We start from the raw sequence: 142,885 nt of genomic DNA, 5'->3' as shown, positions 1-142,885 counted from the left end.
ACTCTGTACTCCCCCGCGTGCTTTCAGAAGGTCATTCTTGCTTCCCACAAACCTACACCCCTTCGCCCAGGGAGGATTTTTTTTGTTGTTGTTGTTGTTTTTGGTTTTGGTTTTTTGGGGTGTTTTGTTTTTTTGTTGTTGTTTGTTTGTTTGTTTGTTTGTTTGTTTGTTTTGAGGCAGGGTTTCTCTGTTGTAGCCCTGGCTGTCCTGGAACTCACTCTGTAGACCAGGTTCAAAACTGATTGGGCCACCGTGGGCAAACGACTCGACTTTTCCGAGATTCCGGTTTCCGGTGAAAATAATGCCCCCTGCTTCTCCGTCCTATGTGTATTATTTCTTTTTCCTGCTCTGTGATCAAATACTAGCCAAGGAGCAACTTTTGGGAGGATGTATGCTAGCTCATGGGGGCGTGGTCCGTGATGACAGGGAGGTCGCGGCAGCTCCTCCCTCACATTCCACCTGCAGTCCGGAAGCAGAGATCAGCGAATGTTGGTGCTCCAGTCCCAGGGGAAGATGCTTCCCACACTGAGGGTGGGTCTCCTACCTCAGTTTCCCCATTCTACAAACTCCCTTATAGACATGCCCAGAGGTTTGTCTCCAACTTGATTACAGATCCTGTCAAGCTGACAATCGGTGTTAACCGTCAAACCAAGCAAGCATTAAAAAGAACAATGTACATGCCATGCTTTAAAATATGCACCCACCAATGAACCTCTAACTGTTAACTAGCAAGCCCCAACTGCTGCACAGAAGGCTTCAGCCCCTCTCAATCTAGCCTAGCTCCAGTCCTCACATCTGCTTCTTGACCTTGGAACATTTCCCTTCCTGCCTGCCACTCTAATAGGCCACATTACGGCCTGGCTCCTCGGCAAAGCAGTAATACGCTAGCTTGTGTCTCCACTACACGTTTCCTGCATCTCTCACCGATTGTGTCTCCACTACGCATTCACAACTCACCCTATACTTCCTTACACAGAGAGGTAAAGACTGTTCTGCCCCTGGTCTCGTTTAGTGCAAGTGTGATGTGCTATCAGTATTCACCAGACTTGCACCCAGGATAACTAATGCGAATGTTGAATCTTTTTTTTTTTTTTTCCTGGTTTCACTGAGACGAGGTCTCACTCTTGTGCCTGACCTCAAGCAGTCAGGGGGCCGCCTGCTTCAACCTCCCAAGTATTAAAACTACAAGCATGAGCTACTATATCCAGAAAACACTGAGTCTCCTAAATGTAAGTACATTCAATGAATAGCAAGGAAGGGAGAAATGGTGTTTGGCTGGTTGTTTTTGAGACAGGGTCTCACTATGTAGACCAGGCTGGCCTCAAATCACAGCTTCACCTGCCTCTGCTTCCCCTGGTGGAATGTGTCATTTTAAAGGCCAAACAACTGGCCTGCATCGAACTTTGATTTCTAAGTGCAGTTCTTCCCCCCTGCCCCCCACCCCCGCCCAGGTGCAGTTCTAATACAGCTTTGTCAGTAAACTCATCAGGAGAAGAAATAAAGTAAGAGAGACAATCTTGAGAAGATAAACCATCAGATTTTAATTAAGGCGACCGCAACTGGCTGGAACCAGTAAATGTGTACCGGGGAATCTTGATCTTTAAAACAAGGTTGGAGTAAGGTTAGTTTGAGTGATTGGTGAGCAACTCAATTCCCAGAGTCACTTGTTAATAATATTTAGAGGTGGGAACTTTAAGGCGCGATGAGGTCATAAAGGCTAAATTGTGGATTAATGGCTTCTTTCTAATGATGGAATGTTTAAGGGAAAAAAAAAAAAAAAAAAAAAAAAAGCAAGCCCTGTCTCTCGGCTGTGCCTTGTATCCCGTGAAGCCTTGCGCCACCTTGTGGCTCTGCGGAGTTCCTTATAGTCACGAAGTCATCCAGCCCTTGAAGGCTGAACTTCCTAGCTTCCAGGACTGGCAAATGAATAAACCTTCATTCTTTACAAATTATCCAGGGTTTTGTATCTCCTGTCATAGCACAGAAAGCAAACTGAGTCAGTAAAGTTGAAAGAGAGGGTTGGCGGTGGACAATAGAAAAGGCTCTGGGAGGGAAATTCTGCCTTACACAGGAGTAGACCCTTCTAGGATCCAAGGATGAGTTACCCCACAAACAGCAAGGGTGGGGGGAGGCTCTAGAGGGGAAAGACATACCCTGTCTCTCTTTTAGACCCTATTCAAACATATAAGCCTTTGATTAATCTTTAAGCTTTACAGTCTCATTTTTCTACTGGGCCGTGTGTATGGTGGAATGGTCTGGGCAATGCCCAGCCTTGCAGAGACAGCGTGGAAGATTGGCATCACCCACGCTGGCGTCTCATAGGTGGCAGGGCTGGTGTTTCTGGTGGGCCATTTCTAGCTGTGGCAGGCACATGACCTCTGGCCACGTGATTGAGCTAGGCAGAGCCACTTCAGCCTAGACAGTCTGATTAACCCAGCGGCCTCTTTTTAAATAATTACTACAACACAGAGGAGGGGTGGATCTGGAGGAGAGGAGAGGAGGGAGTGGGGACTCTGAGGAGAGGAAGGAGGGGAAACTGTGGTCAAGATGTAATCTATGACAGAAGAATAAAAATAAATAAATAAATTAATTAATAAATAAATAAATAGATAAAAAGAGGTCTAAGATGATTGTCAATGTCCTTACCCAAGGATGTCACCCCTATACATTTGCTCACTACTTAAAAGACTTTTCTCTTGCAATTAGACACTAAAGTTTTAAGTGTGAGCATGGTTTACAGATCAAACAATTGCCAAATGCCGCTAGTGCTAAGCCGACCTGCCTTGGTGATATTTCACTAGTATTGCTAATCAAAAGACCAGTAGCCAGTGAGACTTTCAAAAGGGGGTCAACCTACTTCGAACTTCAAAGCTTCCTCCAGCAAAACTGGTGTGCATGTAGGCAGCTTCACCAGTTTCAGGGTGCCTCAATACTCCGGTGAGGCGTCAGAGTCAAAACACCATTTTAAAGAAACGTCCTCCACACATCTCAGCCAGCATAAACAAGGGTTGTCACAGACTGAACTGTGAACCACCACAAACACCTTCTCCCTACTCCACCCAAATCTACATGCTAAATCTCCAACTGCCAGGATGGCAATATTTGAACCTTCAATATGAAGAACTAAGGAAAGTTAAATATGATCTAAAGGGTAGGCTCCTGTTCCAACAGAACTAGTGTATTCTGGGGCTTGGGACTGTTTCTCTCTCTCTCTCTCTCTCTCTCTCTCTCTCTCTCTCTCTCTCTCTCTTTCTCTGTCTCTCCCTCCCTCCCTCCTCTCTTCTCTCCCTTCTCCCCCTCCCCTTCTCCTTCCTCCTCCTCTTCCTCTTCCTCCTTCTCTCCCTTTTCCTCCACCTCCTGATCCCCTCTTCCCCTTCTTCCTCTTCTTCTTCCTCTTCCTCCTGCTTCCCTTCTCCTCCTCCTCTTCTTCCTCCTCCTCCTTCCTCCCTTCCTTCCTCCTTCCCTGCCTTCTCTGTAAAGACTTATGAAAGTACCCTGGCATCTCCATGTGGAGATCCAAAGACAACCCATGGGAATCAGTTCTCTTTCACTTATGGAGGCCATCGATCAAACCTAAGAGATCAGGTCTGGTAGGAAGTGCCTCCACTCACTGAGCCTTCTCAGCACACCTCCTGCTGCTGCTGCTGCTGAGATAGTGTCCTCCTTTATAGTTCATGCTGACCTCCAACTCACAATCCTCCTGCCACTACCTCCCCAAATTCTGGGATTACAGGTGCGTACCACCATGCCCACTAAGCTAGTCTTGATAATAAAAGAAGCCAATAGTAAATGCCCACTCAGAGGAAAAGCCCATCAGATGGTACAAGTGCTAGAAACCAGCTGTCTGAAAGCCGGGGGAAGAGGCCTCACCAGAAACTAACCCTGTGGGCACATTGGTCTGGGACTTGTAGCCTCCAGAACCCATGAGAAAATAAATTTCTCTCTAAGCCATTTATCTGTGGTATTCCACTATGGCAGCCTATGGTATTCCACTATGGCAGCTGGGATAAGCTAATGCAGGGGCCTAATTAATAGCTGTGCAACACATTCAAACATACACATACAAAGAAGAATGTAGACAGAGACAGAGAAAGGCATCTCAGTAAGTTGGCTAGTCCTTAAAGAATTCCTTTTTAATGCCTTGTTTAAAAAGAACTGGTATGTGTGCACGTGTGCACGTGTGTGTGTGTGTGTGTGTGTGTGTGTGTGTGTGTGTGTGTGTGTGTGTGTGACACAGAGGTCAGAGAACACCTAGAGGGAGTTGGCTTTCTCCTTTTACCATGTGGGTTCCAGGGACTGAACCCAGGTTGTCAGGCTCGATAGCAAGCATCTCTAAGACATCTCACTGGCCCCCAGAATTCTTTCCATAGGCACCAGGCTGGGAGATAGGATGTGCTTGAATTCTTCTCACATTGATCATTTTTATCTGATCTGAACAGTTTTTATAATACAAAGGTGATTTCTCTAGGGCATTAACACATACAGATTGACAAGCAAGTATTGGGCACCTACTACACAGAACACTAGGACACGGGAAACAAAGAGAATCATGTCACCTCCCTGTGCCCCAGTAATGAAAACGCTTCGGAATTACGGCTCCCTTTCTCATCAGCATTCACAACCCCTCTGCACAACAGGCCATGACTTCCAGACGCCCCTAGTCCAACAGAGCCCTGATCTCTGAGTGTTTGGAGAATGAACAACTATTTCTATTTTTATCTAATTTTAAGATGTTTCACTTCTAAGGGTATGGTTTTTTTTTCATTATTCTATTGAAAGATCTATGATAATCAAGTTTAAAAGCTTTATTTTGGATTACACCCTGAAAGTGAACCCATTGCTCTGATGCCTATGGTGAGGTAGCATCACAACAAGGCAGAGGAAGATGCTTGTCCTGGCAGCCAGGAAGCACATCCTTTTTGAGGGCACATGCCCAGCAATTGCTTCTCTCTTAAAATGATGACTCCAAGACGCAAGCTGTAAATCAGCATTTCCAGGTCCCCTTTTCAGCTTCAATTCACTTGTAAGACTAGCTCACACAAATCACCAAAACACTTACATTCACCCACGTGTGCTTCTCTGTTTACCAACCTAAGTTAACACACAAAGTGACGGGTCCCATTACGGCATCTCTTGTATGTATGAGTTATTATGCTTTATTTTTATTCATTGGCCTTCACGATGATCCCTGTCTTCCCTCCCCACTCATTTGTTGTAAAGGATACAGACATGCAAGCAGATAGAAAAGATGCACAGGTCAAGGTGAAGTGAAGGGCAGGGAGATTTCATCCATAATCATCTATGAGCCAAGCGTAATGGTGCACAGCTTTAATCCCAGCACTCAGGAGGTGGGGGCGCGCAGATTTTACTGAGTTTGAAGCCAGCCTGATCTACCTAGAGAGACATAAGTTCTAGGACATCTTGGCTACACAGACAGAGAGACCCTGTCTCAAATAAAAATAAAATAAAATAAAATAAAATAAAATAAAATAAAATAAAATAAAATAAAATAAAATAAAAAAGGAGCCTCCTGGAGGTGTCTATCTGTCCAGGACTTCCTGAAACCACTAAGGTTTGTAAGTGAGGCCTCACAACACAGGTATGGTTGATTAACATCTGGTCATTGGTGGCTGGAAAGTTGGTTCTACATTCAAAAGCTCTTGATGCTCCTTCAGAGGATCCCAGCATTCATGTCAGGTAGCTCACAACCCCCTATGTCTCCACTTCTAGAGGACCCCACTTCTGATGGTCTGACAACCTTCACTGGTTCACATACAAATGTGACACAGAGACAGATACACAGACATGTGAGTCCACAGGTACCCACAGACACACATAGATACACATAAACATAAAATAATAAAAATAAATGTTTTTTTAATATTTCTCATTGATCACAACTGCCTTCAGCACTTCTCCCCTCCTGTATGTTGAAGGAGGCCAAATGTTCCAACCCTACAAGCATAGGAAATAGTACCTTGCCTCCCCCACCCCCAATCTGTCCAGTCACTCCCAGTCACCATCCATCTCATTAGGTTACAAAAACATCCATCACTTAAGGGTTAGAGAGATGGCTCAGCAGCTAAGAAAAGTGACTGCTTTTCTAGAGGACCCAAGTTCAATTCCTAGCACCCACATGGCAGCTCACAACTATCCATAATCCAGCTCAAAGTGATTTAGCACCCTCATACAGACAAGCAAAACACATTAAAGAAAATAAAATATACATAAAACAAAAAAAATCTTTTTTTTTTTTAAATCCATCTCTTGAGTGGTAGCAAGGGCTTTAGGAGCTATGTGCTGGGGCCTGAAGGCACAGACCAAATATGCATTTCTTAAAATATCGTAAGATCACAGCAGTCAGTTCTCACAGTGACATAGCAACTCTGCAGCACAATATTGTAAATGTCATGTCTTCTAATAAAGAAAAGCAAGGTCCACAGAAATTATACAGTATAGCCCAGGTCACCAGACCTTGGTAGCCTGAATGCAAAGCACTGAGCAACTGCTAAAGTCATGGATGGTTTTCCTGCTTTTAATCCAATATCTCTGTTGGTATCCTAATACTATGAAGGAGCTGATACACACTTCTCTGTTGAGCCTTGGTGGAGACCTCTACCTGTGCTACATGATTGAAGGTTGCAGGTTAAATGGAGTTACCTTGTCCAAGGCCCAACACTCCTCAACAACACCCATGAGGAAAACAAAGAAATACACTAGATAGAAATGTTAAGTCTTCATCAGGGCTTAGAAGAGACACATCAAGCCGGGCAGTGGTGGCGCACGCCTTTAATCCCAGCACTTGGGAGGCAGAGGCAGGCGGATTTCTGAGTTCGAAGCCAGCCTGGTCTACAGAGTGAGTTCCAGGACAGCCAGGGCTACACAGAGAAACCCTGTCTCAAAAAACAAAAAAAACAAAAACAAAAAAAAAAAAAAAAAAAAAAAAAAAAAAAAAAAAAAAAAAAAGAGACACGTCAATCACTGGACTACAAGATAAAGCAGGAGGATTAAAACTTCTAGGCCAATCTGGGCTACACTTTGCCCAGAGTGATGAAATAGGCCTATGATCCCAGCTGCTGAGGCTGAATCAGGGAATGTCAACGTTGAGGCTAGCCTGTGCTAAATAGGAAAACTGTCTAGATAGCAAGGAAAAAAGAGAAAACAGGAAAATAAAAGGAGACTTCCTATCCTTGCCTCTGCAAACTCCCCATCTCCAGTAAACTCATATTTTTAAGATTGTATTTATTTTATATATGTGAGGACACTGTAGCTGTCTTCAGACACACCAGAAAAGGGCATCTGATCCCATTACAGATGGTTGTGAGCCACCATGTGGTTGCTTGGAATTGAACTCAGCACCTCAGGAAGAATAGTCAGTGTTCTTAACCACTGAGCCATCTCTCCAGCCCTTGTCATTCTTCCTTTTAATTAATGTTTTACATTAGCTGATTCCTAACTCCTCAAGAACTCTCTCATGCATGAAGTAGGTTATAATTATCAAATCTGTGACATAAAAAATATCTTTCTGACTTTAACCTTTAAAAATATGTCTTTTTAACCATCTGATTAAAGTATCTTTTTTCTCTAATACTTATAAGCAAGAATGCTACTCTCTCTGTTTCTCTCTCTCTGTCTCTGTCTCTGTCTGTCTGTCTCTCTCTCTCTCTCTCTCTCTCTCTCTCTTTCTCTTTCTCTCTCTCTCTTCCCACCCCCCCCCACCTCTTATTCAAAGGCTTAGCTTCTCTCTGCAACTGCATACAAAGCTTTTAACTGTGTGATCACTCTGCCATCTAGCTTCCTGAGCCCATATAGTTTTTCCTGAGATTCTTCTGGGCCATGTTAGGACTAAGCATTACTTTGGTTTAAAGTATATTGTTTCAGAGCCCCTAACAAATGTCCAATCATGCTGGAGAGAAATCGCAATAACAGGATGCATCATGTCTCTTCTACAACAAGAAACAGACCTTATTTGAAAGGTCAATCTGTACTGTTGTTAGTTTCGATTTCTTCTTGTTAAATAAAGGTCAGCTGAACAGCACACCATTTCCCCCCAAGAATCTAGGATGCAGATTTGGGACTTAGACTTCACGGGTTAATGTAAAAGACTAACAGACCAAATGCAGTATCCACCCTTTTGCTGTTTGATGAATCTTGTACATTTACTTGAAAGAGCAAAGTTTTTCCTAGTAGTCTGTGTCTGATGGATCAACCCTGCTACTCTTAAGTCACCAAGCATAGTAATTACAGTAGAAATTGTATTGTTTCTAGACAGTGGTAGCATACCCCCATGGGAAGGAGGGGAACTCTCTATTTTGGCCTGAAGCTGTGTTTGAGATCATCCTACAGCACCATCCTTGGGTCACCAATATTAGGAAATAAATGTCTCCCTCAGATTTGAGGACCCTGTTGCCAGTGGAATGTGAACAAGTTGAGTACCCAGCAGCAGCATGGCTGTTCTCACCCAGAGTGGGAGCCAGATCTCATCCTGCAAAACGCTCCTTTGCTACAAAAGGATTTGTGCATGGTTGTTCCAGAGGTCAGTGTTCTGCTATGTTCCTCTGGAGCTCTCCAACACACACACACACACACACACACACACACACACACACACACACACGCACATATGCTCACACACACTACACATACAGCTCTTTCAGAAGAAGCATCTGATTTGAAAGTGCTCCTAATTGAACTTTTCTAATACTTTTCATCCCATCGTCAGCTCTTAGTGATTAATTTTAAGAGAAGAAATAATTATAAAATGATCATATATAAAACTTACGAAAGAGGAAGACACCCAGAGGCCCACCCAGCATGACCTGCCCACAGTGGGAGTCACTACAGTATGCAAGTATGGGGTGGAGAGATGGGAGAGAAAGAAAAGAGGACCAGTTTGAGTGCTATGAGAGGCAGAACTGGAGAGATGGAGGAGGGGGGGAGGAACAGCCTAATGTGAGTAGCCTGCCCTGCCACTTGAGGTCATGGTGAAGTCCCAGTCCATATGTTACCACTGAGGACCATGTCAGGGTCTGTGGCCACGCAGCCACGAGTGTCTGTGTCGATGTCCATTGCTCATATTACTACCAAAGGCCTTGTGGGCATCCCTGGTCTAGGCTGCTGCCTAGCTGGTCCCACCCCTTACCAGCTGCAGCACTCTGGAGAGTGAGCCCTGCACCTTGCCTGGGCAGCATCTGATGGCAAGGGCAAGGCTGACCCGATCCCAAGGGCTCGAGTGAGGGAGAGCTGACCCCACCCACCACTCATCTGCCACGCAGTCGCAGTGGCATGGGCTAGGAAGAAATGCCTTCCATCCCCCCTCGCTCCTCCCCACCTGAGGCTTTCGGGAGGGCTGGCAGAAAGTCGTGAGAGCAGGAGACCTGGTCCTACCCTTTGCCAGCTGCAACACTGGATGAGCTAGAGAGGGCAGTTCTGGAAAGCTTGCCCTGGTGGTGTGGGTGCAGGAAAGTGGATGCGCTGACCAACTCAGCTACCACCCAGGCCCAGATCTAGGGCTTTGAGTTGGTCCTCCTCAGCATCTACCCTGTCTAAAAACTGCTACAGCAGTCATGAAGATAAAAAGCTGCAGGATCTCTGTGACACGGGGCAACAACAGGGTATCTCAGAGTCGTCCCAGTGAGGATCCCATAGCAGATGATGATGTAGCAGAAGCCAGAAGCTTTGAACACAGTCTCATTGCAATGAAGACTTGCAAGTAAAGATGTGTGGACGAATGGGTGCTCTCTGGGACACACTGATACACTACGGCTTCCACATCGAGATTTTGTTTGTTTGTTTGTTTTATTTTCTTTTGGTAGAGGAGGTTGCAAGGCCAGAGGGTAGATATGAAGGGATGAGGAGAGGAGTGGGGTCAGAATTCACGAAGAACCAATAAAAGTTTAAAAAAAAAAAAAAAAACTTATGAAAGACTCAGATTAGGTCAAAGAAGATGACTGTTTCTGAAGAAAAAAATCCATATTGTTTATAGCACTGGGCGCTGGATGATCTGCTTCTGCTGTTTATTTTCCTTGAGCTTTTTATACTTCTGTAAATAACTGATGGCAAGAAAAATTTCTGTGTACAGGATACGCAAGTAGATTCCAATAACTGAAGAGATCATTCTATCTCCCCATATACAGCATTAAAGAAAAATATTCAGTGGTGTTTATTGAAAGCATAGAAAGGTAGATTTTATTCAGAATCTCTGAGATAAATACTACAGTTCTGGAATGGGGTTGTGCATGGAGAAGGGAGACTGGATTCAACCTCTCACTAAAGTACATGTAAGCATTTATAGCCAAGGAACATGTAGAGGTAAGTGATGGGAAAATTCCAAGGAGGACTTCGAGGGCAAAGTGGATTCTGGGTAGACCAGTAAGAGGATTCATGCTGAATACAGGCAGAGCAATCAGTTACTATCTGGGAAAAAGAAAGAGATCAGGTTTAGTTTGGTTTGGTTTTAATTATTACCAGAGCTATGAATGATGGTTCATTTGCCTTTCCCGGCTTTGGTCTTCCACAGATAGAACTCCAGCTCCTTGCCTTCTAGCAAGTAGCCATCTGCTTTGCCACACTGGCCTGGGCTTGAGGCGATACAGGCGAGAAGTTTGTCCTGCTGGAACTGCTCCTCCAGAAGACTGCTGATTTTGGCATTCTTTTTCCTGTGGTTGTATTTCTTTTGAATTTTCTTTGATCCTTTTTTGTTTAAAATCTCTTCCTCCCCAGGAGTCACCTTGGCCCCCTTCTTGTGGCCCAGGAGCAGCAAATAGTGGGACTCATACCACTTGCCTGTATGGTGTGCTGTCAATAAGGATAATGCAGTCTTCCCCAGGGTCTTGGTGCAGATAAACTCATTATTAAACGAACTGTAGACAGCATCAATAATCCCTGTTTTGCAAGTACAACACTCAGAGCCCCAGGAAGTTTCCAACATCCAATCTCAGGGCAAGGTACTTCTTATTGCCTCCTCGAACTCGGACTGTGTATGAGTATGTGCCGAAAGCCTATCTTAGTGTTGGCAGCAGACTGTCCCAGCTTATATTTCTGCTTCTTGTGGTCGGGCTTTCTCTTGCCGCCACTAGGTAGCAATTGTGCCAGTTGTCCCGAGAGATGCCCGTCGCTCAGCTCGGCACTGGATGGAAAGAGGAAGTGTGAAGCTTCACCGTCCAGTTTCTAAAACCGAGATCAAGGATTAAGTGACCAAATAGGGACTGGAGAGATGGCTCAATGGTTGAGAGAACTCAGAGATCCACCTGCCTTCCCTCCCGCATGCAGGGTTTAAAAGCATGGACCACCACCGCCTGGCAATACAATTTTCAAAATGATCAAAAATACATACTTTGCCGGGCGGTGGTGGCGCACGCCTTTAATCCCAACACTTGGGAGGCAGAGGCAGGCGGATTTCTGAGTTTGAGGCCAGCCTGGTCTACAGAGTGAGTTCCAGGACAGCCCGGGCTACACAGAGAAACCCTGTCTCAAACCAAAAAAAAAAAAAAAAAAAAAAAAAAACATACTTCACAAAAACATGAAGTAAATTCATGCCAAAGACTGAGAACAAATGTAGGTAAAATATATCCTCATAGCCTTGGAGTAAGCAAAGAGTTCATGAACAAAAAACAAAGCCAAAACATACCTACAAAAAAAAAAAAAAAAAAAAAAAAAAAAAAAAAAAAAACACTAATATATCGACTCCTTAGAAACCAATGCACATTTTAAATTATCATTAATAAAAGTAAATAAATACTAATATTATGAGCCAATGAGATGGTTCAGCAGATAAAGGCACCTGATGACCTGAATAGGATTCCCTGGAACCCACACGGCAGAAGGCAAGAACCAGTTTCCATAGGAGCACACTGTGACAATGTGCACCCATACACACACACACACACAGACAAAATAATAAGGCAATAGATATAAAATAAACCTTAAGATAGTGGCAAACCACAGTCTAAGAGAAAATATTCATATTCAATACATGTATATATGATAAGAACATACACACAGAGACACACACAAATAAGTAGATGTAACAAAATAAATAAAAATAACAATTTTTAAAGAATTTTATCTCAGGGTTAGAGGTATAGCTTAGTGGTAGTGTACTTGCCTAACACACGCAAGGTTTCAGTGTTTGATCCCGAACTCTACAAAAAAGAAAAGAAAAAAAGAGTTTTGACAGGTAATAATATCTTCCCCCCACTCCTGCCCTTTATATGAATTTATCTCCCTTGAAGGAATACCCTTGAATATCTATCTGCTGGTGTGTATATTGTAAAAGATTCTAGATGATGTCTGGATTACAATTAGTTTTACTTTAGAGAAATCCGTTGTCCCTTACTGCTCTGGGGAATTATAGCCTGTTCTGCTCAGCTATGGGCACCAAACGAAATTCGCCTTGTACTGTGAGATCAAGGACTCCCTGGCTTGGACCTGTAGCAGCTTATGACATTCCAGCCAATACCCAGTATCTGCCCGGTGGCAGGTCAGTGACTAACCGGCATTGACAAAGCTTTAACCCCTAATCTCTCATTTACATGCGTTTAAACGCTTTCAGCAACTCCCATAAATAATGTTTGCCCACTACAATTTATTGACTGCTGGCTTTGTTCACTTTAACCTTCCTCAGTGTGCTGCCCTGAGATTCAGTTCATCCCGTCCATGTTTAGAAGCAACCAAAGAAATGCTAAGGCCCTGTATTTACAGGCCTAATACTCCTGAATCCCGAGCTCAAAACGTGAAGGCCGACTAGAGCAAAGCAAACAGCAGCGGAAGTAGGGCAGATGTTGAGCGGAAACAGCAGGCTTGCGGGCTGCACAAGATACTCCACAATGTGTCGAGATGGTGCTCCTTGGAGTACATGCATCTTGAAGCCCTACACACCCTTCAGGATTCTGAAGCCATAGTGACTGCATTCAGGGTGACCTGCTTGGCAGAGTGGCCGAACCCGGATTCTTGGTCCCAGTATGCCTGGCCTCCCCTCAAGTGTTCAGATGCCTAGAAGGCAACTCTCATCTGGGGCCCGCAGATGTCAAGGTTCTGAACCACCAAAAACCACCCACACTAGACATTCACTTATGAATTCATTTGGTACTTCTGACACCTCATTAAAATGGCATCACTGTGACTGTTTTATAAGTGAGATTACTGTCTCCTAGAATCAGACTTCACTGACACACCCCAAACTTGTGTCCATTGTGCCATATATAATTAATAGGTGTGTTTATATATAATATATATATATATATATATATATATATATATATATATATTCACATTCTTTCTGTTACATAATAACGAATTTCACTGGCCTTTCTGGCTGGTTCCAGGGAGGGAAACCCAAAATCACTGGAATTTCTGCGTCATGGCAGCATCTTTGTCATTTGGGCATCCCTTGAATCACATGTGAGTTTATGCCAAGAGATGAGACAAAATACCAGCTATGTGATTACAGGACTGAGGCTTAGGTTAACTTGACTTTAAGGGATTGAGAAAAGGAGCCAGGCTCTTGGCAGTCAGAGAGAGACAAGTAGATCTTTGTGAGTTCAAGGCCAGCCTGGGCTATGTAATAATGTCAAAATCTCAAAAATAAATAAATAAATAAATAAATAAATAAATAAATAAATAAATAAATAAGACTGAGAAAGGAAGAAGGAAGGGGAAGTCAGATCAGTTACCTGGCTAATAATTCAACCATGCCCACATAATGGAACTTCAATAAAATGAAAGATGCCGAAGCATCCTGGAACACTCAGTGTGCAGAAGCAGTAACAGATCTGAGTGATGTCATGGGGAGAGACCATGGAAGCTGTCTCTTAGAACCCCTCACACCTCACTGTATGCCTTTCTTCATCTAGTTGGTTCTTGTTTGTATCCTTTAGAATACAGCAGTAATTGTATTCGAGGCTGGGGTCTATGGGAAACCTCCAGCTTTGTAGCTAGCTGTGGCCCAGAGACTCCCGAAGTGCAGCTGACATCTAAAATGATGGCAGACTCGCAGGGGACCAAGCCCTTTAATTTGTGTGGTTCGTGCTAACTCTAGAAGTTAGTGCCCAAATTGAGCTATAATGTATATGTTGATGTCAGAATACTTTCCAGATATAGCACATCACTCTTATAAGATGTTTTTTAATGCTTGATTGGTGTATTTTCTGACTTGTTAAAATGACTTATCTTGTGGTGTGATGGAATATAAAACGTTTTCTAATAAAACTAATAGGATTTTTTTTTACTCAACTCAGCTTTTATCCCAGTGGTAGGGTTTTCAGGAAGTCAGCGAAAAACATTAACAAGGAATCACTGCACTTAGAACACCTATAATAGTGGATCCAACTGAGAAGCAAATGGTGACATCATGCTCTACTCCCTGGACAACAGACACACAGCAGTACCTGGTTCCACAATAAGACAATGAGGGCTCCTGGTGTCATGGGGTATCCACTAGAAAAGACTGTTTGGACATAGATTTAAAACAATAGAAAGCCTTTATTAGCTTGTCAACAACTACACTGGGTGTTCAGGATTCCAGTGTAGCAACAAGCCTTTCTCAGGGTAAGCTTTTAAGCACAAAAAAAAAAAAAAAAAAAAAAAAAAAAAAAAAAAAAAAAAAAAAAAAAAAAAATTCTGGATTGACACACTTCAGTTAACAAAAACAGCCAAGAGCAAAACTACAGAAGAGAAAAAAAAAAAAAAAAAAAAGAAAAGTTAGCAAATTTAGAGACTTTCCCAGAACTAGGATGGATTGATGGATTCGGTCTTTGTTTTTGCTTTGGCAGGTAGTGTTATCTATGTGCTGAGATTTAAAACCCAAATAGTACTTTCATCATGGAATCAGTTGTGCTAAGGTCTGGGCTGAGAGGGAGCGTCCAGCCACATGAGTGAAGATACCCAAGGGTCCTGATTATTGTTTGAGGCCCTTTTTTAGAGGAGGCTGTTCTAGAGGAGTTTGGTATAGTGAGGGTAGTTTTCTCTGTTTTGGTTGGCAGATTGTAACACATAATCATTTTATTGCACATGTCCCATTCTATAATCTGACTTTAATAATATGCATAGCCAATTATGCATAGGCATAAGATGTTAATTAGAGGACTCTCCCTAAAAGCTTACTTGAAGGCGTAGTTTTTGCTAACTGCACATGTACCCAAAACCAGTTCAGGCCAGATCAGTCTATCTTATATGGTGCTCAGACATAACTGGGAGTGTGATTAAAAGGAAAGTGTCAAAGTTTCATGGTCATTAAGATGGTAAAAACTTACTCTATTTTGGAAGTCAGGTGTGTGTGCAGCTCAAGGCAGATGGGGGATCCGAGGTTGCTAATGGATTACTAGGAACATCGTTTAAGTGGGATGTAAAGGTCTGCGGCTGCCAAGTATGTTATTAGAGAAAGGAGGTTGTTTATAACCCTAATAAAGTGGAGTCCCAGGTTCTTTCTTTATTCTCTATGCTTTGTTGCTTTAAAAGAAGATATAGATAGATAGGCAGATAGATGGATAGATAGACAGACAGACAGACAGACAGACAGATAGATAGACAGAGATACATTGATAGATACAGAGATACGTAGATGACATGACAGCTGGTCAAACTCCAAATTCTGCTTCTCCATGTCTGATGACAAAGCACTCTTCAGATCTCTGACTCCTTTCAGCCTTGATGACTGTAACAAACTTTCTCTTGGTCTGGTTCCACTCCCTGTTAGCAGCTTTCCTCAGCAGACATCCTATGGCCCTGGCATCTCTAACATCTTGGGGTATCCAAAACAACTTCAACTTTACAGCTGTAAAGTTGTTCCAATGCCTGGGATCCACACATGCTCTTCTGGGCTCCTCCAAAGAGCTTAAGTCACTTCTCCAGCTCTACCCTCTGTAGCACTCCAGGGTCTGGTTGACTCTACTGCTGCTGCCATTCTTGGTGGTCATCCTATGGAACTGGTATTTCCAATGTGCTGGGGTCTTCCGCTGCAAATAGTCTTCATCAATAGCCTCTCATAGGCTCTTTTCACAGTGCCAAGCCTCAACTCCTTTGCATAACCCTTCAGTTCAGGCATCAACTGAAACTGAGGCTACACCTCACCAATGGCCTTCCCTGGCCTCTCACAGTGCCAAACCTCAGCTGCTCTCCATGACCTTTTTCATACCTTCAAAACCAGTACCACCTGGGTGACCCTTACGTATTATCAAGCACAGCTGCAGCACGAGGTACAACCTTGACTATTTCTAGAACACAACTTCTTTGTGCTCTCAGAAAAACACTTCCCAGAAGATCTCCACTCAATGGTTCTGGTATCTTCTTATCACCACTAATTTCTTAGCAACAGCCAACCAGCATCCCAATAACCCCATCTATTGACTCCAAAGCCAGAGCCACATGACCAAAGTTTCCAAGTTCTGCTGCTTGCTGGAGTTGGAACATGGTCCCTTGTTCTAGTATATCCTTCACTTCCTAAGCTTGGCTGTCCTGGAACTTGCTCTGTAAACTGACTTTGAACTCAAGAGATATGCATGCCTCTGTCTTCTGAGTTCTGGGATTAAAGGAGTGTGTGCGGCTATAGCTCTCCAGTGAGCGTGGGTCCTGTTGGGCTGAGTTGTGGGTCCTGAGTGTCTGTCGCCCCAGGCAGCTGGAGCCATGGATCAGGAAGCAGAAGTGCTGGAATTTGACTGAGTTCACTCCACGCATTGCCAGGAGAACACCAGGCTATGGGAAGCCACAGAGCTCCACTCCAGGTGTAGGGAGATCCCAGTCTGAGGTCCCGCGGGGGCAGAGCTCTTGGGTTTGGGACCCCGGGCAGGAATCAGCTGGTCTCAAGCCCTTTAGGTGCCACTGAGAGGCTGCAGAAACGACTGAGACATGGTGAGGGGGAAATGAGACCCTTGGTCATGTCAATTCGATTGGCTGGGTCATGGCTGACTTGGCTAGCTCAGCTTGGGTTGGTGGCCTCTCTTTTGCTAGAATATAGAAAAGTCCTCGGGTAGGGGAGGGAGATTAGGAGGCAGCTCATTAGTTGAAGGCCTTCTCCACAGTCCCCCACAACGGGCCCCAATAGTCCATAGTTTTAAAAGATTTATTGTCATGGTGGAAAGTGGATGAAGCTGTACCCTGTGTTTTCAGGGAGGCCTGAGGTTAAATACCTTTTGCAAGTAGGAGGAGGGGCTGGAAAGAAATGTTTAATTGGCTACACCCTCTGGCCTTTAGGTATCTCATGAATATGGAGATCTCTTGAGGGTCTGTGGACTGTAGTCATGGCCTCTACCTGTGCTATGTGACACAAACCTCTCTTTGGGAGGGGTTGTAGAGGGCTGTCCTAAGTGAAAGGAACCAGGGCCCAGGAGCAAGACCAAACACCTACCATCCCTTTAGCATCTCTGGGGTTCAAGGCCTGAGCTCGACCAGGTACCCAGCTGCCTCTCACAGCCCACCACCCCACAGGAGTATACCAACATGCCTGGACCTAAACTTTTCTGTACTTGGAACTTGCTCTATACCAAGTTGGCCTTGAACTCAGAGATCTGCTTGCCTTTGTCTCCTGGGATTAAAGGAGTGTCCCATCAGGCCTGGACCTAAGCTTTCCATGGCCACTATTCCTCAAGTGTCCTCTGGACCACAGACCTTGAGTATCTACATAAACATTGGGTAGGCATGCTGGCCTACCTGTAATACCAGTTCCTAAGAGGTAGAGACAGGGGATGGATCTCCAAAGCAAGCTGGCAAGCTACAGGCATTCACAACCCTGGATAGTGGGGTTGTTGGGGTGGGGGGACACCCATGTTAGCAAGGCATGCTGGCTGGGCATGCCAGCTAATGCCCTTAATACCAGGACTCCAGAGGCAAGAGACAGGAAGGAGACTCTCTGTGAGTTTGGAGTAGCCAAATTGGCAAACTCCAGGCTCAAATGAGAATCCCAGCCTCCAAATATAAAGTGTCACAGAGAGTACCTGATATCAACCTTTGTCCTTCACACACACATTTACACACACACAAACACAGAAAGGCACTCACTCACATGCGAACCCATGTACGCACATGAGCATATAACCACACATAGACATGCAAAACATAAAAAAAAAAGACAGGAAGCAAAACAAAAACAAAAACAAAAAACAAACAAACAAACAAACAAACAAAAACCACTCCACACAAAATAAGAGGAGCACTTTACATAACACCTATGACACAGAAAACCTCGGCCTTGCATCCGGTTGGTCAGATTGCAGACATACAAGCTTATTAGCAGAACATCTTCAAGTTTCTTAATCCCCGCACGTCTCATTTTTATGATCTATAAAATGCACATAATGGCTTCTGTCTGCTTGTCTGAAGATCAGTAGAGACGATGCATGAGAAACTACTCTTACAACACTAAATAAATATAAATAAAGTCTTGCTGCTGCAAAATCTCAGGTCTGAAGATATCTTTCGAATACCAAAGAGCACCCAGATGGAACACTGGTGTTTTATTCAGTTTTGTTTTGTTTTTGCTGTTCATTTGTTGTTTTGAGACAGAGTCTCACTATACAGCCATAGCTAGCCTAGAAGTTACTTATGTGAACCAGGTGGCCTCAAACTCGCAGAGAGTCTCCTTCCTGTCTCTTGCCTCTGGAGTCCCGGTGTTAAGAACATTAGCGGGCATGCCCAGCCAGCATGCCTTGATAACATGGGTATTTCCTCCCCGCCCCCCGCCCAACCACCCCACCACCCAGGGCTGCAAATGCCTTCTATCCTGACAACAGGTAAAGACTACAGGGATTGGTGCTGAAAAGCAGCATCCCAGAGCAAGAAGAGGGTGACTAAATACAACAGTCTCCCCGTGAGTCATGGCTGGGCAGCCATAAGTCAACTACCCAGGGCAAAAGGCAGTTTTGAAGTTCAAAAGCTAAAATATCTGACAGGGCTTGCCTAAATCTTATGCCAATAATCTCAGTACTTTGGAGGCTGAGGCGGGAGGACTGCTGTGAGTTCAAAGCTAGCCTAGGTTACATGGCAAGCTCCAAGCCAGCATTGGCTACAGAGTAATATCTTCTTTCAAAAAAAAATATGTAACAATAATAATAACAATAATAAAACAAGCTAAATCCTAAATCTTGCAATAGTAAAGGTTTGGCTCCTCCACCACTAGCCTACCCCTGCCTGGATTTCTCCAGGGTGTCATGCTAGTGGACTGAACATCTCTGTTGTGGCTGCAATTCCAGCTATGTGTTAGTTTCCACAGCCTTCTCTTTTTACAGCTGACTGGACATATCATCTGTATTGAATGTCCACACTCAGTCTTCATGAATGTTTCTATGAGCTAATTACCACCTGAGGAAGAAGGAAGCACGAGTGCCCTGTGAAGTGGGCTTTGTGGTTAGGTGAAAAGAGAGGATGAGGTGAACAGGACTCAGGGGAGGAAATTCAATGAATGCACTGTGAGAAACAGATTTCGTTTCTTTTTTGCCTTATTCTCTTATTGATCTGTCTGTGCTGCCACGGGTGTTTATCACGCCGTCAACTAGTCCTTTAATTTGCAATCTTGTTATTATTTAGGAAATAAAATGCAAACTCCCTTTAGCATTAATATAATGAGACATTACTCTTTATGGAGAATTGTTAGGCGTTTTAGTAACCCATATATCTTTGGTTCACGAGGAAAAGACTTATTGATTTTTCTAGCAGTTGCTGTTAAGGTTTGAGATTTAGCAGTGGAGTCTCAGCGAGTCTACACAGGGGAGCTGTTTACACGATCAGCGTAATTACTATCAGGTTGCACATGTGTATCATGCTACTGGTGCTTACACGCTCACAGTGTAATAATGCTGTTTATTAAACTAAGCCATTCTTTTCTCTCTGCCTCAACACTTGAAATGTTAAACATGCCCATGGCATGCCCTTCTGAATTTAGATTATACACAAAAGAAACTTACAAAGTGATCTCCTGAATATTATCCCAACCATAAAATTATTTTTATTGCTACTTCCTACTGTTATTTTGCTACTATTATGAGTCATAATGTAAATTTCATTGTTTTCCGGTGGTCATATCCAAATACATCTTTAGATTGATCAGTACACGCCTATATCTCCAGGGGCAAGAAGAAAAAAGGCATGATTCTTTTTCTCTCTGTAAAAGTGCTCCTCGCTCATTTCTCCAGCTACTTCTCCACTCTTCTTCCTTTCTTCAAGACTTTAGCAACTAGCCACAGTCTTCCAATGGAAATGAATTCTTTTGCTATTTGTTAAGGATGTTGTGTGAATGCTATAAGATTATCTGAACTGTCTTGTAACATGGGTGCTGGTAGTCACCTATACCAGTGGTTCTCGACCTTCCTGATGCTGCGACCCTTTAATACAGTTCCTCATGTTGTGATGACCCCCAACCATAAAATTATTTTTATTGCTACTTCCTACTGTTATTTTGCTACTATTATGAGTCATAATGTAAATTTCATTGTTTTCCGGTGGTCTTAAATGACCCCTTTGAAAAAGTCATTTGAGACCCAAAGGGGTCTCCATCTAGATGTTGAGAACCACTAATCTACAGGAATCTCTAGACTTCTCTAACACAAAGAATTGAATGTCAATGAAACACAGACGACAAAGCCACAGAGAGGGAAAGTAATAATTTTATCCCTTCAAGTTGGGAGGAACCCTAAGGTTGGAAATCCTATAGCTGGGATAGCTGAGGTATTTTACAGCATCCCTGGGTCCTCCCGTTCCTTTTGCTGGTCCTGCTTTGAAGCCCATCTCTGTGCCTTCCTACACTCTCATCTCTCAGTGTCAGTGAACAAGAAGCCATCATTTCAGGGAGTCCACATTTGCTATCTTTGTCTACCTATGTCACTCTAACTCTCCTTCAGTCTTACATCCAACTTCTAATGGCTGCAAGCTTGGTCTCATGACTTGACGGGGGACATTAAAAGCAAGTTTAGGAGTCAGCCACACAGAAATGGGAAGCCCTGAAGAAAACAATGAATTCATGAAATTCACAGGCAAATGGATGGAACTAGAAAATATCATTCTGAGTGAGGTAATCCAGGCACAAAATGCATGTACTCACATGGTACATACTCACTAATAAGTGAATACTAACCCCAAGCACAAAATGCATATGATACAGCCTACAGAACATATGGGGCGTAGAAGGAAGGAAGATCAGGGAGTGGATCCTTCAGTCCCGCATTAAAGGGGGAACAGGACAATTGTGGGAGATTTAAAGAGAGGGAGACAAGGCGGGGGGGGGGGAAGGAGGAGGAGGAAATAAGGGTGGCAGTATCAGAATCTAGAGGAGACTTGATCGAGGTACAGAGGGTCAGGAAATTGGATAAAAATAGGTAGCAGGGGGGTTGAGGAACTGGGGAGAGCCACTGGAGGGTCCCAGACACCAGAGAAATGTGAGGCTCCCAGGACTCAATGGGATTGACTTTAGCTGAAATGTGCAGAGAAGGGGTAGATAGAACCTGTGGAGAGCACCTCCAGTCAGAGTCCCTGGTCAAGGGAAGAAGCCACCCACCCATCTCAAAGGGTTTTTTTTAACCCAGAAATGTTTCTGTCCAAAGGAAGAACAGGGATAAAAAAATGGAACAAAGACTGAAGGAGGGGCCAACTGGGGAACAGCCCCACCTAGGAACACATCATGTCTGAAGACACCAAACCCAACACTATTGCCATGGTCAAGAGGCACTTGCAGACAGGAACCAAGTGTGGCAGTTCCTGGGGAGGTCCAGCCAGCAACTGACCAAAGCAGAGGTGGACGCTTGGAGCCAACCATCAGGCTGAATGCAGGGAATGTGGCAGAAGGACTGGAGGAGCAGAGGGGGATTGCAACCCCATTGGAAGAACAACATAGGCTGTCCTGACACCAAGTTCTCCCAGAGACTACACCACCAACCAAGGAGTGTACCTAAAGGGATCCATGGCTCCAGATACATATGTAGCAGAGAATGGCCTTGCCTGACAACAACGGGAGGGGAGGCCCTTGGTCCCAGAGAGGGTTAATGCCCCAAAGTAGGAGGATGCTGGAGCGGTGGGGTGGTGGGGCAGGAGAGTGTAGGTGAGTGGGGGAACACTCTCATACAGGCAAAAGGGAGGGGTGAGGGCAGATGTGGGATGGGGGAGGGTGTCAGAGGGTTAACCAGGAAGTGGGATATCATGGGATGGGGGGTGGGGGGGTGGAGGGAGTAACCGGGATATTATTTGAGATATAAACAAATGGAATGATTAATTTAAAAATTAAAAAAAAAAAATACAAGGATATTGGAAAGGACTTGGAAGAAGGGCGAGCGTGCCGAGGATGTAGCTCAGTTGCCAGAGTATGTACATGAAGCCCTGGATTCTATCCCCAGCCCTTCATAAGCTGAATGACAAGAGGCAAGAGGATCAAGAAACTCAAGTCTATCTTTGACTACACAGGGAGTTTGAGGCTAGCCTGGGCTAGAGATCCCATCTCAAGAAAAGGGTATTGAGGTGAGGGAACAGAAAAGAGAGGAGTCTAGTTGAATCATCCCAGCTGGGAACCAAAAGTCCAACATAAGACTTTCTGTGAAAGTTTTAGAGATGATATGTTAATAAAATATCAAAGAATTGTCCCACTAACTAAATGAACATAATCCCTAACTACATACTAATGATTTATCCCTAAACATGCAAACAAGTGTAGTTCCCAACTAATCAAGGAAATGTCTCTACAACAGAGACCATTATAGAAAACCACAACTGATCAAAATTCAGAGTTATGGAATCTAGTCCCAACTGATGCACCTATAACAAACACAGCTTCTTTACCCAAGGTTCAGAGAACATCGCAGAATATACATACCATATGTAAATATATATTCATATGCATTAGAGAATAATTATTAATAATAAATATATTTATAAATGTCACATTATACATATTACATATATTGTATGTTATATAACATATATTTAAAGTTTAAAAACATAATGATAAACTATGCTTATTCTCTAAGCCTATGTGACCTCCAAATATGATCTGTTTCCCCTGATAGTCTGGAAATCTTACAAATAGGACTAAACCTTTGCCTATAGTAAAAACCATCCCCTGTGACCTAAGCATCTTACCTTGTCACCTATAATCCCACACATATCAGGAACCACCCTACGACCTTATTCACCAAAGAAGACAGGGTTCCTTAGCAACCATTTAGTATGTAGCATCAGAAGCCACCAAACACAATATAAATGGCTCCTGTAAAGACACTTCAGTGTCACTCTCCTTTTCCAAAGCTCAGGGCCATGCTCTGGGCTGTGGCTTTCTCTTCCTGAGCTCCTCTTTCTATAATTGGTTAGAAAATGTCTTTTAATAAACTCCGCCTCCATCCATACTAATTCATCCTAAATTCCTTTTCAGTGGAAAAGCCTGGATCTTGCTTTGCCAGAGTGTGTGACTCAGTAAAAAATTCCTGGGCTAATGGTGGCAGCTGGCAATCTCTGCTCCCTTAGCCCCCGTTACGGACAATCTTTATCCAAAGGTTAAAAGAAATGTTGGTTATTTTTGGCAAAGAACACAGCTTACTGAAATATATTCTTTGGAGTCTTGGCATAGAGTCCATTCAAGGTACAAAATTGTCACTTCTAGAAGTCACTTTTAATCATTTCCCCAAAACCAGTGATTCTCAAACTATACAGGCATGCAGGGATAGAGGTAAGAAACAATGGAGTATGTGAATGAAGAAATATCATATGTGATTCTCAACTCTCTATATCAGATCTACCACCAGGGAGACTAGCCTCTGGGCAAGCCTGGGGTGGGTGCATTGATTCGGTTGAGTGATATGGTAAGGCCCACTTGGATGGAATGCAAAGGAGAAAGAGAGCTAAGTACTAGCCTACTTTGTAGCTACTCCTGACTTCAAGTGTGCTTTGATCCATTGCTTCAAGCTCCTGGCGCCTTGACTTTCCCACCCCAATGGACTGTACCCTTATTCTGAAATAAGTAAGCCTTTCTCCAGTAAGCTTCTTGTGTCTACGTTTTCTTGTAGCAACAGAAGTAACTAGGACAGTGCTATAGGCCTTCAAATATAAGCCCAATAGTTCAAAATAAGATTTTATTAGCAGGGTATGGTGGCACACACCCTAAATCCCAGCACTCAAGAGGCAGAAGTAGGAGGATCTCAGTGAATTTGAGGCCAGTATGATCTACATAGGGAACTCCAGGGCAGCCAGGGCTATAATGGTGAGACCCTGTCTCCACAAAAATAAGATAAACTATAATATATATGTGTTGGGTACTATTGTCAGGCTCTAAATGATGTAGAAATAAGATCCCTGCAAACCATGCTTAGAGGAATCATTGAAATAGCAGCAGTTGGGGCTGGAGAGACGGTTTAGCAGTAAGAACACTTAATGTTCTCTCAGAGGACTAGAGTTTGGTTTCCATCACTCACATGGAGCCTTACAACTGTATGTAATTCCAGCTCTGGAGAACCCTATGTACTCTTCATGCCTCTGTGAACACGTGGACACAACTGCTCATACCTGCCTACAACATATACACACACAAATATGCATATTTATAAATGAAGTGTGTGTGTGTGTAAGAGATGGCTCAGTGGTTAAGAGCACTTATCCTTGCAAAAGACCTGAGTTCAGGTCCTACACACATTGGGCAGCTCACACACAGTAACCTCTAAATCTGCTGCAGCAAGATCCATCCATCATCACTCCTGGCTTCTTGGGCACCTGCACATGCACAATAACCTCACACAGACACATAATGTAAAATAACTTTTTTTTTTTTTGGTTTTTTGAGACAGGGTTTCTCTGTATAGCCTTGGCTGTCCTGGAACTCACTCGGTAGACCAGGCTGGCCTGGAACTCAGAAATCCACCTACCTCTGCCGCCCAAGTGCTGGGATTAAAGCCTCCCAAGTGCTGGGATTAAAGGTGTGAGTCACCACCACCCAGCTCTAATGGAGTCTTAATCTAATGCTGCACCTACATTTATCACACAAAGGGAGGCACTGGTAACTTACTGGTGTTTGTTTTCCTGTGCATTTCTGTAACAATGAAATCATATTAACAATTTCCTAGTTTTACTGTTAATTCCGTTTGTTAGACTACAAATATTTACTAAAGCTCTCCCTTGCTGATAGGCTATACTGTGTCTGCCAACTACATTCATAAAACAGGAATTCGTCCTCACAGATGTAGAAAAGATACTATTTGAGTCACCCAAAACTAGTATTGAAACCCTAATCCCCAAGGTGATTTTAGGGAAGTGATAAGGCCTAGATAAATCTGGAGATAAGAGGCAGCTCTTTGAACATGCTATGACTGTTGAGAGCCCAAACAGTGGTATCAGACAGACCCAAATTCTAGTTCAGTTCTTTTTTTGGGGAAGATCTTTAGAAAATTACCTCACATCTAAGCTTAGTCTTCTCAGCTATGTAATGAGAATCCTGTCTACTGAAAGGGACTCTAATCCTTGAAAAGGAAACATCTATAAAGCCCTTCAACATAACAGCTAACAGAGAACAAATTTTAAACAATTTCTATTGAAGAGTCACATTCAACCCTAGCAGGCCACCTATCCACAGCAGACTTCCCTCCAATACCACAGGGTTGGGACTGGCTAGTTTCCCAGATTTTCTGTACATTCGCAGAGCTGACTTCTCATCCATCCTCAGTCTGAAGCCCCGTCCCACAGTACAAAAAAACCTCACACCCTCCTGGCTGAAATAAGAGCTTTCCTAGACACTTTGCTGACCACAACTGAGGCATAGCTTTGATTTGTACAGAGAAAACTGGCCTCCAACTCATTTAGCCCAAGCTATCCTTGAACTCTTGATCCTCCTGCCTCCACCTGTAAGTTTATAGACATACACCACACCTAGATAGTATGTCCAAAGCCAAGATGGATTACTAACTTTGAATTTGGGATCCTTGTTCCCTTTCTTTCGGTCCACTAGCAATACCCTCTTTCTAAAAGTAATTTAACTGGTTAAAATCCAATCAGCTGAGGCTGGAGATTGCTGAGGCACGGGCTGCCCAGTGCCTGAGCACTGGTCCCAACTTCAATCCTCAGCAACCACATTCTGGTGGCTCAAAACCATCTTCAGTGTGATCTTCTGGCATGTTAGGTGCACATGCAAATACATCTTACTTTCCAGTCACAGCAGACTGCCAACTTGCTTCTAAGTTAGATACACAATATCGTTCACTCCCAGTGGCCCAAATCCCACATTTAGCCCATTGTTGGTCCATGTAGCCCAGGCTGACCTGGACTTCTGGCAAAACTTTCAACTCTTGATTCTCCTGCCTCCACCATGAATGCTAGGATTAGTGGCACAAACCATACCCTGCTCATGTCTCCACCCTCAGCCTGCTTTGCTAAACTCCAAATAACCTTCTGAGTACATTCACTCAGATGAGCTGAAATAAAAGCCTTTATAATCCGAACAGTGAAAACCCTATTCCCACTCTGCTCTACTCCAATTTTAACAAGCATTTCCTAGAAAGCTGTCCTGGTTGTGACAGGGATTCAAAACTAAGTATGTCAATACTAACTCCTCTCCAAACTCATTGTTAGTCCTGCCAACAGCAATTCAGTTGCTCCAATCAAAACCCTTGAGATCCTAACTACTCCCACCTTCCCCAAGGTTTACCCAAAGCACTCTGATCTGTGCCACCTACGATCACTTGACTTTAATTGTCTTGGTTCCATTTCCTCTTGCCTCAAACTGGGTTAGAGTGCAACACTCCTAACTCCAGCTCCTACTGGACTCATAACAGACATAAGCAGTAAGACTTCCAGATTGCCAACATCAGATCTTCAGATCTTTGCTTTCTTCTAAAAAGAAAGGGGGGGGATCTAAAAACCACACAGAGGAATTAAAGGTCTTCACATTTTTATTCTTCGTGCACAAAGACTAGCATGATGGGTTTCACTGGATAGACAGTCGAATAATCCATTCAAGGTTGCTTAGTCCAACTGCAAAAAACAAAACAAAACAAAAAAAACATAGGTGAGTTCATTACTTAGAATGTGATTGGCATTTCCACTGGCTCCCTCTAAGCATTATTTCCCAATACAATAGCACACAAAATGACATTAACTGTGTCATATATTCTGGAAAGTTAGTAAATAACCAGTTTCTGCCATTCATCTTAACCTGAAAGAGGGAGGAACCAATCTTGACACTTGAATTGAGTCGTTCAAATCTCTAAACTGTAACACTAGGCATAAAATAATTATTTGATCAATACTGTAAGTCTGAACTTAAAACTCTGCTGCACTGCAGAGAGCAGTGTAAAAATAACATATAGGCCCATTAAACAAACACGTGTTTATCTAAAACTGGACCTGCATCTGGGTGTGATGCACACCTTTAAGCCCAGAGGATCTGATCTTCTGATCTAGAGTTCCAGGACAGCCAGGACTAGAGAAGCCAGGTTAAAAAAAAAAAAAAAAAAAAAGCCTGGTACAAATAAAATGCAGGTGAATTTTATACAAAAAAGTGTTTTTGACCAAAAAAAGGGGACTTTTGAGAAATCAACAAAGTTTCAAGCAGGACAAATGTGATCATTCGCAACCTTAGAACCAGTAAGACAAAAACCCTGGTTAAATCCTAACAGCGTCTACAAGGCCTGAAATCTAAGGCTCTTCCGAGTATGATCAAAATCCCCGGCCAGAAATTTAAGACACGTATTCGGTTAGGAATATTCAGTCACCACTAGAAACTGCACCATCTCCTACCAACCTGACACCTAAATATGGCCAGGCATTAAATCCTTCACCCTTCCCTTCTGGAACTCTTGACTGCTTAAACCCTCCGCTGTGTGTCTTGGCCTTAACGCTCCCGCCCGCATCGTGGATGATAGCGACCGCCCGCGCGTACCTTAATGAAGCCTATGTCCTTCGCGTACTGCCGGAAGCACTGACGGCACATGTTCAGCCCGTATTTACGGATCAGACCGTGACGGTTAGAGCAGACGCGGCTGAAGGGAGGAAACGGACGTGGCGTTTGTGCAGGCCCCACAGAAAGATACAGCATTCCTCAACTTCCACCTCCACCCGGGCCAGGGCCGCCCGGCCTAGCACAAGCCCGTAATGGCGACCCCGGCTCCGCGCCGCCCGCCGGCCTTGAATTTCGGGCAATCCGCCACCAACAATGGCCCTTCCCTCTAACCGCGGTCTCCACAACCGGCTCCTTACCAAGAGCGAGAACCCTGGCCGAACTTCCGTGGGTGACTCCAGTACAGTTGCTGGTGACCCATCTTGCCTCCAGACGCCCAACGAGGAAAAAGGAAAGAGCTGGCGTACGCAGGCGCTCTTCAAAGTTTCTGGAGCCACACTTTACCCAGAATACAACGCCAAAACGTGACGCGTACGCAGTGCGACAACATTGGTCCGTGTGCTTTGAGTGACATTTCCAAGGCTGGCTGGGCGGGCACAATAGGTGACGTCACGCCTCGCCGAAGCTCTAGTATCTTCCCGCTGCCCTCGGCTTTCGCCGGGCGCGGTGGCGCACGCCTGTAGTCCCAGCTACTCGGGAGGCTGAGACAGGAGGATCGCTTGAGTCCAGGAGTTCTGGGCTGTAGTGCGCTATGCCGATCGGGTGTCCGCACTAAGTTCGGCATCAATATGGTGACCTCCCGGGAGCGGGGGACCACCAGGTTGCCTAAGGAGGGGTGAACCGGCCCAGGTCGGAAACGGAGCAGGTCAAAACTCCCGTGCTGATCAGTAGTGGGATCGCGCCTGTGAATAGCCACTGCACTCCAGCCTGGGCAACATAGCGAGACCCCGTCTCTTTTGGACACTTTTAAAATAATAGTAATTCCACCCTTTTCTCATATATACATTCCAACCTTAGTCTTTTCGCCTTTTAACTCAAAACATTTATTTAGAAATAACATTTTTTACCTTCGCTCAACACTGACACCTACTGGCGTGAGATTATACGACAACTTAAGTCAAGTTCAATGACTACGCTTCACCGATAGGGGTTTCTCTCCCTCTTAGTAACAACGGATTGATTTTTAATCTTTTGACCTCATACACTCCTTCAAAAGATATATCCTCATCTTTCCATGGGTTGGGGAATAAGATCTTAAGTATATGTGAGTCTATCACCCTTACTGTAGTTGATACCTAAATGTAATTGGCTAATTTTTCATTTGTTTTTGTAACAATGTCCCTGGGTAGACAAGGAGCTATTTTGCCCATAATTGACTCATACTCGCTATTTTAATGCTTCAGCCTCCACTACTGAGCCACCAAAAGCAGTTTAGGTAGCTGAATCTGAAGAATAAAAGTAATATGAAATAAAGGTTGCTTCCATCAGACAATTTGGTAACAGAACAATTAACAACAAATTTCAAAAGGCAAGTTCCTAATGGAAAAAAAAAAAGAACCCTAGATGCCATGCTTCCACAGAAACCTAAACTACACAAAGCCCTGCCCCCTGAAATAAAAGCTTCAACTACATCTAGGATGTACCACAGTGTACAATTAAGGAAAAGAAGCCATTTGAAGAAGACTTTATAAAGTATGTTATTTATTATTTCATAATGAGTCACAGATTTAAAGACCAGATATAATTTAATTTCTGTTGTCAAATTCTTCAAATCTAGTGTTTTACACAAACACACACACACACACACCACAATTTTCTCAACCCTTCCAATCCCAGTTCTGTTGTCTATCTATCTATCTATCTATCTATCTATCTATCTTGCTTTGATGGCATGTAATACAACTAAACAAATGGAGGAACACAGGCCTCGAAAGGCACTGGTACTAGACAAAGTAAGAAGATAACAATGCCAAAGGCCACCAGCTCACTGGTGCCATATTTTTTCTTTCATCAGTCGGTACTGGTTGCTTTTGGTGGGATCACTGGCTTTGCCAAAGCAGGTAGCCATGCCTCTCCTAGCTAGTCAGACTTTCTTGAAGAATTTGGCTAGACTGTTCATCAGTTTTTCTTGGGATCCAAAGAGCCTTTGTGTTTTCCTGAGATGGTGGCCAGCATTATAACAATACGTTTCTGCCCATCTGGAAAATATATTTCTGTAGGTTTGAGTGTACACACCTACCAATTTACTGATAGTTGCCAAACCTTGAATTATTATATTGGACAGGCATCATGAAGAGTTAAAGTCCCAATCTTTTTTAAGGGGGAAGGTGGGGAGCCGGTTGCTAAGATTGCATCTAGGATCTCACTCTTACTATCAAAGCTCTCCACATGCTACCAACAAATGGAGTGCTTATATTAGTCCCAATTCCCCAACAGAGAGAAGATCTGATTGGCAGGCTTTGGGGGCTGCTTGGCAGGAATCTGACATTGGCCCATGACAAGGAAGTTCAGTCAGGAATCTAATTTTAGGCTAAAACAGGGAAGTAACTTCAGTCAGGAATCTAAATCTTAGGCTATAGCAAGGAAGTAGGCCTCAGGCATTGACTATGACTGTGGGCTAGGACAGGGAAGTCAGCTCAGATATTTTGATCATCCTGATACTTTGCTTATTGTCTTGCTAGTTCCTTGACTATTTACATTTATTGTGTTGCTAGTTTCCCAACCTAGAACTGACCTAAATACTTGCATGTAATTAAAATGGTATTAAAAGCAGATTGGGAAAAAATAAACTTGTCTGGAACTGACTCAGAACTGGATGGGGTCCTGCTACAATGTTGTCTAATCCGCTTTTTTTCTTTTTAATCCTCATTCCTGCACTGGAAAACCTGTTGACTGACTGGGCTGGCCTGGTCAGATGTCACCTCAACATTGGAACTCCATGGGGGTGGGGAGGGCTCTTAAAGGGGCCAGCAGTTTTTTTGGCTTATATGGTAAGGAGCTGACTGTTTCTCCTAGAAAAATCTTTGTGTCTGTGATTATTGGGTTCAGCAGGTGACAGGGTAGACAGGGTGCTCCTATCTTAAAATTACAGCTAGAAAAATTAATAATTTTGTCTGGTTTAAATAAGTAAATGTGTACAGCCCCTTTATTTTTGTTTCTGACTGGTTTTAAAAGAATAAATATGTTCTGCATGTCTTGGTTATAGATTATTGGCTTATAAGTAATTGGGTATGATTAAAAATTCGTGCCGGGCGGTGGTGGTGCACGCCTTTAATCCCAGCACTTGGGAAGCAGAGGCAGGCGGATTTCTGAGTTCGAGGCCAGCCTGGTCTACAGAGTGAGTTCCAGGACAGCCAGGGCTACACAGAGAAACCCTGTCTTGAAAAACAAAAACAAAAGCAAAAAATAAAAAAAAAAGAAGAAGTTTGAATCTTTCAGTGTATATTATTCATTATATAGATATTTTATTAGCTGATCCCTCCAAAGGAGTTTTACTACAAGCCTTTGCTCTCATACAACGAGCTTTATCTTTTTCAATATTTGGGACCTCAGTTATATCCTAAGCAGACTGTGGCACAGATCTAGTGCCCTCTTCTGGCTTGCAGGTGTACATGCAAAAAAAAAAAAAAAAAAAAAAAAAAAAAAAAGATAGTTTGCTTTTAATGACAATTAACTGATGAGGGACAGCGAGCTTTGCAAAAAGTGGAGGAAGCTATTAGTCAACAACAGATACATTATATAGACTATGATCAACTGTTGGCTGTTCGCATTATTGCTACTCATGTGCCCACAGCAGTTCTTTGGCAAAAGAAACCATTAATGTGAATTCATCCTTCTTCGTCTCCAAGTAAAGTTTTAACATCCTATTATGAATCTGGTGCTGTGTTAATACAGACTTGTAGGATAATATCAAGAAAATATTTTGGGAAAGAACCTGATGAAATATTTATTCCTTATTCCAAACAGCAGATTGGAAAAAAAATAAAAAATAAACCCACCTCAGCCTCAGAACTGGCTGGGATCGTGCTACAATGTTGTCTAATTGTCTTTTTTCTTCTTAATCCTCACTCCTGCACTGGAGAACCTGTTGACTGACTGGGCTGGCCTCATCACCACCCCTCCTGGCGCCTACCCACACTTAATCTCCCCCCAACTTAATCTAGTCATGCATAAGTCTTCTCTAGAAACACACACATAGACACCCTCAAAAGTAATGATGTAATTAACCCTTTAGGTGTTCCTTTTTTTCTTTTTCTTTTCTTCTTTTGGTTTTTCAAGACAGGGTTTCTCTGTGTAGCCCTGACTGTCTTGCAACTACTTTTGTAGACCAGGCTGCCTTTGAACTCAGGGAGATCTGCCTGCCTCTGCCTCCCAAGTGCTGGGACTAAAGGCGTGCGCCACCACCACATCCAGCAATATTCCTTAATCCAGTCAACTGACATCCAAAATTAACCACCACATTAAATGGTTTTTGTACAAGGTTTTTTATTTTAAGAAATTTATTTTAATGAGGAATCATGAACATAAGTGCTAATGTACAGCATCAAATTTTAACTTAAATTTATTTTTTGTTTCATATACATAGTGCATTTATGTCATTTCCCCTTTCTCTCTCCCCACTCATGGCCCATTTAACTATTACTATCACATATATGACCATGCCTGCTCGGTCAGTCAACAGGGTCTCAAGGGAGGGAGTGAAGATTAAAGAAAGAAAAGACAATTAGATAACACTATAGTATGACTCCAGCGAGCACTAAAGCAAGCTTATTTTTTTTTCCAAGCTGCTTTTATGCCATTATGAGTACACGTAAAGAATAGTTCTAGGTCAAGGAACAAACAAGGCAATCAATAAAGTCCTGTGATCACTGTTTCTAGGGATTTGTTAAGATGATCAAGATACAAGAAACACATTCCTTCAGTTGTATTTGTCCAGAGCCTACTTCTTGTCCTAGCCCGATGTCACATATCCTTGAAGCAGCACCAAGAGCTCTCCATACATTTAAGTAAATGTATAAATACAATGTTCTCCACACATATACATTTAAGTAAACACATAAATATAATCTACTGGATCCATTTATTGTGCACGTTTTCAGGCCTCTTGAGATGGAGGACCATTTATCGGACTCAGGCCTGAGGAAGACTCTCTCAACAGTCTGATTCCCCAGTAGCTCTGCCTCCAATAGTGTCCTTGTGAAATTTTCTCCATTCCCATTGGCATGCCAACTGCTGCTGTTTTTGTTTAGATCCTCAGGGTTTCTGTCTCAATGGTCCAGTTTTCCTGGATGCAGATGTGCTTGTCCTCAGGGCTTGCCTGAGGTTAAATACGTTTTGCAAGAAGGAGGGTCTGGAAAGGAATACTTAATTGAATACACCCTCTGGCCTTTAGGTATTCCATTAATATAGAGATCTATCTTGGGACTCTGGCCTGTAGTCACACTCTTTACCTGTGGAGGGGCTAGGAGGGCATTGTCCTACATGCCTGAAAGGCGTGGATCAATGGAGATCTTTGGCCTCATGTTAGGAGCCTATAGTCTGGGAGTGTGGCGAAATGTATGCCATCCCTAGCAGGGAAACCTGTGGGGTCTCCAACCTGCTGGGTCTCTGGCCATCTCTAGCCGGTGCTCGACCAGAAACCATGCTGTCTTTTTGTGGTCCTACAGATAGCCATGTGGAAATTTTCAAGTTTATGTAAATTTTTTCTATTTCTTCAATTACTGCTTTTAGGTTTGTGTGTCATGTGTTTGTGTGCATGTGTGTGAGGGAGAATCCTTGAGAAAGTAGTAAAGTCACTAGGGGTATGGCTTAATGGTAGAGTACTTGTCCAGCTGCCTCAAAGCCGGAGATGAAATTCCCAATTTTTTTTACTGTTTTTTCTTTGGGTGGTAGTTGTTGTTACTTAAAAGAAATTATTTCCCTGTGATGCTTTTATCTTTTCACATTTGATTTTGAAACTTGAATCTGTTTGAAGTTTACTTTTCTGCCCCACCTCCAAGGTAGAGGGAGAATGAATCAGAATGAGACCATTTGGCTATCTACTTATTCAAGGAATGTGGATTTAAGACGAGCCTGCTCTGTTTGTTAAACAAATAGCAGGCATTTCTATAATTTAAGTAGCCTATCTACATGTGCTGTTGCTTTACCCTTTCTGCAAATCTGCTTTCCTAAGTCTTGTAGATAACACTGATAATTCAGAACCAAGGAGGCGTGTGGTCTAGAGATTAAGACATGCATAAATAACCATAGCTTGGAATATTAGGGTTCAAGGTGGTCCTGTTCCATGACAAAATACTGTCCCAGTGGGACACATGGTTGAAAATAAAGATTAACACAATTTATTGAGAGAAAGCACTCCTGAGAATGGGAGTGTGTAGCAGGTCTTTGCTTTGCTTTGAGGGTTCTTCTTTTTCCCACCCTTTATACACCAGCTTTCACTCCTTGTCAGATAAAGGATGAGAGAGAGAGGTTCCTGAATCTAATTTCTTTCTTGTTTCTTATTTAAGCACCACTACTAACTACAACCAACCCCCCACCCCCGCCTCTCAAGGCTCTAGCATTTATATGCCCTCTGAAAAGTTCCCAAAATTCCAAATGTTACACAATCACAGAAACTATCCACAGCTGGAAAGCCATGCCTCTGCTAGAGCATGAGGCAAATTATAGTCAGCTGCTGCAGACAGTCTGAAACAGCCCCATATCCCTACACCTGGGATTAAAATGAAAACATATTCTTATAATATTTCTGTGGGTTGTTTTTGTTTGTATTTATTTATTATGTACACAGTGTTCTGCCTGCATGTATGCCTACAGCCCAGAAGAGGCTACCAGATCTCATTACAGGTGGTTATGAGCCACCATGTAGGTGCTGGGAATTGGACTTCTGGAAGAACAGCCAGGGCTCTTAACCTCTGAGCCGTCTCTCCAGCCCAATTTCTGTTTTTTTTTTTTTTTTTAAAGAAACCAAAATTCCAGAAGTGTCACTACAGAAGTGGGCCACAGAGCTGAGGAAAAAAGGTATATGATCTGTCATGGACCTTTTACATAGCCCCAAGTTTGTACCACACGGCTTTGTTTGTCTACACTTGTTCTGTTAGGTCCATGAAGCCCGGAGAGGAAGGCCTTTCAGTCTCTTTTGGCAAGCTGGGCATGCTCCATTTGTTATATGAAGCTCAAGAGGGCAAGGGCTGCCAGTCAACTGACCTCAGTCTCCAGCTCCTACTGTCCTGCCACAATCTAAACGAGCTACACACCACGGTGAATAATGTTGAGATGAATAAAGATGAATTGAGATGAATAAAGATGAAGAGAGCAGTCAGAGAAATTCACTTTATTATCAGTTGAATGCATTATATAACAGAAACCAAGGAAAATAAAGAAAGAAATTTTATGTGTCATTGGAATTTTCTTTCTTTCTTTTTCTTTTTCTTTTTCTTTTTTTTTTTTCTTTTTGGTTTTTCGAGACAGGGTTTCTCTGTGTAGCCCTGGCTGTCCTGGAACTCACTCTGTAGACCAGGCTGGCCTCGAACTCAGAAATCCACCTGCCTCTGCCTCCCAAGTGCTGGGATTAAAATTTTAATCATTCAAATGATTAAAATTCATTGGAATTTTCAAGAAGGAAAATCTGTGTCAGTTGTGGTGGTGTGTCAGTTGTGGTGGTGCACACCTTTAATCCTAGCACAGGGCATAGGCAAGTAGTACTCTGTGAGTTCAAGGTCAACCTCAAACAAAATATATTGGGGTGAAGGGTCTAGTTCATGATTGCTTGTCTACTCTGTGTGAGCCTATAGGTACAATATCCAGGTCAGTGTGTGCGAGAGAGGGTCTCTCGAGTATTTGGTAGTATATACCATTGTTTCAACCTAAAACCACTATTGACTATAACCTACAGATATTGAAGCTGCTTAATGTTTTACTGAACCAAAACCCTTATGTTCTTAACTGTTTTGCATTTCAGAAACTATGTAATTAAAATGATAAGTTTTACACAAAATTTAAATTCTAGCTCTCAACTGTACCTAGTGTACATTTAATGCAATTGTAATACTTTAGGAAGGTGTTCTATTATTTTTGTTCTGTACCCCCAAATACTGAAAATAAGTAATTTATGAAGCCTAACAGTCCTTGAAAATTCTGGTTAGCTTAAATATAATTTTTCCATAAGCCTGAGAATGCTGTAATAAATGTTCTGATGCTCTACCAGGGGACATGCTCTTTCCTGGCAGCATCTGTCAAGTCAGAGTAGAGCTTTAGGTGATAATATCTAGAGAAAAAATGTTAAGCAATCAAAAAATAGGAATGTATAAGAATTTTTGTGGTAAGGTGTCAATTTATTATCTGTGCCTATCTCCCGAATGTGTGGTTTTTATAGAGTGAAAAATTATAAAGGCCATTTTATGAAATATGTGTAGATTTCTCGCCTTAGAAAAACTTACTTTCTCGAGAGTACCTGAGCAGGAAAAATGCAGACATTCCTCAAGCCTCTCCCACAGGTGGGAGAGGCTCAAGGCAGGAAGTCATTCCTGATTACAGATAAAGATGCTACCACCTAGGTGGGGCTATAGCCCTATAGCCGGAAGAAGTAAAGATAGTAATCTTTAATGGCCGGATAGGGCACAATGGCATGGTAAAAACCACATTTTTGAGAAGAATGCAGGGCGATTTCCATATGACACTAATCATTTAGGGTGAGTACCTCTGAATTGTTCCACTGTTTTCATGTTTTGTATCTTTGACAACCCCTCACCCCCTTCCCACTCCCCTGGTTTGAAGTTTTTCCCTTTAAACCCTCCAAGGACTGGCCGTGGGGGTCGGACCTTGACTCCAGCGCGAGTACCTGGTCAGACCGCTGGCTGCCAGCTCTTTCCCTAATAAACCTATGCTGATTGCATCCAGGTATGGTTTCTTGTGATCTTTGGGTGACCGAAATGTCCTGAGGCTTGAGGAAGGGTCTCCAGAGTTTGGAGCTCTTCAGTTTTGAGGATGCGAAACCAATGCACTCACAATTCAGCATGCTATATATAAACAGGGATGTTCGTTTGAGGCTAAATCGTAATTTGCCACAGTTAGATTGTAAATTGGTATGTCTGAACGCCATTTCACAATTTCAAATGTGCAACTTAGATTAACTACTAGGTACAATCAGGGTAAGGTAAAAGGGGTTTCTTTCTTTCTTTCTTTCTTTTTTTTTTTTTTGACAGGGTTTCTCTGTGTAGCTCTGGCTGTCCTGGAACTCACTCTGTAGACCAGGATGGCCTCGAAACTCAGAAATCCACCTGCCTCTGCCTCCCAACTGCTGGGATTAAAGGCGTGCGCCACCACCACCCGGCGTAAAAGGGGTTTCTAATGAACTTCACCTTGAGTGCTTCCCTCGCCCGAGCTCAAATAAATAAATAAAGTCTGCTGAGCAATTTTTGAAAACTGGTACCCAAGGCATTGACGGTAAGACAGCCCGATGTGTGCAGTGTTGTTGTTGTTTTTTTTTTTTTTTTTAATTTTCTTTTACATATTCCCTTTACATCCCGCTTACCCCGTCCCACAATCCTTCCCCTTCTCCTCTGAGCGGGTAGGCCTCCCCCCACCCCCACCCTCGATATCTTCCACCGCCAGAGCTCAGTAAATAAAATAAATGAGGCGTGGACGCGGGTCTCGACCATCTTTCCAAGGCCGACCATGGCTGCAAAGTAAAGTTCGCTCAACAGAAATTGCCTTGCCCGGTATTGTCACCTAAAGCTCCTCTTGCAATGGTGTCTAGCTAGAGTACTTTCTCGCTGCCGTTTGTCTCTATAAACAAGATGACACCTGCCTTCCATGTAACCCTATGCAAGGGGCGGCTGGCACGTAGCAGAGGGCGCGGGAACACCAGGACCAGCAGCCCACACCCACACCTGCCACGCCCCCCGCTAAGACATGGTGCCCTCGGCGGTCGCCTGTCCGAAAACAGAGGGAGGCGCCTCCATGCATGCCCGAACAAGCCAAGGTTCGGTCATTAAACGTTAAATAATACTAAAACATGGGCATTACACCATCCTACGTGGAATTTGGAGTGGAACTCCGAAAAGCCATAAAGCCGATGGGTGTAGGCGCACCACGGACAGCCCTAATGCGAGGTCCCCGAGGTCCCTCCCGAGCAGGAGGCGCCAAGTTTTAAAGCCTGACGGCCGGATGGCGAGTTGAGCGATGAGGCTGCCCTGCGAGGTGGAGGTTCGTAGCTGTCATTTACCAGCCTTAGGGCTCAAGAGCCGAGGCAAGGGCGTGCGAGCGGTGGTGAGCCTGTGCCAGTCCCCGAGCGGGAATGAGCTGGAGCCTGGAGCAAGGACAGAGCCCGGCGGCCGCGCCTGCCTGCTGGTCTCCACCTTGAAGGACAAGCAGGGAACCCGCTACCAGGTGAGCGTCCGCAGCTTCTTGACCATCTACATACTCCTTACTTCAGCTGCTGCCTTCTATGAGTCGGTAGATAGCAATCCCTCCCGTGCACAAGCCTCTGACACTGCAGCAGAGCAGCTATATGAGGTTGTTGGTTAAATCTACAGCACACAGAGAATGCATGTAACAATGAATAGTATCCAGGCTTTTGGGGTTAAATCTTGAGTTGTTGTTGATGTTGTTGAGGTTTGTCACATATATCCTTTGCGTTGTTTGTTTGGAAAATGTTTGACCCGACTTAGGTCTAGAGATTCTTTGTGTCTGTAGTACTGGTGGTAAACTCGAATCGTCTGTCTGTAACTGAACCGGAGGTTTGAAAACAAGATTTATAATATCCGTTTTCCAACATTACCAGGCACTGCTATTTGGTCAAACAAGATGTCTTTGTGTCTACTATGAATGAAGATGAGGGAATGATTCATCACCCTGCATCTGATTTTTGTTGTTGTTTTGCATCTTATTTTTTAAGCGGATTTTATATGTTTTCTGGGCTTCTTTCCCTTATATATTGTACTTCACAATGAATACGTAGTTGAGGGAAGAGAGTATTATCTTCGAGTTACTTATTTTCATTCATTCATCTAATTTTGGAGTGCTAGGATTGAGCCCAACCTATTGCATGTTAGGCTAATGCTAAGGGTGATCTTGAATTTCTGATCCACCTACCTCTACTTCCTAAGTTCTGGGTTTACCACTACATATTTGGTTTAGACTGCGTCTTGAGGGCTTCATGCATAGTAGGCAAGGGTTCTTCTATTTTAACTACATCTTCCATCCAAGCTGCAGTCTAAATCGTCCCTCTCTTGTCTAGGCTATTACGGAGTCTGATTCTATGTTGTCCCTCTTTTATCCTGTCCTTTTTTTTTTTTTTTTTTGGTTTTTCGAGACAGGGTTTCTATGTATAGCCTTTGGCTGTCCTGGAACTCACTCGGTAGACCAGGCTGGCCTCGAACTCAGAAATCCACCTGCCTCTGCCTCCCAAGTGCTGGGATTAAAGGCGTGTGCGCCACCACCGCCCCGCATATCCTGTCCTTTTCTCCATCAGCTAAGTTCAGCTAAGACTTTACACTGCAGTTCTAGAAGAAAAAAAAAATCAAAATGAATGCATGTATGTATTGAGACAAGGTCTTGCTGTGTAGCCATGGCTGGTCTGGAATTCACTGTAGACCAGGCTGGTTTTAAACTCATAAAAAATTCCTCCTGCTTCTATCTCAATTGCTGGGGTTAAAGTTATGTGCCAGTACCTGGCTCCAAGAGTGGGATGTTGTTGTTAGCAGGATGCTGTTGTTGTTTTAAAACTAGCTCTTACTAAGTGTAGCCCTGCAGTCCTGGAACTCTATAGACCAGTCTAGCCTGGAATTCACAGAAATACACGTGACTCTACCTCCTGAGTGCTGGGATTAAAGGTGTGGGCTACCACACCTAGCTTTCCAGGAAGAATTTTAATGCAGATCTAATTGTTAACTTTAGTGAGCTTCATGGTTCTTGAATCTTTAACTCTGTTTTCTTTCCATACTCAGCTGTGCCACCCCCTAAGAAAACCTTATCCATCCTACATTTCTGAGTCTCTGGCTTCTCACAGTCAACAAGCTTTCCCTTCCTGGCTTTTCATATATTCCCTCCACCTTAAGTGCTCCTTCCCTCTATCCCGATGACCAGTACCTCCACATGTTCCTAGTTGTAGCTGCCTGGCGGCCACGGACAAACTGAGTTCACCTGAAAGGAGGGCTGGAAATGAAAAAGACAGAGGGGCAAAAGAAGCATGAAGCCAGGACAAAGTTCTGTGATCAAGGCTCAAAGTTTACTATTCAGCACTTGCATATATAGGGAAAGCCCAGATTATGTCCCAAGGCAAGCTCAGTGGGCAGTCTTTTCTTGAAGTTACACATGCAGCCTGGGTGGATGGCTCCACCCAGGTCATTAAGGTCCTGTGGCAAACAAGGTCAAGGCTGAGAAAAGGCACACCTAGTCTTTTAACTCTCACTTTTTTTTTTTTTTTTTTGCTTTTGTTTTTCAAGACAGGATTTCTCTGTGTAGCCCTGGCTGTCCTGGAACTCACTCTGTAGACCAGGCTGGCCTCGAACTCAGAAATCCACCTGCCTCTGCCTCCCAAGTGCTGGGATTAAAGGCTTACGCCACTACCACCCGGCCTCTCACTTTTAAAGTCACATTTCTACTCTAAACTGGAAAGGTTTTCTGCTTTCCTTTTGTTGTGCTTATTTAATAACCATCTCGCTCAAGTGTCAACTCAGTGCCTGTTGTCACCATACCATTATTAAACACTGCTCCAAGTTCTCGTTATGGTGACTGGTACATAACTGCCTCTCTGTAAAGAGTTGAGATCTAAAGCAGAAAACATCTGTTATGAAAAGTTTTGAGCACCAGTTATGTCAGTGTTGATCTAGTTCAGAGGTCAGCATAGCAACCAGACAAGCTTTCTGCTCTCATGGAGCTTGTATATAATCTAGTGGAAGTCGTGATCTAAGGCACAGAGACTATGAAGGTAGGGAACTACTGCTGACACTTGTAACCATAGCCATGTAACTGGGTGGGAAAAGAGGAAACCTTTTCTAAAAATAAATTCATTCAGCAAACACAGCAGTAATGCCCAGTGTCAGCTGGCTGAAAGATGTAACTGTTTATCTGCTTCAAAACAAAACCTTCATAAAACACTTAGACATGGGACTAAAAGCTAAAACCTGGAAGAAGATTGGTGCATTCTACTTTCGTGCGTGTTATTGAATGGTATTTCTCCTTTTGTGTCCCTCCCCCCAACCCCTTCCCCTCTGATTTTAATTAGCTAAGAAAGAACATTGAGCAGCTCTTCACCAAGTTTGTGGATGAAGGGAAAGCCACTGTCCGGTTAAAGGATCCTCCTGTGGACATCTGTCTGAATAAGGTATGATATCAGAAGTAGTAACAGAAATACGCAAGCTGGGTGCAGCACCAAATGTGTGTAATCTCGGCACTCAGCAAAGGCTGAAGGGTTTTTGTAAGCCCAAGGCTAGTGTAATCTACATGTCAAGTTCTTGGCCACCCAGGGATGTACAGAGAGACTATATCCCAAAACAAAGATCGTTTGACTGTTAAAGCACCTTGATAGCCTTATAGAGGTGAGCTTGGGCTACACCAGTTTGGCTCCCAGCAGGCCGAATGCACGCACTGGTCCAGGAGCTATCTGAATTCCAGAATGGAAGACATGCACACACAGACACCAGTTAATTTTAAAATGCCTTGGGTACCTTAAAGGCTGGGCACTCCTAAACCTTCCTCCTGCTACCCCAGACCCAATCAGGGAAGTGGCCAGTGGCTACCCACCCAAATCCTCACATGGCTAATTGACTTTCTCTTCTGCAGCTCCTGCATTCCATCCTTCTACCCCCAAGTCATGGCGATTCTGTCTCCTTTTTCCCAGTTCTTAGCCCATGCTACTCTAAGGGTCCCTCCCCATCTCCCTTTGCCCAGCCAATGGATGTTGGCATCTTTATTGATCCATCAAAAACCAATTGGGGGCAAGGATCTTCAGCATTTGGATGTGCAGATTCCTGATTAAATCAAAACATTAGATCCAATCCCAAATAAAAAAAATCAGCTCTTTTCTCAGGCATAAATTGAGCATAACCATAACAGTTTTGCAAATTGCAGAATATTATATACAGTTACCATCCAGTCTTTCACGCTTGTCAAGTAGATAACTACTTCACCATCACATCCTAACTAAAGAGCTTAAGATTCTATACCTGAATTATGTTTTGACTTTAGCCTGTATCACTATCTGAAAACCATGCTTTCAACTCTGTATCATATCTTTCAATGCTAAACAACTTAAGTTTGCTTATGAGACTATAACTAGTCTTCAACCCTGTCAGAAACCCAAGAACGAATTAAATATTACATGAATATATAAGAAGCATAAAAATATAGCTTCCAAAACTTAAATTGTAGAGGCAGCTGACTACCTTTGGCCTAAAGCTATTTGGCAGACCCTGAAATGAGACCTACAGTTAGAGACAGATTCTTGCAGATGTCTGTTTTGTTTGAGGTAGGATCTGAGACCTATCTCTGACCTAAAACTGACAGCAATTCTGCTTCAACTTCCCTAGTGCTGGGAAGACAGGCCTGAGCCACCACATCCAGCTTTCCAATATCTGGTTTTTGTTATTATTAATACATTTAAAATTTTATTTTTATGTTTGTCTTTGTCACTGTTCTATTTGTGTTATGAGACACCATGACTGAGGCAACTTTTATAAAAGAAGCATTTAATTGGGGGCTCCCTTACAGTTTCAGAGGTTAGTTTATTATTGTAGCAAGGAGAATGGCAGCACAAGGATCTGGGCTGCAACAGTGCCTTAGGCCATCATTTCATCCTTATTTCTGATCTGTAGGCAGAGAAAGACAGTTGGGAGCAGCCTAAGATGGGTGCTGGGACCTGAACCTGGGTCCTCGGCAAGAATAACAAGTGCTCTTAATTGTTGAGCCAGCTTACCAGTCCCACTCTTATTTATTCTGTGTGTGTGTGTCTGTCTGTCTGTCTGTCTGTCTGTACATAGGTAGAGGTCTGAGGGAAACCTGCAAGTGTTGGTTCTCTTCTTCTGCTCTGTGGATTTAGGAATTGAACTCAGGCTGCCATGCTTAACAACAAGCAGCTTTACCCAATACCTTCTCACTACCCCCCAAATCTTTTAAAGTTAAAATTTAGACCAAATACTAAAATATTTTTTACAGTCCATTTCAAAACTGATTATATAACCTATATATGAAGCTGTAGGGCTTTAAGGGGGGAACTAGCAAGTATGACGTATTTAAAATGGGATTTATAATTGTGTGACTTGTTTTTATTTATTCAGGCCAATCCTGGCAATTTAAAGTCTTTCCTTTCAGCTATGAGACTGGCTCATAGAGGCTGTGATGTCAACACACCACTTTCAACGCTAAAACCAGTGAAGGCTTCAGAATTTGAAAAATATAAAACCAAAATGGTTATCACATCCAAAAATGATTATCCTTTAAGCAAGAACTTTCCATATTTTCTGGAACAGCTTCAGGCTTCCTACTGTAGGCTTACCCAAGTTGATATTCGGATGCTGTACTTAAAATATCTTACAAAGTTAGACCTGAGTCACAACTGTATAAAAGCGCTTCCAGCTACAATTGGAGACCTCGCCCACCTTCAAGAGCTTAACCTCAATGACAATCGACTGGAGAGATTTAGTGTGCCTTTGTGTAAGTCCACACTCCAGAAGTCACTCCAGAGTTTGGATCTCAGCAAGAACAAAATCAAAGCACTCCCTGTGCAGTTTTGTCAATTCCGGGGACTTACTAACTTAAACCTTAGCGACAATGAATTGATTCACCTTCCTTTCAAGATAGGACAGCTAACCAACCTTCGATACCTATCAGCGGCTCGCAACAAACTTAGAAATCTACCTTGTGAATTTAAAATGTTATCCCTGGAGTACTTGGATCTTTTTGGAAATACTTTTGAAAAACCAGAAGTCCTTCCAATTATAAAGCTTCAAGTACCATTAACTTTAGTGGAATCTTGTGAACGAGCCGTGCTATCCTATAGGTAAGACTTTCAGTCATGAAAGTATAGTACTTGAATAGCATCCTAATAGGATGATGAAACTCAGAGTAATAGTCTTTTTGGGCTTTTAACCTTTTAGTTATTTGGTGGAATCGGGCAGGGAGTAGTGGGGACATTTACAATACCACAGCGTTTGGATGAGGTCAGAGGAGAACTTGTGGGAGTAGGTTCCTTCCTTCCACCATGCTGGTTTAGATCATTAGGCTTGGCCACAGCACCTTTACCCAATGAGCCATCTCACCCACCCCAACCGTCAATTTTTTTTTGTTGTTGTTGTTGTTTTTTGTTTTGTTTTTCTTTTGTTTTTGTTTTTTTTTCAAGACAGGGTTTCTCTGTGTAGTCCTGAGCCAGCTCAGGTCCCTGTTCTTAAAAGTCCCTGTAGCAAGTGTCAGGCTATGCATAACATTAGGAGTTATTAAGATTGACGGTTGGGCCGGGCGCTGGTGGCGCACGCCTTTAATCCTGGCACTTGGGAGGCAGAGGCAGGCGGATTTCTGAGTTCGAGGCCAGCCTGGTCTACAGAGTGAGTTCCAGGATAGCCAGGGCTACACAGAGAAACCCTGTCTTACCTATAGGATAGCACGGCAGTTGACACGGGAAGGCCCAGACCAATATGGGTACCCCTGTCTCTGGGCAGGCAGTCCTAGGCTATGCAAGGAAGCTGACTGAACATTAGCCTTGAGCTAGCCACTGAGTGAGTCAACAAATTATATTCCTCTGTGGTTTCTGCTTCAAGCTCTGGCTTGGGTTCCTGTCTCACAGCAATAGAATGAAATTATAACAGGACTAATGAGTACCTACAACATACTAGAAAGATGTTTTAAAGAAAAGAGTGTGTATTTATCCTCACACAAGTATGATTCAGGCATCAAACATCAGCCTCAAGCATCATCCCCTAAGAGCCAATTTTACTTTTTAGAGATGGTTTCATTTTATCCCGAACTCATCAAGTAGACTACACTGGCCAACCAGGGAGCCCAGGAGTCTACCTGTTTCTGCCTCTTCCACTTTGAGATTACAAGTGCTGCACTGTACTGAGATTTTGTATGTGGGTTCTGTGGATCAAACTCAGATCCTTGTGCTTAACTCTACAAGGACTTTACCTGCTGAGCTTTCTCCCTAGCACCTGCCTCCCAAAAAGGTTATCTTGGTGGTTATGAGACAAATTTTACTATGTAGTTCAGGATGGCCCCAAACATGGGGTCCTCCTGCCTTTTTGTTTTTAAGATTTACTTATTTATTTTATGTGAGTACAATGTCACTCTCTTCAGACACATCACAAGAGGGCATCAGATCTCATTACAGATTACTGTGAGTCACCATGTGGTTGCTAGGAATTGAACTCAGGACCTTGGGAACAACAGCCAGTGCTCTTAACAGCTGAGCCATCTCTCCAGCCCCCTGCCTTTACCTCTTAAGTGCTGGGGTTCATCTGCATATTATTACACCTGCTGATGCTTTTTTTTAAAAAACTGGAGACTGAACCTTAGGCTACAAGTACCCTTCCACCAAGTTATATCCTCTGCCCAGTCAGGCCTTGAATTTATGATCTTCCTCCTCCAGCCTCCAGAGTTGAGATTATAAACCTGTGTCACCAAGGCTTATTTTTTAAGACAGGGTTTTATGCATTCAAGTTGGCCTCAGCTTGTTTTTATTTGTTCATGACTTGTCTCCCTGTGTAGGCCTGCCTGGCCTCAGCCTCAGCCAGCCTCATCTTCCAGAGTGCTTCCAGGATTATATACCTAGAAAATCTAGGTATATTTTTTTCTATCTATTTGTCTTATCTATCCTTAGCAGTATAAAACAGTAATAATACTGAGTCCTGAAATAATAATGATACTTTATTATTCTTTTATTATAACTCAGTGTTCTAATTATTTTGATTTTTGTTTTATTTTTCAAGAAAGGGTTTCTCTGTGTAGCCCTGGCTGACCTGGAACTGGATTTGTAGACAAGGCTGGACTCAATTCACATAGATCTGCCTGCCTGTCTCCCAAGTGCTGGTACTAAAGGAATGCTTCAGTGTTCTAATTCTTGCCTTAATACATGAAATTAAGGATCTAGTAACTATATATATTTTTTTCCCCATTAGGATTCCATATGGCCCTGATATAATTCCTTATCATCTTTGCCAAGATTTGGATACTGCCAAAACCTGTGTCTGTGGAAGATTTTGTCTCCAATCTTTTATTCAAGGAACAACTATGATGAATCTACACTCTGTGGCCAACACTGTTGTCTTAGTAGATGATATGGGTAGAGCAGAAGCTCCTGTTATCTCTTACTTTTGTTCTCTAACCTGTTTTGTAAATTCCTCTGCTATGTTAAACTAATTAGTGTGATAACAGAAAGGTTTTTAGATGTGTATCAGTTGAGTATTTATTTGTGCTTTACCAGTAACAAATTAGAGAAAGGGAAGCTTTTTATATATTTGCATGATAATAAAATGTATATTATGTTAGCATTTTTCAACCATTTGACTCTGGAATTTTAATTTAATTAAAGCTGAATTTAGGTTTTGAAGTGGCTCAATAGCTCAGTAGTCAAGAGCATGTACCCTCTTGCAGAGGATCCCTGGTATGCCTCACAACTCTATGTACTTGAGTACTAGTCCTAACCTCCAGGGAAACCAGACATGCATGTGACACACATACCTATTGTATACACAGGCAAAATACTGAATAGATCTTTAATCTTATTGTGAAGTTAACATGTGATTGAAGTTTCTGCCTCAAGCATCCAGGACACACTGTAGTTAATCTGTGCTGGTGTGTGTACGTGTGTACATGTATGTATGTGCATGTGCATCCTTTCTGGTTGTTGCTAGCGATAAAAGCCAGAGCTTTGTGCTTGAGCGACTTTGGGTTTTGTTGTTGCTTTTGCTTTTTCGAGACAGGGCTTCTGTGCTGACTGTCCTGGAACTTGCTTTGTAGAGATCTGCCTTGTACACCACCAAGCAGGCCAACCTGGTCTACATACTTCCAGGACAGCCAAAGCTGTCTTAATTGGTAATGATGGTAGAGGTCTGTAGTAGAAGATTTGCCTGATATATATAGGACCCTAAGTTTGATTCTTGGCACCACCACCAATCAAAAGGTTTGGTTTCCTCATGTTACATCAGAGTTGATTTGAGAAAACATGTTGGATCCACTGTAACTATAGTTACAGACAACTGGGAGCCATGTAGATGCTAAGGATCTGTTTTACAAAAAGAGCACCATGGGCTGAAGACATAGATGGCTTACTGATAAAGAGCACTGGTTGTTCTTCCAGAGGACCCAGGTTCAATTCCCAGCACCCAGTTCCAGGGGACCTGATATCCTCATACATTACACTTTTAGGCAAAGAGTCAATGCACATAAAATTAAAAAAACAAAAATCAGCCAGGGTTACTAAGCCATCTCTCCAATCCTAATTATAATATTTACCCCCACACCCCAAAGAGTATTTCTTTGAATTCAAATTTTACTCCCCCCCTTAATTAAATTTCTTTAGTTACCCAACGTAGGTGTCACTAAGTTAACCAACATCAACAAGTCTGAAAATAGAAAATATGAACAATTATTAAATAGCAAATTTGAAAATACCTAGTGGAAGATGTATCCAATTAAATGTTAGTCTGCTAGCCCTTCTGAGTGGAATGATGACATCTTTGCCACCAGATCTGGGAAATGAATTATATAACCACACCGTATGTTTTGTGCTCATCTGTAGCTATTGGTTATCTGTACAACTTCTTGTAGGGCACTTACTATACACCTAGCCTAGCATGCAGGAAGCTCTGGGTTCAATCCAACAGACCACCACAGAAATAGGATATGGTACAAATTCTGTAATCCTAACACACAGGAGGAAGAGATATCCCCTGATTCAAAGTATGTTTGAAAACAACCCCCTAAATATGCAATTCTACTTAGAATCAAAACACAAGGCTTAGTATCATTAACAATAACTTTATTCTGTAGCAGGTCATTTTTCTACTGCTTCAGTATTTTCCTCTCAGAGAACACAAGTTTTAGAACTGGATCACTTGGCCCTTTCTCTTCTTGTCGCCTCCCAGTTCAAAATGCTTGCATCTCTTAATGGCCAGCATCCTCTTGGATCTGCAGTTGGGATCAACACACTCAAGCCTGAGCACAATCTTCTTTGTGGTTTTGGCCTTTTTTCGAAAAATTGGCTTTGTCTGCCCACCGTAGCCACTCTGCTTTCGATCATAACGACGCTTTCCTTGGGCATACAGGGAATCCTTGCCCTTCTTATACTGGGTCACTTTGTGAGGCTGATGCTTGCCACATTTCTTACAGAAAGTCCTTCGGGTTTTCGGTACATTGACCATCTTTGCAGTAGAAGTGTCTGCGATGAAAACTGTAATAAAGTTTCAGGCATTAAGGATCTTGAAATTGGAAAGTATAATTTGTAGAAACATATAGAAAACAATAATGATCGAAAATGTGTAAACCCACTAAGTACTCATTTTCCACGTGAATAAAAGGCCCGACACATGTACAACTGTTTAAGTGCCTCAGAGGCTGGGCAGACAAGCAGCTGAGTGGTTGAACATTTGCCTAGTGTCCTTAAAACATCGGGGTTCAATCCTCACCACTTCAAGCCTATAGAAAAATTGTAGCTTTTATTCACTTTTAAATAAAATGAGACATTATTCGGTTACAAAGTCAGACTTGATGGAGTATGTCCTGGGAGGCTGAGGCAGAGGATAGGTAGTTGAGGTCTGCCTGAGCGTGCAAAGGAAAAAAATAGCAACTGACACTTGAAATAGCCATTACAGTTCTTCCCAAAACAGAATTAGCATTCAATTTATTAGGGCTCACTGCAAGGACAACGTAGTGGCGTCCGGGTAAAGATGAGCTTTTACCCGGACATTCCATTTTCTAGCTATGATTGGCGTACGACGAAATAGAGTAGTTTCTGCAACAACCGGCCTCGTTCCTTCCCCTAGCCACGTCAGTATGTTTTGGCTTTACCCCTCTAAAGCACCGTCACCGGCCAGCGGGCCCGAAGGCTGACGTGTCGTTAGCAGCCAGCGCGCCTCGCGGCCCAGTAGCCGCCATGCTGGAGCGTCTCTTCCGAGGGGGCCGCGGGCTGACCTCAAGCCGCGGCGGACAGCACCCGCCACTTTCCCACGCCTCAAAGAGCTCGGTCGGCTCCGGCCTCCAGGCAACCACGGTCCCCAAGGAACCAGCTACTGCTCAGCCCCAGGCTTACCGTGAGACCCGCCGCAACGATCCCCGCCTCAACCGCACGCGCCCAACAGGAAAGGGATGAACGGAGCGGAAGTCGGAGCTGAACCTGAGCGACGGGGCTGCGAGCCAATAAGCAGCGGCCTCCTCCGGGGGCTTCTGGGAAGCGCCAACCAGCGCCTGGCGGGGCGGGGCGGAGGGTGTGGGCCCGAGGGCCGGGGCGCTCGCAGGCCAGTCGCGGCTTGTCAGAACGGTCGCTGCCGGAGCGGAGCGGGGCGAGGCTGCGGTGTTCGGTGTCGGCGTTCTGCCGTGCGAGCAAGGATGAGCGCGCAGAGGACGCAGGGCCAGGGGCAGCGCAGGTAAAGGAGCCACGGTGTGGCCGCCGCGACTGGGCTTCCGGGAACCCGGGTGCTGAATGGAGAGGACCGAGGCGACGCTGAGCCGCGGCTCGTAGCGGCGGGGCGGCTGCTTGAGCTGCAACTGCCAGAGAGGATGTGCGGAGCCCGGGCGGCGCGAGGCAGTTGAGAGCCTTCTGGCCCCAGGACGCCGGGGCCCGGGATGAGTTAACGAGGGCCGCCGCGGGGGCCAAGTTCCTAGGGCTACAGGCCAAGGCGACGGCGCCGCCCGCCCGCCCCTTCCGTGCAGAGGCCGCCAGCTCCTTTCCGCGCCCGCGCTCCCGGCCCCGGAGACCATGAGGTTCCGCATCTACAAACGGAAGGTGCTAATCCTGACGCTCGTGGTGGCCGCCTGCGGCTTCGTCCTCTGGAGTAGCAATGGGCGACAAAGGAAGAACGACGCCCTTGCCCCGCCGCTGCTGAACGCGGAGCCCCTACGGGGTGCGGGCCATCTCGCCGCGTCCGTAGGCATCCGCAGGGTTTCTAACGAATCGGCCGCTCCTCTGGTTCCCGCGGTCCCGCGGCCCGAGGTGGACAACCTAACGCTGCGGTACCGGTCCCTGGTGTACCAGTTGAACTTTGATCAGATGCTGAGGAATGTCGATAATGACGGCACCTGGAGTCCCGGGGAGCTGGTGCTGGTGGTCCAGGTGCATAACAGGCCGGAATACCTCAGGCTGCTGATAGACTCGCTTCGAAAAGCCCAGGGCATTCATGAAATCCTAGTCATCTTTAGCCATGACTTCTGGTCCGCAGAGATCAACAATCTGATCTCTAGGGTGGATTTCTGCCCGGTTCTGCAAGTGTTCTTTCCATTCAGCATTCAGCTGTACCCGAGTGAGTTTCCGGGTAGTGACCCCAGAGATTGCCCCAGAGACCTAAAGAAGAATGCAGCTCTGAAGTTGGGGTGCATCAATGCCGAGTATCCTGACTCTTTCGGCCATTACAGAGAGGCCAAATTCTCACAAACCAAACATCATTGGTGGTGGAAGCTGCATTTTGTATGGGAAAGAGTCAAAGTTCTTCAAGATTACACTGGCCTTATCCTTTTCCTGGAAGAGGACCACTACTTAGCCCCAGACTTTTACCATGTCTTCAAAAAGATGTGGAAATTGAAGCAGCAGGAGTGTCCTGGGTGTGACGTCCTCTCTCTAGGGACCTACACCACCATTCTGAGTTTCTATGGCATTGCTGACAAAGTAGATGTGAAAACTTGGAAATCTACAGAGCACAATATGGGGCTAGCCTTGACCCGAGAAGCGTATCAGAAGCTTATCGAGTGCACCGACACTTTCTGTACTTACGATGATTATAACTGGGACTGGACCCTTCAATATTTGACTCTGGCTTGTCTTCCTAAAGTCTGGAAAGTCTTAGTTCCTCAGGCTCCTAGGATTTTTCATGCTGGAGACTGTGGTATGCATCACAAGAAAACATGTAGGCCATCCACCCAGAGTGCCCAAATTGAGTCATTATTAAATAATAACAAACAGTACATGTTTCCAGAAACTCTAGTTATTGGTGAGAAGTTTCCTATGGCAGCCTTTTCCCCACCTAGGAAAAATGGAGGGTGGGGAGATATTAGGGACCATGAACTCTGTAAAAGTTATAGAAGACTGCAGTGAGAAAGAAAAATCACAATTGCAGAAGCAAAAGTGACAGTCTTCTATTTTTTTATATTTGTCTCAATGGGATATACAATTGAACAAAGGGTATAGGAACTGGTTTCTGCTTTAATACACAAACTTCTTGTAAAAGGTGTCCAAATACATAGTAATCCTTTTCAGTTATGACTGATTAAAATTTCAAACAAATTTTCATTTTGGGACATGGGTTTTAAAACTCAGTCTGTATCTGCTTAAAGGTAATGATTAGATTATTGATAAAAAGAAGGGGAAATTTTATTTAAATCACATCTGTTAATCTTTTTATCTAAAACTTTGTATACTTTTCCACTTTGAAAAGTTATTTTAAGTACAAGATTTATTTAAAACTGTCAACAACAGTAAAAAGTATTACAGTGAAATCATTAGAGTATTGCTGGGACAGACCCAGCTTCACTATTGACACAGTTACTAGAAAGGAATTGTTTGGTTTAATAACTCAGAAGTTTTAAGTTTGTTAAGCACCCTGTTGGAAGAGTCAATTTCAGTATTACTGATTCCTGTGCTATTGTGTTAAGATTTGCCTGTGCTTTCAACATACATATTACATGATTTCTTTTGGAATGTATTTGATTAATAAGAAAGTTTAAGAAATGTTTTCACCTCAATGTAGAAATACAGTGATTTTGATTTTTTTCTTTTTAGTGCTGCCAAAATAAAATACTCATTTTTGCATAAAATTTCCTAATCATTTTGCAGAATCTTCTATTTGTATCAAAGGCATTTTAGAAGTTTTGAGAATGAACATCACATCTTAATATTTTCTAGCTATACATTGTGTGAGTTTAAAGTGAAGCTGCTATTCATGACAGTGCATTCTCTTAGGAAGAAACTGTTTGGCTTTCAAATTAGGCAAGCATAGATAATGAACAATAATAAAAAGCTGCTGCATAAGGGAAGTACTGCCTAAATTGTTTTTGAAGGCCAGAAATGATACAAAGTTCAGTTTTGCCAAGGTACAGCAGGACTGGTGCCAACTGTGAGTGAGATACTTTTTAAAAGGACAGTCACAGGAGTAAGAAGCAATCTTTAGGCTTACTCCATATTTTATATTACTTTTCCATGATATAATTGAATAAAAAAATTACAGAGGACTCATTTCTGTGTAAAGATAACTTGATCATTTGAACCAAAGTCTCAAGACTGTTTTCACCAGTCATACTGGAAATGTGCTTTTTCAAGGTAGAGCAAAGTTGTCTGTTTTTCGACTTTTGAAATGTTTTACCACATTTGTACCCTCTGTGCACATGTGTGTTGGTGGTGCATGCTGAAGGTCAAAGGATGTTGTCCCTGTGAGTCTCAGCGACAGAACTCCAGGCACTTTAGTGGCAGGTACCCACTGAGCTATCTTATTCTTTTTGCTTTTTTAAAGATTGGTTTGTGTGCATAGCTCTGGCTGGCCTTGTGTTTATAACCCTCCCACTTCTGCCTTCAGCTGGGATTACAGTCTCTTGCATGCAACACAAGGGTTGTACCCCAAGCTATACTCCCAGTGCATAATGCTCAACATTGTATGAGGAGAGATGTAAATCCATTCTCCAGGATTTACACTCCTGTATAGTATCCTAACCTGATATCACCAGTTCAAAGGACAAAAGAAAGTGGTTTCCAGGAGTGTTCAAAGGCTAGTCCTAATTAGTAGCCTTGTCTGAAACAACTAGATCAGCTCATGGCCTCGGGACTGGTGATGACATCACAGAGACGTACTCATTTACATTTTCTTTCATGCTGTTCTAAAATATTTTGTGAGGAAAAAAACCCACAAATAATCTTAGGATCTCTTCATTTTAGGAGTTATAAATTGATTTTAAAAAGTTGGTTTTTCTGTCAGAATGGTTAGATTTTTAATTCCTGGTCTAAGTTAAATTTATTTTTGTGTGTGTGGGTATTTTGCTCACATGTGTATCTGTGTGCCACCTGTGGAGGTCAAAGGAGGGCATTGGATCCTGTGGGACTGGAATTAACAGCTGTGAGTTGCTAGGTGGGTGCTGGAAATTGAACCAGGATCCTTTCAAGAGCAGCTAGCATTAACTACTGAGCCATCTCTCCAGCCTCTTTAGAAAATTTAAACACTCTTTAAAACCAAAAGATGTTTTTCATACTTTAACTTCCAAGAAATTAGAGTTGATTTTGAATAATCTTAAAAAATTTATTCTGTATGTGTAGTGATGTTTTGCCTACATGTATATGTTTACCACTTGGTAAACCTGGTTCCAATATAGGCTAGAAGAGGGCATCAAATCTTCTGAACCTCAAATTAGGTTGGTTATGAACTATAATGTAGGTGGTAGGGATCAAACCTGGGTCCTTTCAAGTGCAAGGGCTCTAAACTGCTCAGCCAGTCTCCAATCCCCAAAAGGATGATCTCTGACTTGTTTAGAGACAGGTTCTCTTTGTAGCCCTAGCTGTCCTGGAACTTACAGACCCACCTGCCACTTCAGAGTACTGGAATTAAAGATATGCACCACCACACCCAACTTGACATATTTTTTATATTTTTATCTGTGTATGTGTTGTGTGTGTGCACAAGTTTATATGCCATAGTATGTGTTGGGGTCAGAATAAACTTGTAGAAGTAGATTCTCTCTTTCCAACATGAGGGATTGAACTCAGGTTTTCAGGCTTGCTCGCAGGTACCTTTATCAGCTGAGCTATCCAACTACACCCCAAATTATCTTAAATTATGTGACAGACTTATATGAAAATTAATGCAAAGTAGCTAAATTACATTTCTACTGTTTTAGGTCATTGTTAGTAGAGTTCTTTCCCTTCTTAAAAATCTATTTCCAACATATATGTTAGAACATACGATATGAACAAATTTTAGCATTGTGTTCCTCCATCATATTCCAGTTAATTGGATTCTTGAGAATTTAGGTAACATAACTCTGTGAATCTTTATTTTGAAACTTTAATATAAAAACCAAATTGAACACAAACCCAGTATATATTTGTAGTACAACTAAGTATCTTTAAAGCTCAGCCAGCATGCCGATACAGGCCATAGTCCCAGCACTCAGACCTGAGGCAGGAAGACTTTGAGGGTAGGCCAGGCTATGTAGGGAATACAGAACCAACCTGTCTCACAAACTAAGGGGCCAGACAGATGGCTCAGTGAGCAAAGACCCTTCCCACCAAGGCTGATGACCTGGGTTTAATCCCAGAGACACACTGTCTTCTGACTTCATCTCCTTGACTCCAAATAAATCTTTTTTTTTTTTTTAAATACTTTGCTTGAGAAAAATATTTCTAAAGGCGGTGGTGGCGCATGCCTTTAATCCCAGCACTTGGGAGGCAGAGACAGGCGGATTTCTGAGTTCGAGGCCAGCCTGGTCTACAGAGTGAGTTCCAGGACAGCCAGGGCTACACAGAGAAGAAAAATAACAAAGATTTTCTTTTCTTTTCTTTTCTTTTTTTTTTTTTTTACAAAGATTTTCTATTAAGGAAACTATTCAAGAAAAGTATCTGCAGAGTTTTTTTTTGTTTGTTTGTTTTGTTTTTTAAAAAGATATGGTCCCATGTAGCCTAGTCTGGCCCCTAATTCATTATATAGCTGAGCCTGACCTGAACTGACCATCAGGTTCCCAGTGCTAGGCATTGGGATTACAGTTATCTGGCTGGTAGTTTCCTCACCAAAATCAACTTTAAATGTTTGTTTTTACATCAATTTATAGTTAAAAACGCAAAGAAGCTCTTTTAGGTCCCAAACTTTTTTACTCAACATTTAAATTTCAAAATTATATACATCAGTCCAAATCATATAGCATGGAATTCTGAAAACTGAATGCACAATGAGTCGTGTGATCTCTAATAACCTGCACACTACCATCTTGAGTATTAGTCTCTTTTATAGTGTCAAAGTCAGGTATGTTTTGAATTACAGTTTTGTTCAGTAATGAAGACAGGTGATCTCCATCTATGTTTTTTTCCTTAGTTATTACTGGCTCTTTTATATTTTCCTTTTCCTCAGATAAGCAGGTAGTACTGCTTTCTCTTATAAACTCAGGATCCATTTTTGCCTCTGGTTGCAGAGGTTTTCCAGACAGCACGTGAGGAACATCAGGACAGCTGTGTTGAAGGCCTAAAGCTGAAACACAAGTGTTGATTTTTGTTGCTTCAACTGCTACAGATGAATCAGAATCAGCTCTACAGGTGGTAGACTGTTCAGTGTTTTCTTTTTCACTTAGAGGACATCCTTCTTTGACTCCTTTTTCCTTTCCTTGAAGCCCATCAGGATCACTACATTCTTGAGACTGTATCAAGAGAAATAGCAAATTAGTAATTGATTGAAGCAACAGAAATGGAATCACAGCTTTTATGTATGTATGCATGCATGCATGTATGCATGCATGAACACACATACATGATAAAGCCCATACAGAGAGGTCAGAGGGCAACTTGTAGGAGTTGGTTCTCACCTTTTACCACATAGGTGCTAGGATCAAACTCAAGCTTGGCAGTGAGTGCCTTTAATTGTGAGTAGTTTAGTAGTAGGGAGGGTGTTCAGAGGTAAAGGACAATTTTCTGAAGGTAGTTTTCTCCTTTTACCTTTACATGGTTTCTGCAAGCACCTGTACCTACCCAGCCATCTCAACCTCAAACTAGATTCAATTTTCTTAAAAATTTTTTTTGAAGATTTATTTATTATGTATACAGTGTTCTGCCTGCATGTACGCCTGCAGGCCAGAAGAGGGCAGCAGATCTCAGTATAGATGGTTATGAGCCACCATGTGGTTGCTAGGAATTGAACTTAGGACCTCTAGAAGAGCAGTCAGTGCTCTTAACTTCTGAGCCTCTCTTCAGCCCTTAAATTTTCTTTAGACAGGGTCTGGATTGGAACTCGAGATCTGCCTGAAATTAAGCTACAATGACTGGAATTAGATTCTTTCAGTTAAGACTGAAGAAACGGTTTAGCAGTTAAGAGCACCTGCTGGGAGACAGGTTCAGTTCCCAGCATCCATATGGCAGGTTGCACCCGCAGCATACTTGTTATAACAAGTGTGTACATATACATGCTGACAAAACACTCATATACACGTAAAATAAAACTCTATATATGTAGGGCCGGGCGTGGTGGCGCACGCCTTTAATCCCAGCACTTGGGAGGCAGAGGCAGGCGGATTTCTGAGTTCGAGGCCAGCCTGGTCTACAGAGTGAGTTCCAGGACAGCCAGGGCTATACAGAGAAACCCTGTCTCGAAAAACCAAAAAAAAAAAAAAAAAAAAAAAAAAAAAAAAAAACAACCTCTATATATGCACATTTCTTTTTCTTTTTCTCTCTTTTTTGAGACAAGGTTTCTCTACACAGCTCTGGCTGTCCTAGAATTCCCTGTGTAGATCAGGCTCGCCTGCCTCTGCCTCCTGAGTTCTAGGATTAAAAAGGCCTGCACCACCAAACCTAGCTAAAACTTTAAAAAAAAAAAAAAAAAAAAAAAGGAAATTCCTTTCAATTATTTTTCATCTCCTTCACAATAAAGGACCAAGCTTTTAAAGAATGCTTACAAAAACTTTTAATTGATAAAAGGGCATTGCCAAATTTCTCAACTTTTCTTAGTCAGTCAGGAATGGTAGTTCCTAAGTGGTTTTTGTCCAGTGTTAGCCATAAGCATAACCAAACCTAAGGTTCGGTTAAAAACAATAGGTAAATTCTATGATGTCATTTCTATGATTTGAATGCCAAAAAAGACTTGCTTGGCTGGGCGGTGGTGGTGCACGCCTTTAATCCCAGCACTTGGGAGGCAGAGGCAGGCGGATTTCTGAGTTCGAGGCCAGCCTGGTCTACAGAGTGAGTTCCAGGACAGCCAGGACTACACAGAGAAACCCTGTCTCGAAAAACCAAAAAAACCAAAAAACAAAAAAAAGACTTGCTTATCTCTGCAAACTTTCTAAATATACATGCATAACTGGAGGAATATTGTGGGATTAAAAACACCTATCCTTCTAAAAATCAGATTTAAAAATGTTTTATTTAGGGGATAGAGAACGGGCTCAATGGCTACTCTTCCAGAGGACATGGGTTCAATTCCCAACCCACATGGTGTTCATAGCTGTGTAATTGCACTTCCAAGGGATCCGATGCTCTCTTCTGGCCTCCATGGGCACCAGGCACAAGTGTGGTACACATACATAGATGCAGCAGAATACTCATGCATGTAAGATACATTTTTTTTTACTGTTTGTGTACCCACATGGGACACAGTGCATATGCAGAAGCTGTTCCCATATAAATATTTTTCTTGGGTTAGCTAACTAAATTGTCTTTTGGTCTATTTTTAGCAGTGAGGCCATGATGAATGTCTTTTGAGTTGTGTGAACCTTAAAATGCTTTTGCTGCGATGCTTTTATAATAAGAGTCTGTGTTTCAAACCACAACAAGACAAACCTTTGTCTAACTGTAAAATTCTAAGGTTCACTTGCAAGTTCACTTGCTGTTAAGTACATTTTAAATTCATTTGACTTTTTAATCCCTCTAGTGTTTACTCACAATAAAATGATTTGTAACATGAAAATAAAAAGGTTTTATCACACAGCAGACACGCAGACAGTCTTACCACCACTCTGCCCATCTACTATATACATGTTATTTCAAATTCTGATGTCAAGAATTGAACTGCAATCATTTGGCAGTCACATAATCTTGCCATCAGTCACTATTTTTTAATGCCCACTAAACTCATACCTTTGCATGGATCTGAATCTGATCATCAGTAACCTGAAGAACCTCAATCAGTGGCGGGGCTAGAGTCCTTGCTTGCTTCAATGGGGAGCAAAGGACCTCTTCAAGAAACTCATTAACATTTTCTTCATTGATAAACAATCTTTCCTAAAATAAAAGGAGAAAAAAAAATCTAGTACTTCCCAGAATAAATATGAAAAACATGTATTCATGAAATCTACCTAAAAAGAGAAAGAAAAAGAAGAAAAGGAAGTCATGATGCTTTTCCTAAGTTTACTAAAGTAGAGGTGTGCTTTCCCTACCAGGATAATCTTACACAGCATTTTTCTTTTACTTTTTCCAAATAGATATAGCGTTTGAGGTAGTCCAGGGAAGCCTATGTGTACTTCCAGGGGATCTTTCTGTCTCCACCTCCTAAGTGCTGGTGCCTCTTGATATATCTTAGGAAGATTCACTGCAAAGGCTACAAAGAAAACCTAGGTTTTATAATTCAGTCTTCTATTAATTCCTAATATACCAGCTAAGAAATATAGAGAATTAGATCTGTTCAAATATACCTGTTAAATTCTTGACTGTAAATTGGAAGTAGCAGCACAAACCTCTATTTTCTAGCACTTGGGAAGTAGAGGCAGGAAGATCAGTTTAGGGTCACCTTCAGCTACATAGAAGCATAGCAACTATGTGCTGGGCATAGCAACTCACATCTTTACTCAGTACTCAGGAGTACTTTGTAGACTAGTCTACAAAGAGAGTTCCAGGACAGCCACTGTCTCAAGAAGACAGTGTCTCAGGAAAAGAGAGTGCGGAGAGACACACTTAAGAACATGGGTGTGGGTTTTTCAAGAAGTCACCATGTTTTATTTTTAAGAATTGAAAGATTTTAATGTATATAGTTACATAATATATAGTGAAATGTTTTATGTGTATAAAGTTACTTTAAGTAGTTTTGAAGAATAAAAGATTTCTCAACTATTAATAGAAAATTTTAAACATTACTATCACTCAAATCCAAACACCATATAATTTATTTACATTCATGTGAAGTGGGAATTAGTCATTTAACCATATTTAAAATTATTTAATTTATAAGATTGGTTCAGTGTTACCCCAAAAAAGATTATCTTCTGTGCTTTTATTTAAGTAAATATTGTAATTACAAAGTAAAGATTATTATGTGGTCCAAAGAGGGGGACAAAAATCAAGATAAGTTTCAAGTTATGTTCAATTAGATTAAACAGTATTTAAATTTGCAAGTGAACTAATGGATTGGAAGAATTTTATAGAGCATTTTGCCTTGTTAACATCTGCAGATTCAAAGTCTTATATTCATTCATTCATTTATTACTTTTGCTTCGCTCTGAAGAAAGATATGTCAAATATTTTAGATTTTCAGCTAATCCAAGAAAATATCTGTATGGAAATGATAACTACAGAAAATTCATATTTATCCTAATGACTAATTTTATTATAAAAGCGGCTGAATTCACTGGCCCTAAAACTCTATATGAATTCCCCTAGTTACTATTTAGGGTGTAAATATGTATTTAGTACTTTTTATGTGTAAAGTGGCAATTCTGGCCTTGAAAGCCTCACGTCTCTCTATGACTAGTTTCATAAAAACATATATAGTAATGAAATTATTGTATATGTCTCACTACTCCCAATTTTCTTTTTGTTTTCTTTAGGACTCTGTCTCACTACAATACACAAGCTGGCCTCAAACTCATAATCCTCCTGCCTCAGGCTCCTGAACGTTACAAGTCCAGGCTCACATCATTATATCCGATACTTGGGGCTTGACACAGTATAGTATAAAATAAAAGAATGGTGTTTATGACCCCATTAGCCCTATCAAGGTGATAATAATTAATGGTATAATTGCAATAAATCTACTTCGGTCTTCAAATATGCCTTAACTCCATTTTAATTTAGAAAAACATCTAGAAGTGAACAGTTTTGGCAGGCTAGGGCTCAATTTTCTTGCATACATTTCCAGAAGTCTAGGAGTCACTAAAATCATTTTTTTCTAGTCGGTGGACCCCAGGTAAACCGCTGTAATACAGAACAACCCTGAAGGCTTAAAATGCATCCTTAGTATAGAATATGTGCAATTTTCGCTTTGAGAAAAAGCTTAACTGGCACTATCTTCCATCATATGAATAAATAGAAAATATTTATGTGCCTGTAACAAAAACGTTTAAAGTAAGATAGAGTATTTCAAATAGTGAAAATGGTTACCTCCAAAGAATCGTCGTTCAGACCACAATACCACTCTCGCCAATGTCCGTGGCTCTCTGGAGATTTTGCCAGTACTATGACTGCATTATTTAAAGAAATGCTAATCTCGGGTTCTTTGGTACTCAACTTATTCTCTGGAGCAAACTGCAAAGTGAAGGAATAACCTGAGTCTTGTGTGGAGAAGCACAATTCGTAACTGAGGGGGCGTAGATCCCCGTGAAGACTTTGCGGCTGAATCCCAGGCACTTGAATGAGCAAAGTCAAGGAGTCTTCGTCCTGATTACACTGTAAAGGAGGGCACAAGGGTTCGAGGCTCTCGGTGCCAGGGCCACCCATGGGTGAGCACGAGGTGACGTGCCGGGTACCCTCTTGCTGCTCACTCGTCTGGACACTGAGGTCTCCGCGCACCCCCAGTCTTTCCACAGGGGATTCGGCGTCGCCGCCGCCCGGGAGAGCAGAGTAAGGGAAGCTTCGGGCCCCAGGAGGAGTCCTTTCCCCGAGGACTAGAGGTGCCACCGAGTCCCCTCCGAAGTCCTGCTCCGGCTCGGGAACGAGCTCCCCTTCAGCGTCTGCAGCCCCGGGGTCTGGGGTTGCCACACAGCTTTCCTCCCCGTGCTCAGCTCCGGTCCTATCTGCAGCCTCTACGCGCGCCGAGGCAAATTCGCCTGCGGAAGTGCAGGCTATGTCGTCAGTTCCGGTCTCGTCCGTGAGCTCTTCCGGTGTCGCCGGGAGGTCCTGGCGCGCGGCCGCCAGCGCCACCGGCAGCGTGACTACCAGCTGCCGCCGCGCCTTGTTGTACTGTGCCTTGCCGCGGCCGTCGTCCACCGGGTACGGCAGCGAGAGCCGCAGCCGGTAGTCGGGGTTTCTGGAGTCCAGGCACAGCAGCTTCCCCTTCACCTCCAGCTCCGCCCGCTCGGCCGAGCGCAGCAGCGGCAGCTCGATGGTGACCACCAGCTCGTGCGGCACGGTGCTTGGGGCCGCGTCACGCGAGCAGCGGTAATCCTGGAGGTCTACGTGGTGGCGCTGCACCACGGAGCAGCGCGGCTCGGTGGGCTCCGGGCGCTGCACGGCCTCGGGAGCCGGGGACGCGGGCGAGCGGGCGGTGCTCTCCGCCGCCGGGGGATAGCGGTATGGGTATGGTGGGTCCGGGAGAAACCCTGGCGGTTCCTCCTCGGGCTGGGCCGGGACGCCCCCGGGAAGGGGCGTGCGGAGCACTGCTGCCTCGGGGGTCCCCTTGTACTTGATCTTCAGTGTCTTGGCGTTCCTGCGGTCCAGCTTGACGCCGAACTGCTGCTCCACTGCCTCCAGGGCCGTGGCGTCTAGCATTTCACGGAAGCGTTCGTGGCTCTGGGCCAGCGCCAGCGCTTCGGGGTGGAAGACCACGTCGTAGACGGTGTAGCGGGCACCGTTGCGGCCAGCATACGGGCGGCCCGGGGCCAGGCTATAGGGCAGGGACCAGTGGCTGCCAGCTGCAGTGCCGCCCCGCCCGGGGCCCGGTCGGCTGCTGGGTGAGCCTACCAGCGAGTTGCTGCACACGTTCACGAAGCAGCGGTGCTCCCCGTCCAGGCTAGTACGCAGCACGTGGCCCGGCTCCGGGTGCACGAACCGCACCTCCACCCCACGCTCCCGCTCCAGTGCAGTGATCTCCTCCTCGTAGCGCCTCCGGTTCTCAGGGTCCGTGATCTCCGCGGCGTACTCGGAGAACATTCGGCGGAACTCTGGGTCCTGAAAGGCGGAGGTGAGTCGCTGCACCTCCTCTCCGCTCAGATCCATGTCTTCCAGCGCTGAGGAGGCTGCCCCCTTGGCCATGGTGACCCACGCGGCCCCTTGCACAGACCCAGTGAACCGAGTGTCTAGGATGAGCTTCAGAGTCGGGTTATTGAAGAACTGACCAGCTCAGGAAGGTAACGGCTGGATTATCAAGGCAGGGCAGCGCGTGCTTTGTTGCCATAGTAACACCTGGGAGGCGGGGCAGTGATCTGGTGAAAATGCTAGAAATAGGCTCCACTGTTTCTAAAAACCAAACACACCACCTGCTACACGCTTTAAACTACTGTGTCAGGATGTGTACTTTGCAGTCTATCGTGGTAATTGTCCTCATTTTCAGCCCCATGTCTTTATCTTACTGTTTAATTTCTCGGACAAGAGAAACATTTTCTAGCCAAGGCTATACAATTCACAAACTTACCTAACTTTATCTGACCCTGTTCAGTTTTCGGAACCAACGTTTAAGCCCTTCCATTTTCAGGTATTTCACCTTATAGCTGTCCCCCAGAAACACTTGGGGGCAAAAGATGACTCCCCAAAAGCAGATCCCAGAGCCCAATAAGCAGCTGAAAGGTGTTCACTTTTTATAATGTAAATGTAAGATCTCATAAATCACTTAGCAAAATTACAGACTTTGTCCTGATCAATTTCCTTGGGTTGAGAATAGAATTTTAAAAAACAAACAAACAAACAAAAAACCCCACATATCCTTAGATTGACTCAGTAGTCTAACAGTGCTCCCCAAGGAACTAATGCAGCAGATGTAATAGTTATATAATAGAATTTTACAGCACCAGACTATAGAAACTTTGTTTTGTTGCAGGGCTAGTGTGGGACTCAGCACCTCCCACCTGTGGCATGAGCTGTACCAGAGTCACACCGCCCAGGTCCAGGGTATGGCTATGTTCTGAGAGCTGGGCAGTCCCAGACCAGTTTTACGAGTGCAGCATTTAGCAGTTTACACTGGCCTTACTGCGATGACAATACCTATTCCAGGCTTCTCTTTTAACTCATCCTTTTTTTGTGGGAGAGAATGTCCACAGAACCAAACCCAGGGCCTGACACATATGAGGCAAGCATTCTTTCCACCAAGCTGCAGGCCTTCCTCTGTTACATTTTAAGTAGAATGTCCCAAGACTGGGATGGCACCTCATCTCTTTCATGTTAAATATATGTACTAGACTACAGTAGTGACTCACACCTTTACCCCAGCACGCAGAGGCAGTAGGATCTGAGTTCAAGGTCAGCCTGGTCTACAGAGCAAGTTCCAGAAAAGCCAAGGCTACACAGAGAAACCCTGCTTGAAAACCCCAAACAAGTAAGTAAATAAAACTCAAATAATCAACTTCTGTTTCACATTCTAAACTCTAGACTCATCCAACTGTCCATCGGATATCTCCATTTGAGTAATAAATGCTTAAACCCTGGAGGCTTGAAATGTTTGAAAATGGACTTCTTGACTTCTTTTCCTCTCATTTTCAGTATTTTGAATTCTTGTTCTTCCTTTCCTTGCCCTTCATCTGTCAGCTTCCCTATACATAGGCATTGCCAGTGTGGCTCATCTTCTCTCTAAATGTCATCTGCCATCGAATCAGTCTGTATCAGGTATTTATTGCTTACTCTACCTATGTAGATAAATTAATGTACTTTTTGAGATTTTATCATTGTATATGTGCATGCATTCGCCACAAACACATGTATAGGTCAGAAGACAACTCCTGGGAGTTTGTCTCTCAGTGTGGGTTCCAGAAATGGGACTCAGGTGATGAGGCTTGTGCACAGTAAACTCTTGTACTCACTAAGCCAGCCTGCCAACCTGTAACTTAATGTTAAACCACTAGAAGAAAGAAAGAAAAAACCTTTGTCGGGCTGGAAAGGTGGCTCAGCGGATAGGAGCAGGTACTGGCTGCGCTTCCAAAGGACCTGGGTTAAATTCCTAGCACCCACATGGCAGCTCAGAACCGTCTGTAACTCCAGTTCCAGGGGTCTGACACCCTCACACAGATATACATGCAGTCAAAACACCAATGCATATAAAATTTAAAAATCTGTGCTCTAAGGACACTGGCAAGCACTCTCTTATGCTGGGAAAATACATTAAGCAATACTTAGGGAAATTACTATTGAATATAACACATATAATGAAAAAAATCCATTTTGAGGTATACATCCAACAGAAACATGTGCTAGATGTGTTTGTATACATACAGCTTCAGTCCTTGTGTGGAGTCTGGCAGTATATGTATGTATGTATGTATACATACATACATACATACATACATATACACATGCACACTTTAAAGATTTACATGGTAGTGCAGGTGCCCACCAATGCCAGAGAAGAGGTCATATCCCTTGGTGCTGGATTATAGGTGGTTGTAAGCTACCTACTTACCATGGTGCTGGAAACTGAACTTGGGTCCTCTGGAAGAGTAAAATGCATTCTTATATTTTTGGTTGTGAGCCTAGACTTTGATGGCTAAGTCATCTCTCTAGCCTGAGTAATATGCAGTCTTATCCACTGAGGCTCTTAGATATTTTTATATTTTTAACAGCATTATTAGCAATCCTCAAATACTAGAAACTAGCCAGTTGTCATTTATAGTTAAATGGATAATTAACAGCATATGTCCACCACGCATCAGCTATACAGCAACAGTAGTAACAAGTACTCCTAATGTAATATATATCTAGAGAGAAGAAACAAATACAAAATAATGAATATGGTTGGGGTCTGCTACATAATTGATAAAACTTGGCTAAGTAAATCTCACTGGTAGAAACTAGCTGTACAAATGTTAATTAAAAAAAAAAACAAAAACAAAAAACCAAAAACCTAGTGGTTCTTCTCAGGCGAGAAGGAAGTGCTGTGCCTCGAGGAACAAGCGTGAGCTTCCGGGAGGCTCCTTTGTCAGTCTCAGTCCTGTCCACTGGGTACGCCTTGTGAGGATCCAGTGAGGAATACACACTGATGAGAAGGGGCTTTATAGCTTATATTTTAAAAAACTTCAAGTGTGGTTCAAAAAAAAAAAAAAGACCTCGAGTCAAGTGTAGCAGTGCACATCTATAATCTAGCACATATGAGGAAAGGACAGGAAATTTGGAGTTCAAAATTAGACCTCTTTAAAAATATTAAGATACCTTCATAGATATTGGACTGAAACCTTTGACAAGATTAGACCTTATTCCCACCTGACCACTGAGCCCATGGAGAACCACACATTAGTGATGGCTAGATTTCTCCATCCAAATGTTGGTAGACATCTCAGTGAAAGCCCAATATGCCCTCAAGCCTGAAGTCACAGTAAATAACACCTCACCAGCTTTTAAGCTGAAAGCCTAAATATAATCCTTGATCCCTCTCTGCTTTGTCCTTCACTACCTTTCAGCTACCAAGTCCTGCCTTGTCCTGCTGGGGCCCTAAGATCTGCTGCTTTCCATGTGTGCTCTGAGCTGTCATCCTTTGCAGGATTTTGTAAGAAATTACTTCCTGTCTGGTCTCCAGCCATTTTCTTACAAAGTCTCTAAACATAGTTGTCTTGGTCTCCTTAAAGCTACTACTGTATTCATTTATTGTGAACAGCAGTAGAAGTCAGGATAACTTGAGGAAGTCCATTTTCTCCTTCTATCATACATGTAATTCCCAGAAGAGGATCCAGCTCAGACTGCCAGACTCCACACAAGGACTGAAGCTGCTCAACCACCTTACTAGCCCTTGCCTTGGTATCTTTAAACCCAAACTGATTTATATCACTACTGTCATCTCTGAAGTAGTAACACTCACTTGTACCTTAACCTCCCTCTGGTTTAGCCCAAAACAAAGGCAGAACACCTTGGACTCCTGGTCCCTCCAGTCTTGAGAATGTAAACGTCTAATCTAAATTCCCACTGACATGCTGCCACCTCCAAGCATACCATCAAAAATGACCCCATCAAATGTGTCTGGCAGTGGCTTTCCTCATCTGAACATGTTTCATGAAGCCCAGAGACTCCCTGGTACCTTAAATGTATCATGTAATGAGTGCATATGCTACATAGGAGGGGAACACATTTAACATGTAAAGCCTGATCCCAAAATACTTCTGCAGGAGAAAAATGTACACAGAGAACAAACTGGGATATGTACCCAAATATTAAAAACTATTTGTTTTTTAAAAGATTTATTTTCTTGCCTTTAACTTCAACATTCTGGAACAGAGGTAACCAGATGAGTTTGAGGCTAGATTCATCTCCAGAGTGGGTTCTAGAACAGCCAAGGTTATACAGAAACCATGAAAAAAAAAAAAAAGATTTCTTTATTTATGGGTATATGTATATACACACACACTATGTGTATATGCATGTGAATGTAGGTGCCCACAGAGGCTAAAAAAGGGTCTGGGAGCCCTTAGAGCTGAAACTGCAGGCAGTTGTGGGCCCCTGACATGGGTGCTGGGAACTGAACCCTTGACCATCTAGAAGAGCACCAAGTACTCTGAACCACTGAGCCCTCTCTTCAGCCCACTAAAGGTTATTTCTGATAATGAGATTGCAGGTTATAAAAACATTTTAAAGTTTGTCTTACTTGCATTTTCTGGTTTTGTTATGAAGTCGTTTGGAAGTTTTTTGGGTTTTCTTTTGGGACAGGGTCTCACTGTAGCTGGCCTAGATCTTGTTATGTAATCCAGCTGGCTTCAAAGTCAGAGATTCACCCGCCTTTGCCTCTTGAGAGCTGAGATTAAAAGCATGTACCACCCATACCCAGCAGTGATCAAGTTTTAAAATACCTTCTCATTTAAGTTTTAAAACTGCTGTAGTAACTGAGGCAGGCAGGGGAGTCCTGGGAGGTCTTTAAATTATGTGAGAGAATCAGTAACTGTCCTCAAGAATTGGCTACCTACTTTAAGTCACCTTTATATTTTCAAATTTCAAGACAAGTTTGCCATTTTACTGGCTTTGAACTTCTAACCCTGAACAAGCTAGATGAGCTTCTACCATGGAGCTAAACACCCAGCCCTTTTCTTTTTGAGACAGGATCTAAGTCCTTACCTTTGCCCTTCTTTCTTGGACGCTCACTCCCAAACCCAAGTTTCTGTTTATAGTAAATCATCCTGTCTTCGGTATTGTTATAGTAGCACAGAAAAGTGAAACACATGACTCAAAACCTATGGGGTTTAGGCCTAGCAGTGAGTAAGATCCTAGGTTCGATCCTTAGCATAACAAAAAGCTAAATAGCAAAAGCCTTAAGCTTTGTAAGTTGGGAATAGTCAGGTGTTGGTGGTGCATGCCTTTAAGCCCAGCACTAAGGAGACAAAGATTGGTGGATCTCTGAGTTCAAGGCCAGCCTGGTCCACAGAGCAAGTTCTAGGGTAGCCAGGGCTACGTAGTGAAACCCTGTCTTGAAAAAACAGATAGATAGACAAATAGTCAGATAAATAGACTGACAGACAGACACACACCCAGGCCTGCATAGTAAGACCTATCTTGAAAAACCAGATAAACACACAGACCTACTGACCGACCGACTAACCCACCCTATGGGAATGATAGTTAAAATTTCCACTGCCAAAAAGCAATTGTGGATAGTTATCTAGTAGTAAATACACCAGTATTCCAAAACAGATTTTTCTCAGCTTTGTAAGAAGAAATTTTGTGACTAAACAATTAAAAAAACCTGTTAATACTAGAGTTACTATGGCTGTATAGTTGTTATATAACCTGTTAGATTAAAACAATTCACATAATTTCTAGTACTTACTTTTTACACTGAACTGGAGTGTAACTAGCATGGAAGTAAGGAAGCAGGTGTGTAAACAGATGACATCGTAAAGTATCTTCATATTTTTGAGTGCACAGGAAATTTTCTACAAAACTTTTTTTTTTTTTTTTTTCCAAGACAGGGTTTCTCTGTGTAGCCCTGGCTGTCCTGGAACTCACTCTGTAGACCAGGCTAGCCTTGAACTCAGAAATCCACCTGCCTCTGCCTCCCAAGCACTGGGATTAAAGGCGTGTGCCACCACTGCCTGGCTCTACAGAACTTTCTGAAGTGTAACACAGTACCAAATTTTCATAAAATACAATGTGTAGAACATTCTAAACATTATGGTTTGCCATAAGTTTATTACAGTTTAAAATACAAAATACATAAGATAAAAATAAGAAAATTCATTTCATGTGTTCTCATCATTCTCAAAAGCCCTGAAGTTTGCTGAAATAGAAAAATAAAAGAAAGCAGTAAGCGATTGCTCCTTTCTTAATACTTAGTTGTTATGTTTAAAGACAGGTCAATTAATACATTCACACTGTTACATCTTATATCCACCTTGTTCTCCTAAAGAGATGTCTTTATAAAAGTAGTCTGATCAAAAAAGGAAGGACTGCTCCAAGTGATGTTCAAACACGTGCCTAAGAAGCTGAGTGTGATGCGACACATTTCAGAGGCTGAGGTAAGACTGCAAGTTCAGGCAAGCCAGTGCTAACCTCAGAAACACAAGAGGTGGGGATATAACCAATTAATAAGATTCTCACCTAGTATGTCCAAGAGCTTTAGAAATATGTACTCCAAAAACTGGGTATAGTGGTACATGCCTATAATCTCAGCTACATAATGACACCCTGCCTCAAAAAAAAAAAGTTCAGGAGCTGGAGAGGCAGCTTAAAACCCTGCTGCTCTTGCAGAGGACCAGAGTTCAGTTCCCAGCACTCACGTCAGGCAGCACACAACTGCCTGTAGCTCCAGATCCAGGAGCTCTCATACCGCTCCTGGCACCACTCTCACCCAGTGATCACTTTGTTCTAAGACCTTTGAACCTCATCACTACACACATCCAGCTTCTCTCTACTTCGCTGCCAGTTTACCTATGATTTGAGAAACAACCATGTGGAAGACAGAACTGACCTACTGGAGGAGTAGGCTATGAAGCATCCTCATGTGTTATCTCTGGGAACAAGACCAGCCAGCCAAAGAATCCACTGAAAAAAGTCCTTATCAACAGAAACATGGCAACCAAAGATCTCAACATGACTACTGTCAAGCCTAATGCATTCCTAGTCAGCCAATGCAGACACAAGGAAAATGTAAACATATCTATCAAATGTGACTTTCAGCAACATAAAACCAAGAGACAGCGCCCCCCCCCCCCCCCCCCCCCCCCCCCGTTTTGTTTGGTGGGCATGCTTACCTGTCTTCTACTGTCTTACCAGAAGGGTAAAACACTTTGAATGCAAATCCACTTCTTGGAAAGGATCCCTTTGAAGACAAAAGTATTCATACATGACTATTTGTCTTGTATAAAATAATCCCTATTTCTAGAATCACATTTACCTACCTACCTATCTTCCTTTTCCTTTTCTCAAGTATAACACTGGCTGTCCTTGAACTAGCTCTGTAGATCAGGCTGGCCTCTGCCTTCCAAGTGCTGGGATTAGAGGTGTGTACCACCATAGTCACACAAAAGCACATTACTTAGTTAAAATTACAAGATGTGATGGTAAAATACAATAGATGTTACAGTGTTCCTTATAGAGGTTACTATCAAATGTCACAATCTAGTAATTTTATAAGTTGACATATGCCAACAAATGTCACTGGAAATGCTTTGACATGGTTCTACTCATTGTGGAAGCAAGCAGTATTGCATAGAAGACAGACTTCTGTTCACGGAGTCTTCCCTGCCATTCCCTTGAATAAGGGGCTGACAGAATCCCAGTGTGTCCCCCAGTACCACTGAGCAAGAACAACATGTGACTATGAAGCTCTAGGGTTACCACAGAGGCTCTGCTTTTCAGTCGTCATATTTTCAGGTAACTAAAGCAGCTTGAACATTCTAGAGTAGTTTCAAGGTTCTAGATAAAAAATCAAATAGTAAATCCCAATGAAATAACATTTATCACACTTGGATTCTGGACATTTGGGCAGTTTTTACAAGTCACAATTCTCAAAAGATAAGCAACCATCAATAAGGTTATAGAAATGGTTATAGGACCTGAAAGCAATTCCCAAAGAGGAATTGCACAATGTATGTGATATCCTTGTTACTTAAAAACTTACAATACTTTATAATTATATCACATACTGAGTTTACAAATCTTCTATGTATACCAAATTATATCAGTATCTGCCTATATATTTGATCGAAACAATGATTTTGTTCTTTATATAAAGTCACAGAAATGTGCTATAGGGTGCAAAGTGGTTCAACAGGTAAGGAACAAGGTGCTGAGCCATCTTTGGGCCCCACATGGTGGAAGGAAGAGAACTGATTCTCACCATGGTATACAGACCCCCAAACAAGAGACAACTTTTAAAATTAGAGAAAAGAAAGAAAACTGTGTTTATCCTCTTGACTGCTCACAACATCCTTACAGGGTTTATGCAGAGGCACTCTGTGTTGGTTACGGTGAATGGGTCGTACTTGTCTGCAATGACCAGCAGATCAGGCACTGGATATACTCTCAAAGTGTAGTCATATGCCCAGTAGACAGGGCACACGTAGAGAGGGAGAGGAGCCAGATGACCCTGGGATAAGATAGTCTTTACGAACTACAACAGAACACAAAACAAAGTAAAACAACTCATCTGTGAAGGGAAAAAGCCAAACAAGTGGTTTTACATTACTGGTTTCCATGAAGACCAAGAATATTTACAAATCAAGGAAGCCTTGAATCATCAACCATCAATAAACATTCTCTTAAAATGAAATCACATATTTCAGGGGCAAAATCTGTTTTCATTTATTATAACACTGACCCTCCTCTTTAGTCATTTTGAGTCAGCTGTACATATAATAAACTCTGCTAATTCAACTCAAAAAAGTAATTTACTTTCATACATCTCAGTGACAACTGTAAATTTGGGAACTTTGAATTTACAAGATAAATACTGCATGTGCTCCTGATATGGACATACCATACAAAATATGTAATAAGCACAAGAAATATGAACATCTTATAAAAATTATTTTACACATATTCAGAAGTAAAACCTAAGAGTTTTAAGGGAAAATGGAAAGTTTAAACGAAGTCCCTGCTTGGTGTGGCCTTCCAACTGTTCTCTAGGTTCTTCAGTAGAAAGCCACAAGTCCTGATATACAGACAAAACCCAACTACTACCTTAAACCACAAGAAAATACCAAAACATAAGCACGAAGGAGCTTAACAAAGCTCATAAAATGTAACATTTAAAATAGTTCAATAAATACAAAAGAACCCACAAGAGCTGAAATGGCTCTGGTTAGGCAAGCATGCTGCTATATCATGAGGCCAGAATTAAGGTCCCAGCCCCCATGCTAGGCTGCCTGCCAACGTATGTAAGTCAGCTCCCTGGGACACAGTGCCGTCTTCTGGCCTCTGTGGGCACCTGCACATACGTGTGCAGATACATACACACATGTTTAAAACAATATATTTTGAAACCAGACCAGGGGCTGGAGCACTGGCTCAGTGGTTAACAAACAGCACTGTGGCTCTTGCACAGAACCTGGGTTTGGTTCCCAGCACCTATATGAAGGCCCACAACTGTAATGCCAGTCCCAAGGAATCCAGTGCCCTCTTCTAACCTCCACAGGCATCAGGCACACATGGTGCACATACATACATGCAGGTAAGACACTCATATACACAAATAAATGAAGTAAATATAAAACAAAAGATAGTTTATCAAAGAAGTCTACTTACATGAGTAGGAATATCCAAACTGCTGCTAGGAAAACGGACACAGTTTCTACACATTTTATTCACTAAGTCTTCACGGAAGATAATTATTTCTTGTGTACAATACTGAATTCTGAAATAAAACAGGAGTTGAATATCTGACCTCAGGAAAAAAAATAATTCAAGTCTTATAATATCAAGACACCCCCACTGGACTTCTCAATGGTCATTACAGCAGAGACTCAGCCAGTAGATTACTTGTTCCCCAATCTAGTTTTATTTACTGAATTCTCTTCCCCGCCCCACCCCTTCTTTCCCCCCCAGCCCTGCAGTGTGCTCCCAGTCCTTTACTGAGCTTTTAATATGTGCCCAACATTATGTAATTGGTAAGTGAACAAAAAGAAAAATATATACACTTTGCATTCTGCTGGGGGAGGAGAGAAGAGAAATTAAACAGACGTGATATTGATGTATATTGGAAAAAAAGAGAAAGGTGACAAGACCATATTCTGGAAAGGAGGGTATGAAGGCAGGTACGAAGACAGGATAAAGCAGGGAAGGCTCATCAGGCTCAGTGACCTGAGCACAGGCGTCTGAAAGTGGAGCTCTGCAGGCAGGGGAAGAGGCACAACACAGGACCTAAGACTGGAGCACACCTTGCCTTCTCGGAGAAGAGGCACAGTACAGGCCCTAAGACTGGAGCACACCTTGCATGCTTGGGGAAGAGGCACAGTACAGGCCCTAAGACTGGAGCACACCTTGCATGCTTGGGGAAGAGGCACAGTACAGGCCCTAAGACTGGAGCACACCTTGCATGCTCGGGGCACAGAGACTGGTGTGAGGGAAGCAACTGGAGAGGGGAAATCAAAGCAGCAATGGCATACCATGCAGGCAGGGCATGACTATCACTGCCAGGATTTGGGCTGTTAGTAACGGCATTAGGGACCCCATCTTTCAAGACAGGAGGGCAACATGATATGCTTTCTTGTGTAAAGAACAGACTACACAGAGGGAGGAGTAGAAGCCAGAGACCAGCAGCTACAGGCTGCTGATGCAGATTAGAGAAGATCTCAGGTCTTAGTGGTGAGAGGTAATCAGATTCAGCATTTATTCAGTAGACGGTAGGGCTACCTCTAAAACTGTGTGTAGGGAAAACTTCTATGGTTATGGCCTGAGCCATTGCAAAGACAGGGGTGCCATGAAATGAGATGGGTCAGGCCCAGAACAGGTGAGCGATGGAGCTCGGGGCAGGATCAGAGTGCTCGTCTATCTACAGGACATCCAGAGAGAGACGACACTGGACATTCGGACCCACAGTGTAGCATTCATCAGGAAACTGGGATACCTACCGTTGCCAACACACAGGCCATAAAGACACTACTGGTTTAAGTATCTGAATATAGTTAACATATTTTTCAAAGCTTGAGGAATCTAAAATCAAAATTATTTTTTAGATCTACTCTATAGCTGTCAAATTTCAGAAATAAATTAGAAAAGTAATTTTTAAATAAATGGAAAGAAGTTTAACACAAAATGCTATTTTTCAGTGACTTACCTGCAAGGATTAGTAGTGAAAACTGAAAATGGGACCCTTTGTCTGAATTCCTGTGTGATGCTTTCAGCAAGTGGTGGCCTAGAAAAACAGGTGATATGGGATGCATTTATAAACTTTACACAGTTCTCTTGACTGTCAAAAACAAAATGTGAACAAAGATTACCTTGGTAAAATGGAACCAAATCCAGGATCCTCTGGGCCAGGCACAAACACAAAACGGCTACTGCATAAAAATTCAACACCAGCCATTAAAAATAGCAACATGCAACACGGCCAGAAGCCAAAACTAAGTCATTGCCTTCAGCTGAATCCCAGGGTTTTCTGTTTGTTTGAGTAGAGGTCTCGCTATGTAGCCCAGGCTGGCCTTAAAGCTGCAATCCTCTTGCCTCTGTCTCCTCAGCACTGCAGTGGCACAATGCCTAGCTACAGTTTTTATTTATTTTATGCATTTTAATAAACTGCTAAAAGTCTCCAGTCTAAAACTTTCTATTAATAACAGTGTGGTAACCACACGCAAGCACGCATACACACACATGCGGACCTGCGTCTGCTATGGCCCACATGTGAAATTCAGAGGACATCTTGTGGCATTTGATTTTCTCCTTCACATGAATGTCAGGAATCAAACTCAGTGATCAGGAGTAGAGATGAGCACCTGTACACACTGAGTCATCCTGCTGGCCTGGATTCATCTGTCTTTACAGAGGCTCGTGAGGCCAATGATGACCATATAAAGGTCCACCTCTGGATAAGCAGTGTCACCAGAAACTATGGATAAAACTGTTTCTCTATAGACAGAGTAGTGTAACACATGATGGTGTGAGGATTTCACCCTGGGCTCGGCTCTCTCAATGCTCTCAACTTGTTTTTTCTCTCTCTCTCTCTCTCTCTCTCTCTCTCTCTCTCTCTCTCTCTCTCCCTCCCTCCCTCCCTCCCTCCCTCCCTCCCTCCCCTCTCTCTCCTCCCTCTCTCTCCCTCTGTTTTCTGTATGAGTGCTATGTCTGCATGTACACCTGTGTGCCAGAAGGGGGCATCAGATCACACTATAGATGGTTGTGAACCTCCATGTGGTTGCTGAGGATTGAACTCAGGACCTCTGGATGAGCAACCAATGCACTTAACTGCTGAGCCATCTCTCCAGCCCATCAACTTTTTCTTTTCTAAAGGCAATTTCTTTATAATCATTGATATAAACCTCATGGTTCATTTTTTAAAAAACTATTTTGGATTTAAAAAAGAAAAAAAAAAAAAAAAAAAAAAAAAAGGTAGTCATAGAGATTTTTACCTTTGGTGGATACTTGGGTATTCACATATTATGTCTGCCAAAGATTTTAGGGAATCTGAAAATTACAAATGAATTTAGTCTAATTTGCGATGTCCATAAAGTTATAGTTGATTAAATACAACCCTAGATCTTTAACAAAATTAAAATGTTATACATAATTTATCAATAGTTCATGTAAATATAGAAACACTCAATTTTTTGTTTTGTTTTTTAAAGTTGGATTTCTCTGTGTAGCCCTGGTTGTCCTGGAACTTATTCTGTAGACTAGGCTCGCCGGAAACTCAGAAACCCACCTGCCTCTGCCTCTTAAGTGCTGGTATTAAAGCCATGCACCACCACTGCCCCGATTAGAAACACTCCTAGTAACAAGATCCTCAATACCTTTCAAAGCCTGGACTTGATTTTTTCCATATGGTGCAGATGAAAAATTACCACACAGAATAAAGCAGGTTGGAGGTGCTGGTGAATAACCTAGGAAACAAAAGGAAATCACTTTGGGGGGGCTGAAATTTTTATGTTATTTATTTAATTATTTTTGATACAGGATCTCACTATGAAGCCCTATCGAGCCTGGAATTCATGGAGATCCACCTGCCTCTGCCTTCCAAGTGATGAGATTAAAGGCAGGTATCAGCATGTCTGGCTGGCTCTCCCTATGTTGCTCAGACTGATCTCTAATGACAGCTCAATAAATCCCCTACCTCAGGTTCCCATGTAACAGGGCCCACAGAGGCACTCCAACATGACAAACATTTAGTTTTAGAACATAATTCCTCAGAACCGTTCGAGAAAGAAAAAAACAGTAATAAGTACCAGAAAACATTATGTGAAGCTTCTCCAGCACTTGAACTTGATCCAACCAGACATCAGACACAATCACAAACATGGCATCCTTGTTCTCATCTTCCAGCTGTCTCAGTTTGGCAGAAGTCTTCACCGATGCATTAGAAGGCCCTCCAAAAAAATTAATATTTCCATAGTACGCCCTATGTAATTATAACACAGTTATCTCCTATACCATATTCTATTCATAGAGAAAAATATACCAGATATAGCAACCATGCAACAACACAGTATTCCAGAGATGAAATACGCTGCCTGCAAATTATTTTAAACACACACATGAAAACTGTCTACGGAGGAATATCTAGTATGCATGCTTCAAAAGCTGTCCTCAGAGCACAGCGGCCACTTCCATTTTAATCAGATCAGCTGTGATTAACTCCAAGAGACTGTCAAGAGACCCTCCACAAGGTCAGGCCTACTGGCAGTCTCCACAGACCAAGGGGATGGAGCCAGCTGATAGAACCTCACTGGAGATTGCAGCCACTCTGCTCACTGCTATATGTTATCTTGCCCCAGCTACACAGTCTTGGGAGGTGCTGGGTCATACAGGAGTTAACTGGGGAGAAGAAGGGAGAATGGACTCCATCTATGCCATTATGGACAAGTCTTGTCTATGCTTGGGTGAGACTTAAAAGATGCCGTAGTCTTGGGGTCACCCGTGATCCTGTGAGCTCAATAAAACCATTGTCCCACCAGGTAGATGTGAGATGTTACTTTGCTCTGCCACTGGTGCAGATATCTGGGGTGAATAGGTATTTGTTCAAGTCTGTTCTGGAAAGGTTAAAGCAACAGTATACTTGAGTGTCAAAGGAGCAGTTTACATCTGCCCTCACTTTCTCCCCTACCAGGCCCCAGGCAGGGGCTCCTTGCAACTCCCCCTTCTGTAGGAACAAGAGGACAGTGTGTTACCAGCTACCTGGCGCGGCTGGAGCCACGAATGCCTGGCAGCCCCAGTGTTTCACTGTTCAGTGCATAACCACTGCACCAGCACTGCATTTACAGAGATATGGACTAGACTCCATAAATAATGAGGACCTACCATTTATATAGAAACATAAATAAACACAGATATATAAAGCATTGACTCATTAAATTCATTTTTCTTTTTATGCCTTTGTACTCCTTTTTTCTTTTCACTTTAAAAATTGTATTTATGAGTGTGTGTGAGTGTGGTGTGTGTGTGTCTGTGTGTGTGTCTGTGTATGTCTGTGTGTAAACTTTTGCCACATTTGAGTATTTGGGTCTGTAAATCCATGTGCACCTGTGAAGGCCAGAAGAGGGCACCAGATCTGCAAGTGGGTTTCAATTGCTCTTTCTTATCCGACACCTTGTAGTGACTGAAATAGTTATACGTTCACTGCTGCCAATATATAAATCCCTGTGTCATTGAAATCAAGTGCTTTAATACCTTGTGGTGCTAGAGGGCTCAGTGGGAGGAAATCCAAAAGCATTGGCATGAAACACTTGATCTTCAAACCAACCTAAACAAACAAACCAGGTAACAAATCATTACTATCTGCTCAATTACCCTTTTTATGAAAAATTCATGTCATGTACAGCAATGAATTAAACTACAAAAATCACCCATCGTACTGAGTTATCTAACTCCAGGGCCGTGGACAGTGCAAATTTTATGAGGAAAATTTCATAAAACAAGTGCACTCCACCCCAGCTAACTCATATTTTAGGGTGGGTTAGGGTGCTGGGGGGATCGTAGCACATGCTGAGGAACAGAGAGAGCAGCCACGCAGATGGGACCTGATTGAGTGTGTGGCCCTATATGAAGTCCAAAATAGTTCTCCAGTTTTATGAGTGTGCATCGGTGGTTTTCAGTACCCGCAGCTCTCTCCACTGTCTAATCTCAAGGTGCTTTCTTCAGCCCTGAACGCTTTCTAATAGCCTGTTTCGTAAGAGTCACCTTCTCAAAAGGTCACATTCTCCCAGTGAATGACCTCTGGAATTACATCTTAAGGCGTCTTTTCCCGTAGAAACAGTTTTACTGTCAAGCAAGGACACGAAGAGGGTGAGTGCACTTACCTTCAGCCAGGACAAAGCACGCCTCAGTGTATAAGCCACTGTGGAACTGGTACAGAGCAGCTGAGGAAGAATTCAAGTCTATGCTCGGAACGGTGATAAGGTCAGTAGACACTCTGAACCCCAAGGGACTTCTAGCTTTGTTCTGCTGATTTAGGTTTCTCTTAGGGGACTGTGTTGGTGTTAGGGAGGAAGTCTTATTTGTTGTAGGGAAACGTTGAGACATGTAGCCAAGGCTGGCCTCCACACTCCTAAAACTCCTGTCTCTGCTTCCCAAGTGACAGGATTACAAGTGTGCACCACCATGCCTGGCCTCAAAAGGAGTTAATAATAAACTGCAGTGTTGTGAGCTGCCATGTGGGTGTTGGGAACTTAACCCAGATCCTACAGCAGCCAGTGCTCTTAACTGTTGAGCCATCTCTCCAGCCCCATCTCATCCCTTTTTTTGGAGACAGGGTATCACTATGTAGCCTGGCCGGCCTGAAGCTCACTGTGTAGACAAGGCTGACCTTAAACTTGGAGATCTGCCTGTCTCTGCCTCTGCCTTCCGAGTGCTGGGATTAAAAGCATGTATCACCATGCCTGGACAGAAAATTTTAAAAGGATATAGCTTTACTAAGGTCCAGCTGTACTGTTCCAGTAGGATCTTCCAGGAAAAACTTCCCCTAAAACAGAATTAAATGACATTTGCTCACATTTGGATAAAAATGAATACTACTGCAAGTGACTAACACAGTACCTAGTATGACAACAGGATACGTTAGAGAGAAGTGGATCTGCAGATATGAGTAATTCCTAGTCCACACTTTTCTGCTTATTTATTGGCAACCTCAGACTAGCCACTTACCTGAGACTCACAGTCATTAAGGTACACCTGCTGCAGACCACAGGGTGACAAGAAAGGCCCCAGGCTGGCTGCAGCCTCTCCAGATGCCTTCGGCTAAGAGAATGACCAGTACCTTCAGGCTACCAGGATGTGGTCAGCAGCTTGCTTACTGAGAAACCCAGAGCAGTTCAAGCAGAGGTCACTAGGGGTCTACCTGGAGGCTATGCAAATCAACACCTGGACACTTTTTCCCACTAAAACCCAGAAACCGGACACAGGTGACGAGGTTATCGTTGATTATATTTTCTGTGAAAAATATGTTTCTGTGTTTTCTATGAAAAAGTATTGCCGCAGCAACACATGACCAACTCTAGCCCAAAAATAAAAGACAAAGCACGTCAAACTTACCTCTTTCAACTGGGTTATCATTCCAAGGACAATCACATCGCCAACTCTGCTTGTACTACCCAATAAAGTTTCTATTGTTTTAAGCTAAAATAAAACAGAATAAAAACTTAAAGACTAAAAGCATACTCTAATTTTCTTAAAAATAAGTGTTGGGTGTGTATTTTACTATATACAGCTGCTTTAGAGTGGGAAGATTAGTCAGCAAGTTTAATTTTAGCCTATGAAAAGCTAAACTGTCAAGTGTATATGAGCAGAACTGTAACCAACGAAGACAAGCATGGGTATTCATGCTTAAGGAGGGAGGAATGCTGGTGTCTGAGGCCAGCCTGTGAGGTCCAGGACAGCCAGGGCAGCCTGTTAGTTTCCTCTTTGTGTGCTACCACTGAACATTAATTTTTGCTAGTTTCTGTTTTTTGAAACAGAGTCCCAGGAAGCCCAGGCCAGCTTTGGACTCCCTACAGCACTGAGGATGAGCTTGAATTCTCACTCTCCTGCCTCCACCTCTGGGCTAGGACCCCAGGACTGCACCGCCACACTCCCGAGCAGTAGTCTGAACATTATCCAGTATCGCTGACAGACTCCTCAGGGTGATGAATTCTGATCAACCACGGCAGAGAATCTAATGAACACTGAATAGGAGGGGCCCCTTCAGAATCCATTTAGAGGCTCGGGAAAATGGGGAGGCACAGACAGAAGCAAAGCCCACCCAGGGTCTTGAGTGCTAGAGAAGATGACAGAGGCACAGACAGACTGACAGTGGCCAGGCAGACTACGGGAACTACAAGGACAGTGCTGTCTTGGAATCATCTTCCAAACTATGAAAATGGAGGTTTCCATCTCCTCCATTCAACAACCCCAGGGCCCATCTGCGTCCTCATGTTCACGCTATTGTTTCAGTACATGTATTCAGTACATGGGCAGGGTAGGGTGGTATTGAAACCAGTGTTCCTTTAAGTTTTCCTTACAATGGATATGGCACATTTTAGTCCAACAGGTCTGTGCTGTATGGTGACCAAGAGTAGACCAGGATTCTGAGCGAGGGCAGGAAGGATAATGAGAAGCTGATCAGAAAGCCGTGCAGGACTTGGTTTAGAGGCCAGAGACTGTAGGTGCTTCCCCGGTACCAGGCACCAAAGACAGAGCATTAATTTCTGCTGAAGAGCTGCAAAGCCCACTTTAGGCATGACCTCACCAGCAATGGTCGTGGAGCTATGCCTATAACCAGTTGAATAGGTACACAGGTTATTTTCACTTAAAATTCAATGAATTAACCAAGCATGGTGGTACATGCTTTAATCCCAGCACTGAGAGGCAGATGTGCGTGTGTGTTTGAGCCAACCTGTCTATAAAGCAAGTTCCAGGCCAGTCAGTACATACTGAGATCTTGCCACAAGCAAAAATGAAAAAAAAATTTTTTTTTCTTAATGAATTAGGAGTGGGCAGTTAGACAAGATGGCTCACTGGGAAAAAGCATTGCCACCAAACATAACGACCTGAGTTCAATGTCCAGGTCCCACCCACATGGTGGAACAAAGAAGCCACTCCGACTTCCACATGTGTCACATCACATGAGTACACACTAAGAGCAGCAACGAATATTACACTTGTATTAGTAGATACACCCCTAATTAATTAAGACAATGTCCAAACCTGGAATTTGCTCCCACTTTCCTCGGGTTGTGAGCCTATCACCGGAGGAGTGAACAATTCGTGTCTGTGCGTCCTCTGGAACAAAGAGATCCTTATGAATTACTGAACTAGACATTTAAAGACTCATAACACAAAAGACAAACACTGCTTCTAAGCTCTTACTTACAGTTGCTCGTTCTCAATAAAACAGCATGCAAATCCCTGGCGATCCCCGCCCACTGCAAACCCAGGGCCTAGCTCCAACTCGGCAACTCTACCACAGAGCTAAATCTCCAACACTACGGCAACTTTTAAAACAAAAAGCATTTAAAAAACTCAGCACAGAAGCTAGTGAGAGAGAAAAGTGAGAGAGAAAAGCTACCATACAACACAGGTCTCTGGGGGCTGGCTGTACACCAGGCCAAAGAGATTATTTAACAAGACCCAAATAATAGACAAGGTAAGAGGGTGAGACAAAACACTTCAAGCAAGAAATGGGGGTGTCCACAGGAAGAAGGCCATGAATAAAGGTGTATATGGGAAGATCTATATCAGTTACCTCTCTCATCTAACCCTGCAACCTAGCCTCAAAAAGAAGCCTAAGGGAGGAAGGGTTTTACTAGGCTCACGGTTGAGAGCCACAGTCCATACTAACCATAAAGACGTACAGAAGGAATGCCTGGCTCAGCTGTTTAGCCTGCTTTCTTGTTTGCTTTGTATTCAGTCTGGTGAGTAGTGCCATCCACACTGGAGTGAGGAGGATGATAAATCCCTTCACAGCCCTGGAAGTGTCCTCACAAACACACCCAGCAGTATTCTTAAGCATATCTTGCTCCAGTCAGACTCACAATTGAAAGTAACCACCAATCTATGGCCAAGCCACTCAGAAAGCACCCAATCTTGTCAAGACTAACTACCACCTTATACAAAGTTCAGTGTGAATGTGCACAAGGTGGACTGTTAGATGAAGTACAGCATCTCTTTAGGAACTGTCTGTCCCCTCCCATCACTCATGAACTCTGGCAGGCAGATGCCCCTTTCCCCTTCTGAAGACAGCCCAGGCCTGAAAGATGAAAACAGAGACATGGACTGACACAGGATGAGCAAGTGAGAGATGTTCAAGCCTTCTGCCTGGATCACAGAACAACAGGACTCTTTCTGACTGTTGCCATGGCTACTAGTGGCCATTTCTGTCATTCCATAATGAGAACTTGTCTGGAATAATAATCCTTTTTGCAAAAAAGGTGCACCAGAACCCAAACCTGGCAACACACCAGGGCCAACATGGCCCCCTTCTTTGTCCCTAATGCATGTGGCGACAGGGTCTAATAAAAGGATAATTTAAAAAAAAAAAAAAAGCTGAGATACAGAAAAGAAAAGTCAGATGCTTTGTGATGTTCATTGTATGAGCACCTGGATCCAGCCAGGCTTAAAACCACAGCCCTCTAGTCTTCCTGGTGATACAGGCCAAACTAATATACTCTTTCTTTGGTTTTAGTCAGTTTGAGTTTCTCACAATCTTAAATTGAAAAAAAAAAATGCTTACTGGAAGAGCTGGGATGTGGCTCAGCTTGTAGAGCGCTTGCCTGGCACGCACAAAGCTCTGGGTTTCATCCCTTACACAACAGCACTTCTGGCCATGATGGTACATGTCTATAATCCCAGCACTCCAGAGGCAGAACAGAAGGATCAGAAGTTCAAGGTCACCCTACATAGTGAGTTTAGAGCTAGCCCAAGAAGCAAGAGACCCTCCCTGAAAATAAATCTGAAGTGGAATATTGACAGACTCAAATAGTTATAATTTGAAAATGTGAGGAGACTTCTGTTCACCTCTATCTCACAAGTGAGGAACACAAAAGGCAGGGCCAAGTGACTCACTCAAAACACTGTAGACTGAAATCTAGGACCTGGAAATGGTTGTACATGCCTCGAAAGGGACCAAGGAAAGGCAGGAAGTCTGAGTTGGTCCGAGTCAACTTAAGGCCAACGTTACTTACACAAGCAACAGTGTATCTCAGACGAGAGAGACAGAGACAGAGACAGACAGAGACACAGAGAGAGAGAGAGCGAGCACATTAACATCTCTGTAAAGATCTCAAAGGCAAATGTTGCAGAGTAAAAATGAACAGGAACCTATGGTAGGCAGAGAGGGGCGCACATGCTCAGGATGAAGGCATGGCAGGTTGGTTTGAGTGTGTTACATAGTAAGGTACACTGGTCAATGGGCTTGATAAGGAACAAACTGCATCCAACTGGAGACCAAGAGAGGCTGCAAATGGCAAGACACTTCAATGGGCTGGCAGAAAGAATATTGTGAAAATGGCTGTATTACCAAAAACCAACCTGTACATTCAATACAATTCCCATCAAAATTCCAATGGCATTCTGGATAGAAACAGAAACAGACCAACAAAAACAAAACCTACAATTCTTATAAAAGTGCAAAAGCAATCCTGACCAAGAACAATACCTGATTTCAAGCTATACTAGCTAGAGTCATAGTAACAAAACCTGTGTGGTACTGGGAAAACCAGACATGTCAATCAAAGGACCAGAACCCAGGACTCAGAAGTAAATCCATGGTCACAGCCACCAGATTTTCAAAAGGTGTCAGAAATACACCTTAGAGAAAGGTTCACCTCTCTGACAAATGGTGATGGGAACCTGGGTACCACAAACAGAATAAAAGCTGCTTTGTCTCTTCCTGTACAAAAAGTCAGTTCACAATGAACCAAAGACCTTAATCTAAGAAATGAACCTTTGAAACTGCTAAGAGGAAACAGAAAAAACACACCAAGACACAGAATTGACAACTTTCTGAATAGGATGCCAAGAACCAGATCCAAAAAATGGGGCTGTGTCAAAATAAAAGGCTTGGGAGACGGCCGGTGGTAAGTAGCTGCAGAAGCAAGGGACCTGGGTTCAGATCCCCAGTACCTACCTACCTGAAAAGCTCAGTGTGGCTGTACACACCAGTAACCTCAATGCTGAGGAAATACGGGGAATGGACGCAGGGGGACCACTGGGACATGCTGGCCACCATCCCAGATGAAAAGCAAGCTCTAGGTTCAGTGGGAGACACTCAGCAGGGAATAAGTGAGTCTGACAGAGGAGAAACAAGAGTGTCCTCCTCTGGGCTTTGCACATAAGTACACGAGTATACAACCTATGCTTGTCCACACACTCAGACGAACACATAAAAAAACAAACAAAAATACATTCAAAACTGACCAACATCCACCAGGCGGTGGTGGCACACACCTTTAATCCCGGCACTCAGAAGGAAGAGGCAGGCAGATCTCTATGAGACAGAGGTCAGCCTGGTCTACAGAGTGAATTTCAAGACGGCCAGGGCTATATAGAGAACCCCTGTTTCAAAAAACAACAAAATCCAAACAAAACAAAACAAAAATCCATAAAAGAAATGCAAATCAAGAGCTGGCAAGATGGCTCAGTGGGTTAAGGCATCTGCTGCTCAAGCCTGGCAGCCTGAGTTCAATCCCTAGACAACCCACTCCAAAGAGTTGTCCTTTACAAAAGGGCACAGCATGTGTGGTCCCCAAACATCGTATACACACATGTAGCAATAAATAAAAATTTAGAAAGAAAAAAATGTAAATAAAAAGTACTTTCAGGTTGTACCTCACCCTGGCCAGGCTGACTACCAAGAAAACGGAAAGAGAGATGACCCCATGGTTAAGAGTGCCTCCTGCTCTTCCAGAGGGCAGGAGTCCATTTCCCAGCACCCACATGGGTTTGGCCTTTTGCTGTATATTATGATGCTAATATTGGCCCCCACAGACAAGGAGATTCTCATATAGACCCAATTGATGCTATGTAATCTTGCCCCCAAGTCACCCCTGATTGGTGAATAAAGATGCCTACAGCCTATACCTGAGCAGAAGAGGGATAGGCAGAGCTTTGGTTTCCAGGCTTGGGGTCTGAGCAGAGACAACAAAGAGAAAAAAGGAGAAGGTGGAGAGAGAAGATGATACCATGGGACAGGTGAGTCATGAAAACATGTCCATGAGGCCTGGCCAATTGGAGTTAAGAGAGGCCCAGAGGGAACATGGCAAATTAAAACTCAGGGTTGTTGATGGGGAAGTAAATTCTAATAGCTTAGAGGGCAGATATCTGTCCGTTCTACTGCTTTAAGGTTTATTATAAATATAAAAGTTGTGTGTCTTTTATCTGGGAACTGAATGATCAAAGGTGGAGTAAAGAACCCCGATTGAGATGAAATATTTACTACAACGCATAGGTGGCTTACAACTTCCTCTAACGCCTGCTCCAGAGGATCTACCACCCTCTTCTAGCCTCTGAGGACATCTGCGTACATGTGGCAGACACCCACAGAGAGATACACACATACACAAATACCAATCTTTTAAAAACAGAAAACAAATTTCAGTGACAATGTCAGATAGGAGGAGATGTGCAGACTCACTTTATGCATCGTGGGCGAGGAGGGAATCAGTGTGGAGGCTTGACACACAGTAAAGTAAAACAGGCTGGGGATGTGGCTCAGTGTGAAATCATGCTGGGCCGGATCCAGGGACGGACGGACAGACGGATGGATGGACGGACGGACACACACACACACACACACACACACACACACATCCACCATGTGGTCATGCTGCATGAGTCTTGGCATACACTGGAAGGCAGCAAAGCCCGCAGACACACACAATGGAGTGTCATTCAGCCACAAAGAATAAACTCCTTTGCAGGAGCATGAACAGAGCTGGAGAGCACCCCACGCTAAATAAACCAGCTCGGAAAGGATGAGTCACTGTGTGCCCCCTCTCACACTCAAAAAGACATGAAAGTAGACAAGGGATCATGAAGGGGAGGACAAGAGAGTGATTGACAGAAGAGAAATGTGATCAAAGTACACGTCATAGTGAAACCCAATATTTTGTACAATAATAAAGAAAGAAGGAAAGCTTCAAAATGATAGAGGGATTTGAGAGGGGTCTTCCAGAACCGGGAACTTCACAGTGGGTTTCTGGAGTCAGAAGTACAACCAACAGTACAAGCACAGTGACAGAAACAAAAGAACAAACAGCTTCCATCTGCCTCCAGCCAAAAAGGAAGAAAGTACAGAGGGATGGGAGATCTTAACCACCAGGCTTAACTACTCCACTCCATAGCAACAGCCGTCCTCAAAAGATGCCCATGCAAAACCATGAAAGGATCAGAGCTGCAGCTCCGGGTGACACTGTGCATGACAGAAGCTGCTCTCATGAGGAGTTCTCAGACCTCCGGCCACTCACCACCATCCCAGGCGCCCCCGATCTGAACCTCTCGCCTTGCTTTGTCTACCTTCCTTTCTCTCGGGGTCTTTTCCTCACAGCCCCAGTTTTTCACTTGCAGATGGCCCCCCAAGCCCCTCTCAGCCCTTCTCCAGATCACTGCCCTCTGCCCCGATCTGCATTTATGTATCCACTCTTGACTGTGTTGCTGCAGATGACTGGAACAGAATCTGCCATAAATCAGGCATGCTAACAGATTAGCAGTATTCTGTTTCATGCTGAGATTAGAAAGCTTATCATCTTTTTTTTGTTTTTCTTTTTTTGTGGTACTGAGGACTGAGCCTAGGGTGGCATACGTGCCAGGCAAGCCCTGTACCACTGAGCTGTGTCCATATCCACAGGCCTTCCTGCTTCCTATTTTGACACAGGGCCTCATTAAGTTGCCCAGGCTACTACTGAACTCACTCTATAGTTTGCATAGACTTTGAACTTGTAATCCTCCTGCTTCAGCTTCCCATGTAGCTGGCACTCCAGGCAACTCACTCCCACATGACCATCACTTGCCCACCATTTCCTATACAGAGACCATTTCCCCTACATGATATGCCGGGGTGTCCCTGACGCTTTCCCTGGTTTTTCTGTTGAATACATTGTGTATCTTTTATAGCACATAACAAAATTCTCCCTTGCTTTAAGGGAATATAGTGGGCTTTGGACAGATTAGACAGACTGAGTCTGAATCCTATCCCAACTCTCTATGTGTGACCTCTGGGAAAGTCATGAAACCTCTCTAGCCTTCCAAATCTTCACTTGTAAAACGGGGGTCAAGCATTCATGAGTCTGTTCGTGCTAGTGGACTAATGTGGTAAATAGCATGGAAGGTGCTAAACAATGCCTGGCACCTCAATAGCGAGTATTAAGTTCTGGCCCTGCTCTTCAATATCATTAAGGGGAAGGTACTTTGTATCTCTGTGCTTTCAATAGGATATCAATTGCAGATCCCGTGAGCACTCCACAGAATGACTGACCAGCCTGCCTGCCTGCCTGCCTGCCTGCCTGCCTGCCTGCCTGCCTGCCTGCTTTTCCTTCCTTCTAGACAGGATTCTACATTATATAGCCCCAATGCTGGTCTTGAACTTGCAGCTATCTCCTGCCTCTGCAATCTCAAGTATTGGGATTATGGATATGAGCCACTAAACCCAGCCTTGAATGACCAACTTTAATATACAAAGTTCAATCCTTTAAATATCCTTGAGATTTCTCAAAGCTCCTTTTCCTCCCCCGCTTTATCTGTGTTCTCCCATTCCCAACTTACCTGGTGTAAAATGGTGTATCGTTCCCGATACAGCTCGGCTTTGTCTTTTGCTGTTCCAAATAAGGTCGGTGCAGCATGATTAGTCATTGACAGACTAGAAAAAAAAAAAAAAAAAAAAAAATAATGTCATTGTATATATCACAAAGGTCAGCCAAAAGTAAAACATAAAACTACATACTTGATGAGAAAAAAAAATACAATTGAAATTAACTTAATCAATCAATAAATCAGATGGCCCAGTAGATAAGAGCACTTGTTGCTCTTGCAGAGGTCCTGAGTTCAATTCCCTGGACTCATATGGTAGCTAAAAACAGTCTGTAAATTCAACTCCAGGGGATCCAGCAGCCTCTTCTAAACTCCAGGAACACCTGGCACACACACAGTATACACTCAAACATGTAGGCAAAACACTCATACATGCAGACTAAGTAAATCTTAAAAATCATTTTATATCAATAAATGATACATGGTATACTTACGGAAGGAATTTTTTTCTTTCTGAATTATATATAAAATGTGGAATATCAAAAGCTCCAATGATATTGAAAATATGCTCTCTGAAAAACAACCCATAAAACACAGTTCTGAACTTCAATTAAATTCAAATACTATAAGCATAATCACATTATAATCTTTTGCGTATAATACCCTGCCCATTTTCCTTGAGCCACATATCACTTTTTTATTGTGTCACAAATAATAAGAGGATAAAGTTTTTAGCTTGACATTTACTTTCGAGAGATACAAAGATGACAGAAGTGATGGTTCCCCCCCCCCCCCACTGCCATCCCCACTGTCTTCCCCCACCCCTACCTCCCACACTTCCTGCATTAGGAAGGCAGAAGCAGGAAAATCAAAACCCCAAGGCCAGCCTGGCCTAAATCAAACCACCAACCAGTCAATTATACTTTTGATGTTCAATTTAATTCATTCATAGCACACAGACCATTAAATCAGACTGACTGGAAACACACTATGTCAGTAATACATAAATACTACAGTCTCACTAGCAAAAATAATGAAGACAAATCATTTAATAATGAGATTTATAATGTAGGCTATCACTCAAAATGAAACAAGTAACGACAGCTTCTACTATAGAACTATTGATTACTAGTTGTTTTCCCATGAAAATAAGCACTTAGTAGCCCCGCCACAGGAAGATGCTTATTTTACCCACGTACATAGTTTCATCAACAGACTGACTGCATTCCTGGACAGCGGCTTCCACTACAGATCGTTCGATCATGTTTGATGACACTGAAAAAGGAAGTTCAAAATTAAAATTTAAAACAGACATGAATACTCAGGTATGGTAGCTCCCACCTAGAAGTCCAGCACTTGGAATTTGGAGGCAGAAGAATCAGGAGTTCAAGTCTATCCTGGGCTACATAGGGAATCTGAGGCCAACCTGAGATACTTGAAACCTTGTCCTAAAGCAAGGCATAAAAATTAGTTCTTTGGTTGGATATAGTAGCACACAGCAGTAATCCCAGTACTTTTGAGACACATATATTCTCTCTCTCTCTCTCTCTCTCTCTCTCTCTCAAGTTCTCTCTCTCAAGTTCTCTCTCTCTCTCTCTCTCTCTCTCTCTCTCAAGTTCTAAGATAGCCTGGGTTATAGAGCTACATTCTATTAAAAAAAAAAAAAAACAACAAATAGAAAGATAGCCCAGTGTATAAATGTACCTGTTCTATCCCTTTTTTTAGAGATAGAGTTTCAATATATAGCCATAGCTGGCCTCAAACTCTTAGACCAGGCTAGCCTCAAACTCAGAGATCTACCTGCTTCTGCCTCTACTAGGATTACAGGTGTGCACCACCACACCAGGCAAAACCAAGCATCTTTATTTGTATGTCACTTATGAAAATAACACACAAAAAACAATTGTAGGATTTTTGCAATAGGTCGAGTATCTCTTATTCAAAAAACGTTTGACATCAGAAGAGTTTTGGATTTTGGACTTTGCAGATCTTACAATAACTGTATACTATACATAAATGAGACTTCTTGGGGATAGGACCTTAAGTCCAAATATGAAATTCCTTTTCTAAATGGTTTATGTATTATCCATGTGTATTTATGTGTGGCAGCATAAATTTTTGTGCACAGTATGCGTGAAGAAGCCCACAGAAGCCAGAAGAGCACATTGGATCCCCTAGAACAGAGTTACAGGAGGTTGTGAGCCACCACATGGATGTTGAGAACTGAGTCTGGGTTCTCTGCAAGGACAGTAAGTTCTCTCAAACACTGAGCCATCTCTCCAGCACCATGAAATCTTTTCTATGCCTTTTGATGGGCTTTTTAAAAACAGGGCCTCCGTATATAGGCTGGCCTCCAAAGTGATGGAAGTGCAAACACTTGGCAAACGCTTGGCTTTTTTATGCTGTGTATATACCTTACACACAGCCTAAAGGAAGGCACTTGTATACAATACTGTGATTCGTCATACAAGGTCAAGTGACATTTTCTACTTGTGACACTCCTTTTGACACTCAAAAAGTTCAAGATTTGGGAGCATTTCTGATTTTTGATTTTCAACTTTAGTTAAACCCATATACAGAAACTATTAGGTCAGAAAAATCATAAAGGCCATGTGTCAATACCTTATTTTCCCATGGTCAAATACAGTCATAATACCTTAATATATAGTAACATGCTTCTGTTTTCTAAAGATTATTTACTGATATAAACTCGGTTAGCTTCGGTGAGGTTGGAGAAACATAACTTAATGGAAACTGCTGTGTTTCATTGTAACGGTAGAAAGAGCAAATAAATGACAGCTATCTTTCACTTGGTAAATGTTTCACTGTGAACTTGGTAAATGTGCAGCACTGTCGTTAGTACTTTACACACTTTATTCCATTAGACAGGTGCTTAATAGCACTGAGATCAATACACCTGCTTTTTCTGTTTTTTTTGGGTTGGGTTTCTTGAGATAGTCTCAAATCTATAGCCCTGGCCAACCTGGAACTCACTATGTAGTAGACCAGGCTAGGCTCAAACTCAGAGAGATCTGCTGCCTCCACCTCCCCAGTGCTAGGGTTAGTGTATGCTACCACATCCAGCAATTTCTTATTGATGGGAGAGCAACTTTGAGTATCAGCCCAAGAACACAGCTAAACAGGCTAGCAACACAAACTCAGGCCTGATAGGAAAGTGTGTACCCTTAGTCACTGTCTTCAGGCAAAATACCATGTGATTTGAAATTAATATATGATGATTAATAATAGTCATGACCTCCTAAATATTTTATTGTAAAGGAATTTATAAAAAGTGTATTTAAAATCCCATCTTTAGAAGTGAAAGGAGAACTACTTCTCCTCTGTATCATGGACCACATGACTTTCTACATTACTGAAGATGCTAGCATCCATACCAAATATTAAAGTGGGCTAAAACTCCTATTCTGTTGGCAGTAGAGACATTGGCTCATTTCTTCCTTCTTAGGCCAGTGCCTGTGGTGGCAGATGAAGAATTTAACTGTCAGAGCAGGAGATTTAAGCCTTCTTACTTTCCTCTTATTCCCCCAAACACTTAGAGTATCTAACTTGACAAGACAGTCACAGGTTTAAAGAGCAAAAGAAGAGACCATTAGGGATCAGATCAGGGCCAACGATGTGACTCAGCAGGTAAAAGCACTTGCCACAGAATTCTGGTGACATGAATCTGATCCCCAGACCCACATGGTAAAGGAAAGAACCTTCTCCAAAGCTGTTCTCTTACCTCCACATATATACTGTGGCATAAGTGTATACACACATGCAAAATAATAATAACAATAATAATAATAACAACAAATGTCTTTAAAGGGCAAGATCAAATTCAATAATTAAATATAAAAAAGATGCTGTGGTTGCCAGGAGAATGGGAACTACAAAAGGAATAGACTATCCTGAGGTCACAGCTGAACTAACCCTTTCGGAAAAGACACTGTTGTGTGTCTGTCTCAGAACTCTGGACTATGTTAATACTGGAGCCTCAGTATCCTTTTAAATCTAAATCAGAGGGCATCAGAAAACATTACTTACAGGGTTGCTTCTCAACTGCATCGATGATCTTTTCCAGACTCTCCTCAAGCTCCAACTCAGTGACAGACTGGAGAGCGTCAGTGAGATACTTGGTGGCTTCACTAGTGAAAGAAAGAAAAGATGAGACCAAGAATTTCTTGGGCTGGGGGTGGTTTGGTGGTGGTGGTGGTGGTGGTGATGTGAGGGTAGGATAGGGGTGGATATGGGGGGGTAAAGGATGGGGGCAGAGCGTGGGGGAATAGGGTGGGGGGATGGGGTGAGGGATGGAGGCAGGGGGTAGTGGTGGTGGTATACTTTTATATAAATCTTATAAAACTCAAGCTTTATTAAAAGCTAATGTAACAGAAAACTCAGTTTCCCCTCTAAAGCCTCAAGTATCAAGGCTTGAAATAGTTAATTAAAAAAATAAGTGAACAAGTAAAATAACAACAAATCCCAGCAGCAGATCATGGTAAAATATCTTCTAAAAACAAAAATCTAAATGAGCTGGATACCCTGAACATCTGAGATGACCCTGTCATGACTACAGTGTATGAGACCCAAAGCTGAAACTCTGATTTAAATCTCTGTTTTTCTAGACAGAGTTTCTGTGTAGCCCTGGCTGTCCTGGAACTCACAGAGATTCACCTGCCTCTGCCTCCAGGGTGCGGGGATTAAAGTCGTGCTGGAATCCTGGCCTACAGTAAATGCAGGCCAAAACATGAGTGCAGTTTTAGTGTCTAAATCACCGGGTAATCTGTTACACAGCAAGAGATAACATACTGTCTTCCGTGGTGTTTTACTCCACACACCATGCTCTGAAGCTCAAAGATTTGAGAGTACGTCTCACTGAGTCAATTAGTGAGCTTCCAACGGCTTAATAAAAGTACATTTTAAGTGAAAGAAAAGAAAAGCTAAAGCCGGGCCGTGGTGGCACACGCCTTTAATCCCAGCACTTGGGAGGCAGAGGCAGGTGGATTTCTGAGTTCGAGGCCAGCCTGGTCTACAGAGTGAGTTCCAGGACAGCCAGGGCTACACAGAGAAACCCTGTCTTGAAAAATCGAAAAACAAAAAAAAAAAAAAAAAAAAAAAGAAAAAAGAAAAGAAAAGAAAAAGAAAGAAAGAAAGAAAGAAAGAAAAGAAACGCTATTTGCTCAATTAATCCTCTCTTCAAATGTCAGGGATTAACCAAACTAAATTTATCACTTTCTCCCCAAGTGCACCCAGGTTGACCCTTGGACACTACTGGGCAAAACATAAAGTTAAGTGTCATAAGGTTCACAAACATTATGTTCACAAACAAAACATTCAAACTCTGACTCGAAAGGTATACGGATCTCAGAAGGTACATAAAGGGAAAATGTATCATAAAATGTAAATTGTAATAAGATAGTTCTTGGATATGTTCATTCTTCAAGAGTCAAGACACACGACAGCCAGGAAAACATCCTTTGGAGGCAAATTGTAAACTAGAAAATCTAAAAAACAAAACTAAAAACATGTTTTTTACTTCTCCAGGAAATGAATGTGAATCCCACAGAGACGGGTTTGGGAAACTCATACTCTGCCAATATAAATCGCTAACAGACACGCATATGGATTCACCCAGGTCTCTCCTTCTTTGACATGCCTTCCTGTAACTTCCAGAAGTAACACTATAATGATTCGCATCCTGCGGAGGCGGGGACCTACGCTGATCAGAAGCCAGCAAGCCCCCAACTTCCCGGGCTCAGTTAGGCGTCCGCCGCGCAGCTCCGCCCAGCCTGGAAGTAACATTTGCACCCGGCGCCAGGATCGCGGAAACCTAGGGAGGCTCTGTAGCCTCAAATGCACCAGACCAACCTCGCCTCTTACGACAGAATGTTCTAGACAGGGCATTGCAGCGGGACAGGTTGCCTCGAGACTCACCTCCTGAGCAGCAAGCCCCTCAGCTTGAAAGCTGAGACCGTGCGGCTCCGCAGCCGCTCCGGCGCCATCTTCGCGATTTGGCGCCACCGCCGAAGCCCCTCCCTCCCCGGAATGGCCCCGCCCCTCGGCACGCCCTCGGCACGCCCCACCGTAATATTCTGGGACTAGTGAAATTGGTTTTTGTGCCTACAAACTGCAGGGTGGTGGGGAATCTCAGATCCTAACTGTGAAACATGAAGCCACCCGCGCGCCCGCCCTGCCTAGGGAGTGAAGCAAGAGTGGTCTGAGTAGGAACAAGCTTCCTTTATCCCAAATGCATTTTTGAATCCTCAGCTCTCCCACACTCAGCTACCCTCTTCTACTTCTCTGACTCTACCCAAGCTTCCTGCACCCAGAATCTTCCCTTCCGGGACTATGGGAGTTGTAGAGCAGCCTTGTTTACCGGAAATATTGTGTCTTCACCATTTTCCCCAGCAGGCACTGCCCATCACTGCCATCCAACCACAATTTTAGTTGAGGGCCTCTCCACAATCCACTGCTATCAATTCACAGTGTCCCATTTTTTTCATGACAGACCTTCTTTTTTCACTGGTGGAGTAACAAACCAAAGATTATAAATGATTGGCTTGAGGTGAATTATCAGTGAGGTGGAGCTGCCCTTGAATTCTTATTCTGAACCCTACAGGTAGACTCATTAGGGAACATTTTAAAATGTTCACTTTTGCTGAGTGTGATGGCACATGCCTTTAATCCAAGAACTAAGAAGGCAGAGGCAGCTGGATCTCTGTGAGCACCAGGGCAACTTGTTCTACAGAGTGAGTTCGAGGCTACTCAATGGATCACAGTGAGCCCCTATACACACACACACATACATACATACATACATACATACATACATACACACACATAAATAACTTGTTCTGGTGAGATGACAAGTAAGCATGCAACTTTATAGAATACAAGGAAGCTCTGGAGATAAGGTCACAGGTCTGTAATCCTAGCACTCAGAAGTGGGCGGTGCAAGGATCAGGAGGTAAAGGCCATCTTCGATGTCATAGCAAGTTCAAAGCAAGCCTAAGATACCGAGGCTTAGTGGGAGGGGAGAGGCAAATAAGCAAAAAACATGAATGATTTCTACATAGGTATGTGCAATTATCTCTGGGGAGTATAGATCTTAATCTTCTTGAAAAGCAAAACAGTAAAATGAAAGCATATGTATATTTGCTTGATTTTTTTTATTTCAAAACTTTTGAAAAGTTAAACTAGATAAAAAAGAAAGATCCTAATTGTGGTGCTTTGGATGAGATATGTCCCCCATAGGCTCTGGTGTTTAAACACTTGGTTCCCAGGTGGTGCTGTTGTACTGGAGTAGATGTGGTGATTTGAATATGCTTAGCCCAGGGAGGGGCACTATTAGGAGGTGTGGCCTTGTTGGAGGAAGTGTGTCACTGTGTGGCTGATCAATAAGACCTTTCTCCTAGCTGCTTGGAAGCCAGTCTTCTATTTGCTTTTGGAACAAGATGTGGAACCCTCAGCTCCTCCTGCACCGTGCCTGCCTGCACACTGCTATGCTCCTGCCTTGATGATAATGGACTGACCCTCTGAACCTGTAAGCCAGCCCCAATTAAATATTGTCTTTATAAGAGTTGCCTTGGTCATGGTAGCTGTTCTCAGCAGTAAAACCCTAACTAAAACAGTAGGGTTTGAGATTGTATAGCTTCACACCACTTCCAGCTCTTTTTCTCTACTTTGTGCTTACATTTGAAGGCAGGAGCTCTCAGTTTCCTGTTTCTGCTGAGTGTTGCCATGACTCAGTGGGTAAAAGTGCTTGCTATGCAAGCCTGAGGACCTGAGTTCTAATCCCCAGAACCTACATAATTCCAGATGTGGCACTGAGAACCTGTAATCCCAGCATTCCTACTTCTATTTCCAAATAGAAGATGGAAAGAGTAGGATTTTTGGAAGCTCATGGGACAACCACAATGAACTACTAAGAGACCCTGTCTGAATCAAGGTGGAAGGAAAGGACAGACTCCAGTATGTCCTCTGACCTCCACATGTATGCTGTAGTGGTGTGTGCACACACATGCACACACACACACACACACACACACACACACACACATACATACACACTTAAAAGGATTAAACTTGTCATGGGTGGCAATTATGGCCACCTCTCTCAGGAGTATACTATATGCAACTTCCCAATGCAAGATGGGGTGAACACATTACTGGGACACACCCTGCATGCCAGCTTTAGAGAGTTGTACTGAGAGTGCAAACTGTAAAGGCAGTCATATGTGCTTGGGTGAGACTGGAAAGTTGTCTATCTTGATCTGGTCTATGAATATCAAACAGTACAGAGTAAAGAAGTGACTACTGTACCCCACATTGCTGGACATAGCAGTTGATAAGCAATGGTATCTCTCTACATTCCACTTGACCTTGCTAATAACCTTTTTCAGTAATCCTTTAGCATGTGTATCCCAAGACCAATTCACATTCACCAGTATGAAGAACAGTTCACCTCCACCAAAGTTACCACCTTAAGAATAGTAAAGACAATTTACCAAAGTACAGAGATGACATGGGGTGGTGACCCAGAACTTTGCTTTGTTATCTTGCATATTTCCACACACACACACACTTCATTATATAGATAAAGTGGTGCAAAATGTAGAGTTTTACAGCTGTATAAAAGCATCTGAGAGGCTGGGTGATGGTGCAGTTGATAAGGTAACCTCCACTCAAATGTGAGGACCTGAGTTCAGATTTCTCGAACCCACATAAAAGTTGGGCATGGTGGTATACCTTATACCTGTAGTTTTAGCACCTGGGTGAGGCAGAGACAGATGGGGTCCCAGAACTAGCTGGACATACTGGAGTCTACACACACCCGTATGCATATTTGCCAGAGGTCAGCTATGGCATTCTTGTTCTCTCTTGAAGGTAGCTGAGGAAAGAGTGCTGGCATGGGGGTGGGGACAAGACTTGGTCTTGCAAGATAGCAGGGTTGCTTTTATTATAATAATACCGACTCTAAGTTACTTTTGCAACAATTGCTGGCCCACCTGAGTTACTCTGAGGCCAGAAATTGCAAGTCTTGGGTATTAAGCATCTCATCATAAAACAGCAGGAGGTTAAACAAAGTAGCCTTTGTTCTTATCCCCACAGGAACTTCACAGCTCAGACTGGGAGCTTAGTGAAAGTCACAGGAAGAAAAAGGGACACTGATAATCTTTATTTCTAAGGTCTCCAAAAAGAATTCTCTCTCTACTCTCTTTGTTCTCAGCACTTAATACATCTTTCAGAATACATAATTACATGATAAAAAGTTCATTACAAGTTTATACATAAATTCAAATCATAAATTGAATAAGAAGTTTACAACAGAGATGTTTACATATGTTCCCATTAAGACTAGACATTTTCGGTCACTAGCTTTATAGAATTATGGAGCATTCTTGTGAGTAAGTTATCATTAAAGTTTTGTATAGGTAAACCTAGTCAATATTTTGTCTTCTGTCCTTGTACCCACAATAAATCATTAGTTTCCTTTTATGACCTTTGCTTAAGGTTCCTGTGGGTACCTAACAGTGAGGATGAGGATGGGGATGGTTGTGTACACCTTTAATCCCAGCACTTTGAAGGGAGGGGCAGATGGATCTCTGTGGGTTCAATACCAATCAACTCTGTCTCAAAAACAAACCAACCAAACAAAAACTAGCAGCTTTTTGGAGCTAAAGAAATGGCTCAACAGACTCAAACCCACATGAGAGTTCCCCAAACCCACGTGGTAACTCACAATCACCTACAATTCTAGTTCTGGTCTCCATGGGCACTGTACACACATGGTGCACATACATACATACATACATACATACATATACATACATACATACATACACACATACATACATACATACAAAACATCCATACACATAAAATAAATCTAAAAAAATTATGGAGGCCATGCATACCTTTAATCCCAATACTCAGGAGGTAGAAGCAGGTGGTGGATCTCTGTGAGTTTGAGGTCAGCTTGGTCTATATGAGTTTCAGGCAGCCAGAGCTACATATAGAGAGACTGTGTCTCAAAAAATGAAAAAGTAACAACAACAAAAACAAAACAAAAAAGAATAAAAAAGGAGATGGGAGATCAGTCCCTATTAGGTGTGGGGGTCAGGGGCACAATTATAAAATTCTTGGAAGTATTATGGCCTAGTAAGATACATATGATACCAAAGTTATTAAGAAAAATCATGATAAGCCAATACCTGTGACTTCAAAGCAGGTGAAGGAATTTACAGAGCTCCTAAGCCATTGATATATTTTCATTTTCCACTTCACCAAGGTTACCCATTCTTTTAATAACTTGATATAAAAAGGGGAAGGGGCACTTATGGAGCTGGGATAGAAAGGCTGGAGAAGTTCAGGTCAGGCTAACATCTTTGTAAAGCAAGCTAAGTAGGTATGTGCCCCAAGACCTCGGTGACCCTCCATGTTAGAAGTTGCTAGAAGCTCAGAGGGTGATATCTGGAAGTTATATCAAAAGCAATCCGAGCAACGAACAAACAGTTCCCATGAGGCTTTGGTCCTGAACAAGGGAAGGAGGAAAGCTGGCATACGTTTCTAAAACAAAATTGCTAGCTGTTTTTAAAGCATTGCAACAGGTAAACCCCACCACCTGTGCCTTGGTATTAGGAAAGATAGATTACCAAAGCACAGGCTGGACTTAAGACCTTCTAGACCTCTTTCTGGGGTGACACAGAACCAAACTCTGCGAATGCATATTCACAACAATGAGGTGTGGTGTCTGTAATCCTGCCACGAATGCTATGAGGCTCTGCTGAGACCAGTGTCCTCTGAAGCCAGCATAACTGAGCCAACAGCCAAGCCAGGAAGGGACCTTGCTTATCTCTGTTAATGCCTGGTCCGTGAATAACAACAGCAGGAGGCACCAGACAAAAATGGGTGGCTGTAGCAAAAGAAGCCAGTGGGCTAGGAGTAGTGCTGTCTGTGTCTTAGTTACTGTGAAGAGACCAAGGGAACTCTTATATAAGAAGCCATCTAACTGGGGACTTGCTTACAGTTTTAGAGGGTTAGTCCATGATCATCATTCAAGCAGCAGACAGGCATGACATTGGAACAGTAGCTGAGAGCTTTACATGCTGGTCTGCAAGCAGAAGGCAGACAGTAACACTGGGCCTAGTGTGGGCTTTTTGAAACCTCAGAGCCCACTCCCAGTGACACACCTCCAACAGGGCCATGCTTTCTAATTCTTTCCAAAGAGTTCAACAGAGGACTAGGTTCAAATGTATGAACCTATCGATGGGCACCATTCTCACTGAAGCCACCTCATATGGACATGGCTCATGAAACTTGGCCTTAGAGAATCTAGTCTGGCATATTCAGAGATATATTCACATAAAAAGGTTAAAATTGGTAAGTTTTTGGTTGGCTACCATGGGAGAAAACAGATATGGGAAAAATATATTACAGATGTCAGAATCCTGGTATCTTTCTACACACTAGCCCATGGCTCATTGACCCTTCTTGGAAATCACAAGGTATATCCCTTTATTAAATATGGACCATCTGCTTTCTGGTATCCTTTGGAGGCTGCCCACTAGGTTCGTATTAACCACAGAGGAACCAACATAGGTGAGAAAATAGCTCACGCCACTGCCACTGTCATTCCCATGAAATTGTTGTTGTTATGCAGCAACATGGACTGTTCTCAATTATGGCCATGGCATGGATGTTATATAGAGGCAAATACATAAATCAACCCATCCTGTATGGGGTTGGCAAGTAAACCACATAGGACTTAGGCCTGCCAGGGAGAGATGCAAATATGCCCTGACCTGTGGACCGCTGCACAACTCTTGCAAGTATTTCCAGGAAATAAACATCAGATAAGGCTTTCAACAAGGGTCTCATCTAACCAAGGTTGTGTAGAGACACTGTCAGAGCATTGACAGTGACAGGGGCACTCATTCTACAAACACTCGTGTGCAGAACTGGGCTGAGGACAACCAGCTCCAATGATACTTTCGCCTCCCTTACAACTCTACAGGGGCTGGGTGGATTGACAAGAGAAATGTATCATTAAAACAGGAGCTAAAGAATTTGAGTGAAGGTAATCTGCAAGGTTAGGGCACTCCCAAAAACCACAGGATATTAAACAAACAAGCAAGCAAACATACCAGTTTTAGGCCTGGCCTACCACCTCATGAGTCCCCAGACAATACAGACTACTGCCACTGCTATGGATTGCTCATCAGAATTAGATGGTGTGATGGCAATTTTTGGTTATCAACTTGACCACATCTGGAATTAATTAAAATCCAAAAATGGAGGGCACACCTGTGAGGAATTTTGCTTGGTTTGAAGTAGGTAGATCCAGTTCTAAACCAGATCTTGAGAAGGGAACACACACCTTTAATCTGGGCATCCCTTCTTCTGGAAGCCTATAGGGACAAGGAAGAAGGAAGTTTTTTCTCTCCGCTGTTTGGAGTCTTTGGCAGGCCCCTATAGGTGAATCACAGAAGAGATCATTGGGATTTTGGAACAAAGCTCTATCATCATCTGGAGACAACTATTCTCTCTTTGAGAAACAGCTCTTGGCCTGCTGCTGGGCCTTAGTTTGACAATGAACCACCAAGTTATTGTGAAACCTGAGCTGCCCATAATGAGCTGGACATCAGTGTTAACTGACCCAACAGGTCATAAAGTAGGATGTGCACAGCAGCCATCTATTATCAAATGGAAGTGAGATATATATGTGTGTGGGGAGATTATATATATGGATATATATGGTTTTATATATGAGGTATATATATCCATATATATATATATTCTATTTGATAATAGATTGTTGCATATATATATATGTGTTCAAAATCAGGCCCGAGCACATGCAAGTTACATGAAGAAGTTGCTCAAATGTGTATGGTTTCTAATCCTGTTACAATGCCGTCTGCTGTCAAGCATGCACCTATAGCCTCATGGAGTGTGCCCTACAGTGGATTGACTGAGGAAGGGAAGATTATAACCTACTTTACTGGTGGTTTTGCATGTTATGCAGGCTCCACCCAGAAGTGGACAACCGCAGCACTACAACCTCTTCCTGGGACAACCCTGAAAGGAACCAGTGAAGGGAACTCTTCAGGGTGGGCAGAACTATAGGCCGTACACATGGTATTAGCGTTTGTTTGGAAGAAGAAGTGGCTAGATTATGCAATTGTTCAGTGATTCATGGGCTGTAGCCAATGGATTGGTTGGTTGTTCAGGGACTTAGAAAGAGCATGATTGGAAAAATAGGTAAGAAAGGGGAGGAAGTACGTGGAGAGATCTCACCAAATGGGCATAGGATGTGAAGACACTTGTGCCCCATGTAAATGCTAACCAAAAGGTGACTTCAGCCAGGGAGGTGTTCAATAGTCAAGGGGTAGGATGACCCATCTTGTGGACAGCGCTTCTATCTCCAGCCATTCCTGTCATTGCCCACTGGGCCCATTAACAAACTGGCCATGTTAAGTTATGCATAGACTCACCAACACGGACTTCCTGGAACTCACTTCACCACCAAAGAAGTGTGACAGTGGCCCACAGGAATAGAATCAGCTGGTGTTTCCATGTTTCCCACAATCCTGGAGCAGCTGGCCTGATAAAAAGATGGAATAGCCTTTTCAAGACACTCCGGCAGCACAGATTAGGTGGCAGTAGCCTGTTGTGGAGTGGCATTCTCCAGAAGGTGATGTATGCTTTGAATCAGGTCCCGTATATGCTACTATTTCTCCTCTAGCCAGGATCTAGGGGGACACAAGTTTGAGATATTAAAAGAATGTCCCTCAAGGGACATTGCCACTTATTCTAATTTTATAGTGCATTTGTATTGTCTGAGGTGTAGTTATGTTATGCTAAGATTAATTATGGCCTGGTTAAATATCTAATGCATTGGACTGAATGTGGGATACTGCTATCTAGGCTTTAAATGACATGGTTATTGTTTTCACTTGGAAATTCATCACCACATAAGGCGATAGGATCGTGTGTCAAGTTGTCAAAGGTTGGGTGTGTGATGGCTACTTTATCTGGAATGAACTGCAATGCTGAAATGGAGGGCACACCTGTGAGAGATTATTTTTGATTTGAACCGGGTAAGTCCACTTTTAGTCCAGATCTTGAGGCAAGATGACACACAGCTTTGAGTTGGATCTTAAAGTGAGAAGACACACCTTTAATTGGGGTCATCCTTTCTGCTAGAAGGACATAAAAGAAGGAAGCTTGCTGAGGGATGGTTTTGTGCACTGTGTATTCAGATGCTGTTTTCTGTGCCTGGAGATCTGGTTGCAGTTTCCATCAAATCTAACTGGTTAATAAAGTGCTAACCAGACAATAGCTGGGCAGAAGAGATTAGGCAGGATTTGTGATCCCAGTCAGGAGGTTCCAGAGAGATGAGAAAGGAGAGAGAGAGAGAGAGAGAGAGAGAGAGAAGGAGAAGGAGAAGGAGAAGGAGAAGGAGAAGGAGAAGGAGAAGGAGAAGGAGAAGAAGAAGAAGAAGAAGAAGAAGAAGAAGAAGAAGAAGAAGAAGAAGAAGAAGAAGAAGAAGAAGAAGAAGAAGAAGTGGCTGAGGAGGAAGAGGAGGAAAGGAGGAGGAGGAAGAGAAGAGGAGGAGGAGAGGAGAAGTAAGAAGAGAAGAAGAGGAGGGGGAAGGAGGAGGAGAGGGGTATCAATGGTGCAGAGGTCATGTGGAAGGAACAAGACCAGGAGGATTCACCATGAGGTCATGATGAGAGAGCAGCCACGAGGACACACACGTGGGCCAGAACAAACCAGGGCAAGACCAGATGGCAAGTAACAGGACATCCGGCTGAGTAGTAGCAGCCTAGTTGGGTTAGACTAATTCAGAACCTGCCCAGCTTAGGCTTGTTAATAAAATTACCAGGTCCCTGTGTTATTTAGTCAGGAGCTAAACGGGCTACAGGATACACAGAAATGCCCTGCAGCCATTAACAGGCAAAGGGGGTGTAAGAAGAAGACAAAAAACTCAAGAATTACTTTTACAGAAGCTTTTGGTTTTTGCTTGCTTTCCCTTTCCTTGATAGCAAGTCCATTCCTTTATTGGCATTAGAGCCTACTAACTTCAGGATCCAGCACATAATAAGGACCAGCTGAGACATCCAGCCTTGTGGACTAAGCAACTACTGAATTCTTGTACTTCCAGTTCACACACAGCCAGCCATTGTTGAATTAGCTGGGCTGCAGCCTGTAAATCATTTTAATATAATTTCTCTCATATCTATATATTTACATATATATATATATATATATATATATAGAGAGAGAGAGAGAGAGAGAGAGAGAGAGAGAGACTCGTTCTATAAATTGTTATTCTAGAGAACCCAGATTAATACAGACGGCAAGTCTCTACTGCCAAAGACACTACATACTACATTACATGTCTTTATGGAAGAACATGGAAAAATCAGAAGGATTGAACTGGCCCTTCCTCCTAGCTAGCTCTCACAGTGCTGGAAAGCACTATGCAGGCTGCTGGGGGCAAACTTAACAATGGTCCCACTCTGCTGAGGATCCTGAAGTCTGCAGTATCAACACATCAGGCCTGATGTTCCCACTGGTGAAGAAACTATTCTGGCTACAACCAGTTATTTTCTGATTGGATTTATGGACCATTCCACAAGAGGGAATTGGTGCCTGGTTCTATAAACCCGGTCAAAAGCCCCCGTGGCTGGGGAGACCACAGATTTTTGAAAGCTGCTGCTCTTCTGCTAAATGCTATGTGTCCGTCAAATTGCCTTCTAAATATTTGTGTTTATGCCCGTGCACTTGTGCAGCTGTCATGTTTGGTCAGTTAAGTTTCAGTTTTACAATGGGCGGGCAGTCGTTACTGCAGAGACTCAACCCGTCAAAGTGCTGTTGAATGTCCAGCCTGAGAGAGACATCCTACCCAAGCCTCAGGGACCATCCTGGAAGGGAGAAGGGGAGATGGTTGTAGAACTATCATCCCTGTGATTAGGGGTTGGGGGAGGGGCTTCCTGTCTCTGTGGACTTAAATGCAGTTAACAGTAGCAAGAAAAGGGGAGTTCTCAAGTTCTCACCCCCACTTTTGCAGGCAGTTAACAGTTGCTAGGCAGAGACATTTTATTCAGCGGAACAGCTATGCTCTTGTAACTGTAATGAAACTGAATGGTTCTTCAAGGAAGGCTTGACTGGAATTGTTTCTTTGATCTGCTGAGTAGAGGATCGTTCCTCTCCCTAGAGAAAATGTATGCAAGTGGAAAATACGAATAAAACTACGAATAAATAATAGAATAACACTCAGTGCCTTAGGTACCAACACCTTCTACGGTGATTAGCACGGAAGTACACATGAAGGAAAAAAGAAAACCACAAACACCCAAACACTAGAAAAGCAAAAAAAACCTCAGATGTGACTTCCAACCTAAAACATAGCCGGACCTGGTGGTACATGTGCTCCGGAGGCTGAAGCAGGACTGGTGTTGGAATACCGCCCACGTTACAAAATGATCTCCACAACAACAACAACCAAAAACAAAACAAAACAGGAGGATGCTCAGGTCAATAAGCTGGGTCCAGGTGGGGTTCATAAACCCAGTATGTGGCACAGATGCAAGAAAAAAAGAAAGCTCACTTCACAAATGAACGCCATGGAGCTGGAGAGGTGGCTCAGGGGTTAAGAGCGTTTGTTCTTGCAGAGGACTCAGGTTTGATTCCCAGCACCCACATTTCACAACTGCGGTCCAGGATACACACACACATTTCACAACTGCACATAACTTCAGGTCCAGAATACACACACACACACACACACACACACACACACCTTCAAAAAAAAAAAAAAAAGTCACGAGAAACCATTCCTGATTACTAAAGACCTAAGAAGTCCAGACAGTGACTGCAGAGAGGCTTCAGGAAGAGAGCGTAGTGTGTCTTCGGAGCGCCGGTGCTCCCAGGAGCCGCCAGGCCGGGTCCCAGGCGGCGGCCGCGCAGACGCGCAGGTTTCTGGGTTCCGCCTCCGCCAATCTGGACCCTCCTCGCGTTCCGTTCGCGCGTGCGAGCCGGCGCCGAGCTGGCTGGGCCCCGGAGGGCGGATGGCGGACTCGCAGGCGTTCTGCGTGGCCGAGGAGCGCAGCGGCCACTGCGCCGTGGTGGACGGACACTTCCTCTACGTGTGGGGGGGCTACGTGGTAAGGGGAAGGGGCGGGCGCTGGGGCGGCGCGGGAGCGGCGGCAGGGGGATGACGACCGGCGACGCAGCTCTCCCACAGGCTCCCAGGCGACCTGCGGAGCTGCCCACGTCGTTCCCGGTCCCAAAGCCACCAAAACGGGGTTCCAGGGTGCGTGACTCCTCCAGCCTCCATGGCTCAGGACTGGAGAGGACCCCAGAACGCCGTGCCTGGTTATTTGGTATCATTGCCATCGTGCTACTCAAAACACAGAAATCACCAAGCAGTTAAATTTATCAGCTATTTTTAGTGGCATTTCTTTGCTAATTAAGAACCTCTGTAGTCTCAAAATAGATTTCGTATTCGCAACACTCCACCACTGAGTTTTGTGGTTGAAAATTCATATTGCTGTGGCGGTTGGAATGTGTGTTTGTTTTGTTTCTATGATCGTAGGATGATGACAAGGATTATCGAGTCGGAGAAATAATTCAGGTGTACCTGCCCACCTCGTTTGTTTACAGATTAGAAAATAAGCCCAACGGAATCTCTACTGCAATAGAAGATACATCTAACTTCCTCAGTGCCCTTATATGACCGACCTGTAACAGAACGAAATAAAGTGCATACTGTGTGTGTTAAGAATTCTCAGGTCCGAGTGGGTTTTTGTTGCTTTGTGTGCTTATTCCTAATTTAGTTTAGTATAAGTAAAATAATAATAATAATAATTAGTTTTTGAGTGCCAACTATATCCGGCATGTCCCTAGGAACTGTCATATCCTAATCAACAGGGTTATAGACTAGGATCTAATCTGTAATATTAATAGTTTTAGGTTTGTTTTATGTACGAAATGTTTTGCATGTATGTATATGTATGTACGTATGTATATATGTGCGTCGTGTGTATGCTTGCTGTCCGTGGAAGTCAGAAGAGGAGATGGAAACTGGCATTATATACTGTTATGAGCCACCATGTGGGTGCTGGGAATCTAATCCAGGTGCTGTCCAAGAGCACCCAGTGCCTTTAACTACAGAGCCATCTCTCCTGCCCCCCATCTTCATTTTATAAAGAAAGGCACCGACCCTTTGGTGGTCACGTGACACCAGTGGCCGCTCTCTGCACCTTTGCTTTGTTAATCATTTGAGACCTGATCTCATGCTACAGCTCATACAGTCTGGCCTGGAGTTTCTTGTGTAGACCAGGTTAGCCTCAGATTCAGGACAAGCTTCCTGTTTTTGCCTCTCAGGTGTTGAAATTTAGGAGCATAACCTGCAACAACTAGTTCTCCCATTTAAAACAAAACAAACAAAACCCCCAAGATCTCAAGTACATACATAGGTTGCCTTGAACTCCTTGCCTCCTGGCTTCCAACTAGTGGTTATCTCCTGGCCTGGCCTTGAATTAGTTTCTTTCTTTCTTTTTTTTTTTTTAATGAAACACTAGTACTAGTTTTTGATGCATATACAGTTTTTTGGTGTTTTTAAGTTCTGCCACTTGAAGATACAGACTTACTAAACTTTATATGCTGTGTTTATATTGGGTTGTGTTGATAGTGGTGTATATTAAGTGGGAAAAAATAAAATAATAACCTTGCAAAGCAGTTGTACAGCAGCCTACCTGAGACCCCTGATGTTGGGAGGCAGAAGCAGGAGAATCAGGACTTGGAGGGCATTTGCTGTTACATAGTGAGCTCCAGGTAGCACAAGACATTGTGTCAAAAAATAATAGTCATCTTCTAACATCTCATCTTTGTATGGATTCGCTTCAACTCCATAAATGAAATAGATCAATGTAGAATTCATTGGGACCATAAAGGAAATGTCTGAATGCTTTAAATCTTACTTTACTCTTGAAAATTATAATGGAGTCCAGTTCTCCAAGGGGCAGCTACAGAATTTTTCTTTTCCAACTACTTGTTATTCCAAATAGCAGAGGTGTTACAAACACAACCCTGTAATATACAACACAGACTTAAATCCTGCATCCATTACTTTTTAAATTCCAGGGATAATCAACAGGTCTGAGCAGACATGTCTCAGGTATAAGTGGAAGGGGGAAAAGTAGGAGGCAAAAAAGACAGCACCCTATTTCCAGAAAGTGAAGGACCCTTCCAATAGCTGTTCTAAAAGGGCCTCTTGAACAGAATGTGGCTGAAAGGTCCTGGAAGCTGGAGGGATTCCTGCAGTTGCAGTGAGTGGTTCCAGAGTATGGATGGTGTTACCTGTTTTATATCCCAAACAAGTCTCCTCATTAATCTCATTAATAAGAACAGTGTGTGCATGTAAGTTGACAGACTTGTGTCCTGAAAACTCAGATACCTGTGTGAAGTACTTCCTGTTCAAGTCAGTTTTAAAGAACAGCATATTTGAAATGAGTCTCCAGAGGCCAGCATAGTTGGTGCTAGAATATTCTTTTGTTCTCTGTCCTCTATGCCTTCTTCAAATTTCTAACATCAATATGGGTGTCAGTGCTGCTGGCAGGAAGGTCAAATGGGGAAGATTCCAGGATAATTCAAAAAATAGCCTAGTCTGTTATGTATGAAAGATTAGTTTAGGAAATGCTTGAAAAGAGTGAAGAGGGCTGTACTACCAGATACTAAAGTATATCACAGCTCTAAAGTAATTCAGTGATCTTGACCCAATAGGTAGCCCATAGAATTAAGAGAGGGATGGCAGAAATAGCCAGGCATATGAGACTGATTTTGTTTGTAAAAGAACTGTTTTGAATGTAGACAATCAAGTATACAATAAATGGATCGAGAATAGTTGGAGGAAAATTATATCAGAGCCTTAGGACTGACAAGTTAAATACAGGAAAACGAAACTCACTATGGGGAAAGAAGCAGGACTATTTTAAAATCTTGTGTTGGGAAAAGAAAAGTTGAGGGATCAAACTTTTGGGGAAAAAAAAACCCCCTGCATTTAAAAAAGCATCACAAAATGAGAAACCTAAGGGCAAACAAGGAAATATTGGTCGTGTGTGTGATAGACTGAAGTCCTGCAAAAACCAAGAGCAGAAGAGAAGCTTAAGCTTCAGAGACCAGGAGGGGCTCAGCTGGTGGAGCCCTTGCCTAGTGCACAGAAGCCCTGGACTGAACACGCTAGCCCTGTTGTACACACTTGTAATCCCAGCATGCAGGAGATGATAGTGGGAGGATCAGATATTTAAGGCCATCCTTGGCTATGTAGGGAGTTAAAAGCCAGCCTGGGCCAGAGACTCTGTCAAAAAAAATTTTTTTTTAAGTAGAAATAAAATATGAGTAAAAACATAAAAATACAAGATCTACCCGTAGAGGAGTGTGACATTGCAGAAGCTCACAATTCTGGCGTAAGAGGCAGTGGGACAAACTACCTCTCAGTGTTTGTCAGTCTGCAGACAGTTCTGCAAGATGGCTCCAGGGCTTGCTCTCTGCGTAGCCCAGATCCTAGTCTCCCTGATAACCCATGAACTACTTAATAGTCATTTCTAAAATTGTGTAAGGTGTTTGAGACAGGGTCTTTCTGTAGCTCTGGCTGTCCTGGAACTCATTATGTAGACCAGGCTGGCCTGGAACTCATATAGTTCCACCTGCCTCTGCCTCCCAAGTGTTGGGATTAAAGGTGTGCACCTTTTTCATGCCCAGCTAACTTTTATAGGTTTTAAATTTTGAAGCGTATACACCAAGGAACACATAAAATATCACTTAGAGATAAACACACTCACCTGCCAGATTAAGAAACAGGGCCAGGGAGATGTCTCAGCAGGTCAAGGTGCTTGATGCCAAGCTTGGTGTCCTGAGTTTGCTCTGTGGAATCAATATGGTAGAAAGAGATAGCCAGCTCCACAGGTTGTCTTCTGATCTCCACACATGTACCTTAGTATATGCATGCCCCCCACTCAGTCATACATACACACACACACACACACACACACACACACACACACACACACACACGTAGAGAAAAAAACTTTTGGAATTATCACTGTCACTTTCAAAGTTTATCTTTCTTTATTGACTTCATTGCTCCCCTCAACCCCATTCCCACAGATTATTGATCTCTGTTATTTTTGGGGGGGGGGTTGGTTGGCTGGTTTTGGCTATATCTTACAGCATGCTAATATCATGGGCATTAAGATAAACTGCCTTTGAGGGGCAGATTCCTTTCCAACACCTTTAGATCTATAAGACAACCTATAGAACTTAACAATGTAAAAAGTGAAGACCGTTCAGAATGGATACGAGAAGGAGGAGAGTCTGTGGTTTTTTTCTTTACATTATGTGTGTGTGAGAGTGCACCCATGCATGTATATCTCCCTGTATATATCTATTTGTGTGTGTGTGTGTGTACCTGTGTGTTTATATCTGTATGTGGGTATCTGTGTGTTGTTTGTGTGTGTGTGAGTATCTCTGTATGTGTATATCTGTATGTGTGCACATCTGTGTGTAGGGGTGTGTGTGTGTGTGTGTGTGTGTGTGTGTGTGTAAGTGCAAGTGCAGGTGCTCAAGGAGTCCATAGGAGATTTTCAGGCAGTGAGCTATTTGAAGCCGGTGCATTGAATTGAACTCAGGTCCTCTGTAAGAACATTTATGCTCTTAAGAGCTGAGTCGTCTCTCCGGCTCATGTGGTATTATTTTTTTCCTTAATTATTGTGACACTGCTCCTCTGGCAGCTAACGGAGTTTTACATTTCCTTTGGACACCATTAAGCCTTGAAGAGCTCTCACAGACAAATGTGGTGCTATGTGAATCCTGCCACACTGTCACACTGATGCGGCTCCTGGGCTGCCTGCTCCATGAGCACTATTGACTCTGTTCTTTAATGATTGTTACAAATCTTACAGGGGCACTTTGCAGTGTTTAGGTTCTATTACTGTTTCTGGTTTGTTTGTTTGTTGTTTTATATGTATATACTTTTTCCTTTGAGTCAGGGTTTTATGTATTCCAGGCTGCCCAAACTTGTTATGTAGTCAACCTTGATGCTCTTAACTCTGTCCTTTGGTTGCTGGGATCACAGGTGTGCACGCTATGCTCAACTGATGTGGTACTGTGAACAACCAGGGCTTTGTGTAAACTCGAAAAGCTCACCACCAGCTGGGCCCCAGCCCTTCTATTTTAAAGCTGTATATTCTGTCTTCATAGTTGTCTAAGTCCTCGGTGTCCGCCATTTTACCAGATCATCCCTATCTGGAATTTATTCTCTGTCACTTTTTAATAGTTTTATCACGTGTGTCTGTAAACAGTGTAGTAATTGATCTGAGAATTACAACATACTTTCCCTTTAAGACTTCCTTGTCACTTTCAGACTTATGCATTGTTTTTTAAAATCAGTTTTACTTGTTCTCTTTATTTTAATTTAAAAAATTGATGGGTATGTATGTTTGTATGTGTATGTCTGCTTTGAGTGTGGGTACCTCCAGAGCCAAAACAGGACATCAGATCCCCTGAGGTAGGACTATCAGGTAGTTTTGAGCCACCCAAATGCCTGATGTGCATGCTGGGTGAAGGTGCTCTTAACCACTGAGCCATCTCTCCAGCCCCTGTTTATGTTCACGTTGTTTAATCATTCAGAGTACACTTGTGTGGCCAGTCCTCTTGTCCTCCAGTTCACCACTGCCTATGCTGGTCACTTCATCAGGTATCACCAAATAGCTGTCAGACACATTGTGAGCCATCCCTAGATCCCTTCCTGTGACGTGTGTTCTTAGTGTTGTGTAAGCTTACTGTTACTTACCCGTCCACTGTTGTTCTTGTGTTTCTTCTTGTAATCAGCAATGTGCAGTGAGCATGCACTACACATTACAGCACATCTGTCACACATGAGCAGGTATGTGCATTCTCTTGGACATGGGCACCGTTGTGCCACTTGGCAGGCAAATTGAATTGGAGATGTCAGACTGTTGACAAAATATTTGTATTAATTTCCATGTCCACCAGCCTCCTCGTCCTTCCAACCGTCTGCCCTGACCTTCCTGCCAGCACAGCGAGCAAGGGTGACATAGTCCATGGCAGTTTTAGTTCTCATCTCTCATCATCATTAATGATGTTTGCGTTTTTATTTTCTAATTTTTCTTTGGTGTGTGTAGGTGATGTATGTTTGTAAGTGCAGGGACATGTATACTGTGGTGCATATGTGAAAGTCAGAGGGAAACTTTCTGGAGTCTGCTCTCTCTGTCCACCTTGGTGTTGAGGCCGGGTTCCCTTGCTTCTGCCGTGCTACATGGTGCTTCAGATTCAGGCTAGCTGGTGCTCATGTTTCTGGACAATTCTCCTGTCTCCACGTCCCATCTCCGGGGCCTGAGCCAGGGTTCCCAGGCTTGTGTGGTAAGTGCTTTTACCCACAGAGCCATCTTGATGGCCAAGGTAACTTGATAAAATTTGAACTTGTTCAAATATTTTGCGGCCTATTCGTATTTTCTTGTATGTGAAAATACTGGTCTATGTATTTTTCTGTTACCTTGTATTTTTGTCTTGGCTTTCAATATTTACGTGAAAGTGTCTTTTCAGTTTGGAGTTTGTCTAAATAATTATTTCCTTGGCAGAAGTTTTATATGCTGTAGTCTTATAAAATTTTAATTTAATTCCGCCTTTTCCTCTGAGCTTTGAGTTTTCTGCATCTTGTGCCATTATTATTTTCTAAACATTATTCACTGCCTCTCCCGGCTTTGTGGTAGAGGTGGTATTTTGGAGTTCTCTTTTTAAAGGTGTGTGTGTGTGTGTGTGTGTGTGTGTGTGTGTGTGTGTGTGGAGAGAGAGAGAGAGAGAGAGAGAGAGAGAGAGAGAGAGAGAGAGAGAATGTCAGATCCCCTGGTTGTGAGTGACCAGTGTGGGTGCTGGGAGTGACCCAGGTCCTCTGCAAACACCCTTGTGTTCTTATGCCCTGGACCATCTCTCCAGCCCTATGATAGAGGTTTTACATTGCTTATCTACCTAAAGCTAGGGGACTGTTCAAGTTTTCCTTTCTTTCCTCTAGACACATTTGAAATGGCTCTCCTGCCTCACTCAGTATTAGCCATTTCATTTAGGTTTTCATGTGTATTGATGCAAACAGAACTCGCTTATAATCCCCTCTACTTAATCCTGCTCTCTTTATGTGTGTATATGTTTGTCTATAAAACTATACATGCATCCTCCTTTCCACTCTTACAGTTGCCTGTTGGTGGCTCTCCTTCTTCCTAGGATAGTGTTATCGGAGCTTTATCAGCCTTCTGAAGAATAAGCTCAATTTACTGGATCCCCTGTACTTTATTTTTGTTATTAATATTTGGTTTTATTACTTCTAGAATTCTGGGGTTTATACAGTGGGGTTTTGTTTATTTGTTATTTTGTTTTTTTCAGACCGAGTCTACTCTGTAAGTCTGACTGTCCTGAAACTTCATATATAGTTAGGCTGACCTTAAACTGGTAGTCATCCTCCTGCCTCTGCCTACCGAGTGCGAGCTAACAGGTGTGAACTCCTCACCACCAGGTTCCTATGCTTTTGTTCTTGAGCTTCTTGGTGCTTTGTCTTTTCCCCCAGGACTGAGAATTGAACCTAGGATCTCGCTAGCAAGCTGTTTACTACAGAATTATGTGTCAGGCCCTCTTTTTTAGTCATTATTTTGGGACAGTGTGTCACACTAGTCACACTGCCCTTGAATTCACTCCAAAGCCCAGGAAGGCCTTGAACTCTCTTCCTGGCTCAGCTTCTCCAGTAGCTAAGGTTGCAGACTACTGCAGACTACTCCACTGGGCTCAACTCTCTTGAACTTCTGAAGTTGGTTTCTTAGATCATTCCTTTTGAAAGTGTTAATATAAATACTTGAGGCCATACATTTTCTTATAAGTGCCTCTGTAGTGACAAGTTTGGGTAAGCAATATTTTGTCATTTTGCAATTTTAATTTTTTTTTTTTTTTTTTTTTTTTTTTTTTTTTTTGGGTTTTTAGAAAGGGTTCTCTGTGTAGCCCTGGTTGTCCTGGAACTCTTGTGTAGTAATAATAGTTTTAATGAATTCTGGCACAGGGTTACTACCTGCCTTAATGGTTTATGTTCCCAAATGAAAGACACACACACAGCCTTTATATTTTAATATGCCTTAAGCAGCACAATAGCTGGGCAGCTGCCTAGCTTCCATGCTGTTAGAATCTACCCACTGATAACCCTGAGTTACTACTTACTAATTTTTATATTCCATCTTGGCTGCTCTTGACCCAGTTGAGCAGCCCTCCAGGCCGCTTTCTCTTGGCATCTTTACATGGCAGCTCTGCTTCCCCCTCCTGCACTGTTATTACCTTTCCATGGTAGCCTCCATGTCTCCTCTCCTCCACACTATCCTAAGGCATGGCGGGTCTCCTCCCCTCCTGCTCCTCTCAGTCCAAGCCCAGGAACCTTAAATCCTGCCTCTCTCTCTTCTCTCCAGTCCTTACGCCTCTGCAGGGCCGGAGAGATCGCACACTAGGTACATGGGGACTTGGAAAGAAAAACCACCCAGCTGACAAAAGTCATGCAGACAATGGGATGGCAAATTAGTCAGAAGAAAGTCAGCCTCAGGGTCATGGACAGACATCCTGGTAGTCTTGAGGGAAGGGTCAGTATCACCAAAAGCTGGATAGGGGTTTGTGGTATAATTAATTAGCAGCAGACTGCTTGCCCAGCATGTGTGGAGCCTGGTTCAACCCCCAAAGGAATCACAACTCACAGATTGAGAACCACTGCAGCAAGCTTTCTTGTTGGCCCTCAAAATTGAATTTTAAGTTAAAAATTCAAGTACCAGGCCAGGGCTGTGGCACAGTTGGCTGTTAGAGCACTTGTTTAGGGCACAGTAATTGAAAAATGGTAATTTTGTGCGTTCTCTATTTTTAGTCTATTGAAGACAATGAGGTGTACTTGCCGAACGACGAAATGTGGACCTACGATGTTGATAGTGGGTTGTGGTAAGTAACTGGAAGTTAAAAACATGGAGTCTTCTCACTCACAGAGGCCTTAATAGACCACGGGGAATTCGAACGTATCCTTTGAACATCCTACAGCATTTATGATATGCCCGCTCCGTATCTCTCTGTGGCTCATCCTGTGGCTCCGTTCCTGCTCCCCTCCCTTCTGCATTCCGTGTCTCTCACCCGCTAAGCCATCTCTGTCACTGAAGACTGTCTTGCTCAGCTGGTTCCCAGTTATGGTGGCACGTGTGGAACCTTTGTTGGGTATCACCTCACCCCCCAGCAGGATGAAAAGTCCTATTTGGATCTCTTTATACTATTTGCTCATTTTTTGTGGGGTAAGGTCTTACTCTGTAACCCACACAGGCCCACAGCTCTCCATCTTTTCAGCCCAGTTTCTCCAGCACTGGGACTACAGGCGTGTGCCACAGCACCTGCCTGCAGTTATGTTTGTTTATGGTTGGCTATGATGCTTTTCATGCAAAGAGTCCTAAAGGGAGCTTTTATTTGTCTTCTGGGACGCTAAGAGCTTCTCTGTGGTCCTTGTTGCAGGAAGATGCACCTAATGGAAGGGGAGCTCCCTCCCTCCATGTCGGGAAGCTGCGGGGCTTGCATCAATGGAAGGCTCTATGTTTTTGGAGGCTATGACGACAAAGGATACAGCAACCGAGTAATCCTTTCTTTTAATTCAGGCGTGTAGCCTAATGTGTCATTTCATCCCACACATTTGCAAATGGTTTAAAAAGAAGATAATGGGAGTACATCCAAGTTTGTAGTTACTAGGCTTAAAAGACAGATGGAGAGCACAGTAGCCATGTTTTTTCTCCATGTTCCCCCAACCCCACCTCAATTAGCTGCATTCTTGGTTGTTACCCACAGGCAAGAACAGGAGGGGCAAAGGTTGCTGCAGTGTATTTTAAACATCATTTTGCTTTTGGAGTATGTCTTATTTTCATCAATTCTATAATTTAGATTTTTCTAATAGGCAAATTATTTATTGGAAATAAAAGTAGTGTTAGTTTTTAGATGACAGACTCCTGGAATAGATTTTGTTTCCAGATGCCCCAGCTCCTAATAGTACTCTTGTCTTTTAAAAGCTTTACTTTGTCAATTTACGAACAAGAGATGGAACTTACATCTGGGAAAAAATCATCAAGTTTGATGGACAACCACCCACACCACGTGATAAACTTTCCTGCTGGGTGTATAAAGACAGGTAATGCAGCAACTGAACTTTATTGTCCTTAGGATAGGATATAGCCTTTGGCCAAAACTGAGGCAACTCCATGTTTTCCAGTAACTGTAGATTTGTTCTGATGTCAGAGGCAACAGCAGTCTTAGGACTGCTAAGAACCATGTCATAAAAATGAACATGGACGAAATGCTATTTGGATTTTTCTCCTTGAATAATTTATTTATTAAGTTTCATTAACACCTTGACATGATAAAAAAAAGAAAAAAAAAAAAAAAAACCCTGAAGCTATAAAATGTGTACAATGAACCCGGTGGTGGTAAGACACACCTTTAATCCCAACACTCCAGAGGCAGAGGCAGTCGAATCTTTGTGTGTTCGAGGCCAGGCTGGACTACAGAGCTAGTTCTAGGACACAGAGAAATCTGTCTCAAAAAACCAAAACCAACCAAATAAAGTCTTCAAGGAAAGGCTAGCTTCCTCTAGCTACCAAATCCACCCTGACTTCCTGTTTGCCTCATCACAAAGAGCCCCAAAGCCTATATTTCTTTTTGTTGTTAGGACACAGCTCCCACATGTCAGCCACAGGACTCTTCTAAAGCCTATTAAAGCACAGCCCCTGGTAGGCTGACTTCTCCAAACCCCTCAAATGACTCCACGGTGCAGCAGATCCAGGCCTTTCTGGTGCTTGTCTCTAGGAGATTTGCTCATGTGTCCTGTAGATTTCCAGCTGTATTCGCCCTTCATTTCCTCTGATTCAAGCCAGGCTCCACACATGCTGGGCAAGCACTCTGCTGCTAATTAATTATACCACAAACCTCTATCCAGCTTTTGGTGATACTGACCCTTCCCTCAAGACTACCAGGATGTCTGTCCATGACCCTGAGGCTGGCTTTCTTCTGACTAATTTGCCATCCCATTATCTGCATGACTTTGTCAGCTGGGTGGTTTTTCTTTCCAAGTCCCCATGTACCTAGTGTGCGATCTCTCCGGCCCTGCAGAGGCGTAAGGACTGGAGATTCATTACCTGCTGGGGTTATTTCCTTTATGGCTCATTGTTCCCTCAGTTCTCTGGGTTTTTAAAACTATAACTGTGTAGTTTATAACTGTGTACTTTGACCTGTTTAGGTAGTTAGGGTAGGAGAAGGCATATATTTCAAATTCCTTTTGTGAATGTGGCTTTTGAGGCAGAGTCTCACTCTGGAGCTGGCCTAGAACTCCTTATGGGCCCAGGCTGACTTGGGAACTCGTGAGAACCCTCCATTCCCAGCTTCCTGAGTGCTAGTATTGCAGGCCTGACCTACTGTACCCAGCTATTTCAACTATCTGTGAACAAACTAGAAGCAAGACTCTAAACACGCGCCCTCTTCATTTGTTTTTTAGATTAATATATTTCGGTGGTTATGGGTACAGGAGGCACAGTGAGCTTCAAGAATGTTTTGATGTCCATGACGCATCTTGGGTAAGGAACTTATCACTTTTTAATTTGGCATCCTTGTAAGCTTCAGGAATAATGAATCTAACCATTCTTATTTTAAGTGCTTCTGATTTGCCATATTAACCCCCCCCACCCCCCAAAAAACCCTGCATTTTATTCTTTTAGATTTACATCCAGTTGGCAGACGTTGTCTCACTCAGTGGATTGGCCTTTGTGGTTTCTCTTAGCTTCATCAGTAGTCACTAGGGTTCTGACAGACAAGCAGAGACTTTAGCACAGCTTGGGAAATTTGTTTCTATTTGACCACAGTGTCTGTTGTAGGCACACACCTCCATGTAGATGAGCCTACCGGAGTTACTCATAGCTCAGCCTGAGCTCTGGAGAGCAACAAAGAGTTGACAGTGCTTCTCCTCTCTTCCTGGGTTATTCTACTAGTTAGAGAATTAAAAAGCCATAAGTTAGCTGGGCAGTGGTGGCGCACGCCTTTAATCCCAGCACTTGGGAGGCAGAGGCAGGTGGATTTCTATGTTTGAGGCCAACCTGGTCTACAGAGTGAGTTCCAGGACAGCCAGAGCTATATAGAGAAACCCTGGAGAGAGAGAGAGAGAGAGAGAGAGAGAGAGAGAGAGAGAGAGAGAGAGCATAAGTTATAAAAATAATTTTTTTCCAAGACAGGTTCTTACTCTGTAGCCCAGGCTGTCCTTAAACTCACTGTGTATAGTTCAGGCTGGCCTTGAGTTCATGGTACTCTGCCTGCCTCAGCCTCCGAAGTGCTGGGATGATAGGTATAAGACACCATACCCAGCTTATAAAAATGGCGTCTTTTAAAAGATTACTCTCACTGGGTGGTAGTGGCACACACCTTTAGTCCCAGCACTTGGGAGGCAGAGACAGAGGCAGAGAGGCAGAGAGGCAGAGGATCAAGGGGCAGAGAGGCAGGGAGGCAAGGGGCAGGGGGGTAGGGAGGCAGGGGATAGGGGTCAGGGGACAGAGGGGCAGGGGGCAGGGAGACAGAGGCAGAGGCAAGCAGACCTCTGTGAGTCTGAGGCCAGCCTGGTCTACATAGTTTCAGGATAGGCAAGGCTACATAGAGAAACTGTCTCAAAAACCTCAAAACAAAAAGATTTCTCTCACTGCAGAGGGACCTAGACACTTCAGTCTTGCCTTCTAACACAGGTCATGATTATAAATTTTATTTTACTTGTCTTATTTATTATTTTATGCGTATGTGTGTGCTGTATATTGGTGCACTACATCCATGCAATGCCCTCAGAGGCCAGAAGAGGGTATCAGATCCTCTGGAACTAGAGTTTCAGGTGATTGTGAGCTAGTTGGTTTGGGCGCTGGGAACTAAATCAGTGTCCTCTGGAAGAGTAGCAAATGCTCTTAACTCCGAGTCTTCTCTCTAGCCCTGATTGTACACGTCAATCTCTTCTCTCTCTCTCTCTCTCTCTCTCTCTCTCTCTCTCTCTCTTTCTCTCTCTCTCTCTCTCTGTTGTTAAGGCTCAGGGAAATACAGGGCTAACTGAGCTAACTGAGGTACAGTTAACATATCACAGTGGACTCTGATTACCAGTATTCCTCGGTCCCGCAGAGTCATCCTGACTGGCATAGTCCATTCCCTACCATAAGCCCAGCCCAGGGCTGGGCTCTCTACCCCCAGCCTCTTTGATCTCTGTATAACCCAGCCATTTTGGCTACTACAGTCTCTTGGCTCACTCTTGGCTCCTGCTTTCCTGGCCTCTTAGCTTCTGGTCTTCCCCCGCCACTCCCCAACATGGCCTAGTCTAATCTATGTGTTCACTCTGAACTCTTCCAGATGTCTCTGCCTATGTTCTGCCTCACATCTACGCTAAACCTCTCCAACTATACCTAGGAGCAGTCATGGCCTCATTTTTTTTTTTTTTTTGAGGGTTTGAATCCAGGGCCTTGTGATGCTGGAAGCTACAGCCTCAGCCTCAGCAGGATATGTGTGTGTGAGGAGGAAGCAGGGATGAGCCCTGGCTGTCCTGGAACTCCTGTAGAACAGGCTAGCCTCAAACTCAGTGATCTGCCTGCCTCTGCCTCTCAAGTACAAGGATTAAAGGTGTGTGTCACCATGCTTGCCAAACTTAACTTTTTAAAAACCTTTATTTTTATATTACGTATATAGATGTCCTGCCTGCATGTATGTCTGTGCACCATGTGTGTGCATTGCTAGCAGAGAACAGAAGAAGGTATTGTATTCCCATGTAGTTACAGACAGCTGTGAGCCACTGTGTGGATGCTGGGAATTGAACCTGGGTCCTCTGGAAGAAGAGCTCTTAAATATTGAACCATTGCTCCAGGTCACTGCCCCCCCCCCCCCCATTAGAACTTTTTTTCAGTACAGGAAACAATAGCCCTCTACTTTATTATAGTGAAGATAAGATGTGAAATAGGTTTAAAAATGTAAATATTCATTCTGTTCCTTGAGGAAGTAGCAAGGGAGTCACAGTGCTGGAGGTGGGTAGCACTGTGGCCTGGGATGGCCCAGGGTCTGCTGTGAGGCGTGGTATGTAGCTGTCTTTACCACTGTGGTGATGCTGAACTACTTGTGTATCAGTAAATATGTAGCATAACTATGCTGATGTTTCAGCTACAGAGCTCTTAGCTGTTTGTGTCTGTTTCAGGAAGAGCAGATATTCTGGGGGTGGCACAATGATGTCCATGTGTTTGACACGAAGACGAGGACATGGTCTCAACCAGAAATTAAAGTAAGTACTACTACGTTACCTGGAGGTCTCCGGAGCAGAAGCCCTTCCCCCATTCCCCAGCCCTCTCTCATCTCTCCAGCTTTCCCTTTCGTAATAAACTCTGTTCTGTTTCTGGGGGGTGGGAATGTTACTATTATATTCATTGATATTATAAAAATCTCTTTTCTTTTTAAGTCACTTGATTTTAATTGGGGTTGCAATTGCATGTAAAATAGCTCTCCCTCTCTCCCTCCCTCCTCTGTTCTTGTGTTTTGAGAGGGTCTCACAATGTAGACTACCCTGGCATTGAACTTGCAGTGTTCCAACTTCTACCTCATGGGTGCTAGGTTGCAGGTGTTGCCACCACACCCAGCTGAAGAAGCTTCTTTTAAAACTACTAACAACTACTATTTTTTAGTTATGTTTCCTACAAATAATAGTTTCTAGAAAAAGTATTTTAAAGAGGAGTCATTATTAGTCTCTGTTTTCATTTTTGAGAGAGTCTCATGTAGCTTAGGTAGGCTGCTGGCCTTGAACTCCTGCCTCCACCTCCCTGGTGCTGGAATTACAGGCATGAGCCACTAGGCTCAGCCTCTATACTCATTCTTTACCTATCACTGTCTGTGTGAATTATCAGAGTTCTTTTTAAAACTCATTTTAAAACAGAGTCCTCCCTCCCTCCCTCTCTCCCTTTCTTCCTTCTTTCTTCTTGTAAGAACTAGCATAGCCCTCTCACTGAGCTGTATCCCCGACCCAACACCTGTGTTTTTATATAAGCTGCATACAATTCTAACACGACAAAATACTTTATCAATATTATTTGTTAGAAACCAAACATAAATTCAGATTAATGTAAACAGTAGAAACAATAGAAATCAAACAGAATCAGCATCTGTAAAGATTTATTTTTATTTCATGTGTTTGGGTGTTTTGCCTGCATGTACATATGGGCCACATGTGTGTATTGCCCAAGGAGGCTGGAGGGAGGAGTTGGATTCCCTGGACCTGGAGTTACAGGAGGTCGTAAGCTGAGGGAGGTTGTAGGTGATGGGAACTGAATCGGGCCCTCTGCAGGAACAACCAGTGCTCCTGACCACCCCTCCAGCCCTAGGAATCAACACTAAAAACTGATTTCTCTTAATTTACCTATTACGGAGGTAAAATTAATTCATTATTACCAAATAGATTTAAGTTATTCAAGTGAGCCTGACACATTAGAGCTTCGTTCAAGATAAAGTAGAAAGAAGGATTTTTTTTTTTTTTTTTTTTTTTTTTTTTTTGGTTCTAAGAGTTTTAGGGAAAAGAAAAACAAACAAACAAACAAACAAACCCCAAAGTAAAACAACTTCCAAAATCCAAGAAAACAAGTATTTTGTCTAAGAAAAATAAGGGCTTCTTTGGTTTGGCTTAAACCATCAACAAAGTTGTTTTGTGAATTTGAGGATTTTGGGGCCTTTAGTAAATTCTTAAGAGTCTCTGAAATGCACTATTAGATCTACAGTGTGGGGTGAAGGGAGAAGAGAGGATTTTTTTAAAATTTTAAGTCTTTATATTTCAGACTGAACTTTATGAACTTGATTGTGTTGGGTAGTGGTCATTTAAGGGTGGAAGGATGCATCTTTTCTTAAAGAATCTATTTGTAGTTATGGCACAGGATGTGGCTGGTACCGCCGTTTCAAGTCTGTTTTCTGTTCTGATCTCTGCTTGCAGGGTGGAGTCCCACCACAGCCACGAGCCGCGCATTCATGTGCAGTTCTGGGAAATAAGGGTTATGTCTTTGGCGGACGCGTTTTGGTCAGTGTTTTCAATGGAAATGGTATTCTCATGTGTGATGTCTACAAATGCTTGTCGTCTGATTCTGTGGAGCATCTGAACACTCAACTAACCTAGAGATTAAACTACACATAGTACTAAGTTTTATTTATCTCCTGTTTCCAAAAGAGACCTTCCACATGCTGTGACAGATGAATTTTAATTATATTTTAATGAGGAAAGTTTTTTACTTGAGTGCAGAGTCAGGAATGTTTAATTTCTTACCATCCAAGTGCTGTTAATTTAAACCCGCCTCTTGTCCCTCTGACACATTAATCTGGGAGTCCACGTTAGTTCTCCTGGTGCTCAGCGCCTGTGCTTCCGGGGCCAAGTAGAACCTGTGCTTGATCTGGACTTGCTTTAGAGCTAACGTTTTATCCCATAAAAGAGTTAACAATTATCATGCTTTTATTTCAGCAAACCAGGATGAATGACTTACACTATCTAAACCTAGATACCTGGGTCTGGTCTGGAAGGTAAGTATGAAATCTGTGTCCCATTTGTAGGGTTGGGTGTGGGCCAGTGTGCAGTCTATCATAACCCACGCTTGGGGCTCTAAAACTGAGTTGATATTTTTTCTTTAGATTATATATCTAAACAAGAAATATGAAATTTAAATTTCCATCTTTCCTCCTCCCTCCCTCTTTCCTTTCCTTCCAAAACAGAATCTCATGGAGTAGCCCAGGCTGGCCTTGAACTCTGGGTTGTCTTGCCACAGCCTTTCAAGTGAAAGTACCAGCACACTTGGTAGAAGTTTTCCTGAGGTGGTCTACAGTGTGCTCGTATAGACAATGGAGCCACAGTGTGCTCGTATAGACAATGGAGCCAGCATAGCAGTGCATGCCTTTCTCCCAGCACTCAGGGCAGAGGCAGGCCAATCTCCGTGAGTCTGAGTCCAGTCTGGTCTACTGAGTGATTCTGAATATATGATTTATAGCTAAAATATTTTCCTTTCTTCCTTCTTTCCCTTCCCTCTCCTTCCTTTCTTCTTCCATCCCTACTTCCTATTTTCCTTCCCTCCCCCTCTCCTCTCCTAGCAAAAATTCTGTATGTAGCTCTGGCTGACTGTGAAGTCACTGTGTAGCACAGGCTAGCCTCAAATTCATGATCTTATTACAGCCTCTTGGGTGCTGGGATTACAAGTGTGCACCTCCACTCCCCAGTCCAGCTTTTTCTTTAAGATCTGAGATGACTGTAATGGAGAACACATGGCCCATCATGGCTGAGGCAGAAGCATTGTGACCCAGAGGCCAGTCTGGCTACATGATGATTTAAAAAAATCTTTCATTTTGATTAATTCAATGTTGAATTTTAATTTTTTCTCCCTCGCTATAGGATTTCTGTTAATGGAGAAAGTCCCAAACACCGGTCATGGCACACTTTAACAGCAATAGCTGATGATAAGCTTTTCCTATTTGGTGGACTAAGTGCAGATAATATTCCACTAAGTAAGTCCATGTGGCTTAGCATACAATCTTTACCTCCCTAACCCTAAACAAAGATTCAGGAAAAATAACCCTGATTATAGCATCTTCTCCAGATGCACCCAGGCGTCAGGCATCTGGAGAAGGTTGTGTACATGTCCTGAGTCTGCTGGGGAGTGTGGGGGCCAAGTGTGGTAGTGGCCTGGGGGGGCATCTTGTGTGGAGGGATGGTTAAGAATTGTTTCACATTCTTCCTGTTAATGTGTATGAGAGTGTACGTATGTATGCATAGGTGTTCCATAGTGCATGTGTAGAAGATGGAGAAGTGAGAGTTGGTCCTCTCCTTCTACCATGTGAGTCCTGGGGATCAACCCCAAGTCATCCTGACGGGCAGCACGGGCAGCAGGTGCCTTAGCTGCTGAGCCATTGTCTTGCTGGCCCCATTATCTTGGCTTGTTGGTTTGTTTGATTTTGTTTAATTGAAAAATTGATTTTTAAATTTTTTTTTTTTTTACTTTTTATGTGTAGGTGTTTTCCCAGAATGTATGTCTGTATGTCTGTGTATGCAGTGCTCATTCAGGCCAGAAGAGGGTATTGGATCCCTCGGAACTAGAGTTACCAGTGGTTGTGAGCAGACTTGTGGGTACTGGGATTAGAACCTGGGTTCTCTGCAGGAGCAGTGGTGCTCTTGACTAAGCAGTCATCACTTCTCCAGTCTGTTTTGTGTTGTAGACAGAGTCTCCCTATGTTGTTTTGGCTGTCCTGGAACTCACTCTATAGACCAGGCTAGGCTCAAACTCAGAGAGATCCTCCTGCCTCTGCTTCTGGAGCACTAGGATTAAAGGTGTGCCCACCACACCTGGCTCATTTTTGATTAACTGTATTTTGTACTTATACTGAAGTAATCCTTTTCTCCCTGTGTCCCTAACTACATGCTCGCACTGTGACTTGATAGACAGGGCATTCTAGCCAGTCAGTGAGCTCGGAGGTCGGAGGTCGGTGAGAGAGAACCTCGCAAAAGGCTGGAGAGCCAGCTGAGAGAGATCCCAGTGTTGCCTTCTTGCCTCTAGATCTGCTGTATTGAATCTGAAAGCAGCTTCATTTTCGATAAAAGAACTTTGAGCACCAGTAATCTTCTAGTACCAAACTCCATCCTAGTAGGATTATTAATTATTTTAGAGATTTTTGTTCCAGTTTGTGAGGGTTTTGTTTGTTTGTTTGTTTGTTTTTGTTCTTTGAGACAGGGTCTCTTAGCCCAGCCTGGCCTCCAACTCATTATACAGTCAAGCATGACCTTAAACCTGTGATGCTCCTGCCTCTGTGCCTCCTAAGTGCGGGGGTTATAGGCATACACCAACATGCCCTGCTGAGATTTTTTTTTCATTAAATTTGGAATATAATAAGACTGACATTTGTACATTTCAATAGAGATTAATATCATACCTTTATCATATATAGTGTTTTTAAATTTATACCTGCTTTAAAAAAATTGTATGTATATGGAAGTTTTGCCTACGTGGACTCTGTGCACCACATGTACAGTGTCCACAGAGACCAGAAGAGGGCGTCAGATCTCTCAGAGCTGTAGTTACAGATGAGTGTAGTTACCCTGGGGGTGCTGGGAATGGAACCTGGCTCCTCGGCAAGTTAACAGTCAGTGCTGTGAACTGCTGAGCCAGCTCTCCAACCTCATAATTGCTATTTTTGGTCGTTTAGCATATGGGATACTGAGTGAGCTAACTCTTCCTTCCTTCATTATAGAGTAAAATAGAGAGTAAAAGCTTTGTCTGCACGTGCACCATGACGTTCCGTGGCATAGCCACAGCATTGTGGATCTATGAGAAGTGTCCACACGGCTTAGCAATATGTATTGACATGTCTATGTGGAGAACGAAACAAGATGTAGAATTTAACAGTTCAACAAGAAACAACATAGCAGCAGACAGCATATGTGGCAAAGTTTGTTTCTTTGTCTCTTCCTCCTCCCTGTATCTCCCATATTTCTTCTTTTTGGTGCTGAGATTGAACCAGGGCCTCAGATTTTACTAAAAGCCACAAACCTAGACAGATGTTGTTTCTAGGATGTGGGGGTCCTCATATTGTAAATGTTTAAATGTTTGTGATGTTTATGACAGTGTTTAAAATGTTTATGGAGCTGGGCAGTGGTGGCGCATGCCTTTAATCCCAGCACTTGGGAGGCAGAGGCAGGCAGATTTCCGAGTTTGAGGCCAGCCTGGTCTACAGAGTGAGTTCCAGGACAGCCAGGGCTACACAGAGAAACCCTATCTGGAAAAAAAAAAAATGCTTATGGAAAATATGCAAACTCGCCCAAGATAATGATACAAATTGAGATGATAAACCTTGAAAAAAATAAAATTATATCCCAAAGGCCTAATTATAATTTCTGAACTGTCCTAATATTGCAGGTGATGGCTGGATTCATAATATAATAACAAACTGTTGGAAACAACTTAGACATTTACCTTACACCAGGCCCAGGTAAGCCCCAAAGGAAAACAGTTGAGAGTTTGTAAAGCATTAAGATTTAGAACAGAGTACATAGTGTTTGTAAGGAAACAATAAGCAGAAAGTTACTTCTCAAATTAGCTTCATGTTAATTAGCTACATTAATTATTTTGATTATGTTTATTGGAAATGATTTATCTACTTTTTATCCATAGTTGCAATCAACAGTTGAAAATGTTACTTTTAGGTAAATATATAAGTTTGCCTAATAAGTATAAAAAAGCACAAAGTAATTTAAAACCTGTTATAAGATCAATTTTTAATGTTACTATTTTCAATAAATAGGAATATCTTTAATCATGGTTGTTTTTAAAAGACATTTAAAACAATTTATTGGGATATTTGTGTTCATGTTACTGTAGAGACATGATTTTTTCCCTTATCAACAACAGTCTGAGCAGAGCATGATGGTCCCTCCTTGTTATCCCAGCTTTTGGGAGATACAGGCAGGATGATTAAGACCTTGAGGCCATTGTTGTCTTTATAGTGAGTTCAAGGTAGCCTGGGCTACATGAAACCTTGCCTCAAAAAATACAGCAGTGTGATATAGTCATAATGTGAATATTTAAAAATGCTATTTATTTGATGTATATTATAGAATAAATATTGTAGAAACAATATACTATTATTAAAGAAAACCAAATACTGCCATCATAATGTTTTCAAATTTAATTAACTTGTATAATGAATATGTCCTCATAGAAATTTCAGATACAGCATGCCACAGGGTCATCTGCAGATAGCACACTGTCTCCTGCCATGTATTTCAGAAGTGACCTTGCTCCAGAATGTTTATGTTAACGTGAAGTCAACTTAAGATATATCTTTCTGTTATCAAACAAATGACAATTGACAGCTTATTTCAGAAAAAGACCTAAGTATTCATATGTACATTGATACATAAATCTATACTAATACTGTTTAGAAACCACCATAGCTGCATAGCTATTCTTATATTTTTATGTCTAAAACTTCATTAGAATATATTAACATGTGTAGCTCTTTTGAAAGATATTTGCTTAATTTAAAGAATTTTTTATTGAGACAGCTTTCAAGTTTAGCTGCTACTTAGCTTTTGGCTTTACAAAGTCACTAAGGACATGCAACGCATGTCTTCATCTGGGACAGGAGGGGACTCCTTGGTCTTTTCTGGGGTTTCTTTTTTCCAGTTTTACAAATACATTAATTATGGATGACAGTGGTAGTAAATATGTTTAATTGAAATTTTCTGCCTTCCATTTCAAGTCTTACTATGTAATTAGAGCAGAACTGTGATCAATACTGTTAGTTAGAACTAGAGCTATGTGCCACGCTGTCTTTTGCCTGAGCTGACCTGTCCTGTCCATGCTTTGTTAGAATGTTCAGGTCATAAGTGTAGAGCAGCTGAGAGGACAGAACTGTCAGTCTGTAGAGAACGTCAGGTTGCAAGCTAGATGCCACCAAAATCAAGGCAGGAAAGGCTTTCCAGTGTCCTTCGGAGATGAAGTCCAGGTCCGAGTTCCCCTCAGGCAGATAAGACAGAGGCAGATCTGCCTTCAGGTATGAGGTGGAGGAGACCAGATGGGGTAGAGCTGACTGTAAGGAGAACTCTCTGTGTGTGTGGTTTGAATGACAGTGACGAGTGAAGCCACACTACAATGTGAAATGACAGCTGCCCAGCTCTTCTTAGAGTGCTAGGGGTCCTTGGACTCCTGGCTACATTTTCAAGGGAACAGCTTGCTGTTGCTAGCAATGCCCTGTTCGTTGAGATGCCTGGAAGCATCCTGTTTGAGATTCACTGTCCTGTGATAAAGCCATGAAGGGAAGCGCTCTTCTCTCCAGGCCTCGCTGTATGCGAATCTATGCCTGGTTATGTTACCCCTGTAGAACTGTTAGGAATGGCTGTATCTGTAAACGTGTCATAGAAAGTACTGGCCTGCAGAGCCCTAAGTCCTGTCAGATCCCCTTAAAACTGACAGTATTACCCATAATTCCCATGGCTTCTCTCCTGGGAATTAACCCAATCCTTCCCATGAAGGAGAACAGTATGTTTTGTCTCCTGTGCCTAACCTCTCTCTAATCCCATGCCCAACCCCTTGACATTATCTGGGTTCCTGCTGAAAATTTATACCAGACTGCATTCCAGCAGGTGATTTGGAGAACTGGTGGAGAACTGGGCAGAGTATTTACCAAATGGCATATCTCATGCTTCATCCTGGGTCACGAGTGCATTGGTCACTGAGTGTGTGTGGAGTTGAAGAAAGTGTGCAGAGTCCTACTGTTTGCACTTGTGGGGTTTAAGTAAAAGGGGTAAATGTATAAAAATAAAAATTCCAATAGTAAATACATGAAATACATTGTTATTTTGGGTGACTGTTGCTTCTGTAATTTGTTCTGTTAAGAAAAGCACACCAAATCAGGATGCCAGACAGGGATTTGAGAGCAGCTGGGATGCCTAATGAGTTCCAGGCCAGCCTGGTCTGAGACACATGAAACCCTGCCTCAACAGAAGCTAGGTATGGTGGTGCACACCTGTAATCCAGTGCTTGGGAGGCAAGGCAGGCATAGCAAGTTCCAGGTCAGCCTGGTCTACATAGAAAGACATCCTCCCGCCTCACCACCTTTTTAAAAGAAACATACAGTGCTCTATTAAAGTCAAAATAATGACTTTGTAAAATTCTAAATTTATCTTATAAAATTGAAATTTTACCTGCATAGTTTTTCTAAGGGCTAGAGCCTATGTAAATATTGAACTTTATAAAGCAATACAATTGTTTTGGTAAATAATATGAAATTTGAGATAGGTATGAGCTATCTATCCATTTTCCAGAGAACACTAGATGCTCTACTCATTCATGAGATAATTTGTATATTTAATGACTGAATAAATTAATCTTTTATGTATTTGTTTTTGCTAATCAAAAGTTTTGAAGTACCTACTGGGTACAGAATACCATGCTGGGCGTTTGTTGGAAGGGAGCATTAGAGTATTATATTCAAGTTGCAGTGGTGTACTGGTGTGACGGCTACAACCACTCCTGCAGGCACCACCTAATGTGTAGCATTTGCTGATTTCCAAGGTGTAAAAACTCCCACCATGAGCTATACCAGGCTACCAATATGATGTCACTGAACCTGAAGCTGGAAAGAGACTCGCAAAATGGGCTTCAAAGAGCCAGTGACCCAGTTCCAGCACACCACGGTGGCCATTTCTGACCTCATAGACTTCAGGCTTGCAGGGAGCTAGAAGACAAACATCCACTAGCACATAGAGCATACCATATAGAGCACTACCATATAGCATATAGAGCAGCTGATCTGCAAATGTAAGTTAGGACAGCACAGAGTGAGCCAGCCCTGTCAAGGGTCCGAGCAGAACCAGTCAGAACCAGTTTGCATGGGTGATTTGGAGCAGTTCCTGGGGCTGAGCCTGTGAAGGAGTAACTTAACCTAAGCATAAGGAAAGGACGAGCAAAAGCCTGGAGCTTTTATACCTTAGGTTGGGAGAGCTGGATTAAAGGGCTCATCTGAGGAAAAACTAAACTTTGTAGGGAAAAAATAGTTGTTGATCAAAAATATTAGGCCAGAAGAGTCAGCTCTTCTAGCAGAGATATATCCTGATTGGGAAGTTCCCAAGACAACAGTGGGTTATGACAATTTACCATAGGACTGGAGTCAGCAGGAGAGGAATTGCTACATACACAGGCCTCAGGTTCAGCCCCTACTGAAACAAAACTAAACCACTCACAGATCTGCAGTACATTTCAAAATATTTAGAAGAGACAAACCTGGAGATTCCTGACACAGAGCTGATAAATGTTTAAGGGACAGAAGTGCTGGTTGCCCAGTTTAACCATTGCACACTTGGGCCAGGCCATTTCACTGCACCCTGTGTGTGTGCAGATACTAGGTACCACTTAAAACTTTTTAAATTTAAAAAGTATTATTTAAAAGCTGTCTGAAGTTGGGGGAGAAGATAGATGGAAAAAACAAGGAACCCATTATGGTATTCTGTATCCAGAGTGATGTGTTTAAGGTAGAAATACAAAGGGAATTTCATGTGCGTTTGTCAGCTGATGGGACCCAGAGGAGGAAAGAAAGAGCAAACATGACAGGAAGTGACAAAGAGTTGGGACAGGTGCCTGTTGCACCTGAGGGGACAGTCCTTTTAAACCCATTTCAGAGATAATATGTATCAGATAAAGGGTTGGGCAAAGCTGAGTTCTAAGACAGGATTGCTGGGAATCCTCTGACTGGAACATGATGTAGCAGACTGGAGAGAACCATTAAATAGATGCCTTTCAGTGTGTGTGCTTTGAATTTTCGTTCCATAAGTGCACACTCTTCCCTCACAGGGTCTCACTCTGCTTGTGCTTTTCTGTCACAGGTTATGGCACACAGCCTGTTTGGGAAAAGAAAATGAAATAATGGTATTTGGTGGGAGCAAAGACAACTTACTTTTCTTGGATACAGTAAGCAAATCTTATATTTAAACATTTTCTCTAAGTAATTGTGATATGCAAACAGCTACTCAGCAGTATTGTTGCTATGGTAACTGCAAAGCACAGAAGGACCAGAAGTGTCTGGAAGGACCACCTTTCCAAGTCAGAGCTTGTGATGTATGTCAGGATACTTTAGGTTTACAGACCAAGATCAGTTGATTAATTTCATTAGCTAAATAATTTTAAAAGGGCTTTCTCTTTCTAGTGCTGGGGCTCGAACCTAGGGCCTTGCACTCACACACGCATTGGGCTAACAGTCAACCTCCAAGCCATGCCTCATCTCCCTTTTCTTTTTCTCTGAGCGTTACCACAGTATGAGTACTTGTAGTTTAATTGTATTAAAGTGGCTGCATATAAAAATAATACATAATCATAGTAATAATCATCCAGAGAATTAATTTTTAAAATGATTTTTGTTGTTGTTTTGAGACAGGGTCTTATTCTGTAACCCTGGCTGTCCTGTAACTCACTATCTAGACTAAGCTGGCTTCAAACTCACAGAGATGCACTCACCTCTGCCTCCTTAGCGGGATCAAAAGGTGTGTAATTTATTAATGGAATAGATAGAATTTGACTAAACCCTTCTAAGCCTCCTGTCTGACCTCTCCCTGAAAGAGACAGTTCTGTTTCTTCTTGTTCCATGGGGTTTGCTGCTGCCTCCCATCTGTTTTCAGTTTTAAATGTTGCAGCTTTAAAGTGCTATAAAGTTGATAGGATAAACAGGTCACACTGGGAGAGCCTTGTTCCCTCTCTCACACCCCATCGGAATTGAACTCAGGACCTCTGGAAAAGCAGCCAGTGCTCTTAACCACTGAGCCATCTCTCCAACCCCTCTCACTCCCGTTGGAAGTGCAGAGCGGCTGGCTACTCGCACCTGTTGTACTGATGGACAGGCACTGAATGCTCCAGTTTGCAGAGAAGGCTGAAGAATCTCAAGACTCTGAGTGAACAGAAATGGGAGACAACTAGCCAGACTCCCACGAAAAGGGCAGCAGCTCCCTCTCTTGTCCTTAGGCACAGATTGATTCCACAGAGTGAGAAACCTTAAAGAGAGACGGTTTCTCTGCAGGGACTTGGTTAGTTCTGGAGTCTGTGGCCTCGAGCTCAGTCGTGTACAGTGAAGGCTCTGGAGCTGTCTTAGCTTATGCAGGGCTCTGCTAAACTTCACAGTATGTACAAGGCCCTGGGTTCAAGTCCCATCACTGCCCCTCCCCAAGTGGAACATTTGTAGTTTGTCTTACTTTTCCTGACACTAGAAGTCCTCATTTAGAAAATAGGCATGGTGGTACAGACTTACTCAAGAAGTTCAGGCAGGAGAATTGAGGGCTCAAGGCCAACCTGTGCTACATAAAGAAACCCTATCTCAAAATTTAAAAAAAGTGAACAGTGACTGGGTAGTGGTGCCACATGCCTTTAATCCTAGCTCTTGGGAAGCAGAGGCAGGCAGTTCTCTGAGTTCGAGGCCAGCCTGGTCTACAGAGTGAGTTCCAGGACAGCCAGGGCTATACAGTGAAATCTTGTCTAAAAAAAGAAGGAGGAAGAGGAGAAAGAGGAGGAGGAAGAAAAGAAAGAAAATAAAAACATAAAAATGAACAATAAACAAGCAATCCTCTACTTAGAACACAAAGTTTATTAAAATAATAATTTTGAGCCGGGCAGTGGTGGCGCACGCCTTTAATCCCAGCACTTGGGAGGCAGAGGCAGGCGGATTTCTGAGTTTGAGGCCAGCCTGGTCTACCGAGTGAGTTCCAGGACAGCCAGGGCTACACAGAGAAACCCTGTCTCGAAAAACCAAAAAAAAAAAAAAAAAAAAAAAAAAAAAAAAAAAATAATAATAATAATAATAATAATAATTTTGAACAGACGTGGTGGCAGACACCTGTAATCCTTGAACTCAGAAGACTTAGGTAAAAAGGATTGCCCCAAGTTTGAGACCAGCCTAAACTACATAGTATCCGAGCAGCCAGGGCTACATAGCCCTGCTATTACTCTGCCTTTAAAAAAATAACAGAAAAACAGCAGCTGGAGAGATGGCTCAGGAGCTCAGAGCACACACTCCTGATGTGAAAGAGTCAAGTTCAGTTCTTGAGACCCACATCAGGCAGCTCACAACTGCCTGTAACTTAACAGAGACCCAACATCTCTGTCCTCCACATAACTGAGAATAATAAAAACAAATCTTAAGCAAGATATAATTAAGAAAATAATATATAAAACAAAAGTAAGAATTCTGATTAAAATTATCATTATGAATTGTGAAATTATAAATACCTATTTGAAAAGATTAGGGAACTCCTACCATATTCATGTGTGTGTGTGGACACGCGCACACACACGTGCACACACACATTTTACTCTTGAAAACAATTTATTAGTATTTAAAAGAAAACCCTCAGAGCTAGCAAGCTATAAATCCCAGAGCTGCCTGAAGGATAATGGGAAGACAGAGTAGCCTAGAGGTTAGTCACGTGGTGGCAGGCAGTCACAGCAGGGATTGGAGCTGTAGAAAAAGTCTGGGGAAGCCCAAAGCAGCTAGAGACTTAGAGAGGTAGGCTCTGGCCAGCATACTGGAAAGAAGGAAGGGAATTGCTAGCTGTTCCTCTCTGAATCAGGACTCAGAGAGCAGACCCAACTGAACCTCTTGGCAGCTCATCAAGACTGCCCATGTTAACAAATATTTCTTTTTAAAAAATATTTAAATATTTTTAAAGAAACAAATATTAACTACTTCTGTTACTGTTCTCAGAGAACAATGTCTGATTTTTAAATTTATAATTATTATATAGGGTATTGATTAGGCAAAAGTTTGTTTACTGAAATTTGGTATTCATATACCCATGTTTTCAAATAGAAAAGCCATATATGTGCAGATGTCTGTCTGTGGGTATGCACACTTGTATGCTTGTGTGTATCTATATCACTAGTTAAAGAGCAATTTATTGTCTACATTTGTACAATAGAAGTGTTCTATGGTTAAGGTACTGTTAGTTTCTTCAAACCTTTGCTAAGACCTTTGTTTTTTATTGACTAGGGTCACTGTAATGATTTATTGATCTTTCAAACACAGCCCTATTCACTGCTCAGGTAAGTAAATACAGTATTTTCACACATATATGATGTCATATGTATGTGTGTGTTGTATGTGGGGGGGAGAAGCTGTATTCCAGGGCTTTAAATTCATTTAGTTGATGATACCTCATGTTCACAAGGCCCTGGGTACAGTCTGCCCTGGGCACAGTCTGTATAAACAGAACATGGCAGCTGATGTCTGTAATCCCAGCACTATGGAGGGAGAAGTGGAGTTCACAGTCACTATGTAGTGAGTTTGGTTTTATGGGGATTTATTGTTGTATTGGGCATCTGTTTGTTTTTGAGAAAGAACTTATAGTTGGATCAGTAGGGAGAGGGAGAGCATCTGGAAGGACTTTGGGAAGAAGAAGACTATGATCAAAATATATTTAAATTTTAAAAATGTTTTAAATAATACAAATTTAAAGAAGGGAAATTCTGACATGATGTGCCTAGTGAGATCTGTCATTTGCAAAGGAACAAGCACTCTATGGTTCCTTGTATCTGAAGTGTCTGGAGTGGGCACACTCGTGTAACGAGGGCAGACGAGAGGTAGCCAGAGGCTTGGCATGGTCTAATGGATTCAGGATTCATTTGAGGAGGACAGGAAGACTGTGGACAGGGAGAGGGTGATGGCTGCAAACGTGCTTAACGTGCAGAACGGTCAGCATGGGGAGTCTGTGCAAGCTTCCTTCTGTCTTATCTTTAACTATACAAAATGTCCGCTAAGCAAAGAAAAGGCAAAGTCTGTGCTATAAATGTCTGATCTTCTTGCTCCTCCTTTTAGGGTGAGTTATACTATTTTACAGGTAGTTTATGACTTGAATTCAAGAAAATATTTACATCTGCCTAAGAATAAAAACTAGGTGTGAGGCCACAGGTCTTGAATCCCACACTCAGGAGGTAGAGGCAGGCAGTTCTTTTGTGAGTTCAGGCCAGCTTTGTCTACATAGCAAGTACTAGGCTGTGAAGAACTATATAGTGAGACTGTGTCTCAAAAAATAGTATAGTCAAACTTGTCCTATGACAATAGACTAGCATGATTTTTAACATTAAAATATACAGGATTTTTATAAACTTGTTGATAATTCCTACAGTAATCTTAAAGATAGTATATGTTCAGGCTGAGCACAGTGGCTCATGTCTTTAATCTCAGCACTTAGGAGGCACGGGCTATATTTCAACTTTCTGGAAATCAGAGTATGTCTGGTAAATATGATATAATATGTATATACACATATACATATAAAATAGAAAATTTTAAGCTGGGCTTGGTGCACACGCCTTTAATCCAGGCATTTGGGAGACAGAGGCAGGTGGATCTGAGTTTGATGCTAACTTTGCTACAGAGTGAGTTCCAGGACAGACAGGACAACCAATGGATAATAATAGAAACCTGTCTCATAACAACAACAATAAAAATAATTATAATTATAATAATAGAATTTCTTTTAACTCAGAAGCTGTTACTTAGTTACTGAAACTCATGAGCCTTCTGTCACCAAGGTGCTGGGATTACATGTGTGTGCCCCACGCCCAAATGACAGAGTCATGAGGAAGTAGACTTTAGCAATAGAAAAGAACAAATAGACATTGGCTGAACAGGACACTGTTTAACACAGTAGTGCTCCAGGGTGCAGCTTAGTGGGGAAACGTCTGCAGAGCAGACACTTTGGCTTTTTCCCAAAATCACTAGAAAAGTGAATTAAATAGTGGAGAAAAAGAGGAAGTGTAAAACCAGGAAGATGTGTTGGTTAGAGTAGGCCATTGAGAAAGCTTACTGCTAGTGGGTTGTCCGGTGAAGAGAAGAGACAGGATTCGCGCCTAAGAAGAGTGAAAAGATGTGAAATGTCTGCAGAGCTCACTGGGAGCATGCTGGCCAGGCTGTGCAGCACAGTGACACTGGGGAGAGAGAAGGATTAATGTCTAGTGGTGTCATGTCTGCACAGATGTGGTTTACTTCAGCTTTCAAGGCAGCTAATCCCAGGTGCAGAGAAACTGATGGAGGCTGGGAGTTTGGCCAGGATGAGGTAACAGGAAGAGTGGAGAGTGGGATCCTAGCCACTGGCAAGACAATACAGTGCAGATGGTCTGGACTGGATAGGAAGGTAAGGTAAGGCTGGAGGAGGGTTAATAGGTGGAGAATTGGGAAGAGTCAAGGAGTAAGGGAGCCAAGGACATCACAGTCACTTAAGCGGCTGAGGCAGGAGAGTGAGGGTTCAAGACCATCCTTTGCCCCGTATGAATTCCAGGACCACTTGGCTACAAGGTAAGACCATTTTTCAAAAGGGGGCGAAGTACAATTAGGCTAGAAAACTGTCTCAGTGGCCAAATGCACGTGCTGGTTTACAGGGAATCCAAGTTTAGTTCCCTGCATTCACAATGTGTAGCTCAAAATTATCTGTAACTCCAGTTCCATACGATCTGACCCCTTCCTCCTCTGGAATTTGTAGGATCTGCACACCAGTGATGCACATAAACACAGGTGCACAGACACATATATAAAACAAATAAATATTTTAAAAAATTGAAAAAACAGCTGGGCATGCTAGCACACACATTTTCTCCCAGCACTCAGGAAGCACAGATAGGCAGATCTCGCTGAGTTCAAGGCCACCCTGGTCTACAGAGTGAATTCCAAGACAGCCAGGGCTACACAGAGAAACCCTGTTTCAAAAAAACAAACAAAAATAATATTCATATGAAAATAATTTTTTGAAAAGCTGTCAAAGGTCATATTTAACACCACAGAGTAAACTGAGCCAGGCAGCAAGGCATAGTGCCGGTAATTGTACTGAAAGCAGCTGACAGGGGTCAGTACTAAGAGGAGCTGATGGGGGTTGACCCAGATACTGATTGGCAGGGGCTGCTCTCCATGGCAGCCAGTGATTAGAGAAAAGGAAAGGGGGAAAATCACACACAGACACACAGAGACACACAGACATGCACACAGACACACACACAGACACACACACAGACACACACACACAGACATACAGACATGCACACACAGACATACACACACACACAGACACACACACAGACATACACACATACACAGACATACACACACACAGACACACACAGACATACACACACACACACACACACACACACACACACACACACACACACACACAGTGATTGAAGAAAAAACAGGCTCCCTTTCCCTTAACCCCTTTTATACCCCTTAAGACAAAGTTTTTCTATTTAGAAAGAAAATCACCTCATAGCCACTCGTTACACATTTTTCTAAAACAATCACCATAAAAACATTCTTCAAAAACAGATTAAAATCATTACATAAAAGGAAATTACAATAGGATTATTGATTACATATTTCTTTTTTGAAACTTATATCTAACTCGACAATGCTCATCTATCTTTCTTTCCATAAGCTCATTGTAACACCGAAGCAGTAATTCTTTTGTCATTGGTTAACAACATTTAAGCAGGCCAAATCTGTAATAGCAAGTTTCTCCCTGTGCTTGGCTGACGACAGTCTGTACATATTAAGGAATAGGTTAGCCTTAGTTTTGAAGTCTTGATCAGCTCTATGAACGTTCTATGTTCTTATACTCATAATAGAATTGTTCACTCTTTATTCATAACCTTCCTGTTTCATAATGCACACAAAAACCTCTTACCACATCCCTAGATCACTAGACCAACAAACTCACGCCTAACCTAGAGTGAATGTTTTCTTTGATCCTTGACTTGCCCCAAGCCTATTTATCTTGCTGCTACAATTCTGTGCTTGTGACCAACGAGGGCTCACTGTGCCTCTTTCTCTAACTCATGCAGCTCCTGCCAGTCTATGCAGAAGGGGTACGCTCTGGTCTTGATTCAACTTTAGACTTTCTATTCACTACCCTAACTTCCCAAAATTATTTAAATCAAGTTAATTTCCTAAAGCTACTTAAATCACATCAGGAATTCCACAAAATCATTAATTCATCTAAACAGTATTATCTGAAGAACAGTCATCTTTATGTTGATTGACAAGAAACTTGCCCAAAAGCGTGGGCTATCACCCAGGAAGTAATCACACAAAGTTATGGGCAATGAGGGTCTTCAGGTGTCTACTCACACCAAGCCAAATAAATGAGGAATATTGCAATTGACAGACATGAGAAAGCACATCAGTAGCAAGAAGCGATCCTGGGAGAAGTCTCTGGTATTGTCCTGCACCAGAGCTACCCACTGCAGCTGAGCAGGACAATGAATGGGCTGTCTCAAGAGAGCTCTCTTGCCCACTGTAGCTCCGCCTGCAAGGAGCCCACCAAAAACCATTTCCACACAGAAGCTAATATCAGTAAAGAGACAAACTTCTCAGTGATTGGGCTAGGATGAGCAGAAGTACAAAGAAGGCCTGAAAGCTGGGTGAGGAGACCAGCACTGGACCTCCATGTTGGTCTTATACTCAGCTAGTGCTAAACATATTGTGATATGTCAAAATTTGGACATAAGGGCTGAGGAGATGGCCCAGTCAGTAAAGTGTTTGCTGTGCAAACATGAGGACCTGTTTGATCTCTAGGACCCGTGTATAAAACTGGGCACAATGTTTGGTGCCTGTGATCCCAGCACTGGGGAGGTGGGGACTGTCAGGTCCTTGGCACTGACTGACCACTAGCCAGGCTAGTCAAACTATTGAACTCCAGGGTCAGTTAGAGACCCTGTATCAAAATCATCATTGACATCATTATAATAATAATAATAATAATAATAATAATAATAATAATAATAATAATAATTTGTGGATAATGATCATCATCACTTCAGTGTGGAGGGTGACTGGGAAGAAGGGGAGACCTCTGGTCTCTTTACAAACTCCCATGCATAGGCACACACACATGAATATGTGCACACACATACAGCACATACTCATATACAGCAGCCTACACACATGCACGCATGCACGCACATGCGCACACATACTTGCATACACACTTGCATACACACTTGCATGTGATAGGACCCTGGTTGTCTTTCTGTGTGATGCCTACTCATCACTGTGAATGGTCGATACTGTAGTCGATGTGATTATTTTATTTTAAATGTTAGGTCAAGGCATTTATCACTGGCCATTTTGAAATGCTGGGAGAAAAAATATGACTAAGACAGAAACGTTGGAAGGCTCAGTAAGAACACATATGTACATATGTGTGTATATATAATGGAGCAAATTATGTATGCTGTTTTATAGACTGTTTTTACAGTATATAAGTATTTCTATGTATGTATTCAATAATAGGTCTATATCTATGTTAGCTGTTAAGGTTGTATGGATATGATTGACCAGACCAATGGTAGATACTTAGGATGCCTGCAGCTTTGTGATATTACAAAACTGAGGCATGAAGTCATGGATGTCCTCTTTGGAAAGCATACAGGTCCCCTCAGGAGGAATTCCAAGAAGGAATATTGGTAGGTCAGAGATGGCACTGTGATGCTTAATGGTGGCTCCCGCTGCCCTTGTTCAACTTCCATCTGTCTCTCCGCCTCACACCTTGCTGTGCCCACTCTGACCTCCAGCTATATTTAGCCCACTGACTGAATTGCACTTTCTCTTATGAAGCTTACCTTTCATCTCCAGGGCTGTGGGAGTGTGGCTCTCCTGTGTTAGTTGAGGTACTGAGGTCTCAGCATTCGGGTCCCACTGGGAAAGCCCCCCCCCCCCCCATGTGTTGTTTGATTATTCTCTGATTGCTGCAGAGCGCTTCAGAGCCACGGGTCTTACGCATGCTCCGCATTTCTATCAGCCAGATGTTCATTTCCTTTGCTGGCTCGTGAGCTGCTTGGATGTTGACACAGGGTTTCCTGCTCCTGAGACGTGCCCACTGAGTTATCTCTCATAGGCTGGCTCCCCTCTGCTTCCTGACCTTTCTCCCCCTGATAAGGGCACGGGAGCTGGGTGCCAGCATAGTAGCAGAGCTGGGTATATACCTGGGTATATACCTGGGATGAAAGTAAAAAATTTTCCTATACTTCTGTATCCAGATCATCTTACCTCTTCTTAACTGGAGTTAGTAATAGAAAGGAAAGGCCTCCATGAAAGTAAAAGGTAGATGTTTTTCTACCACGGGGAGGCCCTGAATTCAGACCTAGGAAAATTATAGGGGACATAAATGTTTGTAGACGTGCCGACTAAAGCAACCACATCAGGCTGCTGTAGATCTGAGCAAGAGTGACCAGTGTTCAGGCTTCCAGCCCTGCAAACATTGAAGATAAAGGAAATTCAGTCTTTTCTGCTTCTTTTAAAAGATCAGAAATGGCTGGGCAGTGGTGGTGCATGCCTTTTATCCCAGCACTTGGGAGGCAGAGGCAGGTGGATTTCTGAGTTCGAGGCCAGCCTGCTCTACAGAATGTGTTCCAGGACAGCCAGGGCTATACAGAGAAACCCTGTCTTGAAAAAAAAACAAAAAAACAAAACAAAAACAAACAAACAAAAACAAAAACAAAAGAAAAAAAGAAAAGAAAAAAAAGCAGAAATGTTTCATTTTTATAATTATTTTTTGAAATTACAAATTTAAGCAGTATTTAGAAAAAAGAAAACAAAGTTAAAACAAAAGTTTTAAATGACAAAAATATGAAAATTTTGTCATTTTTAAAGATTTATTAATTTTTATTTTATGTGTACAAGTGTTTTACCTGCATGTATGGCTGTGTACCATATACAAGCCTGGTTTCCATGGAAGGTATTGGATGTTGTGGGCCCACTATGTGGTTACTGGGAATTGAATTCAGGTCCTCTGGAAAAGCAGCCAGTGCTCTTAACTGCTGAGCCATCTCTCCAGCTTGAGGGTTTTTGTTTGTTTGTTTGTTTTGGTTTTTACTTTGTTGTGTGTGTGTGTGTGTGTGTGACAGTGTTTTTCTGTATAGCTCTGGTTGTTCCAGAACTTGATTTGAAAACCAGGCTGGCCTCAAACTCACAGAGGTCTGCCTGCCTCTGCCTTCTGAGTGCTGGGATTAAAGGCGTGCACCACCACTGCCTACATGTTTCATAACTATTAAGACTGACACATGTGACATTTATGTCCTCAGGTATAACATCTTGCACATACTTGGCAACATCAGAATTCATATAGGAAAGGACTACCTACTCTTATATTTCTAACTTTTAACTGTTTTTGAGAATTTCATACACTGTATCTCTATCAGTCCACCCCTCCCTCTCCCTCATTTAGAATCATTGACACAAACTAATCCTGTAAGTTCATGTGACTCAGCTTTTCTACGGATCCACCCTCTGTCTTCTTTCGTGTCACCCCCCACCCCCCGCCCCAGGACTGAGGTTTGCTTCAGCTCTTGGCTGTCGTTCGGGGTTTCTTGCTGGCAAGTGTTCTACTTCTACTGTTCAGCCAGATGTCCAGTCCCTAAATCCTTTTCATTAAAGAGGACTATGCACGATGAACTGCATTTTCTATTTCCTTGAATTTTGCTCTGTAGTGAAATTTTGGAGCTCTTCTTTTTTAAAACAGAAATATTAGAATATGATTTAATTTTAATCCCAGGTGTGGGATATGGGGCTGCTTCAGACTATCCACAGCAGGTGACTGTGTTTGCCTTGTGCTCTAGCAGAGATGTGATTTTGCCAGCTGCAAATAGTTTCTGTAATAGTGTGACATTTAAAATTCTGGGTACTTTTCAGATAAATACCCTGATAGGTTGGTGGGTTGTTGTTTGGTTGCTGTTGGTTGCTACTTATTAAGTAGTCATGTGCAAAGAAGAAACAAGAAGAAATTAGATATCCTGATGGTGAATTTGCCCCAAGGAACTTGATGTCCCTAATCAGCAGGAAGTAATCTAAGGATAATGTCACCCCCTTTCTCCTCTATCTCTTTTTCTTTCCTATTTAGTGTTGGGGGTTGAAAGGGTGGAAGAAAGAACAGAGTAGCAAGCACTGGCTGCATTGCTCAAATGTTGCTACCTAAATTTTTTACACTGATTTTTGTGAAAATTAACTGAGAAGGAAAAAAGAATACTTAGCTTGTCAGGCACAGCAGCACACTCCTATAATCTTGGCACTTGGGGAGGCCGGCCTGAAAGGATTACCTTAAGCATTTGGCCAGCCTAGGCTATAAAGTGAGTCCACGACTCACAAATGAGCAGGCAAGGCTGGAGGTGGCTTGTTTAGAGCACTTGTTGCTCTCCCTAGGAGCTGGTTTGGTGCTAGCATTCGTGGCAGGTGACTCACCCTCTGTCACCCAGTTTCGGGAGCCATGATGCCCACTTCTGGCCTCTGGGGTACTTGTTCTCTCATGTGACTCTCATACATTCTCACAGGTGCACACACATGTAAATAACACAACAAATTTGAAAAACAACAAAACTCGTGCTTGAGATATGGCTTGGCCATTAAAAACTAAGGTTTCTAGCCAAAACCACCCAGACCACCAAACAAACAAGAACATGGTTACATTTAGTGTGGAGGATTAGCTCTGAGCTCAGGCTCCAGCTGAGCTCACACAACTTGAGTGGAGGTCCTGTATAACCTAACCACTCTCTATGCTTTATTGGCAGGTCTTGCCTTGACTGCATTGGGAAAAATGCTATCATTTTAAAAAGTCAAATATCTTTATTACCTCCTAAACTTCTGCAGCAAGTCCTCAAAAAAATAACATTTTGGACTGCAGCTAATTACCGAAAGGAGCAAAGAATCCGAAAGGAAGAGACAGAGAATAAGCAGCCGAGGGTCAGTAGCTGCTGAGCCCGTGAAGCCCAGTGTGTCTGTGTGTTTGCATCAGACCACACATTTCACCCTCCGCTGCAGTGAAGCCTGGAGTGGAGGACACAGTGGGAAACATGTGTTTTGCTAATGTGATTACATGGTACAGGGTATATGGAAATAAGATGTGGTTAAAGATTTATCTGTGTGTTTGTTTACTGATTTGCTTTTTAAAAGAATAAGTGTTCTTCCTGGAAATAAGTACAGTAACAACAGATCTTAACTCAATGTGTACTCTTTTCTTGAAATATTATATAAATTTGAAAAACAGAAATTGCTCTAAGATCTTCAGAAATCCTGTGACACAACTGTGGATGTAGATATAAAAATATTCCTAATTAACTTCCATATGTTAAGATCACCTAAGTGTCTCCTTAAATAGCACCATCAGAACTTTTCGTCCCTGTTGTTGAGCAGGGAAGCATGTTTACTTGGTTCTGGCTTCACCCTGCTAGGACCATATGAGTGGAGGTTGTTTTGTCTACCAGCTTTGAAATATTGGGGTGTGGGTTATTAGTAGCTTTTGAGACATGGTGAAATACACTTTGCCTTGGGAAACGTGTTTCTAAAGTATTATTTGTGAGTAATGTGTGGTGATAATGTAGTATTTTTGACTCTCTGACCTCCCCCACCTCGCTTGAGCTGTGCTGCTCTACAGATGGATGCTCACACGTCCACACGCTGACATCCCCTCTGCTGCTCGTAGCACCCGTTACCCAGAAACGGGAGACCACACTGTCACATTCCTCAGAATGGTACTTAGGCCATTTTGGGACCCCTTTTTTTTCATATTATTTGTCTTTTCCTTCCATTACAATTAATTACTAATGGGTTCAATATATGACGTTACCCCCTTCACTGTCACCATGTAAGTTATTTCTGAGCATTAAAATGCTGGGAGAGTATATTTCTATATTGTATATAATTTATAGTGAAGACCGTACTTCATTAAACTGTAGATATGTTTTATACATGCTGTATTTGGATGTGTAAAGCTTCTATTTATGTGTTGGAATAGATTGTGTTTACAATTTATTTATTGAACACAGTATAGATTTATTGCCTCACAGCTTCGTCAGTGTGGACCAGTCAGTGTTCATTTCAGTGTGGCGCTGGCAACATGGCTCAGAGTGCAAAAGTGCTTGCTGAGAAAGCCCAGTGGACCTATTTCCATCCCTGGTACCAACATAAGCGGGGAGGAGAGAACTAATGCCATAAAGATTACTCTCTGACCTTCACGTGTTTGCCGTGGCATACGTGCCCAAGCATACAATGCATGCAATACAATAATATCAAATAAATAACAAATTTTTCAGTGTGGATTTTTATTTTTTCTTATCATTTTTAGTCTGTGTTGGGAACCGCACTAGCCCCACATTCGGGCGCCAAAAATGTTGGGGCCTAGGCTGCCCCACTTTGGGTGGCCTAAAATGTTGAGGCCCTCTCCACTCCCCGATTGGCGGCCACTGTATCCCGGCCCAAGCTGCCGCTCCGGTCCATGGGTCGGGGTTCAACAAGAGAGAGAGAGTGAGGACGGACTTGAAGAATGGAGACCAGACAGAGTGTGTTTCAATCCCATTTATTCTTCAGTCTCTCTTCCTAGTCCAAGTCCTAAGTCTTGAGTTCCTAGTTCCTAGTTGTACTCAATCTTGTACTCTTCTGAGTGTCTAATGTCTACTCCTAGTGTCTGAATCTCTGTTACTCCAAATTGTTCTCTCCAAATTGTTCTCTCTCTCCTGTCTGCCTCTCGCCTTTATATGTCTCACTTCTAAGCCATGCCTTTTGGTCACACCTTTAGTCATGCCCTTAGGTCTTGTCTCTAAATCTGATCTCTAAGTCACGCTCTTAAGTTACACACCTTTAATCTCACACACCCAAGGAAAGTCCTGGGTATCTAAAGCAAGATGTTATCAGAGTGTGCTCAGCTGTTGTAGGCTATTGTAATCCAAGTCTCATGTCAGGGTATATGGCTCAAGATGGCTGCAAAGCTGATAGCCGCTTTCTGCTAAAAGTCGGCTCCCAACAAGTCTGTATAACAGATTTGGAGAATGAATTTTATAAATAATATGCTTCTTGGGGGGAAATTATTATTATGAACTTAAATATCAGTATCTTATAATTAAGAACACACACACACACACAATTAACCCATAAAAAACTATGGCACAGAGGATGTGGGTCACACATGAAGCCCAGTCTGCACTTCATTACAGATAAGAAACAGGAGGGACCGGGACTCAGTAACGTACTCAGAAGCACACTGCAGTAGCATACCCCTAACAGTGGGGTCCTGCCTCCTGGGTTCCTCCTGGTTCCCATGGATGCTGAGTATCATCACCATCTAACAACCAAGTGTTTCCTTCATGAACCTGTGTGAGGCTTCCATTTTAAACCATAATATTCTATTCCTAGCCCCAAAGGCTCATGGCTATCATGTGCATTTATCTTCTGGGATTTCTAAGTCTCAACAGTGTTAAGATCCTTCAGAAGCCCCAGTTCAAAGTCTCTGACAATCATCTCCTGGCTTTGGGGATGTCTAAGCATCAGCCCTGTGAATCTAGCTTACGACAGAGGAGACAGGACCTTGGACCTGGAATCTGAGCATGCCCAACTTCGGGGATATCCCTATCCCTGTTCCATACCTTGGACTCTTTAAGTGACCTACAGTGAATTAAGTTTTTGTTTTTTCTTAATGAGTATGGTGGTTTGAATGAAAATGGTTCCCATTGGCCCATAGAGAGTGGTACTATTGAGAGGTGTGGCCTTGTTGGAATAGGTGTGGCTTGTTGGAGGAAGTATGTCACTGGGGGTGGGGGTGTTGAGGTTTCAGATGCTCAAGCCAGGCCCAGTATCACTCTCTCTTCCTGCTGCCTGAGGATCTGGATGGAGAACTCTCAGCTCCTTCTCCAGCATCATGTCTGCCTGAACATCATCATGCTTCCTGCCATGAG

General features: G+C 42.9%; 7 protein-coding genes and 1 pseudogene across 8 annotated transcripts; 3 read left to right on the top strand and 5 right to left on the bottom strand.

Annotated features, from left to right (window-relative positions):
* Positions 1-10,328: 10,328 nt before the first annotated feature.
* LOC117717321 (small ribosomal subunit protein eS8-like) lies at positions 10,329-12,862 on the bottom strand (annotated as a pseudogene).
* A 13,957-nt stretch (positions 12,863-26,819) lies between these two features.
* On the bottom strand, positions 26,820-28,309 carry Rps29 (ribosomal protein S29). Its single transcript, XM_034514249.2, has 3 exons — positions 28,144-28,309; positions 27,827-27,926; positions 26,820-26,919 (listed from the first exon to the last, which is right to left on the bottom strand). The coding sequence occupies exons 1-3, from the start codon at positions 28,203-28,205 to the stop codon at positions 26,911-26,913; spliced, it is 171 nt and encodes a 56-aa protein (XP_034370140.1). The 5' UTR covers positions 28,206-28,309; the 3' UTR covers positions 26,820-26,910.
* A 9,595-nt stretch (positions 28,310-37,904) lies between these two features.
* Lrr1 (leucine rich repeat protein 1) lies at positions 37,905-46,271 on the top strand. The gene is made up of 4 exons (XM_034514434.2): positions 37,905-38,170; positions 41,010-41,108; positions 43,060-43,781; positions 45,892-46,271. Exons 1-4 carry the CDS (start codon positions 37,964-37,966, stop codon positions 46,130-46,132), a joined length of 1,269 nt encoding a protein of 422 aa, XP_034370325.1. The 5' UTR covers positions 37,905-37,963; the 3' UTR covers positions 46,133-46,271.
* A 1,465-nt stretch (positions 46,272-47,736) lies between these two features.
* On the bottom strand, positions 47,737-49,166 carry Rpl36al (ribosomal protein L36a like). 2 transcript variants are annotated; one of them, XM_034513870.3, is made up of 2 exons: positions 49,023-49,166; positions 47,737-48,164 (listed from the first exon to the last, which is right to left on the bottom strand). In XM_034513870.3, exon 2 carries the CDS (start codon positions 48,133-48,135, stop codon positions 47,815-47,817), a length of 321 nt encoding a protein of 106 aa, XP_034369761.1. In that variant the 5' UTR covers positions 48,136-48,164; positions 49,023-49,166; the 3' UTR covers positions 47,737-47,814. The 2 variants fall into 2 exon arrangements, with proteins under 2 accessions (XP_034369761.1, XP_076797937.1); XM_076941822.1 differs by lacking the exon at positions 49,023-49,166 and adding an exon at positions 48,782-48,960.
* On the top strand, positions 49,152-51,736 carry Mgat2 (alpha-1,6-mannosyl-glycoprotein 2-beta-N-acetylglucosaminyltransferase). The gene has a single exon (XM_034513869.3). The coding sequence runs from the start codon at positions 49,689-49,691 to the stop codon at positions 51,015-51,017; it is 1,329 nt and encodes a 442-aa protein (XP_034369760.1). The 5' UTR covers positions 49,152-49,688; the 3' UTR covers positions 51,018-51,736.
* Positions 51,737-54,750: 3,014 nt separating this feature from the next.
* On the bottom strand, positions 54,751-61,912 carry Dnaaf2 (dynein axonemal assembly factor 2). Its single transcript, XM_034513868.2, has 3 exons — positions 59,970-61,912; positions 57,735-57,878; positions 54,751-55,309 (listed from the first exon to the last, which is right to left on the bottom strand). The coding sequence occupies exons 1-3, from the start codon at positions 61,776-61,778 to the stop codon at positions 54,803-54,805; spliced, it is 2,460 nt and encodes an 819-aa protein (XP_034369759.1). The 5' UTR covers positions 61,779-61,912; the 3' UTR covers positions 54,751-54,802.
* Positions 61,913-67,815: 5,903 nt separating this feature from the next.
* Positions 67,816-92,543, bottom strand: Pole2 (DNA polymerase epsilon 2, accessory subunit). Its single transcript, XM_034514083.2, has 19 exons — positions 92,442-92,543; positions 90,555-90,655; positions 87,707-87,782; positions 87,002-87,079; positions 86,523-86,616; positions 79,971-80,045; positions 78,321-78,404; positions 77,695-77,751; positions 77,090-77,138; positions 76,461-76,533; positions 75,020-75,192; positions 74,588-74,677; positions 74,207-74,261; positions 73,085-73,144; positions 72,922-72,999; positions 71,391-71,499; positions 70,081-70,257; positions 68,897-68,964; positions 67,816-67,923 (listed from the first exon to the last, which is right to left on the bottom strand). Exons 1-19 carry the CDS (start codon positions 92,507-92,509, stop codon positions 67,905-67,907), a joined length of 1,584 nt encoding a protein of 527 aa, XP_034369974.1. The 5' UTR covers positions 92,510-92,543; the 3' UTR covers positions 67,816-67,904.
* A 10,893-nt stretch (positions 92,544-103,436) lies between these two features.
* On the top strand, positions 103,437-141,254 carry Klhdc1 (kelch domain containing 1). The gene is made up of 13 exons (XM_034514665.2): positions 103,437-103,681; positions 112,477-112,547; positions 113,103-113,220; positions 113,648-113,766; positions 115,126-115,204; positions 117,832-117,915; positions 119,605-119,688; positions 120,124-120,182; positions 121,042-121,154; positions 123,557-123,629; positions 128,023-128,107; positions 131,169-131,221; positions 139,730-141,254. The coding sequence occupies exons 1-13, from the start codon at positions 103,586-103,588 to the stop codon at positions 139,914-139,916; spliced, it is 1,221 nt and encodes a 406-aa protein (XP_034370556.1). The 5' UTR covers positions 103,437-103,585; the 3' UTR covers positions 139,917-141,254.
* The last annotated feature ends 1,631 nt before the right edge of the window (positions 141,255-142,885 follow it).

Source organism: Arvicanthis niloticus, chromosome 11 (assembly GCF_011762505.2).
Source record: "Arvicanthis niloticus isolate mArvNil1 chromosome 11, mArvNil1.pat.X, whole genome shotgun sequence".
NCBI lineage: Eukaryota > Metazoa > Chordata > Mammalia > Rodentia > Muridae > Arvicanthis > Arvicanthis niloticus.
This window is presented reverse-complemented; position numbering and strand designations above follow the sequence as displayed.

Bases quoted from the DNA above. Each gene is read 5' to 3' on its own strand.
- Rpl36al (XM_034513870.3), bottom strand. From the start codon at position 48,135: ATGGTCAATGTACCGAAAACCCGAAGGACTTTCTGTAAGAAATGTGGC.
- Dnaaf2 (XM_034513868.2), bottom strand. From the start codon at position 61,778: ATGGCCAAGGGGGCAGCCTCCTCAGCGCTGGAAGACATGGATCTGAGC. The intron at 57,879-59,969 runs GTAACCATTTTC...CTTTTATTTTAG, and splicing joins TGAACGACGATTCTTTGGAG to GAAAGATTGTTTATCAATGA. The intron at 55,310-57,734 runs GTATGAGTTTAG...CTCTTGATACAG, and splicing joins AGATTCAGATCCATGCAAAG to TCTCAAGAATGTAGTGATCC.
- Mgat2 (XM_034513869.3), top strand. From the start codon at position 49,689: ATGAGGTTCCGCATCTACAAACGGAAGGTGCTAATCCTGACGCTCGTG.
- Rps29 (XM_034514249.2), bottom strand. From the start codon at position 28,205: ATGGGTCACCAGCAACTGTACTGGAGTCACCCACGGAAGTTCGGCCAG. The intron at 27,927-28,143 runs GTAAGGAGCCGG...TCCTCCCTTCAG, and splicing joins GGCCAGGGTTCTCGCTCTTG to CCGCGTCTGCTCTAACCGTC.
- Klhdc1 (XM_034514665.2), top strand. From the start codon at position 103,586: ATGGCGGACTCGCAGGCGTTCTGCGTGGCCGAGGAGCGCAGCGGCCAC. The intron at 115,205-117,831 runs GTAAGGAACTTA...TGTCTGTTTCAG, and splicing joins ATGTCCATGACGCATCTTGG to GAAGAGCAGATATTCTGGGG. The intron at 117,916-119,604 runs GTAAGTACTACT...CTCTGCTTGCAG, and splicing joins GGTCTCAACCAGAAATTAAA to GGTGGAGTCCCACCACAGCC.
- Pole2 (XM_034514083.2), bottom strand. From the start codon at position 92,509: ATGGCGCCGGAGCGGCTGCGGAGCCGCACGGTCTCAGCTTTCAAGCTG. The intron at 74,262-74,587 runs GTATTGAGGATC...TGTAATTTTCAG, and splicing joins TCAAGTCCAGGCTTTGAAAG to ATTCCCTAAAATCTTTGGCA. The intron at 71,500-72,921 runs GTAAGTCACTGA...GTTTTATTTCAG, and splicing joins TTCACTACTAATCCTTGCAG to AATTCAGTATTGTACACAAG.
- Lrr1 (XM_034514434.2), top strand. From the start codon at position 37,964: ATGAGGCTGCCCTGCGAGGTGGAGGTTCGTAGCTGTCATTTACCAGCC. The intron at 41,109-43,059 runs GTATGATATCAG...TTATTTATTCAG, and splicing joins TGGACATCTGTCTGAATAAG to GCCAATCCTGGCAATTTAAA. The intron at 43,782-45,891 runs GTAAGACTTTCA...TTTCCCCATTAG, and splicing joins CGAGCCGTGCTATCCTATAG to GATTCCATATGGCCCTGATA.